At 41.9% G+C, this 144,179-nt stretch overlaps 1 protein-coding gene across 1 annotated transcript; it reads left to right on the forward strand.

Moving 5' to 3' along the window:
• The first annotated feature begins 5,946 nt into the window (after positions 1-5,946).
• LOC147678538 (vomeronasal type-2 receptor 26-like) lies at positions 5,947-57,262 on the forward strand. The gene is made up of 4 exons (XM_086945681.1): positions 5,947-6,084; positions 23,180-23,404; positions 55,949-56,072; positions 56,343-57,262. Exons 1-4 carry the CDS (start codon positions 5,947-5,949, stop codon positions 57,260-57,262), a joined length of 1,407 nt encoding a protein of 468 aa, XP_086801807.1.
• Positions 57,263-144,179: the final 86,917 nt, after the last annotated feature.

Here is a 144,179-nt window from a genome sequence, read left to right on the forward strand (position 1 = left end):
TTTTATGTTTGGCGTAAAAAGATTGGATGAAAGAAAGTTCGTCCGATGTTCGTCCGATGGTTTACGCGTAAAAACATGTCCATTAGCGCCCGTTCCGCATCAGCGACAGAAATGCACAGGTGACGTTTGTTAAATATATGCGGAGCAGAATTTGGATGCAATGGCCTGGAAGAAAATTAAAAAAGAGTATTAACCAGAGATAGCTCATCTAAATATTAAAATCTACGTCGATGTACGCTTGCTTCGGGAAATAAATATATATCCATTTGCAGAGGCTGTTTGAAGCATTTTGATGGGGCGCTGGTGTTTAATCAGGGGAAACAGCTGATGGTTGAAATATTTCGTAACTAGCAAGAAAAAAAAACATGTAGAATGTGCTCACTGCCCCTAATCTAATGTCGCAGTTCACAAACCCGTCTCTTTCTTCATAGTGGCGTACCATATGAAAATTATCTTGCCCTGGGTGAATGAATGCACGTGTGGCTGTAGAGCACCTCGGAAAATCTGGGGCCTTATTTATGAAGGCCTTGCGCCGCCGGTGCGTCACTTTTAACATGGGAAAAAGTGACGCACCGGTGGCGCAAGGCCTTCATAAATAAGGCCCCTGGTGTCTTAAAGGTTTTTTTGGAGCATGTGCTTTCCATGACCTTGACTCTGTCCTGTCGGTTACAGTTCATGAATACGTGCTGTACTCCTTTAAGTGAATGGGGAATAACGCTGCCCCTGCAGTGCGGAGAGGCCGAGTGCGCAGGGGTCCCGTTCCCTCTATAGCTTATGGATAGATATCTGTGCCACATGGGGGTCAGAGGGCCCCACGTCACACTCTGCATGGAGGGCCCAGCGTTTCCCTTCACACCACTGTGTAGGTGTCGGACTACAATCGGAGTAAATGTCTAACTTTTTGGAGATTTTCCAGGTCACTTGTCCCTGACAGGGGCAGATTTCGTGGAACACACCTGCTGCCAACACTTTTAAGGATTTGTGATCACCTTTGTCTTTCTCTCTTGTAATTCCCACCACCACTTAAGTCCTGTACAAGTTTTGGCAGAAACTTGTCAAAGGCGTGGTTCGGAACCCACATGTTTATATGCACAGACAAATCTAAACGTTTGTGGCTGTTCTTCGCATTTCACACAATACTCCTCTGTCACCCCTATTTTCCCGTTCTAAACCTAAACCTGGAACGTTGGATAACCCCCATAATGGCCATTATGGTTATTTATGGGTTTTTTTTTAATACATTTTGATAAAGCCCTCATCTGAAGCGCTGGGGTGGGGGCGTGTGAGAGGTAAACAAGACGGACGGTGCCAGCGTCAGTAGAGTGAAGTAGTCCACACGCGCTCACCTAAAAGACATTCGACGAGAAAGATGGCGCCGCACTCAAAGGAAAGGCAAAGGCAAGTGGAAAAGACGAGCCTCTAATTGGGGTTTTAAAGCAAGAAAAGTCGATTTAACTATCACTCCGCGTTGAACGCGCGTGCACGGCTTGAGCACATTACTGCATATACGCGTCACAAAATTAAAGAAATAAAATAAAAAGATGATCTAATCGTGTACCCCACCAACGTTCATTTTGTCAACAGCAGCATATTTAAGAGTGAATCGGTTCAACTGGAATCAAACCTGTGGGACATGCACAGTACTCAACAGCAGGCGCTCAACCATCTGTGCTGCCTCTCATGGGTAAATTAAAACAAGCACTGATAATCAAGAAAAGTCAATTCAGACACACTCTGCACCGAGGCTGAATGTAATTGACAAAATCACATCAGAGATTTTTGGGTACCGCATTATAACTCAGGCGTGCAAAAATGCACCCAGGTTTTAAATTCGAAGCGCAAATGTCACTAATGCTGCGGAAAAAACTGTCGTTACTACCAAGCTCTTTACCTCCACAGTTCGTAAAACCACTTCTGTATGATATGTTGCGTGGTTTATAGAGGCATTTCGTAATTATCTACGTATGTGTAAATCAAAATATTTCGAATTTAAAACTGCATATCTTAAGAAAGCTATAAATTACGCATGCAACTTCCAGACACAAACACGTCAAACGAAGCCTGTTTTCTATCCATAAATGTTATCACACTCCGATCCGTACCCAGTATAGCATAGATAGAGAATCAGTGAACTGTCTAGCTGCCTTTATCTTTTTTCACTATTTTTCTTAAATGTACTTTTTTCTACACCTACCCATTACTTTAATTAATATGTTCATGTTAATCATAATAATCCTGTCGTGTTTAACTTAGATTTTCTGTTAAGTGCGGGCGATGCCATTGAACACGACAGTGAATACCTACGTAATCGTGCGGGCGGCGGGCGCTGAACTTTCTTGACCCCTTCTTCAAGAAAACCCCCTGGTCAAAACTGTGGAGCAGATCTACAAGGAAATGCTGCACCGAAGCACGGGGATGCAACATATTTACAAGAATATGTCGCATCTCTGTGCTTCCCCCTGCGCTGGTGCACAAACTGCAGCCATGCGCTGAGGCAGGTACCCTTGTACCATGGTGCAAGGATGCAGGGCCGTTTCTAGGGGCCTCATTTATGAAAAGTGACGCATCGCTGCGTGAAAACAGCGATGCATCACTTTTCACTGCGCACTCCTTACGACATTCCTGATGCGTCATATTTAATGTATGACGCATCATGTCGCAAGGAGTTACGGATACGTCAGTATTTCTGACGTATCTGTAAGCGCAAAAGTGACGCATTGCTGGAAGCAACTCCAGCAATGCGTCCTTTCACATGATGAAAGCCCCATGTGAAAGGGCTTGCCTCAGTCTTACGCCTGCTGTGAGGCAGGCGCAAGATTTTGACGCAGCAGCGTCCTAAAAGTGACGCAGTGAAATCTTATAGATTTTACTGCGTCACTATTACGAGGCTTTTTGCGGGGGAACGCCCCCTCTGCATACATTATACCTGACGCAGGTATAATGTGGCGCAGGGGTTTAAAAAGTGACGCATCTACCTAGATGCGTCACTTTTTAAATATGGCGCAACGAGGTGCATTTTTTACACCGCTAGTGCGCCACAAAAAGTGACGCACCGGCGGCGCAAAACTGACGCAAGGCCTTCATAAATAAGGCCCTAGGTGTTTTGCCGCCCTAGGCGAGAATTGAAAAATACCGCCCCCTCCCTTTCACTCATCAGCTACACGTTCGTAATCCTTGCTAAGCACACTCGGTCTTCCATCCTGCCGAGGTAGGTAAATAGAGCAATCGTGAAACCTGTTATTTGCCTTCTTTGGAAACTGTATACGCATTGTGTAAAGAGCTATATGAAAATAACTGTATTATATTTGTTTGCGGGTGGCAAAAGGACGGGATGGGGATGGTTGGGTGGGTGGGGGTAGCAGCGTTCTTTGACATCACATGATATAGTCTTCGCTCGATCAAGTGACCAGAAAGAAGAGCGTCAGTCAGTGCGCTAGTGCATGGGAAGCTAATTAGCAGAGCCTGAACTTGGGTTTCATGAGGCGCTTTCTAAACGTCTATCTGTTTGAGCTATGAATTCACCGACTGTAAGATGCAATTGGTAAATAGAATGATGCAGTAAAATGTAATTTTAATATTCAACTAGGGAAGGAGAAATGTATTCAAGGCGAGCATGAATAATTAATCAATATTATTACTAATAATTCAGGCTGTATATGCATCAGTGAATATTATATTTATTTACACACTATGCCTACTATCAAGCATCTGACAGTGAATATCTTCTGCTCCTTTAAATGAAAGTGGAATTTCAATTTGTTGTGGCTCTTACAAAAATCTTGCCTTCCCATTTTCTTTTCGCCTGTTTAGTAGAATGCCAATAAAAGTATCACCCACCTTTGTCATTGGTTTTGTGTTAAAGTTACTACAATCAAAGGTACTTTCACATTGTTATTTTTATAACTCGCGCCATATTAAAATACTTCGATATTTTTGTTAGAAAATAATTTACAATTTTTTTTTAATTTCCCTTTTTTACACTATTTTTACAATAAAAGTAATAGTTTACTTAGTACTGGGGATGTGATAAACATATTTCGATAAAGTGTTATTACACTGTTTTTTAAATGAATTAACAAAATTAGTTTTTACACTTTTTGCATTCCTTTGTAATTAATATTATGATAAAAGTATCAAAACAAGTTTTTTAATAATTGTTATAGCAATTACCATGTTTTTACGTGTATCTATTGCTTCTCATCATTCTGTAGGTGCCTTAAAACACTATTGCTCCAACACATTATACGTGGAAATTACACAGTTGGTAATTTTGGGTGCAACCTAGAACAACGCTATAAAAGTTACTTTACTTTAATAATAGCAGGAACAATCTCCACCTAATGCATAAACTACAATACTTGGCCAAAGTGTGGATAAACACGTATTTGCTAAAACCATTTTGGAATTAGTAGCATGCTATTAACATCATTAACAGTGCCACAAAACCAGAAAACACCAGTAGCAAGCGCCTGTCTCCTCACTCCTGATTCACTGGTATAATCTTCTTGGCGCACTGAATTACTGATGCCGCGCAGCTCAAGGGTGGCACAGAGCTCTTTCATCCCGGTCAGTGCCGAGCCTGATGTATGGTACCTCTCCCGGCCACCGACCCACTTTTGCTGCCCGATTTCTGACACATTTGTTTCCGGCGCCTTTTAATAATGAATGCAAATAACTGAGCCAAAAGAGGGACCCCGGGCTGAGCGCCTGCGCGAGGAGCACGACCGGAAGAGAACCTCTGCCAAGCACTTTGCCCCCCTCGCCTGTCTGAGGGTCCCTGCGCTCTGATAGTGGCATAATTGGTGAGCCCCTTACTGCGCCTCACATATACACTCCCTTGGCAGTGCTGGGAATCCCTGCACCTTGAGAGAGGGGCTTAATGACAGTGACCCCTGCCCTCTTCTGCACCTCACGCAGGGCCGTTTCTAGTTTATTTTGCCGCCCCCCTCCTTTTGCCGCCCTAGGTGGCTGCCTAGTCCTGCCTAATGGTAGAAACGGCCCTGCAAGGATGCCTGCGTCGTTGGGAGATTGTTTTTGTGCAGAAAGGGGCACCTTCCTGCACAAAAACAATCACTACAAGCATTGTCCCCTTCCAATGCGTGCTGTAGAATGCAGCACACATTGAAAGAGGACAAAACAAGGAGAAATGAAAACATTTCTCCTCCATGCGCCTTGCTACGTCACCTCTAGGATGGCGTAGCATTCAGACACATCTCCAGATTTATGATTTCTCTTAAATCTGGAGATGTGTCCTGTTCCATGGGTGTTGCTTGGGAACACCCACAGCAACACTCATGGAATGCCCCTTCAACGCAAAGTGCTGCGTGTGAAGGGGCCGTATTTACAAGGAGAGGAAAAGTCAGGCAGGGTGGCTTTTCCTGTCCTTGTAAATATAGAGGAGCCCCTGCGCCACTAGTACGTCACGAAAAGTGGTGCAGGGGGCTTGTAAGACTATGTGTGGATAGTGCACACAAGACTGTCTGCACTATGCAGGCCTATGTCACCTTGGAGGCTGACGTCATATGGGAGCTTGCCATCAGACAGGATACAACTCCAGGCCTTCGGTGCCAGAGTGAACAGCCCTCTCTCAAGTTAGACTGTGACATCACTTGAAGGATAAGACGTCATCCTCTAGAAAGGACTGAATTATCTGCACGTAAGATGCGTAGGGATATAGATTCACAGAGAAAAATACAAAACTGCATAGGAAAACAAACAGTAAATCATAGATAACACATTGCTGTTCAAAAAGGCAAGGAAGGTACTAACTTTCTTTAGTATGTGCCCTCTAGGTTTGTCTTGCAGAATTACCTCTGGCTCCAGGCCTTGGTGTTTGCCATTGAAGAGGTCAATAGGAACCCTGACCTCCTGCCCAACGTGACCCTGGGCTTCCAGATCTACGACTCCTGTGCAGACCCGCTGAAGTCTCTTCTGGGCACCCTCTGGATGCTGACTGGGCAGGAAAGGCCCATGGCAAACTACAGGTGTCAGATCAGCAGCCCGCTAGCAGGAATTGTGGGCGACGCGGGCTCCTCATCCTCGATCCTCATGGCACGAGTGCTGAGTGTGTTCAGACAGCCCCAGGTAAGAGCCAGTAAGTCAGTGGCATACTGTGGCGTGTGTTCAGGCACATTCAGGGTGGTCTGTGGAACCTGCAACAGTGCTACGTGCTGCATAGCTTATTCAAAAGTTTTTCCCTATCCAGGTATCGCCTACAGCGTTACTATTTGTAACACAGCAGCCTAATAGATTTGCCTTTTAGGTCTTTCTTGACAGCGCAGTGTTCTGCCAAATATTTTGTTAAACATTCTTTAACATATGCATAGCAGGGACTTTGGGTCTACCCAGAGGAGTATTATTGTCTTAGTGTATGCCTTAGGCTATTATTTGTATAATGTAACTTTCCCGGATATGCTTCCATTGGAATGTATGAGGGACTACTTTATGTATGTAGAGTACATTCAATCAGCCTGTTTGTCACATTCAGTTCTTTATTACCTATATGCGTTCCATACAGGAAGAAACATTTTTTTTACTAGTTTTATACCAGCAATGGGATAGTCAATAGGAATTGTATGTAGCGTTTGCGTATGCAGCACATATACCTCCATTTATAAAGGACTGTGCTTATACGTATTGCCAATGAAAGCCAGTCTCATTATCTTTGCCAATGCTTGTTATGTTTGAGGTTTGTATTTAGTTGCTAGAAGAGCACACCAAGCTGGAAGTGAAGTCTATCACTCCTCAAAGAACACACCAAGAAGGGAGTCAAACCTATCACTGCCCGAGACACATCATGTGGGGAGTCAAACATATAACTGCTAGAAAACAACACCAAATGGAATCAAACCTATCACTACTCAAAGAGCACACCAGGCAGGGAGTCAAACAAATCACTGCACCAGCTTAGATGTATTTGGTCACTGAAGCACTTGAAGCTCTCTGTTAAAAATACTTCTCAGTATTTAACACCTTTTCCCACCAGTTGAAAGTAGACCACTCAAAAATGTATATAGCAGACTGATTCTGATCAGATGTGCTTTGTACCCACTGTAACTCGAGGAATCCTTCAGCTCTTGACCTCATAGGGACTTATTACGATGCCAGGCAGACTTGCATCTGCCCAACAATGTCCCGGATATGGGTCCAACCGACCTACCTTCGGCTGTCCTGACTGCCTATTTACGGGCGCATGCTCACATTTCATTATGGGAGCATGTGCAATGGCCATAAACCGGCCACAGCACAAGCTCCCGTAGGGAAATGGGAGGTTGTGTTCAACCCTGCACCATGTGTCGGTTACGGTTGTTGATTCGACTGGAGGCATATAGTATAGAGTTGTCACGCCCGATTGGATACATGCCTGCTTCATATTGTACGCAGTGATTGTGTTGTGGAGCGATTCAGAGCTGAAATACAGCTGTCCCGGATGCTGTGGTGAGCTGGAAGTGGCCACCGATTCGACATGTAGGAGGTACGCATCGTACTTGGCCAGCCGGAAACTGCTTTGGAAATGGCTTCGGACGACTCCATTCAGCGTTAACGGATCTGGGTCATATGGAAAATGGTGCTGGAATTGGAGCATACGTGTCACTCGGGAATTTGTGGCATTTGCGCATCGTACTTCGTCGTTTGGATGGACCGGCTCCCAGAACGGGTCAGTCGGAAGATAGCGCTATGGACGGCTCTCTGAGGTCCTTCCGAGTGGGATCAGAATCGACCCCTTAGTAGGAAAAACATTGGACTTCAGAGGGGTCCGACTAACTATTTCTTCTACTGTATGTGCAACAGTAGGGAAAGTTTTGGACTTTGGAGGGGTAAGATTTACTATTCCCATTGCTAGGCAACGCAACAGTTGGGTAAGCATTAGACTTCCTAGGGGTAAAATGTACTATTCCCACTCCAGTCTGCACAACAGTAGGGAAAGGGTTGGACTTCAGAGGAATAAGATTTTACTATTCCCATTCCAATGTATGCAAAAGTAGGTACAGTTTTGGACTTTGGAGGGGTTAACTTTACAATCTCCACACCAGTCTAAGGGCCAGTAGGGACAGTATTGGACTGCAGAGGGGTTAGATTTACTATTCACACTCCAAACAATGCAGTACTAGGCAAAGTTTTACTATCCCCACTCAGTATGTGCAACAGCAGAGAAGCATTGCACTATGGAGGGGTAAAATTTAGTATTTCCATTCCAGTATGTGCAACACTAGGGAGAGCGTTGGACTTCAAAGGTGTACGTTCTACTATTCCCACTCCAGTCTGTGCAACAGTAAGTAAGCTACTTCACTTCAAACACATTACATATTTTACAAACCTATATGTTTACAAAAAATATAAAGCTCTTAACATAAAAAATATTATTTAACATATATAACAAAAGACAAAGAACCAATTTACAAAATTCATAACATAGGTAATCATTATTTTTCAATTAAAAATAATGGTTAATACATTACTTAATTAACTCACCTCAACATACCCCTACAAACCTTGCAACCTACACCTAAAATATAACTGAAATATATAGGTTTAGCACAATTTACATAATTGATAATCAATGAAATAATTAATAATCAATTTACAAATAATAATTCATTTACAATTAATTATAACTCAATTAACTTTCCATCCCTTAACCCCACAAACCTAGCAACCCACATCTAAAATATAACTGAAATAAATAGAAATAGCACAATTCACCTAATCATTAATCAATTCACTATCCAAATATACATCAATATTTATTATTAATTATTTTGTAATTAAATTCTCACCCTATAACACTACAAACCTTGTCAACTGCAAGTAAAATATAACTGCATTTAACCCGTATGACATAATGTCCATAATTATTAATCAATTCAATAATTAATAAAACTTTAATAATTAAGTATTTTATTACATATTACTTAATTAACTTACCATCCTAAACCTCTACAAGCTCAACAGTATGCATCTAAATAGAACTGTAATATATGACTATTAAACAATTTACATATTTAATAATCAATGAAATAATTAATAATACATTAATCATTCGATTTTTATTAATTGTATCCCCAATTAACTTCCTATCCCATACCCCTATAATTGTAGCAGCTTGCACCTAAACCAAGCTTATCTGGGCAAAATCGGAGAGGTCCTCATAAAGATACAAACTCAATGATTTGATTTTGGTTATTGGTAAAGTGAGGACCCATTCTTTTCATGACCAGGATGAAGAAAGTCAGTGATGCTTCTGATTTTCAATCAGAAGAAGCTGTATTATTAGTAATTTGCTTCAAAACTTTGATATCCATTATTGGATGGCAGAAGGACAATTAATTCGGCTGATACTGAGCTGCAGTAGAGTGACCTAGCAACACCACCAATTGGGCATGATGTACATATGTATCAACATATCAATCAAAGGACGGGATAATTGATGTGAGGAGTCCTTCTTGAATATTAAAAGCAACAGCATCAGGGATGAATCTCATAGGGCATCACACTGGATGGGAAGGCTATTTGAATGGAACGGGCAAGGTAAGTGTTGAGGAGATATTCCTCATAAATGAAGCAAACCAGTGTGCTACTGAACCAGACGTGCCTATGGGCCTTATTAAGACTTTGGCAGTATGCCTGTTGGACCGCCACCTCAGTGGTCAACAGGAAGACCAAGAAGCCTGTATTGAACCCACCTGCCACATTACGAGTTGAATCCAGGATGGGCGGGAGGTGCGTCAGTGGTGTCATGTCGGCGGGTATGTTAGAGTCATAGGACAGCTTAAACAGCATGCTGTTGCCGTGAGAGTTCCTACAGCACGTTCGTGCACTGTGTGGCTTGCACTGCCTTATGAATGTCTTACAGTGCACCCACAAAGGTGCTACTCGAAGGGGGCACAATATGTGCACCTCCTACATGCACCCCGTGGGCATATTCACCCAGGGGCCCTGTTAGGGCCCTCTTACCTGCATTTTCACCACCCTTTTATTGGCAGTGTCCGCGCCATGAAATGGGTAGTGGAAATGCAAGTCATAATCTGTTCAGTGGTGTCATCATCCGCACCACCAACATTTTGTGCCCCTTTCCACAACCCCACCACTATGGAATCCTGCATCCCGGTGGAGGCTTCGGTCTAGTGGCAGACCCACTGCCACCATCAAAATACATCAGTTAGACTGCCGGGGTGGTGGCAGTTGTACTTCTACCATGAGTACTGTGGTCCCAGGAGCGCCATACCCATAATAAGCCACTATGTTTTTGAGGCTGATCTTCATTCTGGTGTGCTCTAAGATGTCAACACAATGCCTAGCTCCAACAAGATCAGTCCCTCCATGTACACATTGTTGGCAGCTCTGGCCATTAGGTCAAATCTCTTCCCTGTTTCTTTTTCTCAGGAACTAAAGCAGAAGTAAGGATAAATGTAGCATCACAGTCATGATCAGAATATTGACAAAGCCAATGACTGCTGCACAATGTTACAGGATATAATATTGTCAGGAGACCCCAGTTTGATAGGGTGGAGTAGGCTGACAAATTCATCTGAAGTTGAATCTAATTTGGACCATAAGTGGTCCTTTGCGAGTAACCTGATGTAAAGCTTGGGAGATGAATATACTAAAATTAATTCTCTGGATTTTGGTCCCGGAAAAAGGTGGGCAGGTTGTTATGGAGGAAGCTCTGAGATGTGCGGACTAGTTTGCTGGAACACCCATGTTTCAGATTAATTTGAACATTTTGGAAAACCCTTGCACTTAATTAAATGTGCATATTGTGTTTAGGCAGTTCAAATTTTAATTACACAGATGTAATCATGGCAAATTTCCAAATGTTACTTTAGCCAAAATGTGTGAAAGATCTACTAATTCCAAGAATACAATATTTTGCACAATTATTCTCCGCAGGAGAAGGATTTGACCAGATAATGTGTCACTGAGACTTCACGTTAGATATTGGGCCAACATGTTTAAGCACCCTTAAGCAATTTTGAATATTTTCACATAATTTCGCAAAAATGTGGGGAAATGTCAGAGGACAAAAATTATATAAAGTGCATACGGGCTAGTATCCGCTTTTGATCATCTTCTGGAAGGACAAAGTAGATGTGGGGGAAGTCTGTTTTTGTAAACCCTTGCTCCTAAGTTTGAGGAGGAATCATGTGCATTGCAAAGTTCATTCCACTAGGAATAAATGGACCAGTTTTAGGAGCAGTGGAATCATGTTCTTGTGTCTTTAACTAAATGCAAAAACAGCAACCAATTTTTATACACAATGTACAACACATATGGATGTTTGGTGTAGCAGCGTGTGTATTATATTGCAGTAATGCAGTAATAAGTGTGAGTTGTCATATCTTGAGATCTCAACATCTCCACCTGATGAGTGTCCTCGAGACTGGCAAATATATTATGAGCAGGGGAATTTTGCAATCAATTTAATTGACAAATTGTGGGTGAACAAGTATGTTTGACTCAAATGATGAGTCTTTTCTGGGTTTTTTAGGCAGTGTTAATCTTAGAGTGACATTTTCTGCATCATTCAATTCAGTGCCTGTTATAAATTTGGAATACAGAGATGTATTTAATTTGACAAGAAATAGTGTGATCACATCTTCCTGTAATCATAGGATTGCTCGAAGTCAGGTGGCACAGATTTTAATAAGTGTATATCTGAAAAACGGTTGGTTTGTTCCTTTTCCCCTAAAAAAGTGTTTCAGTTAAAAGAGTAATCTAGGTGATTTACTCCTGTCCTTCGTGGGAGTAAATCTCTGATTATTTGAGAGTAGAAACTGCTAAAGAGGTGTTTTTGAATACACATCCTTATGGGCTTTAGAAATGCGCAAAGCTTGCAAGCAAACACCATAGAAAGCCCACTCACCACTCTGAATTGGATGGTAATCAAATGCAATATTGCATCATGGTAAGGTAAGATCACATATGAGTAAAATAAGTTTACGAGTTGATGGCTCCTTTCCTCAATTTCCTGGGCATGGATATGTGAGGATTTAATGGCTTTAGAAACTAGTTGTTTCTTTAACCAAAACTAAAAAGCATTTGTATGCAAGTAGACAATATTATTAAGAATTGCTTACACACCCTGACCCCTTTGCTCACAGTTTACTCTGTTAGGAAACAGTGTTGCATGCATTTAAGTGGATGATGCCTGAGAAGCTTTCTTTTATTTATTTACAGATTAGCTATTTTTCAACAAACCCTCTTCTGAGCGACCGCAACCAGTTCCCTTCCTTCTTCCGGACCATCCCCAGTGATGACATTCAGTTTCGTGGGCTGGCTCAGTTGGCCGTGCACTTTAATTGGACTTGGGTGGGACTCCTGGCTGAAGACAATGACTATGGCCAACACGGCATCCAGGTACTACAGGAAGAGCTCCACAGGGCAGGGTCGTGTGTGGCCTTCTTGGAGTACATCATCCTCAGCCGACCAGACAGGAATGCAAACCATATTGTACAGGTGATACAAAACTCAACCACCAATGTCATTGTCATGTTTGGTCTCGATTCACGGATTATGCCATTGCTGGATGAGCTTGTGAAGCAGAATGTAACTGAAAAGGTCTTCATTGCCAGTGAAGCATGGTCAACATCATCGCTTTTGTCTGTGGAGAAGTATCTGGACATACTCTCTGGCACAATTGGTTTTACAATTTATAGTAGCGAGATGGCGGGCTTTGTAGAACATTTAGACAGTGTATATCCTACAAACTTCTCCAATGACATTTACCTGTGGGAGTTCTGGGAAACAGCTTTTCGCTGTGAGTGGCAAGATCATGAAGTTTTGTTGGGCTCGTGGAACAGCCAAACTAAACGTTGCACAGGGGCTGAGAGGGTGTACGGCGTCCCTGGTATCTACAATGACATTATCAGTCCAAGAGTCACCTATGCTGTCTATAGGGCAGTTTATGCCATTGTGTTGGCTTTGAAGGATATGCATTCATGCAAGACAGGAAGAGGTTCCTTTCACCAGCGTACCTGTGCCAATATCTTGGATTTTCAACCTTGGCAAGTAAGATTTCATTTGGGGACTATCCATAGGTAGAAGAGAGAAATGCACTGTCAGGGGCATCAGGTACTTTCTTAAGCTATGCGCAGCTTGCTTTTTTGCAGTCTTTTTTAATTTTTTACTTTAATTGAGCAGAGAATCAAAAAAGGATTGACATAAAATTGATCATCAGGGAGGAATGATACTCATATTTCCACATATAACGCACATATGTCTTATATCATATATACATAACACCTATATCATATGTACAGTAAAAAGGTAGAACCCACCAGACCAGAATATACACATCGTAAGAAGAAAGATAAAACAGAGAGTCCTCAATACCCTAAATTCATAAACATCAAACCAGCAATTAAATACCCCTTTCACATCTAAAAACTATCTAAAATGACTAGCACCGGATAATCTCAGGAATACAAGTACATCAGTTAGTTAATCGGTGTCTTTTTCCATTTGGCAAATCTTGACATTATTGCTACAATACAAGACCTGAACTTGAGTTAAACAGTGCAGTGCGTTAAAGTGCTTAATTTTCTAAAGTGCTTACGTGCTAAAGTGCTAGAGATCTTGTAATGCAGCAAAGTTGTCAAAGAACTTCCAAACTACTGCAAACTTTTTTTTGCACCGACCTGATTAGCATATGCTTCCTTAAATCTCCTTATTCTTGCCATTTTATTTACCCATTTAAGGTAAGATGGAGCCTCCTCCGACCTCCAATTTCGGAGGATTAACGAGCGTGCCACTGTAGAGCAAATAGATATGTACATCTATTCAGTTCTTGTCAATTCTGACCTAGCTTTGTAGAGTCCAAAGAGAGCCAACTCTGACTCGGGGTTGATCTATTTTCTAATTGACGGGCTCATTGTTAAAAAAAATATCTTCCCAAAAGGTCTTAAGCTTCGGGCATATAAAAAACGTATGGAGCCAATCTCCCTCAGCTTGGGAGAGACATCAAAAGCATTTATTGTCTACCTCCTGATGACTTTTAACTTTTCCAGAATGTAATAAGCCAGCCATCGCGACAGGAAAGCCATTCTTTTAAAATTAGCCGCTCTTAGGGCCTTGCTTCCTAATTGGGCCATTCCTGATGTGAGAAGACACAATTCATCTCCCGGGTTATTTTTCCCTGAAACTCATCAACCAAAGGAAATGCCTTGTGCTTCATAAGTAAGAAGTACCAATTTCCGACTCCCTTCAAATTTACTTTGAATAGTGCATTGGCTAGGGGAGTTGGAGCCCCACTTACCGGGAATATATATTTTTAAATAAAATTGGTAATCTGTATATATTCTAGAAACCCTGGCTTCCTTCGGCTACCTACCCTGCCTATTACATCTTCCCAGGGGATCATTCTATTACCTATCAGATACTCAAAGCCAATATCTTTCCATAGGTTGACATGGCTTGAATGAATATACAGCCCAAACTCCCTACATTCATCCAGTTTTAGAGAGGCAAATCCGGAGATATTAGCATGTTTAAACAGCAATTGAAGTCGATTTGAATAGTCACAGACGGTCTTATAGTTCGACTTTTACGGTAGTTTAGATGTTTTTAAAAATGTGGGGATTTGTGTACCGAACTCAGCAATCATTCTGTTAAAAAAGAATATGTCCACCTGATCATTCGGTTCCACCAAGTATGCCGTAAGATCTAATTATGCAGCTTCGTAAAATGTGCGGATGTTTGGTAGGGCTAAGCCCCCCTGATTAATCTCTAGCTGTAGTATAGGCAATTTGACCCTAGCCGCCTTTTTGCTCCAGACAAATTCCCTAAACATAGTATTGATTTCTTTAAAATATTTAGCATTCATTTTTAAGGGCACATTAACAAACAAAAATATTAATAAAGGAAGAATTGACATTTTTAAAACAGCACCACGCCCAATCAGTGTCAAAGGCAAAAGGGACCATTTGTCTAATAAAGTTTTAATTTTAATTCGCCCAGCTGTATAGTTCAGATTGAATAATTGTTCTATATGGCATGAGACATTGATGCCCAAGTATCTGATTGGCTCATCTTTCCGGGTCTGAGGTCTTAAAAACTTAGGTGAACCATCTCCATTCGAGTTAAATAACAACACCTCTGTTTTCTTCTGGTTTATCTTATAGCCTCCTATTTGTTCAAATTTGCTAAACTCTGAAAGGGCTTCTTCCACGTTCTGTTTTTCTGTGGAAAGCTACATTATTATATCGTCTGCAAATAATTTTACTTTGGATAGTCCTTCACACGGAGCTCTAATGAGGGGGTTTCCACGAGTTCTTACAGCAAGGGGTTCAATGAAAAAGGTAAATTAAAGAGGGGACATCGGCACCCTTGTCTAGTACCACAATTTATTTCCACAGTCCCTATTACTTCTCCATTGACTCTCACCCGAGCTTGAGCACCTTGGTAGATATTTTTAAACATGTTTAACACTTGATCCGGAAAACTAAATTTACCTAATCTAAAAAAAGTGCCTCCCAATTAACAAGGTCAAATGCTTTTTCAACATCGACTATTATAATGAGAGTAGGTATTTTGTTATTTGTTACATAATCAAGTGCTTGAATTAAAAATCGAGTATTTGTAGACATATATCTCCCTGAAACAAACCTGGTTTGATCACAGTGGATAAGCTCCTGGGCAATAGGCATGAAGCATTGCGCCCAGATTTTCAATAGTATTTTAAAATCTGCATTAAGGAGACTAATAGGCCTGTATGAATTAATATCTCTACCATCTTTACCTTTTTTCACAAAACTAACCAACATAGATTCCTTAAAATGTGAGGGAACACACCCTCCTTGGGTGATATAGTTGAAAAGGTTCACCAAAAACAGTGTCAGCTCTTTGGAGAAAGTTTAAAAAACTCGATAGGAAAACCGTCAGCGCCACAGGCTTTCGCTCCTGTAATGGATGTAATTACCCCTAAAATCTCCTCTTCTGAGGTGTCCAACAGAAGTTGTTTCACCCGGGACCCTGAAAGAGAGGTAAGCTAAACTCCATCATAATAGTTGCTGATTCGACTTGCTCCAACCTTATATGTAGTTGTATATAGCTGGGAGTAGTGATCTAAAAAAACATGAGCTATCTCCTCTTTGCCTGTCACAGGCAGTCTGGTTTTAGGATCTAAAATTTCCGTAATAGTGGATGCCTCCTGTTTGGTTTTCACAGACCCAGCAAGCAGCCTGCCAACCATCTGACTTTCCTCATATACCCGCTGTAAGTAAGTTCTCGAGCAAGCAATCTCTTCCAAAGTAAAAAACTCTTTTAACTCAAATTTGGCCCTACTTATCTTTGCTTTAGCATCCCCCAAGCCTGCAGACTGTGCATATCTGATTTGTATTGCTTCTGCTACGGCCTGCTGGAGTTTAACAATTTTCTCTTTTCTAGTTTTAACTCGGGAGGCGGAAAGTGCAATCATTCTCCCGCGAAGGGCAGCCTTAAGCGCCCACCAAACTGAGAAGATTTCTGCCATATTCAGATGGACCCTAAAAAATTCAACAATCCATTCTTTGGTATCTACAACGCATTGATGATCCTGCAGCAGAAGCCGATCCATCTGCCACCTGGATCTTGGCCTCATATTTAGGCCCATTTCTATACTCAGTTTAACAAGAGAAAGGTCAGAAAAGCTATGTCTGAGGTTGTACAACCAAGGCATTGTGAAACTAAAAATAATCGATTTGAGAGGCCATATGAAATTGACTAGAGTAGCATGTGAATTCCAATTATGAGGGGTTGGCAGTTCGCCAGGGATCGATAAAATATGCTCCTGTTTCAAGGCCTCAATCATCTTTTTAGTTTTAGGTTTAAGCTCTTTTTTACTTTTGTTTGAGTTATTTTTTTTTTTAGGTCCTGGATAAAATTAAAATCCCCATAATTAATTTCCCAGCTATCCCCCTTAATAATTCGCTAATTTTATACAGGGAAATCGTGTCATCTACAATAGGGCCATAATAATTAATGAAATGCAAGCTCATACCTTTAATTTAGCCTCAACCCATATCCACCTCCCCTGAGGATCTCTCTTCACTTGGCCAAATTCCCAAGGGAGATCCCTAACAAAATAAATCGCTAATCCTCGTTTTCCCAAACCTGCAGAGGCGTAGAAGGCATGAGAATACATTTGTGAAACAAATATTGTAGGGAAGTTGGTTTTTAAATGTGTCTCCTGCAATAATAATACTTGGAGTGCATACGAGGCTAGTCATCTAATAAGGGCTCCATATTTTTGTTTGTTCAAAATGCCATTCGAATTAAGCGAAAGAATCTTACATTTACTCACCATAAAACAACCTATGTCTATAAGCCACGCCAACTACACCAGAACTTTGTTTGTCCCTACCTCTTATTACAATCGAAACCCTGCTACCGCTTATTTTATGACTGCTTACTCCCCCTAGACCCTTCCCACCCCAAACAAGAAAACCCCCCCCCCTTGAAATGTGTAGAACCCCCTGCAGTCCACGCTATCCACATTTCCCCATTCCCATCTATCTTTCTGGGTGTCATAAAGTTACACCCTGGGTGACCACGCTGCCCGGACCCCCAGCAAACACAAAAATAGAAAAAAACCAACAGGCGAAAAAAAGAAAAAAAAAGACAATCTACATGCATGATGACAAGAAACTCATTATTCCTATTGACAGATACCTATCGATAAGTGCAATCCCTGACCCTCCCGGTATAATTTCGGAGGGGGAGACTCCCTTACTATACCCAGTACCACAGGTAGTTCTCTATACAGTACTGTGATCATGAGCTGAGGATCAATACCGGTAAACCCCCTCCTCCGTTTTTTTCTTTTTTTTCTCCTTACTTCTCTTCTCTCCTTTTCATCACATTGACAAAAGGTTTAGCTGATGCTTACAATACACATTTACCTATCTGTAGTACATTTCCTGGCCACCCGTGGATTTCTTGAGAGGGTGCCCTAAATGTTGCCGTTACTCCCAATAGCTCTATTAAATGCCAGTATTCAAATGCTGGACCCTGCTGAAATCTCCTTGAACAAAGCCTGGGCCTCGTCAAGATCTGAGAATATAAAGAACTTTCCTTTGACCAAAACCCTCAGTTTAGACTGCTGGGCAAGTAATGCCTCCGCACCCTGTACTCTAAACAGATGTAAGATTTTAACAAATTATTTTCTCCTGCGTGTGGCCGCAGCATTCATGTCAGAGAATATGCAGCACTTAGTCGTCTCATTCACAAAGAACTGCCTCTGCTGAATAGCCTTGTTCAAAATCTTTTCCTTTATACGAAAATCTACAAAGTTCAGCAAGATAGTTCTTGGTATCGTGGAGCTTGGGAAAGGTTGCGCGGGGACTCGATGGGCTCTAGTGATAGTGAGGTCACCCTCATATTCAGGCAGAACATGCTGTTTGACGAATGTGTTTACCCAATTGAGGGGCTGGGAACCTTCTATCCCTTCCGGGACCCCAACAACTCGGAGGTTAGACCTCCGAGAGTGGTTTTCAAGCTCCTCCAGCTTGTTCTCAAGGTAGTTTTTCCTTTTAACCTCATCTTTTGCCTCCCCTATAGCCAGATTCATTTGATCCTCCGGGACCGAGATTCTGGCTTCCTCCTCCTGTAGTTTAATGGGGAATCCGGTCATCACTTCCGTGATCTTTCCCAACCTCTGATGCAACACCATGATTTCCATCTGCTGGGTTTTTTTCATTTCGCGGACCTCCTTCAGAATCAAGTTCAGCATATCCCTAATATCTAACAGAAAGACGCCACTAGTTTCCGTATTCTGTCCGGGATCGCTTGTTGGACCACGAGCTTCAGTAGTTACATTTCCAACTTCTGGGTCCACCTTGGCTAGTGCACCTTCTGGCAGTACTTGCCCTTGGGATCTCAATTGGGGTTGAGGCTGAGACTGCAACAGAGGCTGTAACAGAGGCTGAGATGACATCGAGCTCACCGAGGTATCTGTCACAATCTTTCTGCCTTCATTTCCCAAGTCTTGGGCCTGAATAGAGTTAGAGGACAGTTCTTCTAGAGAGTCTGCTAGGACCAGTCCTGGCCTCGATGATGAAGTATTCAAAGCTTTGGAGGCTGCGTTTGGATTTGGTGAAGGTAACTGTGGCAATTGTGAGAAAGTTTTTTTAACAAACAACAGAAAGTCTTTAACTCCTTTTCCAGCTTCCCTTGAGCCATCCAGTACTGGGCTACATTTAGGAGCTGGTTTAATCACTGGACTGTCTTGTGGAGACATTACTGATGAAACAGCGGCTTTAGCCAGCTCCGGTGTGGCACCCACTTGATCAATCATTAATTCAGGCAACCCTTCCTGTTTAGGGGAAGCTGCGATGAACTGAGACTCATCCCTTGAACTCTCCGGGGTGCTATTAAGCTCGGTGGGAAGTTGGAATTATTTTCCTTATCTGCTCCTTTATTAGCTCGAAGTTCGGCCTTTTTAGCCCGAGCCTGGCGTGATTTAACTTTAAGGCGGGCAGCAGCCTCTGCCTAATTTAGTTTAGCGGCAGTAGCGACATCCTTCTGGGGTTTACCCATTGTTACAACTGGATTCTTTTTTTCTCCCCTTTCCCTGTGCTGTTATTTGCTATGCAGTCACCTGAAAAATTGTAGTGGGGAGTTTTCTTTATCTGTAAAAATCTGCGCTTTGATAAAAATTAAATTCTCTTCAACAGGATAACAGCGTTTTCTTTCCCGGCCGTTGAAGCACCCAAAGGCACTGCTAATTATCACACCAGTTTTCAATGCAGAGTGAAATTCTGTACTTCAGAAGATTTTTCTTCCACCTTTCAATACCGAATGCTCCCCCTCAGAGACTTGCAGGCAGCGCAGTGCAGTAAAATCAGCACAGAGGTGAGGGCAATTATTCCACAAATCCTTCTATATACTATGTAATATACTGTTGCAGTGTCCCAGTAGTTACTTTGATACAGGCCCCCAACCAAATCACAAAGTCACAGTCCAGTACCTTTTTCTCGAGGCCCAGCTCCCTCCCTCACGGTGCCTCTCCTCTACATTTCCATGGTTCAGTCTCTGCAGCTTTGTCAATCAAAGCGGATGCCTCCGCTGTTGCATGGAGACCCCACTATGCTGGCGCCGTTTTAAATCCAGGAGATGCCAGTCTCTCTCGCATTTTGGTGTATTTTCAATGAAAACTCGTCTATGCAGCTTAAGGGTGCTTTATGAGGGCTGTTTACCGCATTAATGTCTTCTCCCTCCCCTTGTCGAAATCTGCCACTTGGCACCCTCCACAAACAGAATCGAGACGCGAGGCAGATCGCGGCTCAGCAACACTTTTCAAATACGTCAAAGAAGCGGCCGCATATGCACCTGCCCGTCTCGCAGCATTTACTGCCTCTTAGTCGATCGCCCGCCACCGCACTGTTCCGAGTTGAGCCAAGCTTCCTCAGATTTCCTCAGCATGGCTCGGAGGACGCCAGCCTGCTGCTTGCCAGTACACAAAGAGAGATCGCCATTACTGGGGGCGGGGCAGCGAACACCTGTGGCTACGCGGCGTGGAACTTCGCATCCATCCCCTGCTATTTTGCAGTCTTGCTAGAGAGAACACTAGTTGCCTATCACAGAGACCGTTGTATTTAATATTGAAAGAAATCAACAATTGCTCATGATTCAATGGCTTTTCTGCCCATATCAGTTCTCAACTTTTTATTGGTGTCTTTTCTCCCTATTCTCAATTTTCCCTCACCTACAGCAAGCTCTTTCACCTTTGCTTTTTGCCTATAGTGTATAGCTTTCCACTACTGATCTATTTTTGCTTTTTTTCCTAATGTCATAATTGAGCACTCCATGTCCTCTTTCTCTCTTCCAGTACTCTCCCTGTTGTCCTTCCCATCGTTATTTGTCCAAAAAAAGTTTTCTTTGTCGGGATCTTAGCCCCTCCTTCCTCATGCTGGTGCTCTCAAGCATCTTCTGGTTATCTCAGCTCCACCCCTTCATCATCATGCCCTGTCCCACTCTGCTTGTCTTATCCAGCAGCACAATGTTTCTTATTTATTCATTTATTTGAGTTTTGCCAGAAAGTGGCAAGACAGGGATACAAATGTGGGTGTTCTACAATCTCAGACAGACATACAAAAGTGTCTCTCTCTTTCTCCTCCAGCGGCTGCAGCAAATAACGAGAGCAGAGGGGTTGTAGGATTGCTTGTTTCACTAAATTTTCAGTTTGTGAGAAGGATCTTTTAGCCCACCCAATAACCAGTTTTACATGTTTGATCCTGCTCTTACTGAACTTTAGCTTTGTGTTTTGTTGTGGTTTGCAACATGTAATGCAATTACAAACCCAGCCTCCTATTTGTTTGCTGCAAGCACCAAGACACTGCTGCACCCAACAAGCAATTATTCTAAACACTCAAAAATGTACTTATTGCTCAACCTGAATCTGCATATATATAGTAGGTATTGTTAGGTCTACGTTTTTAGAGAAACTGTCTTTTGTGGTTTGCTAATAACTTTGGCTGTGTTCATGAAACTTTTGAAAAATGCTCGTTTGCTCTTTGGTGCCTATAGTTTCTTCATGGGAAGGTTCTGGGTGATTGGTTATACATGGGATGGGAAAAAGGGGGCGAGGGCAAAACGCAAATTCCCGAAGCATTTTCCAAAGACTTTTTTGAAAAGGTATACAGCCAAAACGGCTGGACAGATATACTCCAAATTGGGCAGAAAGCTAGATATTGTTCCTAAAGCATGCTTTTCGTAATTTGGTGTGAATCTGTTCAGTAATTTAGGAGAAATTAAGGTACACAATTATTTGTACATCCGGATAGTTGGGTTTGAGGGACTCTAGCTAGAGTCCCGTGGGCACAGCTAAAAAAAACCAACAGCATTCCAATTAGCCTGGGTTTTATTTTCCCTTGGGCCTTTGCACTGATTGGCTGGTGCAACATGAAAGAAAATGTGGCAGCAGCCTTTATAAGACTTGGAGACTTAGCATCATGAGAAAAAATTGTAGAAAGAGTTGCCTTGGATTTCTTATTAGGAAGCTTATGCTGCTTATTGTCACATGACATCTATGACTGTTGCATGGTTAACCACAGTCCACCAAGAGCTATGCATTACTTTTCCTGTAGAGCTAGAATGGCTTTGTTCATAGAGGTTCTTTTTGGTCCTTCTGCATTCTGCTACACTTTGATCATACCATCCCTAATCTTGAGTGGTATCACTTTATGCTCACATCCTATGGATGTTACTGTCCCAACGACCAACTGAAATGAGCATGTACTCCACCTTCAAAGCTAAAGATTTAAAAGCTTATTAGTAAAGGTGCACAGTAGTTTCAATTTTAGTAATTATAGATAAATATTTATTGAATATTCCCATTTTTGGTCTATATTAGATGCTTTGGGGCTGATAAGGAAAGTAGGAGTAAGTAAAAAAGTAGTACAATAGTAGTACTTTACCTGATCAGAAATGCCATTGTGAACAGGTCCATTCTTTTCAACATTCCACCAGCACTACATGGCTATTTGTTCTATAAAGTCAGTAAGAGAAATGCTACCATATTCTCTCTCACAAACATCCCAATGAGGTCTACTGCGGTCCTTCATTTTGCTATGACAAAAAACAAAAAAGTGGGTCAATTTATTCATGGTATTTGGAAGTCCCATAAACTTTCCCAGATTAGAAATAGTAGTTATTTTGTATGAAGCTCATAGATAGACTAATCAGCAGTGAAGTAAGGTTCATTCTGGCCAACTCAAAGTCCTAGATGGAGACTACCAAAAATATACAACATTGGGGGGTGCCTATTAAGTATATCTCAAAAACGATAGAATGTGAGCCTAATTCTTTAAAAATACACTACAAACAATGTTTGCTTATCAGGCACCATCAACCATTACTACTGCTACCAAATACATGTTGAAGTTAACACAAGCCCACAGTGGCACAGGCTGACCAAGGAGAAAGACAAGTTGGCCAAAGAGAATTGGAGGGAACGTTTCCAGTGCAGCTGACATTCAATTATTTTGGTTGAAACCCCAAATGAAGCAATCTGAAATGACATATGCCAACAAAGATGATAGCTGGCAATGTTCATGTTGAATTACAGCAGTGTGGCCTCTCAATGGTGTAGGACAACTGCTTTCATAAAGGTCTAAAATGTATGCAGAGCAAAACACAATGCTAGTTTTAACTGTTAGGTAGATTTATCAGAAGATTTACTAACACCCTTTGTCTTCTTCAATAGCTCCTCCACTATCTAAAGGATGTAGGCTTCAACATTGCAGGTGGCACAAAGGCATTTTTTGATAGTTTTGGCAATCCCCTGCCTCAATATGATGTTGTACAGTGGCAGCTGGGGACAGACAGAACAATCCAGCACAGGACCGTGGGTCACTATGATTCGAGTGCTTACTCAGGAGAAAGCCTTAAGATAAAGTCCAGTGCAATCAAATGGGCAAGAACCCAAGAGGTATGTGAGGCTGAGTTATATTTCCAAAGCCTATATCTTGTCCATAATATGTATATATCTATTCATATATTTGTTTGAGGTCTTTAAGAGAACATCTACGTATCTTGGTAAATCTATGCTTAACATGAATATAGGTCACTGCATAGTTTTCATATCATTTATTTGGTTAGATGTTTATGGGTTCCTGTTTTATTTATCTATCATAATATGTAAATATGATTACAAATATTTTATCTGAATTTGCTTCACTATTGAAATATTGAGACAAATATAAAGTTAAAAGAAAATATTACTTATAAAAATGCACAAATAAATTTGCTTCAAATACAGCAACACTTTAAAGTCTGAGTTTATGCAGTACAACTTTAAATCTTTTATATAATATCTTCCTTATACATGCATACCCTTTCGATGTAGGTATGTATCTATATATTGTTGCTTTACTCCTTTGCTTTAAACCTTTGACTTGCTCCAATGCACCGCCCAGTCTCACCCTATACCTCTCTCAATATATCCTCTATCTTCACTGTCGGACTCATCCAAAATCTCATTTAACTACTATGATCTCTAACATAACACTTTCTAAGTTCTTCTGTCATGTAGCCCTCCTTTAACTCATCCAAAGCCTCATTTTACTACTATGATATCCCTAGTCCCTCTCTAGAGACTCTTTCCTCATCTATCTCTCCTTTTACTCATCCCAAACCTCATCGTACTAATACTGTTAGAAACTGGGCTTCTATGGAGATGCCACCCCACATTGTGCCCCCATTAGAACTAATAGATGCTGTTTTTTGACTCTGATAGTGCACTGGGACCTGCTAACCAGGCCCCAGTGCGTGCTTGTGCTCTTTCCCCTAAAAGGTGCTTTGCCCCCTTATAAGTCCCTAGTTGATCGTACCAGGGGTTACTCAGGGCAATGGTGATAAAGGATTCACCAGGGATGCAGCTCTGTATTGTGCCCCCCTGTGTGACCCAAGTAAAAGTGGGGCTGCAGATCTGCCATTGCAGCCCTGTTTGAGCAGCCTGTCAGCTCGAGAGTGACTCTTCACACACCATGCGCTGCAGAGCCACACCACTGCCTTAATGTAAGTAAGTCACTCTTAAGGTTGTCCTCCTAAGCCCAAGAGTTTGCGTGTATTACACTAAAGGTGTGGATATATATGTTTATACACAGATATATATCCCTGCAGTAACCCTGTAAAGCAAGGTTTTCCTGTACGTGAGCGATATTCCATAGGCTATCAAAAACTGGCTACTGAGGAATCATGAGATAGCCTGCTCCATTATGGAACAACTGAATTGTGTTGTGTTTGGTATCAAACACTGTGCTTTTTCACCCCCAACACGATACTCATGTCGATGATGAGCTGGCATGCACAGGGATGCTACCCTGCGTGGGTGCCCTCCTAGGATACAAAGCTCCAATGGCTTGGTGGGCTTCCATGAGCTGGTTGCTACCAAGACAAGAGTTTGCCCTCCTGGTGGAATGTTGTAGCTCTTCCCCAGCATGAAGACAATGGCCTGGGCATGAAGGACGTCACACCACCTACCTCCCAGGAAGGGTAGTATTTACAGCTTTCAAGGCGGTGAGACTCAAGGGCTTCACAGCCTGTGATATATAAGAGTACTTGTCCCCCTCAGGACAAAGCCCTCCCCAGGTAAAACATATATGAGACAGGAAAGAGATGAATTGAAAAGAGATATTTATTGGACTGTGGAAATTCAAAACTGAACTAAGGCAAGCCATCTGGATCATTGAAAATAGTAAGTCATCAGTATCCTAATGGTAGTATTTTTATGAAAGCTACATTGAGAAATCAAAACAGTGATAATTGGAGTTAACAAGAAATCAAAAGGGATGAATGTTGGAATGTAGTTTATTAGAGCATCATCCACACTGGTGGGGTTCAAAAAAGGGCTCAAAACCTACTTATTCAATCTCGGCATCTAATCTCCCCCCTTGACTGATGTCTCTGGTCAATCTCACATATCGCGCCAGGATACTTTGCAGTAGCAGAGCGCGCTACAAAACATTTTATGACATAACATAACATAACATAGTAGATGTAGGTAGGTACCTACCGCTAGCAATAAGGCCACAATCACAATATAAGGTCCAGTGAAGGTCTTTATAAATTATTTCCTTGCTAAACCCTTGGTTGCTGGATGTGAGCATGCAGGCTTAACTCGGGAGAAAGCTGTGTAAAGAATTTAAATACATCAATCATTAAATAAATAAGACACAACACACAATAAAATTTGAACAACATTTTATATAAATAGGAAATATATTTATGATTATAATTACACCAAAATGACACAAATCCTGTGTAGGTAACAAGAGATATTATTTTTTAAAGATGACATACTAGTGCCTAAACATGAAAAGCACCAACTTGAGACACCTAGTCACGCTTGAATGGGACAAAGTCAAAGTTTGAGGCTGACCATGTTGGAGTACGGGTCAAACACAATGAACGAAATGGCCCGGTCAAGTTTTTACATTCTGACTTAGTCATTTTTCCTGAAGCTTTCCTCTCGACGTCGAGCAAGGCACCCTGTCAGCCTGGGTTTAGAATCAATGGCAGCGGCTTGGTACAGCACGATACCTCAGTGAAATCCTGGAAGTCTTGAATTCCGGAGCTTTCAGCTGGACAACCCTGAAATCCAGGCTGGGCTGCAGTTCCAAGTGGCGGCTTGACTCTTGACAACAGGTTGAGTTTTTTAACAAAAATTCTCCAAATGATCTCAAACTTCTGGATCTTCTTCCAGAAGGTCATTTTGGGGTTTGTCCACAACACCAATACAAGATTCCAGAATCTCTGAGTTGCTTCATGGGACATTGAGACTACAGTTCCCAAAATGCATCTAGCCAAATCCATAAATGTTTAGTTGAATGTGGTCAGTTGGATTCTTTTTGGTGGAGATGATGCAGGTAGAATTCATTTAACCTGTTGCCTTCAGGGATTCTACTCCTTCAACTTTTACAGCAAGACAAAGTCCTTTTGGGTCTAAAGAATAAGGTGTGCAGTTGGTGCAGTTTTTGTGGTTGCAGTCCTCTCTTGTGCAGTCCAAGGGTCCAGCAGGGTAATCAACCTTCTTTGTGTAGTTTCAAGGTAAGAAACTGAGTTGCTGGGCAGGTCTCCCATATCTATCTGTGTCCTTGGGTGACATGCAAGTGGACATCCCTGACCAATGGGCTACAAGTTGCCACCCAGAGGTATAGTAGCTTCCTCCGAAGTGAGGCATATTCTTGTCCCAAAATGCACTGTACTTAAAAATCCAAAATGGAGAAGCTTTCTCCTGGAGGTTAAGATCTGGCTAAGCCAACCCACTGGTGTGACTAACTTTCCCTAACACTCCCCTTCTAGCCCCTCTTTTAATTCAATTACTGGCATTACTGTCTACCTGGGATGCAGGAAGTGGGGGTGATCTTGGGTCCTGTCTCAACTGTCATTCCCTCTTTGAAAATCAGTTTAGCTACTCACCTCCTTCCTGCCTTTTCCTCTGCAGCTGCAGATCTTCTCCCACCGGATGTCCTTTGTCTCTAGGAGGGCCACTTCACACTCTATCAGAGCAGTTTTGCTCACCCTGTCAAAGAAATACACGGCCCAGCCTTTCAGTGTTTGTCATGTGTCTTAACTCACTGCACTTAAACTATCCACCTCAGTGCCTTCCGATCTCAAACTTCGGAGTTGACTAAAGGAGTACCTCAGGGATCTGTCCCAGCCCCACTCTGTTTAACATTTTTCTGGCTTAGCGGACTTGCTCAGGGCACTGGGTTTCTTTCCAATCTCACACGCTGATGACACCCAGCTTCTAATGGCTTTTGATAAAAACTCTCCCAATATCCAGTCGATCTTTGCAGAAGGCATGACAGCCATATCGGCTTGGATGAGGAACAATTTCATGCAGCTTAATGCAGGTAAACGGAGATTATGATATTTGGAGAAGCTCCTCTACTCTGGTCCCCAGATTGGTGGCCAATCTACCTGGGTGCTGCCCCGGTCCCCAAAGCAGTGGTAAAAAACATAGGTGTACACCTTGACCAGAAACCTACGATGAAGGAGGAAGTTGCTACCACCATAGGCTCCTGCTTTCATATGCTTAGCCTCTTCAATTGGGTCTTCCCTTTTTCCCCATGACAGTTTGTAAAATACTCCTTCAAGCATTAGTAATAAACTGCCTACACTACCGTAATGACCTCCTGATCTCAGCCAACGAATCCTCCCTCAATAGACTTCAGGTGGTCCAAAACACTGCAGCACGTCTAGTTTCCAACTCACCTGCCTGGACCGCCTTCCTGCTGCTTCTTCATGGACTACATTAGTTGCCAATCCGCAAGCAGATCCTATTTAAGGTGTGCTGCACTGTGCACAAGGTGGGAAAGCTTTCTACTGTCTAGCCCCCTCCTATTGGAATCAACTCCACAGCCACCTCAGGTAATGCCCTGATTATCTACTCTTCCGAAAGCTCCTTAAAACTCAGCTTATCTGGAAACCTCTTCTTTTGCTTACTGTAGCCCTCCCATAGTGTGGAGATCCCCCTCTGGGGGTGATTTGGGGGCTCATAAGACAAAATCTAAAATTAATACAATAAATCAGGAGTGGCTGCTGGAAGGCTTGATTTTGGCGCATCAGAAAACAAGTTGTATAACTTCTTTACAGTTATAGTTATAGTAAATCCAACCTTGGCAAGTTGTTGGGTTTATTCTATCTTCTTACTTCTTAGAATTATATTTGCAGCTCACTCCTGTCAATAGCTATACTTTAGTCAAATATTCCCATATACGCCTATTGAACCAAGGTGCCCCAAAGGGGGGAAATAAAATTGACAGTTTTTCTTCACCAAGGCATATAAACCATATTTTATAATGCCCCTGCTCATTTTAGCATAGCACCCTACCCATGGGACACCGAGCGCAGGTTTGACCTACATGTAAAAAATAAGGTAGTTTAAGGCTTTGGACATACCTTTTAATTCCAAAGTCGAATGTGCATATCATTTTAATTTGAAAGCAGCCTGCAAATCAGGAATGACTTCTAAAATGACAGCTGGCAACAGGGCAGTGCACACTTAAGTGCATTAAATCTGCTGGACCTCTAAACCTACATGCACTACAATATTCAAGGAGCTTACAGGTAGGTTGTCCTGCCAATTGTAATTGCATCTAATTACATTGTACCTTGTACACAGAGCACTGGTCCTGCGTCTGGTTAGCAAAGCCCAGGGCACAATCAGAGTCAGAAAACCAGCATTTACTTGTCGAAATGGGGCAAAAGGTAGGGGAACACTTCAAAAAGCCCTGATTTCACACAATGAAACAGTTCCTTGTTATTCTATAATTGTTCTAAATACATCAAGAAAGGTTCGTCTTTAATGTGCAAGCTTTAGGCCAATATATAAACAGAGATGCCAAGATACTAACACCAATAAAGTGTAAAAAAAGACAACGAAATGTCGAACATATCACAAACCGTATACAGTTTGTTAGCAATAAATGCACAAATTATGCTGTGCTAATGCAGCATATGATCTTTACCTTTATGCTCTTGCAGCAATGATGCAAGTAATCTAATAAGTACAACATTTCCTTTTATTCTTTATTGTTGAGATTTTCATGCACTGTTTCTTTATCCACATATTTGAATATTTAGGCTTGTGCACTAATGCTATTTATATGTTTTTGAGAGAATGATTTCTCATCACCAATTCTGTTTTATATAGAAGCTTCTCATGCCTATATATTTCCTACAATTAACTCCCAGCTTCATCTTGGGAAGGAATGGCCAGACACTAAAACAATGTTCTATTCTAACAGTATAAAATCTCCATGTTTGTCAGCTTCATTCAGATGGAGATCATTATGTGCTTTTATGATTCTGTAAAATATAATCAAATTGAGTTTATTAAATTGAATTGATCATTATATTGGCGCTGCCAGTGAGTACACATGAGCTAATGCCCATAGACAATGTACTGCAAAGTTTGAAAAGGTTTCAAGAGCAGAGAGCTGTACAGACAGAATAGGGGAAAAGGTAATGGATGTGTTATGAAGCATTGCTCCCTGTAGTAGAATATAATATACATTTATGTGTGACTACCCTTATACAATATTTGGAATGCTAATTTATCTGGAGAAACACAGAAAGGATTGTGGAAGGAGACTAAACTATGCAGACACATTGTATGTTGAAATATCGACTAGAGAAACACTTTGCTAGCAGAATACCATGGCCCAAACTATTGAGAAACTATTGTAAAGGTAAGAGTATATATGTAAGTATAGTTTTACTATTCTTGAACCTATAACTTTACAATAGTCCTGAATGGCCACACTATTATAGTAATGTGATTTTCTGGTGTCCATACTAAGGTGGAATACCCCTCAACCATTTGACATACATATGAGAAAAGAAACCAGCAGCAAATTGACACACTATTTATATTAATTGTGCTGGACACGTGGAAAAAGTAAATTGCTGGTGATGCAACTACTCAGGTGATATGACAGTGCATGCATTTGTTGACACCAAAAGGCTGTCGGAAAGTGACTTTGAGTGCCCCTGGCAGGTCACCGTTCATCCTGCTGCCTCAGGTAATGGGCAGAGGGGGTATGTAAGGAACCACCTGTATAACTCTGCAGTGTCTGGCAGGCACCATGGGGTGCCTGCAACAGAGTACAGGGTTTTCCACACAACCCCTGATTTCCCTATAGATGCCTGTGTTGTCGGGCAGAACACAGGCTCCCACAGGATTCAATAATATTCCGACCGAACATGCATCGTGATCAGTCAGGTGTCGGGTGGAAAGTTTCCGCACGACATACTAATCGCCCCTAACTAAGGGGCCGATTATGATTGCGGATAATCCGCATCCTCCGGGCCGGCGGAAGCCACCGCCGGCCCGGAGGATGTGGATTAATCGCTGCGGACTGGAAAAAGACCCCCCGCCAGATTAGGATGGCTGGGGGATCTATTTTTCGTCCGCTGCTTTTCTGCCGCAGTCGCCTTCCGACCGTGGCGGAAAAGCTCTAACATGGCTGGCGGTGTCTATCAGACACCGCCAGCCATGTTAGGATAGATGCGGTCATATGCCTTTCCACGGCGGCATTTCCGCTGTGGAAAGGCATAGGGTGTTGTCTTCGGGGGCCCGTTGCGGGCCCCCAGGGGTGAAGGGGTAGTGGGGGGTCCACATGGGGGGTACCTATGGTACCCCCCTGCCTTTGCGTGCACGAAGCAGCAGGCACCACGCGGTGCCTGCAGCTTCGTGCATGCAAAGGTAAACATGTTTTTTTTAACATTGCGGCGTGTGCTGCTTCAAGCAGCACCCGCCTCAATGTTAAAAATACAGGATGTGACCGCCAGGGTGGCGGTCACATCCTAATTAGCACGGAGGGACCGCCGCTGCCCCAGCGGATGGTCCCTCCTCCTCTGGGGTGGCGGACAGACCCAGGTCCATCCGCCATCCTAATCGGCCCCCATGTTAGTAGATATTCTGTGACAAGAAATTGTTTGCAATTGGCCTGTCATAAAATAATTTAGGTCACTTTATATACCTTCTAAGTGTTTCTTTTCATAATACATTAGTCTAAGTATATTAGACATATTCTTTGTACTAACGTTGACACAGATTATCAAAATATAGAAGCTTACCATATCTATTTAAAACAATGTAGTCTGGACTGAGTTCCCTGCTTCTTGGATATTTCAATATGTATATTCTAACCTTAATTAATTCTTTTAAGAAAATGAAATGGTTTTGAGTGCACCTATTTCTTCTCTGTAGCTGAACATAGAAATGAAGGTAATTATTCAGTTAGACAAAGTAAGGTTACCATGAATTTAAAATGTTTTGGCACTCCATCATCACATTAAATTCCTGACCAGCCATCTGTTTTTGAGACCCATTTAAGATTTTTCTAATAACAATCTTCATGTATAAGATTCCAGGCTGATTTTGATCATCCATTTTTCTTAGGTAGATTTAAATGTGCTGTATTGTCCTATAATTAGGTAACACATATTCTAAGGGTCTGGTGTGCAGGCTAAGAAAGAACATTTTATACAGCAATACAGCTGGTCACTTTCTGCCCACAAACTTACACTATTCTTTGTGAAATGACCCAACAAATATTTCTGAGAAATCATGCAGTTGGGTGTTGTCCCAGGAAAAAATACATTAATTTGACACCAACATTCAAAGCCAAAATCATATGGATTATGTTTTAGGTGGTGCTGAATGGAATCAAGAGATTTCCACTTTCCTTTGCCACATAATTATATAGGTATAACAGAAAAAAGGAAAGTCCAACTTGAAGGCATTGATTATGAGTTTGGTGGTAAGTACCACCAAATTTGCAGGTAGGGTAAATACTGATTCCACTGGGTACGATGAATAGCATGTGTTAAATAACATTCATTGTTAGTTTTCACCATGTACAGTGAATCGTTATTTAGAGTAGGTGTTAAATTCTAAATGTATGTTATTGAGAGCATGTGGTAAATACCTTGCCCGATATATCAACCATGCATAAAATGTTAGGAAGTGCTGATTGCCAAGTTCCTGGAGTGAGGAAATGTATTGCTAGACAACAGAAACAGGCAAATCAACACACACAATAACTTAGGAAACCCCAAAAGTATACCAACTATTACTTCCAGCAAGCGTTCATTTACAACAAATCACCCTGAAACAAGACAAACCGAATTAATAGCCGTCCTCTGATGTCACTCATCATCATCAGCAGAAACCTGTCAGTCTCTTCCATCATCAAACCAGGCAGGAAAAGAAAGTTTACGTTTATGGATCCCGAGCTGGGGGTCCTAGACAAGGAGGTGGTAAGACACCATGACCGTCTAATGTGGCATCTGGCTCTGAAGATGCCACCAAAAACAAACAAAAACATGCCTGTGGAAGGAGATAATAGACAAAATATTTTCTGGATTAGCATATGCACAAAAGCATGACAAATGGTGGTAGATATCTACCTCACCTTCACCTCAAGCTGTGGGAAGAAAGAAATATGACCATCTCCAACATGTCTTGAGTGCAAGACATGAAAGAAGGTCTTGTGGTCAGAGGAATTCAAGGTATGAGACATGGGAATCCATGATATGAGACATGTTGTTGTTAAAAAATATATATTTGCTTGAGAATCATGATTGTGAACAATGACTTATGTAATGTGTTGCATATATTCACATTGATTCATGTACATGATATCACAGGGGCTACCAACTCTCAAATGGTGCTACTGACATTTATTGAGATTGAACTACAACAATCATAATGCATTGTAATCTTTATGATGAAGAGTTGCTATATTTGCCCAGCAGCTTAAGGGTGATCTGTCACCAAAGCATGAGTAACGGTGCTTCTTGTCAGGATCATTGCAAAAAGAACAATTGATGGACAGAATGCAGAGCAATGTCATACATTCACCCCAGTACAGAGATCTGGGCCTAAGTCCATAATTCTTTTTGCTCGCCATGCCATTCCAGTTTGGACTCAGCCATATGGAAATCAGTCTTGACCCTGCACCCAATGGGAACAGTCCAGCCCGAACTGCCAGGCCAGGTCCTACCTGGACTGGAAACAAGCATCCTAGGACCAGTTTCGGGCTTTCAGCCCTACTCAGCCAGGATAGCTTGACTCCAGTGGCATGGAGAGCACAGGACCCATGTCTGGGCATACCCATCCCACTCGGGGTGACAAATGCAAAAAGAACAATTGATGGACTGAATGCAGAACAATGTCATACATTCACCCCAGTAGAGAGATCCAGGCCTAAATCCATCATTTTTTTGCTCACCATGCCATTCCAGTTTGGACCCAGCGATATGGAGATCAGTCTTGACCCTGCACCCAATGGAAACAGTCCATCCCGAACTGCCAGGCCAGGTCCTCCCTGGACTGGAAACAAGCATCCTAGGACTGGTTTCAGGCTTTCAGCCCTCATCAGCCAGGATAGCTTGACTCCAGTGGCATGGAGACCCACTTCTGGACATACCCGACCCACTCGGGGTGACAAATGCAAAAGGAACAATTGATGGACAGAATGTAGAACAATATCTTACATTCACCCCAGCACAAAGATATGGGCTCCTAAATCCATAATTTTTCCCAGGACTCTTGTTTCGGGTCAAGGGAGGACCTGGCTGGGCAGTTCGGGCTGGACTGTTCCCATGAGGCACAGGGCCAAGACTGATTTGCATATAGCTGGGTCCAAACTAGGGTGACGTAGTAAGCAGAAGAATGATGGATTTAACCCAGATCTTTTGACTGGGGTGAATGTATGATTTATTCAGCATTCTGTCCATCATTTGCTTGCATATCACTTTTCGCCCTAAGTGGGATCGGTATGCCCAGACGTGGGCCCCTTGCTCACTTTGCCACTGGATTCAAGCTAGCCTGTCTGATGAAGAATAATAATACAGAGAAACCGGTCCCAGGATGCTTGTTTTTGGTCCAGGGAGGACCTGGCTTGGCATTTCAGGCTGGACTGTTCCCATGAGGCACACAGTCAAAACTGATTTCCATATAGCTGGGTCCAAACTGGGGTGGTGTAGTGAGCAGATTATCAATGGTTTTAACCCAGATCGTTTGACTGGGGGTGAATGTATGATTTAATCAGCATTTTGTCCATCATTTGTTTGCGTATCACTATTGTCAGGATCATGGCATTGTGGTTTTGTCCAGATCACCTAACACAGTTCAGTAAACACAAATACACATCCCACAGAATTTTCACATGAATAGTGTTGCTTGCATTACAGTTTCAGCACATCTGTTCCTGTCTTTGTGAGGCCACCAGGTGTACGTGAGTGCAGTCAATGAGTGCAGTCAGTTTGCCATAGGATGTCAGGGAATCCAGATGTAGCATAGATGTTTGCTTTGTTGTCATTAGCTCTGTGGGTGTCCACGGGGAACTGCATATGCTGCTAACTCACTTTCTAGAAGGTATCCATCACTTAGCAGAGAATGTTGCTAAACTTTTACTGTCTGACTACTGTCTGCTATGTTCTGCCTATTGCAAACAATTCCAGACCTGCTAACCCTTTCAGTAAGGTGGGATGGCAGTGGATACCTAAGTTGGGCTCCATGGTATCCTTAGTGTTGAAAATATCGTTATGTTTGGTTTACTGTGTATACTCATACTCTGGATATCAAGCTGACTTGTTTATGGGCTCTAGCCACCCTCTTTCAATCCGGCCTCTTATCCTGTGTTGCTGCACCATTTGAGGTGATTGATTGTTGGCTTGGATTCCATCCTTGTGCTGCATTGTTTGTTGCAGCAGAACATAGATCTATCTGGTATAGCATGATTAGTAGCCTAGCAGTGCTCAAGCCATGGCGGTATGCTGCAGAATGGAAATGTGAGCTGCTGCAAATAACCTTTGAGAAATTCACCAGTCCATGGCTGTTTAAGTAGGTGTGGCCATGTATGCATGTGAGATGTAATTTTGTTCAGCTCAAACAGTTTATACACTTTTGTGCATGACTGAATTGGCCTTGTCTTTTTGTATTGATTTATAGTTTCCTTTCACACCATACAATTTCAGACATTTTTACCACCTGCTTTTGACAGGAAGTATTTGAAGGTGGTGCTTGTCACTGCTTTTAAATGAACTCTCACACTTGAAAGTTGTTGTTATTTACCACATGCATTAGATATTGACATGTGGTAAATATCACATGTGTTAAATAGACTGTGTGTTAGATGGACTACAGACATGCAGTATTTAGTATCTGTGCTAAATGACACATGCGTTTTTTGACTCAAGAACAGTTGATTGGTTAATCATCGATTGCAGTTTACCCCTGCATGGGGTAATTACCACTATGCCTTACTGGGGAATAAGGAGAGACCAATATGCATGGCAAATCTATGAAACATATTTTGAATCTCATATTTGTGGGTTAACTAAATGGGCAGTTGATAACCTGGGGCCATATGTATCATCATCCAGATTTGTGATTCTGAAATAGCGATTATTAAGAAATCGCTATTTCAGAATCGCAAATTGGGATGTATGTAGAAAATCAAATTTTTTTGGCGAATCCTTAGTATTCCTTAATTGCGATTCACAAATTGCGAATCGCAATTAAGGAATACTTTCCCTTTCATTCTATGGGCCAGGAGGCCCATAGAAATTAATGGGAAGTTATTCGCAATTTGCGATTCGCAATTTCAGAATTGCAAATTGAGAATAATTTCAAGGGTGCAGGGGTGTCCAAAGGACACCCTGTTGCACCCCTGAAATAAGCATGCGCTCAGTGTATGGCTAGTTATGGTACACTATAAATGGTGAAAGAAACTGCTTCTCTTTTTGTTGTATTATTTACATTGGACTCACTTCACATGTACACTCTTCAAGCCTTCTGTTTCATTCTGGCCTTCTGCCAGTACCTGACATTTCCCATAATTAAAGTTCCTCCTGTGCCAGTACTTAATATTTGACTTGACTCCAGCTGAAGATCTATGGAATCCACAGAGAGAAATACGATATGTTACTGCCAGGACTTTAACTTCTGTTCCTCCTGACAGTTATAGAATCGTAGAGCCAGAAGAAAACGTGATGAGGTACCTGGCTAGGAAGACAGGCTACTGGAATGAACTATGAATAGAAGAGCTTTCTTTGTGTGGGGATTAAATGCAATTTCTAGCTGACTACATGGATGATGTTTTGATGTTTCAAGGACAGAAATTGCTGAGATGTCATGCTAATTTGTTGTCTGATCCACTACTCCTTTTCCTGAGAAGAGCTTTAGGACTTTCCTAGTTCCTTAACTGATCTCTTCAACATATTCCAATTGTATGCAATTGGTCACCCTGGGCTTAGAACCATCTTCCTACGACATTAAGGTTTTTTTAAATAATAAAGACAGAATCGCTAGATGAATGCTTATCAAAAACCCCTATTCTGAGTTCTCTCATAAGGTGCTGCCAAGGTTAGTCTACTAGTATGTATACTCGGGGGTTTGCGTAAGTGTGAGAAATTGGGTTGTTGGCTGACTGGGGTGTGAGCAACAATCCCAGTCAGGGTAGGGCAGAAGCAAATCCCAAATTAACCTGTGCTTAACTCTATGGTAGCTTGGCACAGAGTAGTCAGGCTTAATTTAGAGTCAATGTGTAAAGTATTTGTGCAACACTTCAAACAGTAATACAATAAGAACACCATACAAAAATAATCCTAAACCAAGTTAGAGAAACAGACCTGAATTTAATACATAAAACAAGACCAAAACGACAAAAATACAATCAATAGAACAGGAGTTCTGAATCTTTAAAGAATAAACCGGCAAATAACACCTATGAGCATCAAGCACCAACCGTGGCTATTCAGTCATGCTGGACCGGGTTAGAGTCAAAGGTTCAGGCTGACCGTCATGCAGGACAGGTCAGATACAGTTCCACATTAGCCCCAATAATGTTTTGCCTTCTCACTTTTAGTGCCAAGAGTCTCATTCACATTGGAGAGGGCCACGGGGAGCAAGTAGATAGTCGTGGGAGGCTTTTGGGATGGTGCAAAGAGCAGGCTGGGTGTCGCTGATGGAAGGACTGATGCTTTGCATTGATGGTCCTCCGAAAGCAATCAATGCCACAGTGCGAAGAGATGGGTTGGCGGTGGCTCATGCACATTTTTGATGTGAGTGGATTGGCCTGAGTGCAAACTGGCCTTCTGTGGTTGCTAAGCTCTCCAAAAATTGATTCAAGAGCCTATGAGCCACACCAAGAGTTGAGGACCTGAGAGACACCTCTTGAGTGTCAGGAACTCACTGCAGCTGGCGCCAGGAGCTGTTTGAGGATGCTTTTATATTTCTGAGGCTCTGATCAGGATCCCAGCAGACTAGCCCTTAGAGTCACTCTGGGTTCAAGATGACGTTGCAGATCCAGTTATCGTTCCCCCGGTAAGAGTACAGCAAGTAGCAGGTCTGCACAGCAGGGTACCAGTTCCTTTGATGCAGTAGTCCATCAGAGTGGCATTCCTTGTAGCAGCACAGCAGTCCTTCCAGAAGAGTATCCACAGCTCTAGAAGTGTACTGATGAGCTGGTATCTGAGGTCCAGTGGTTATACACAATTGTGCCTTTGAAGTGGGGATGAGCTTCTAGAGGCATGACGTTGAAGTGCACAGGTGCCCTGCTTTCCTGGCCATGTCTCCAGACTAACTATAGAGGGTTTTCAGCCCTTTGTGTGAAGACAAGAAATCGCCTATTCAAGTATAAGTGGGGCTGGGCCCAGCTCATCCCACCAATCGTGCAAGTGATGGCCCATGAAGCAACACCAAAGCTCCCCATTGTGTGTTGCTGTCTAGTATGACTACACAAAGCCCAGTTGTCAGCTACACCCAGTCATGTGACCCAGAGACAGCCCGCAAAGACCAAATTGCTAAGCCAAGAAAAAGCTACTTCTAAAAGTGGTATTTTCAGAATTGCAATTTAAAACCTGACTTCACCAGGATTTGAAATTATGATTCCTGAGTCACCAAACATGAAGGGGTACCTGTCCCAATTTGGACATTACATGTAAAACATGTAATAAGGTAATTCCAATGATCTCCTATTTGAGACATAGGCCTTGAAAAAAACACATGTAAGAGTGTTTTACTCCAAGGGGATGTAGAAGTAAAAAGTAGATGTCTCTCTTTTTAAATACGGTATGAAAAACGTGTGGTCACGGTAGCAAGCAACAATTCACATATTATTGTCTAGTAGCAAAAACACAACACAAAATAAGGGTGGCTTGATAGTCCACTATTGTATTTGTATATTCATACAGTCTATCTTATGCAATTATTTTCAAAGCATTTGTGGATTTATACAGTCTGTCTCTTGCAATTATTTTCAAAGCATTGACAGTGAAGCCACAAAATTGCTCAATGCAATAAATATACAGTATTATACAGTGCTTTGGAAGGGAGGAAGGAAGGAATCGGGGTAAAGTGTTCACGTGTGGGTGGGGGCCAGGGAAAGGTGATAGTGACATATATACATCAACATAGTTTGTTGTATACGTTTCCGTGAATGATCACAATGTTCCCAATATCGTACATAACTAGATAATGCCCATAGATCATTTATATGGTGTTGCTAGAGTTTGTACAGTAGTGTAGTCAACGTTTCGATCCCTCTAGTCAGGATAGGTTGTGGTCCTTGGGGTGGGGTCTTCTTCAGGACAAAGGGAGCACCTATGAAAGATAAAATGATGGGTGAGAGTGGGTATTTCTAAAATGTGAGTGCTACTAAAGGGTGAGGTAAAAATACCTACTGGTATGGCGGGTGGGGAAAAATCTACCACCGCACTCTGTTCGGTAGTTGGGCTTGCAAAAGCTCCTAGGATGAGAGGAAAACAAGGTACATCGTATGAGACTTAATTCTGTATCCTAACATGAATTAAGGTGTTTCAAAACCAAAGTAAAGTTACTCACTTTGGTAGAGATTGTAGCAGTTCAGAGTAACTATTACACAGCATTCAATTAAGGGTAATTCAGTGGCAAAACTGCAGCAGCCATCAACTTACTGATCATGGGAATAATCACCACATGCCTGTACATGGAAAATAAGGATCGGTATAAAAGAGGTGTGACTACATCTGAAGAACAGAGCATGATTGTAGACCAAAGTGGGCCACCATGTCACCGGTAATGATAAATGAGGAAAAAGGCTAAGCCGTCTCGGTGCACATTTAATTAACTCCTTGGACGCTCATGACGAGCTCAGCTCGTCATGATGTACACCTCCATACACTCATGACGAGCTGAGCTCGTCATGAACAATGGAGTTCCACATAAATCAGCACAGGGGGGGAAAATGCACAGCAGCGATGTGGTTAAATGGTTCAGGCCGAGTGCAGTCAGGCACATGCAAAATACCAGATAGGGAAGGTAAAAACCTTGTATGGGTATTACCCTTAGGGTGAGGTGGCGTCAAGGAATAAAAATGCCCGTAGTGCAAATGAATTCAAAAATAAAAAGCCCATTGTTAAAGAGAGGGAGGCCCACGGGAAGGTTTAAGACATGAGGGCTCCGCGGGGTGTAGAATGGGCATAGGGAACCAATAAAGTCAGGATGGGTTCTAGAATACACCCCCTTTCGTTATTTTTTCCCGACTATTCCGATAAATCAGGCAGTGACCTTTGTCCCTGCCTGCAGGGCCGTTCGCTCCACACACCGCGCGGCTCCCCCGTGAGTGCCAGGACCCCTGACCCCTCCGCTGCTGCCTCGCTACAGCCGTGTGTCTGGATTGCTTTTTCTTTGCCAGTTTCTTGCCAGTTTCTTTGCCAGTTCTGTATTTTACCTTAGCCTGTGCCCTTGTATTTTGTTGTGAAGTGGGTGGCACAATCAGTGCTGCAGGCCCACTAGTAGCATTTAATTTACAGACCCTCAGTACTCGTAGTGCCACTTTACTTGGAGACTTATAAGGAAAATAAATATGTCAATTGAGTATGAGCCAATGTTACCATGTTTTAGAGGAGAGACCATAAGCACTTTAGCACTGGTTAGCAATGGTAAAGCTCACTGAGTTGTAAGGCCAATAAAAGCAAATTCAGCAAAAATATGGTGAGTGAAGGCAAAACATTTAGGGATGACCCCTTAGATAGGGCCAAATCCAACAAAAAGCATGCTGTAGGCCCTACAAACCAGTGCTGTGGTTACCAGACTCGAACAAAACCACCACAATTGCCAGTACTGATAAATATTCAAATGACTTTGTGAGGCCCAAAAGCTACTAGTCAAGAAGTGCCAAGTTTACTCAATAAACTTTATTTTTTCTCAAAAAGTTTTTTTCTTTTGAATTTTTTACATGCTTTTTGTAAAAAAAAAGCCACTGACATTGATATGCAAAATCGAGAAGAGCCAATATAGAACAATTAATCTATATACAACACAATGTCACAACCTCACACATCACATCAAACAATTTTTGCATGCTCGAACCACACTTCTTCAATCATACTAAACACACACACTCATCCTTACCAAAATCAAAAAATCATACAATCAAAAGGACCCTTGTAGTCCAAAAATGAAAGCTGTTCTAATGGATAGAGCGGGACAAGGGGCCAAAGAAACTCAAACAATGCAACCAAATGGGCTTGGTTATATACAATTAAATACGAAAAACTTTCAATACTTAAAACACTTATTTGATACTGCATAACCAGCCCTCACTGACTAAACTGATACATTTGTTTGAACAAAACAAAGAAAAACAGAGGTCTGTGCGTTTTGAACCCCTTCATTCGTGGGTTTCTCCTCTGGACCAACAAACACTATTTTGTAGATCCAAAAAGTGATCGGTAAAGTTTCAGTGGGATCGATTGGACTACGTAACGTGTGGACAAAGGCAATGTCTTTTATTAGCTTGTGACGGACTTGTGATATCTGACTTCCTCAGATATTGCTCAATCCAATGTGGCTGACTGAAAAAAGGGGGGAAGGAGGAACCATGCCGATGTTCAAATCTATCCTGGCACTAGACTCCTTGAGACGACGTACGATATACTTGTTGGTTAATAAAGTTACGTTTGAAATTTCTTGTTATTTAGCGGCCACACCGAGAGCGAGTTGCGGCATCTCCTTGTCGGCGTGAGTACGTGGCTGCAAACGTAAAAGCAGCGTTTCTTCGTGCGAGGTGATTCTCTATAGTTTTCATAATTTAGAGCATGTACTAACGCTCTCTCCACGATGGATGCAACTTGGCATTGAGCATTAGTACATAGAACTGATAAGATAAAATATTGGACCTCACCTCAGGCAACAGAATGTTTGTATTCGGCTAAAGTTTGTGAAGTATGAAAAATATACTAAATGTTAATAGAGGAGCATAATCTTCCCCTCAAAAATAGATTGCTTTGCATACCTCACTATTCATTCATTGTAATGACTTTAAAGGTTTGAAAGCAACTAAAACTGAATATAACAAAGCAAATACTATAGAAATGTATTCACAATATCAATAGAACCAGAGTTTTAGGATTGTGGGATTAGTTACTGAGGTGGGCAAATAAAACATCTACCATACTCTGAGATACTAAGGGTAACAAGAATGTAATCTAATGAGGAAAGCTATGAAATCAACAGCAAAAAAATAGTCCAACAGTGTCATCACGAAAGCTATTGAAAGGGTCAAAACAAAAGACAGGAACCAATTGTTGACCAAACAGAAATCCGTAAACAACACTAAGTCCAGTATTGGTCTCAAAATACTCGACCCAGAGCTATCAAATAAAGAAAATCATGTTAAAACATTGGTCTATTGTGCAAGCTGAAATCGATTTCAAGGGGATCTTTAAACATCAGCCACTCTTTGCTTATCAAAGAACTAAAAATCTCAGAGAAAGTCTAAACAAGCCAGCCAAATCCACCATCACTGTATATAAAGGGACTACTCTGTGCTTAAATTATGGACATTGCAATAACATAATTAAAGGACACACTATTATGCACCCCACAAAGGAACCTCTATAAAGCTCTACAACACAACCATGTGTGACTCAAAAAATGTTGTGTGCATGCTAAAATGCCCATGTGGCCTGGTAAACGTGGGCAAAACTGAGCGCAAGATGAAAATCCGACTCACTGAACATAAAACCAAATTTGTTAACCACTACCAAAAATCACCTGTTGGTGTACACTGTACTAAGAGTAAACACAATGTTAGCCAAATACAGTTTCAAAACTTAAAAACTGTGCCAATTAAAGAAGGAAGAGACAATAAAAAATGGCTCCCACAAGAAGAATCCTTTTGGATGAACAAATGGGACTCATGTATTCCTAAAATTTTAAATGAACGGTTGGGCTTGAGTTGTTTTTTGTAAAACAACATTTTGTTTATGGCTCTTTCTATTTTACTTGTCCTTTAGCTCTTTTGAATTTTCCAAAGAATTCTGTAGTATGTATTTGTAGGCCCAAAGTGTGTTTCAATTACTGATTCAGCTTTTCATGTTTAGTTTTTGCAAAACTGTTCAGTGGTATTGGTGTTACATTTACTTGAATGCGTCCACAAATTAATGGGATTTTGCACAAGCTGAGGTAACTTATTTTTGATTTCACATTTTACACATTGTGTACTTTCCTTCATATTATTATTTCAAGATGGCGGGAAAGTGAATGCTATTAGTATTTCAGTTTATACACCTTGTCCTTTTTTCCTTTCTGTTTCGCCTTCTTTCTATTTCTACACCCGTTTGCATGGATATTTGACTCGAGCTACTGTGCACGGGCACGCAGACTAAAACCTTGCTTGATTTTGACGAACGGTATGTACGCTATTTTCTTTTTCACACATCACGGTTTCTCTGCATTTTTTATTAGCATTTTTGTTTGAACGGTCTTTTCACTTGTATACAATGGTGTATATACACACCACAAATGTCTTGGGTCCTTTATAACCAAATGGAATGTATTTAACCCTTGTATGATGTTTGGTTTTCACATCAACAATTGAGCACTGGTGTTTATGTGCATAAAGTGAACTGAGTATGTTTCTTATTTGACTGTGCTGTTTCCTGTTTTTTACTAGTGGTATCTTTCAGATGGGAGTGTGTACTCCGCACCGCAAATTCCTTTTCATTCCAATCCACGTCAGCACTTTTTCGTTCAAAAGAGTGAAATCTCTTTCCAGTCACTTTAATATTTAGAGGATATTTTTATTTTATTATTTTGTACGTTACTGTTTCTCATGTGGTAACTTTGGGATTTCCATTACACTTATAATAGTTTTGGAGAATACGTTTCTTTGATAATTGATTATTTGTATTCTAGTTACATTTCAAAATACCATGCCCTGATGAAGGGCTTGTTCCGAAATGCATTGTGTTTATTTAATGGGACCTCTTCAACAAAGTGAATTGTTAATTTACGTGTAACCACGTAACAAAACAAATGTGATTTAAGAACAATTGATTTTGTAAATCAATACATTTACATTTGAAAATGATGACGATATGATGGAATATTAATGATTGGATTGAATTTATTTTGGAGTGCTAAGTGGGGACGTTGATCTTGTTTGAGACAACACAAACTGCATTCTTTCAATTACAACCTGGCCCACAATAGGGAGGACAATCCCATAAGAATTTCAGACTCACAATAAACCATGAGGGTGTGTCTTTTACAAGACAGCTGTCTGACTAACTGGGTGCTAGGCCATTCCACCCATTAGGACCAGTGAAGGACAAAATAGGAAAAGTTAATATACGGAGTAGTGTTTGACAGAGACCACTCATCTCACTTCCACACAAAGCAAACACCATTGGACATCTTAGATGCAGAAAACAAGATCCTCTGGTGAAGCACTCAATGGGCTTCAACACGTGTTTTGAACATTTGTGTTAATGAAGGTTATTCTTACGGCAGCCCACCACTAGTCTCTGGCAGGGTTTCACTGAACTTAAAGGTGCATATTCAATTTAAATTTAAATTTCAACTTTATTCGATCATTCTTAGGCACAATCATAAAATTTCAGGAACAACAATACATTTAAAAGAAGAAAGACAAGTCTGATAAATAAATATGGTGACCATTTCATCTGAATTCTTATAAGAATGAGTTTAAAAATTCTTACAGAATTTCAGTTTATAAGTACTAATTACTGCCATGTCAAATAAAAATTTAAATACAGAGTATATTTAGTTAAATAGATTTTCCTACAAAGTTTTATCTTCAAAAGGTCTTTCACTTTTTACTACAAGCCCATAGGGATGAGGCTAGGGAGAAGCACACTAAATGGCCTGGTAATGATTTGAAGAAGAATAGTGCAACCCTGCATTGGATAAAATTTTGGCTCTTTAAAATTCGTACAATATACCTTTTCCTTTCTTTAGGATAGTGACCACAATAAAACAGTATATTTAGATCTGTTTGGGCAGAGGACTTGTCACATGGGCAATTAATCAAGTCCAAATGGTTATAAGTTTTCGATGGAAATCCCAACATTAGACTGTCGCAAGGGCAAGATGGCCGCTGACAGTCCGTAGGGGGTAGCAGCCCTCAAGCCACTCTCCTATGCTGATACCTTGATGTAATGGTGTGCTGATCTTGTTCGTGATAGATCTTCGGTTTTTGGCTACGTTGGATACAGAGATGTTCGAAGGCCTTCACAGGCTAGTGATTACCCTTGTCTGGTTGCCTGCAGAGGTGCAGCTTAAGAGAAAGCAGAGCGGTGTTTGGGAATCAGCGGCAACTACAATTAAGGAGACGATCGCTCATTTCCTGGAGAGTTGGGAAGCCGTCAAGCGTGTCATGGCCCCGAAAGTGCTGAGGGCAGTGAAGGTGATTCAGGAGAGAGAGGAAGAAGAGCTTGGACTGTTAAGTGAGCCCGACATTCCTGCGGCGAATCTAAGGGCTAAAGCACGGCAGAGAGCTCAGGCTCGGAAGGAAGCAGCAAAGAAGCGTGAGGAAGAGCGCTTCATAGCAAGCGAGAAGAGGAGAGAAGAACGGCGCGAGGAATTACCTGCGGGGGGCGCCGTGGATCTTGGTGCTGAGTCCCTGAGAGAGGCGATCTTGTGGCAGCCTCTGATCTTCGAGTCCTTCCAGTCCTTCCAGCTGCGTCGAGAACAAGCGTCGCCAGCGCTAGCAGATTTCCCGAAGAAAACGATGGAGGCAGAGATTGCAACCACAGAGCCCGTGATGTGCGCTGAGACAGCTGAGGTGACAGGAGCAGCTGTGGGAATGGAGACTGCAGCGAATACAGCATGCCCTGCTCCAGCCGAAGTTACAGAGTGTATGACCGGAGCCTCTTTAGTAGGCGGGGGCGGGGTCAATGATGTGGAAGGTTAGATCTACGACGGGGACAGGGGAGGAGCCGAAGTTGTGGAAGAAGGCATCAATGACGGGATTGACGCAGTACAACGTGTTGATGTGCAACTTGATGTAGAAACTAGTGTGTTGGCAAGTACAGAATTACAAGAAGGAGTAGATTCTTTGGTCAATGAAAAGGAAAAGGATCTACATGTGAAAACGAGCGATCTCGTTATAACAGCGTCTAAATCTGTGATTGAGCAGCAAGGCGATCCACAAGGGGAAAGGTTGGCTGCAACTATAGGACATGCTGAGCATTTAAACACACAGGTGGATTTGACAGAGGGGGGGGAAACACCCTCTAGGCAAGCAGGAGTCCCATATGCAAGTGCAAGTGCATATGCAAGTGAGCATGAAGCAGAACACAATGGTCAGCAAAGGGAAATACTCATGCAGCAAAGTGCAGCCACTGGTGTTACCATAAACACAGTAAACGCGCTAAATACAGTAAATACAGCAAATGTAGCAGCTTACCCAAGCAGTGGCGCTATTCCTAAGGAAAATATTAAAATAAAGTCTTTTAAACCGGCTAGATCTGTTAGATCTAATGATGTCTTATCACCAGAGTCTAGGAGGTCAAATCAGGAAAGAAATATAAATATCATCAGACAATCATCTGCCACAGGGCCACTTAGCAATGAGGATGATGACAAGGAGGAAGAGGAAGAGGAAGATGATGAAACGGATCTAAGTTCCACCTCACCTGCAGAGTCAGAGAATTCTTTATTGAGCGGTTCCTAACAATCAGATACATATTCCTCAGGATTAGAGATGGAGCAGAACACTGCTTTAAAAAGAAACCCGAAAACCAAAACTTATAAACCTAGGGGAAGACCTCGCATGAGAAATAATAGAGTAGGGAGTACGCTACAAAGAAGAGTAGCTAAAAAGCTGGACTGGGATAAGACAGTTACATCGCAGAGTCTACAAGATGGAACCAGAGGCGGTAGTCTGCAGGAGGTGAATGAGCAGGAGCAGACTCAGGACCAACACCAAAGCTTTGCAGAGTCGCACACAGATCAATTTGATCTTCTACTCTCTACATTGAAACAAATACAAGGGGAAGCTCGGTTGGAGAGTCAAAGAGCCAAGCGCGCTAACAAGAAAATACAGAGATCTCTCCACAAAGTACATGAAATGTATACTGAAGTCACTGGTAGATTGACGGAGGTTGAACAGAGGACTGGCAAAATGGAAGATGAGATGGTAAAGCTGCAGGAATCTAGACAGGGGCAGGAGAAAACAGAGTCTGATATACTTTGGAAACTGGAAGACTTTGAAAACCGGCAGAGGAGAAACAACATAAGACTGCTCGGAGTGGAGGAAGGGAAAGAAGGAGGAGATATAAGAACCTTTGTTGTGGATTTGCTGAAAGGTGCCTTCCCAGAGATGGATAATTGGGATTGGGATAAGGAGGTGCAACGAGCGCATCGATTTCCCCTCACGCAGAAAAAGGGCAATGTGGGTTCAAGAGCAAGAGCTAGTCTTGTGTATGTGGGAAATTACTTACTAAGAGAGGAAGTAATTATGAAGGCTAAACCCATGAAGAAAAGAACATATAAAGATATAACTTTTTTTGCTCGCCCAGATTTTTGCCACACAACAGTGGAAAGAAGATGGCGTATGAGGCAACTTATAATACCATTTTAAAATGTAGGGTGTGAAGTGTATTTACTGTTTCCTTCTCGCCTTAAAGTAGGACTTAATGGTCAGTTCAGAGTATTTTTTTCTGAAATAGTTGCGCAGGAGTATTTGACTTTTCTTCGAGAAGAGAGAACACATAGGGAATGGAATACACAATCTGATCGGATTGAAGGCATAAGACAAGTAGCTTGCATAACAAAGAAATAAAAAAGATGGGATCGAGTTCTTTTTGAATAAAGGTTTTAAGAGATGGATCATGGGGGAGTGGCTGTGGGAAACTCCCCTGGGGGGGGCTCGGCTGTCACACATAGGTCAGGATTGACCTATTTGCCAGTAAGGGAGGGGGGGGAGGGGGAAGAGGGAGCTGGGGGGGAGCTAGGGGGGGCACAGGGCACGGCAGGACACAAAAGAGAGAGATGTATCTTAGAAAGGGCACCAGCAAAAATGGGAGAACGGTTAGGGAGGCGAAAATCCAAAGGAAGAAATATAAGAAATAATGATACTAGAGAGTTGATAAGATGTTGGACAATAATATGGTAAGGGTGCATACGAGACTGGAGGTGGGAAAAGTCATATGATAAGTTAAGCTGTGGGTGTTAGGTGTGTAACATGGAATGTATGTGGTTTAAATGACGGTCAAAAAAGAGCAAAAATTTCAGTAGCCTTAAAACAAATGAATGTGGATTTTGTATGTATCCAAAAAACACATGTTATGGTAACACAAACACATTTCCTTAGTCATTTAGGATTTCATTTATTAGTAGATTCAAGTCAAGGGGTTAAAAAAAGAGGGGTAGCTATTTTAGCTAGAAATAATAATACCTTGACTAGGAAGAAAGCACAGGATAAATTGGGAAGATGGGCCATGGTTGAGTGTTTTATAGATGGGGAGTGGACAACGCTTGTAACTGTTTATGGTTCAACGGAGGATGACCCCGAGATTTTTCAATTTTTAGATGTGGAGTTAGCTACCTGGGCACCAAAAATTATTTTGGCAGGTGATCTTAACATAAATGGAGCAGATGGATTAGGATTGGGCTCTTTTGGAAAATATAAAGGTCGGAAAAAGAGAGTTAATCAGGCATTACATAGTTTAGTCTTAAATAATGCTCTCTCAGATGTATGGGGGAAAAAGAGATTGGATAACAAAGGTTTTACATATTACTCAGCCCCACATCGAACGTGTGCAAGGTTGGAATATTTTTTTGTTTCAAGTGCTACCATATCGAATTCAAATATTGAAAGGCTGCCACGGATCCTTAGTGATCATAATCCCTTAGTACTTACAATAGCAAAAAAAACAAATGCTAGACAATATACCAATTGGACTTTCGAAAGAGGGCTGTTAAAAGAGGATAAATATATAGAACATATGAATAAATGGATTAGCGATTTTTTTTTTAATGGGGATACCGCGGAATTAGGGGTGGTCTGGGATACCTTTAAAGCAGGGGTACGGGGGGAAATGAAGAGCTATAATTCTTATAAACGGAAACAGATGCAGCTGAGGAACTTAGAGCTATCCGAAAAGGTACTCAAGGCAGAGGAGAATTTAGAAAAATGTGCTTTGACTGGGAGTCAAATGGATAAGGCCTTGATAGAACTAGTGAAAGCAAAAGGCAAGGCAGAGAGCGATATAGCTAGCAAAGCTGCGAAAATATACACTACTAAAAGGGAGAAGTGTTACGAACTGAGTGAGTCAGTAGGGAGAATCTTGGCTACCCGGACAAGGCAACAAGAAGCGGTGGGAACAGTGAGAGAAATTAGGGATACGTTAGGTAGGGGGCATACAGAGTCGAATGAAATAAGGGAAGTATTTAGGACTTTTTATGAGAAGTTATATGATGATGAACTAGCGGGGCGAGACATCCGAAGAGATAAAGAGGATATGAAGGAGTATCTTCAAGAGATCCCGGTAGATATATTGGAGGAAGATGACGCAGATGGTCTAGAGCGGGTCTTACAGACAGAAGAAATTAAGGAGGCAGTATGGAAACTTCCCTCAGGTAAAGCAGCGGGCCCTGACCAAATACCTATAGAGTTTTATAAAGTGTTTTGGGATATTTTGGAAGAAGAGCTAATAAAGTTCATGCAACTGGCACAGTTGGGTAAATCAGCACCCAAATCATGGGGGAGTGCCGAGGTGGTGGTAATACTAAAAAAAGGGAAAAATCCGGAGGAACCAGGATCTTACAGACCCATCACTTTAATGAATGCAGAAAGTGTTCTCCAAGGCATTGGCATCAAGACTTGCCAGAGTAATCCATAAAATAGTTAGTAGTGCTCAACATGGTTTTATACCGGGAAGAGGGACCACTCACCACATACGCAAAGTAATAACTTTATTTGATGTTACAACAGTCACAGGAGACCCGATGGCAGTAATGTTATTCGATGCAGAAAAAGCATTTGATCGGGTCTCCTGGGATTATCTTTGGTATGCTTTAGAAAGAACAGGTATTAAACAGGGATATCTTAAAGCAGTACAGACTTTATATTCAAATCCGGTAGCAACTTTACGTGTGAATGCTGGGAACACGGGGCAATTTCGAATAAAAAGGGGTACAAGACAGGGGTGCCCTTGTTCACCGCTTTTGTTTGCTATATATATGGACCCACTAATCCGTAGAATAGAGATGTCTGAGATGATCATACCTCTAACAACACTTATCAGGCATTGTAAAATCTTAGGCTATGCTGATGATATTGCTGTAATCACTCCTAATCCTACTGAATCTATAGAACATCTGGAAACTGAGGCGATGAAATTTGGAAAGATATCGGGTTACAAATTAAATACATCCAAAACACAGATAATTAAAAACTCTTATACTACCTGTACAGATAATCGAGTGACGCAGGCAGGTACATACTTAGGGGTAGTTATCTTGGCAGACTTGGATTTGTTAGTGGAGAAGAATATTACCCCCTTAATTAAGAAAGTAGAGAAAGACCTGGACAGGTGGGACAACTTGCACATGTCAATTGTGGGGCGGACGAATATAATAAAAATGCTGGTTCTCCCAAAATTTTTATATTTATTTAGAGCTATACCTTTGTTATTCGATGTCAAATTATTTAAAAAATTAGAGTGCATAATTAATAGATTCATTTGGGCAAAGGGGAAAACTAGAAGAGCCCTCAGATTCATGACACTTCCGAGAGAGAGGGGAGGCTGGGGAGTACCAGAATTAAAGCTTTATTATTGGGCAACAGCTCTTCAAAATATGACTGGCTTGCTGGGAGGGGCAGAGTCAGAAGGTTGGAGCAAATTTGGAACATTGGCAATTTATGGACTAACCTTGGGAATAGAAGCGCAGAATGTGTTTTTGAAGTTTACAGAGGCTAGTTATTACAAGAGGACAAAGTTTAAGACGCTCATAGCAGCATGTACAATTTGGAAAAGTTTTGTTAAAAGAATAGGCTTGGGGAAATATAATGTGTACACCAGGGCCCTTATTTATGAGGCCTTGCGTCAGTTTTGCGCCGCCGGTGCGTCACTTTTTGTGACGCACCAGCGGCGTAAAATATGCGCCTTGTTGCGCCATATTTAAAAAGTGACGCATCTAGGTAGATGCGTCACTTTTTAAACCCCTGCGCCACATTATACCTGCGTCAGGTATAATGTATGCAGAGGGGGCGTTCCCCCGCAAAAAGCCTCGTAATAGTGACGCAGTGAAATCTATGAGATTTCACTGCGTCACTTTTAGGATGCTGTTGCGTCAAAATCTTGCGCCTGCCTCACAGCAGGCGTAAGACTGACGCAAGCCCTTTCACATGGGGCTTTTCCCATGTGAAAGGACGCATTGCTGGAGTTGCGTCACTTTTGTGACACACTCCAGCAATGCGTCACTTTTGCGCTTACAGATACGTCAGAAATACTGACGTATCTGTAAGTCCTTGCGACATGATGCGTCATACATTAAATATGACGCATCATTGGTGTCGCAAGGAGTGCGCAGTGAAAAGTGACGCATCGCTGTTTTCACGCAGTGATGCGTCACTTTTCATAAATGAGGCCCCAGATTTTCACATAACCCAAATCTTCCACAGGAGATTTTCTCGGGTTCCACATTTATTGAGTGGGAAAATAAGGGAATTAGTAGTATAGGGGATGTAATGGGGAAACAGGGGGTTTTTCAATTTTCAGAATTACAGGCTAGATTTAAGCTAGACACCAGGCAATTTTTTAAATACCTACAAATTAGGAGTTTCCTTTTGAATAAAAAGGGAGGTGCTTTGGGTTTTAGGCGCGATCCTATTATGGAAGGGGTTCAATTAGGGGAAGATTGCACTATCAAGAGGTTTTATGCTGAATTGATAAAATCAAAACAGGATGATTATGAAAAATGGAATGAAAAATGGAAAGACAATCTTAACATCAGCGGGAAAAGCTTTGGTATCTCTTTAGAAAAGGGATATTCTCTGTTATGCTCGGCACCTTTGCAGGCGCAACATTATAAAACATTGTATCATTTATATTATACCCCTGCAAAAATAGCACAATGGGGAGGTACTGTGGGTATTAAGTGTTATAGGTGTGGTAGTCTGGAAGCTGATCTAAAACATGTATTTGCAATGTGCCCTCATCTATATTCACTTAAAAAAGATATTGAAGGCTTTATAAACAATATTTTAGGAACTGAAATTGTGTTAACTCCCGGAACTATATTATTAGGAGTAAATATGGAGGATGAACAATTATCAAGCGGGAGGGAATTTTTATTTGTAGCATTATCAGTTATGAGATTATGCATAGCCTCTGCATGGATCGACCCTATTCCGCCCACTTTTCATAATTGGTTGGCCAAATTAATAACAACATATAATGTGGAGAAAGAGAGCTATGCATGGAAAGGGAAAAGGGGAAGGGAGTTGGGTAAGCTAATATGGGGTCCCATTACACGATGGAAGGAGGGTGAAATAGAATAAAAGCTAGATGTGAGTAAAACTCGGGTGATTTAGGACAACATATAAGGTATCAATTGCTATTATGGTAATATTCTGAGAGACAATAAAATAATTAAAAAAAAAAAAAAAAAAAAAAATAAGGCAGGTAGATGATTAATTAGGATTTAACTGTATACAAGTGAATTTACGGAAATATTATAGAATGGAAACTTTGCTTGATTAGTTTTATGTTTTCAGAACCTCGACTGATATTTCTGATCATTTTTTTCAATTGGGTGTTGCTCCTTTTATTATTATTATTGTTGTTGCTTGATTTGCTTTTTTCTCTCAATGTGATGTATTTTTGTTAATAATATTGCCGTGCCCTGTATGTAATAGTAAAAACTTTCAATAAAAAGATTTTAAAAAAAAGGAAACCCCGACATTAGTGGGATCAGATTTAGGCGAAATCGGAGTAATATAATATTATGTTGCCGTATTGTAACCTCCTCTAGGTAGAGGAATGTACCGTCCCAAATAGGTAAATGTCGTTGGTAAACCAGGATAGACTGCTTCCTGGGGTTATTCTCCCTACAAGTATACTGGCCTTTTAGCATAAAGGTGATGACCAGTCTTTGCTTGGGCATTGACCTTCAAGACATCGGGTCTGTAAACAATACTTTCATTCCCAACTCTGTAAATTCTCACATGACGTAATTAATCCATTTGATTCTCTTATAATTTTCAAGGCTCAGGCAGTCTTTTATTATATACTGAGTTAAAGAAAGTTTTTCTTCACCAAATTGAAAACCACAGGAGCAGAGGAGCAAATCTAATTGAATCTGTAATATGGGGTAGGCTCAACTCAGTACGGAGTACAAAATTAGATGTTGATTGAGGAAGGAGACCAAGGATTTAAAATACGTATCTTCAATAATTTGGAGTTGTTTGTGGCAGGCCAGACCCCAGACACCTGCTCCATATGTAGCCGCATATTTTGTTTTAGCTTGATAAATATGCTTAACAGTGGCCAAAGGTTTCATGCCCATCCTGGAGGTAAATGCATTTAATGCTCCCAAACTCCTTTCCATTCCCATGGCCCTGGCAACAATTAATCTAGACCACATTTGATTCTTGTCGAAGAGTAACCCAAGATAGGGAAAATACTTCACCACCTCGATTTTCCTTGATTCTGTGTGGAGGTGTGATTATTTTCCCCGGAGACCCCCCCCCCCGACGATGAAAACAAAAGGTTTTGACTGGTTAGCCTTCATGTCAAGAGAGTCCATGAAGGTGGCATAGATGATAATTAGGCGACGCATCCCTATCCCTATTCTGACTATAAGGACTGCGTCGTCTGCATACACCAGAATTGGGAGCTGGATAAACTCAGACACGGGGAGATCAGGGGATACACCCAAGAAGGCATTCCCCACACCATTTGTATAGATGGAAAACAAGAACGGAGCGAGGACACATCCCTGTCTTAGCCCACTTAGGATCTTAAAAGGGCAGGTACTTTCCCCGTTTCCCCTGTATCTAACCGATGCTGATGCCTCTGTGTACAGTAGCTGGATGAAGTCAATTATTGGAGGGTCGATCCCCATCCCTTCCATGATATACCAGCGCTTTGGGTGGGAAGCGCAGTTGGATGCTGCTGAAAGGTCCATAAAGGCAAGATAGATTTTCCCAAACCTTAGCCCTTGTATATTTGTCAATGATCAATGAGAGATCGAGACACTAATCTACAGTTCCTCTGCCCTGTTGAAACCCATGCTGGGCTTGCATTAATATATTATTATCATCTGCCCAAGTCTCTAGTCTGGCTAAAAGCAGATGGCCCATGAGTTTCGATGTAGTGTCTAAATGGGAAATAGAGCCTATAGATTTTCGGGCTACTCTTGTCCCCCTTTTTATGGATAGGAACTATTAATCTTGTCTTCCATGAAGGAGGGGGCTACTATTGCTATGTTATTAAAAATATTGGTCAATAAAGAAAACCAAAGATCATAGTTGTCCCGGAAGAGATCTATTGGGCTCCCGTCCGGACCTGGGGCTCTTCATGTACTGCATAACGATAGGGACCTCCTAACCTCAGTGAGTGAGAATGACAAGATTACCTTCCTAATATTTAGAGGGACAGATGGAGAATGGGCAGGGGGATCAGGGGGCGAGAAGATATCAACAAAATGTTCTATCCACTTCTCCTCTCCAACGTTTGTATCCAACGAAGGGTCTCTATAGGTCTTAAAATATGGTGAGTTGATTATGCCCCAAAACTATCTGCTATCCCCCTGCCGTAGTAGCTTGAGCGAGACTTTCCCAAATTTCCTCCCTAATGTTCTCTCCCTTTTTCTTCTAGCCAATTTAAACAGGTTACGCAGTAAGGCGATCTGGAAATTGATTGTGTGGCCGAGTTTTAACAGAAATGGTAAGGGCTTTCTTGGCTTTGCTACAGGTAGAGTCGAACCATCCCTTTTAGGTAGGACTCTTTCCATTACTTTTACAGGTAAGGGCCGCCTTTATATGCATCAAGAGAGCAGTAAATAAGTGGACTAATGTTGAGGGTGCTATGGATAAATCCATACACCTTTCAATACTAGTTTGGGTGGCTTGTATTATTTCAGGGATACATTTAAATCTATGAATTTGAGCCCATTTCGAATTGATAACCATTTTTCCGGGCCAATATGGGGCGATGAACTAACAGCATATGTTGGCTCCTAGGACTGACTAGAGTTTCACACTCATGTACGGTTAGGAACGGTTCAAGCCATCAGAGCTCCAACAGGGCCGGCAGGCTTACTTCTAGGGATGAGGGAGTACTCTGGATACACCAAAAGCATCAACATCTCTGTGGGTCCAAATCAAAAAGATGGCCAGCAGGCTTCAAGGAAGCACCAGTTTATATTTCTAATGCCAGGCACCTGGGCTGCTGTTACAGCCAGTGTCCAGTTGTAAATGGTCAGACAATCGGACTATGTCAGTCTTTAACTCCTCAGGCTTGGTAAAAAGGACGCAAAAGATTTGGGGCAACTGGGATGAACACCAGGGCTGGACCTGGAACCCAAAGCAACCTTGGCAAATTTGGTCAGACCGACCCCTGTATGGTGCACAGCAAGTGCAGCAAGTATGCCTTATTACTACAACATGTGCTTGAGGGTGAACCCTTTGAAAATGTGGGGAAAATGTCTAGAATGATGCATTCTACAATACATTTTTCATTATATATTCAATTGTGTTAGCTTTTAAAGCATTGTGAAAGACGACATTAGAGTCCACCAGCATACAACAATTTTTGTATGGGCTCTTGAATGATTCTCTCACTATCACTCTCCGATAGTGCTACTCATCTCTCTAGAGCCCCTCTCTCACATGGACTTAATTTGTTTTAAAGTGTCTTTTGTACCATTGTAGGGTGTCAGATCACTTCACTTCACAGAAACATACAGAGGCAATGAGCTAATAAGTGTATAGAAAATGTTATGTAACACAAAGGTGACCACAAGGTGTAGGACTCACATGTCATTCATACTAGTTGGCAGCAGTGCATGGTCTCGAGAAGCACAGACTTGGGTTTCAGAACAAAACTCTACCCAAATAAACTCTTTTTTAGCTTCATTTGAATAATGAAAGACTGGAAAAGAAAATAACTTTCTAAAATGTACCATGCAGTTTGAGGGTCTGCCAACTGGGCAGAACCCTTCCTTGGCTGTACAGACCTCTATAATCCCTGGCACCATCTGCTATGGACTTATAAGGAGGCAAAGTCCCTTGCCATTTGGGTGCACAAATTCACATCACTTTTTGAGGGCAGAGAACATGGGCTTTTGAGCCTGGTTAGCATGACCCAGTAGAGTATCAGAGTCAAACATCTGCATCTAGCAGTGCTAATGGGGGTAAAAAGTGGGCATTTGCAAAGAAGCCCAGTTTCTAACAGTCCCTGATTTCATTTCTGTTTTCTGGCTTCCATCTTCAGATCTGTCCCTCTAGTGTTACTACAGTTGAGTTAACCAAGAATCTGCCACATAAATGGCTTAATCTTGGAATATTGCTTCACCACTAACATTTATTACCTCACTTCACAGACCAAATTGCATTGGGGCTGGCTTTCAAGCCATTTACTGTATGAGATTGATTCTGAAATGTGGAGCAACTTTATAAAATGACTAACTAAAATGTAGTTTCTTTTGAAGGTCCCTGTATCTGTGTGCAGTCTCAGTTGTAATCATGGATTTAGACAAGCTGCTAAAGAAGGGGAGCCGGTCTGCTGCTTTCTCTGTGTTCCATGTCCTCAGGGAGAAATATCGAACCAAACTGGTAAATGGATTATCTGGTGAAGTTTTGTGTCAGAATGTTATATACAGATATGTCATCTGGCATGAACATTGTACACAAAAATAAAGTACCTTTGGGTCTAAGTTTTCTAATATTAACTCCACTTAGGCCATACTTCTATACACAATATCAGATTATATCAGACAATATTGTGACAATGATTTTCTCTTATCGCATGCTGTAAAGAAGGCAGACCATCATGTCACCTATATTATGGATTACTTTACCATGTTTTCTTATTTTTTGTTTTAGATTCTGTTGAATGTTTCAAGTGTCCATGGGATCAATGGCCCAATTCAAAACAAGACCGATGCATCCTGAAACCTATTGAGTTTCTTTCCTATGAAGATCCTTTAGGTGTCACATTAGTGATCATCAGCTTTTTTCTCTCAGCAATTTCAGCAGCCATCCTGGTACTTTTCATCCATTCAAGGGATACACCCATTGTCAAAGCCAACAATCGCTCAATCAGCTACCTCCTGCTCCTTTCTCTCACCCTCAGCTTCCTCTGCTCCTTGGCTTTCATTGGTTTTCCCATCCAAGTAAAATGCCTTCTTAGGCAGACAGCCTTTGGCATTATTTTTGCTGTTTGTGTCTCTTGCATCTTGGCAAAAACCATTATGGTGGTGATTGCCTTCAATGCCACCAAACCCAATAGTGAACTAAAGAGATGGATTGGGTCGAAATTGTCCTATGTGGTTGTGAGTGTATGTACGCTTACTCAGTGTTTTCTATGTGCTTGCTGGTTGTCCCTCTCTCCTCCCTTTTCAGAACAAAATATTGACACACAACCTGGTTTCATCATAGTTCAATGCAATGAGGGTTCTCCCTTTGCTTTCTGGTGCATGTTGGGATATCTTGGCCTTCTGGCATCCATCAGTTTCATCATGGCATTCCTAGCCAGAAAACTGCCTGACAGTTTCAATGAGGCTAAATTCATCACTTTCAGTATGCTTGCATTCATTAGCGTTTGGGTCTCTTTTTTTCCAGCCTACCTTAGCACAAAAGGCAAGTACATGGTGGCCATGGAAGTATTCGCAATATTGTCTTCCACTTTTTCCTTGGTTTCCTGTATTTTTTTCCGAAAGTGTTATATCATTCTGCTCAGACCACAGATGAACTCAAAGGAATATATGATGGGAAAGAACATGGCAAGAAGTGCACAATTATAACAGCTTAAACACCTAAATCACATCCTTACACCAAAATATTCTGTAGGTAAATTGAATATGTAAATATTCTGGTCATACCAGTAATACTGGAAATACTTGTTGTGAACGCTTTGCTGCAAACTGTGGGGTTATGTACTTTAATGTTCTCAGTTTCTAAGGTAAATTGTATAACTTTTTGTGATTTTAATAAAAAAATACAATTAGGCTCTTTTTTTGTGTTGGACAGTTGGGCAGGGTGGCCGATGGTTATTGATTCCTGACTCCGGCTTGTGTTAAAGTAGAGGCAACATTTTGTTAGGGTTGTACTCTAGTGCTTCTGATGGGTCTTCAACAAGATGAGCATAGGAGGTCAAGTATTGGCCTGGATAGGCTCCTTCCTGGCTGACCGCACCCAGGCCGTCCATTTGTCCGAACTCTCTGCCGCGCCCCGCAGGGTGCAATGCGGTGTCCCCCAGGGCTCCTCTCTCTCCCCCCTCTTATTCAACCTTTACATTTTCCCTCTTATTTTTGCATTGCAACAAATGGAGGTCACAGTTTACAACTATGCTGATGACCTCCCCCTTATTAAGTGTCACTGCCTTCCAGTTCGTCATGCTGTTTATCCGGGATTGGATGAATGCGAACCACCTCAAACTCAACCCGGATAAAACAGAGCTGATTCTGACGGGCGGCAGTGGCAACCGTTGGTCTCCTTCATTTTGGCCCCCCTCTCTTGGTGCACCCCCCATTCCCTCTCACTCAGCTAAGACCCTCGGTATCACACTTAATCATCATTTGACACTTCACTCCCACATTAGTTCTGTTGTTTCTTCCTGTTTCTTTACCCTGCGTATCATTAGGAAAGTATCCCGGTTTTTCTCTCCCGCTGCACTCAAACTGATTGTAATGGCCATGGTTTTATCTAAGATCGACTATGGGAACATTATCTACAACGGTGCTCCTGCTTATGCACTTCAACGCCTTCAGCTGGTGCAGAACCAGGCAGCCCGCCTGGTACATAGCCTATCGAAATTTCACCACTTGTCACCCCTCCTCATTGGTCTTCATTGGCTCCCCATCAAGCAAGGGGCCCTGTTCAAACTTGGCTGCCTTATTTTTCAAGCCCGGACGGGCACGGCTCCTGCCTTTATCAACTCCGCCATTACCAACTACTGCCCTTCTAGAGATCTTCGCTCATCCACCAAATCCCTACTAGTCATTCCCCGCTTCAGGAAACAAAGATCAGAAGGCCAGAAATTCACGGTCCTTGCGCCCACTTTCTGAAACACCCTCCCACCCCATATCAGACTCTCTCCCTCATCCATGGAGTTCCGCAAGGCCCTCAAGACTCTCCTGTTCCAGCAGGCTTTCAGTCTATAGTCCTCTGTATTCTCTCTTGCCCAGGAATCCCTCTAGCGCCATGAAACTGCATTGTGAACGTGCGCTCTATACATTTTTAAAAATTCAAATTCAAATCCTCCTAAAAAAAAGATGCCCATGCCAATGGCAAGTCCGTCTGTGCCCGTCCACGTCCTGTCCATGGCCAGCGCCAGTCACTATGTCAGTTTTAATACACAGGACAGCTTGCAAGTTGTTTATACTACAGCAGAGCTTCGGGAACTTAGGGATTTTATTTTGTTTGTAAGTAAGTCCTATTGAATTGTATGGGTCCAGTTACATGTGCTAGTAGCAACTTCTTGCTGCAATCCTGGAATGCCTGCATAAAGAGCTAAAATGATATTTTAGAAAGTCATGTCACATTTAAAGCAGCCTTCATAAGTATTCGCTCCCTTCATGAACATGCAATGGATATTTTTAACCTTTTAGATGAGACCAGGCTTTTCAAATTCTCTTTATTACTGAAAAATGGATAAGGGTGGATTCATGCCCTGACTTACAACTAGTTCTTCCTGAGAAATATGTGTGCAAGTATGTGGATAGAGTCAGAAAGCGAGGTGGGGACTGTCTATTGCATTCAGAAACAATCTTAAGTGTTCCAGATTTTAGTTGGAAGATTTAAAAGGTGCAGGTGCATATCCTCCTCTGCATAATCTCCATTGTTTGGAGTTTTACTTTATTGTTGACTGGCTTTGCAGAATAATTTATTAACTCCCTAGACCTGGCTCTACTGCTTAAAATAATACATTGTTGGAATTTTAGGGATTTAGGAGACCTTAATCGGCATGTTGATGATAAAGATACCTTTTTGGCCAAGACTTTCATGGAGGTTTTGGCTGCTATCTATCTTACACTGATACCTACTAGATCGGCTGAACGGGTGGAACACTCTATTGATTTGGTTTGGTCAAACACCCCTATCCTTATGGCTGACTCTGTGAAGGTAGTCTGGTCTGTCCATTGTCTAATGCATTTCTCTTGGCCTCTTCAATGCAGAAGGCAGGGAGAAATCTGTTGCTGCAGTCTTTTGAGACCAATCCTGGAACAAGGTTGGGATATCCGAATTTAAGGAGGTCTTAAAGTCTTCAAGTCCCTTATTATCAGAAGATGTCAATAAGGATATTATAGCAGTGAGTCAGTGGCTCTCTACTGCGACCGATATTGTAGCCCTAGAAAAAAACCCTTATGAAACAGAGTCACACTCCATTTGCCCAATGGTTTTTCCATGAGCTCTCTTTGGAAAGGCAACATTATACAAGTTTAGAAAGACCCTGGAGAAGACATTATAAGGATGATGATAGGATGAATCACAAACAAGCTTTAAGCAAATATAATAAGGATATGAAACGTGCTTGGAGCAACTTCTACTATAAGAAGATAAGTGAGACAAGCAATAGTCCTGGGGATATTTTTTTAATTATATCACACTGTGGACCCTAACGTATTTTCTCACCTCCTGAAGCTAACTTGAACTTATGCTCTAGTTTGAATGACTTTTTTAAGACAAAATTGTTAAAATCCAGATGAATAAATTGTCATCAAACTCTGGGTATACCATCGAACCATCCTCTAATTCTTTGATGCTTACTTTCAGAAAATAAGCTTTTGCAACTACCACCACTTGATGGGGAGGAGCTAAAAGATTGTTTTTTGAATTGTAAATCGGGATCCCTGGTAAGTCCATGTCCTTAAACATTTTGAGACAGGGTGTTATTACTAATTGCCCTGTTTATCTCAGTTTGTTTAGTTTCATCTTGCAGTTTGGAATTGATCCAAAAACCTCAAAGATGGCAAGTGTTATTCTTCGCTTTAAAATAACAACTACAGATATTTCAGTTCTGTCCATCTTTAGACCAATTTCTCTCCTACCAGCTGCCTCAAAAGTTCATGAAAAAAGTGTTACTACTCAACTTTCAGAGTTCTTGGACACTGCCAAATGTTTCTATCCCTCCCAATCCAGTTTTCCATCAAGTCATAGTATTGAAACTGTCCTGTTGGAAATAACAGATTTCATCAAGATGACCTTAAATCATGGTCATAATGCTTGCTTGATTTTACTAGATATTTTGTAAACTTTATACAATGTATCCCATGATATGCTACTCAAACGCTTGCAGTAATTGGGATGAGAAGGTCGGCATTGATTTGGTTTAGGCCTTTTTTGAATCTCAGAGAGCAGGTATTTTGGATTAAGCCCTATTTTTCAGATGTCAAGACTCTTATGTGTGGAGTGCTGCAGGGGTTGGAACTGAGTCCCACCCTATTCCACATCTATATATACCCTCTTGCTTTTTTGTTGAATCTCATGACATTAAAATCATCTCTAATGCACATGATACTCAGTCACTGAGGGTGATTCTGCCTCAGCTAAGGAGACTGTTCAGGGTTGGCTGGGATCCAAAAAGCTGCAATGCAATCTGAACAAGACATAAATTCAGATTTGTGGCTCCTATCCAATAACTGGCTAGACTGGATGTGTGTTAGTAAAGGAACGGTCTGGCTCCCCCTTCTCCTTTGGAGGTCGCTAGGAATGTAAGGGTGCTGTTTGATGCTCATCTTTCATTTAATTTGCCGTTAGCAGGGAAGAGAAAACCAGGGAGACAAGAAACCGGGAGACTATTGGTTTAAGAAAAACCTTTTCCATATATTTAGCCATAAGGTCAAAGAAATAAATAAACCATCATAAAAGCACTGTGTTACATTAAATGTCATGTAACCTGTGTTACACTGTGCACAAGTGCTCGTAAGAGGGTGAACGGCGCATGTGAAGGAGTATATACAGCGGGAAAATTGGCGCAAACAAAACAAATCACATATACAATATGTATTGTTAGTGATGCCCCTGCAATGGATACAGTCAGTACAAATTGGTATTTGTGGGCAGTTACGAGGAGGGCACCGTAACTCACGCTGTGAAAAGTCAAAGGTGTTTCAGCCTTTGAACAATGTTATGCCATCATTAGGACCAGGCTTTAATTTATTAAGGAACAGTGCTGTATGGTCTGAGAAATCAAGACAAGTGGTTGGCATTGAAGGAAGGCAGGGCACACTACGTCCTAGAATAGCAGTGGAAGCGAGGTGTGCACCTCGGGTTGCATAGCTAAACGTAGAAGCAGATGGCAACCAGATGCGTATAGGGACTGTAAGGGATCCAGTCACGGATGCAAGTGAGATGAGATCGGGGCGGGAGTTATTCAAAATTACATTCAGGATCTAGCGGGGGCATAGATCACGTGGGAGGAATGAACCCACAGGAACGAGAAGGATAAGCCACAACGGCATGAGTACGGTTGTGTGCTCATCTCCAAGGGTTGCAGGAACCCAATTAGGTAAAGAAAACATCCATTGCAATCCAACACTTTCACTAGTGTTGAACTGACTGGAGGGTGAATAGTACAATTTACCCCTCCGCAATCCAACACTTTCCCTACTGTTGCACTGACTGGAGTGGGAATAGTTAGTTGGACCTCTCCACTATCCAACACTTTCCGTAATATTGCAATGACTGGAGTGGGAATAGTATATTTTACCGAACCGATAGAAAAGCTGACATTTGAGGTGAGCAAATTCAGAGTGTCGCTGAATTGCATCTACTGCTGCGGTCCAATCGACACGTTACTGTTGAAGGCAGCAGTTGTAGGGACCAACTAACGCATTCCAATGGGCTTATAGAGCACATCAGTAATTCTGAAAGGCCTCATAATCCCTTAAGGATGGTCTTTCCGCCTTTGGGATTGTGATGTTCATTCCGACAGCCTTTCCATGTCAACCTTTCACTGAAAAAACCATAGGTTTCAGGCAGGTTATAGTTAGGAATTAGCATTTAAAAACCTTAGAAATTCACTTAAAAACCCATAGGTTTCAGGGGCGTTATAATTATTTGGACATTTCATTCGTACAATACCATTGAAATTCCCTGTTATAGTTAGTTCAGATAACCATAACATGTGCGCCCGCAATGCACTGCTGATGACGTCACACATCACATCACTATTGACATGTAAATGCTAATTCCTAAATATAACCTGCCTGAAACACTATGTTTTGTTCAGTGAATTTCAAAGTTTTTTTAAATCCTAATTTCTAACTATGCCTACAGAGGTAGGACATGTGAAGAAAGAAGAAAAAACGCACAGAAAGAAAAAAATGAAATGCAGAAAGAAGCAACAGAAGTCCTCAAAGATGAAGAAAAGTGCATGAAGAAGGAAAACGAGCAAATAGAACAAACAGAAGAGCAGAAAGAAGCCTTGTTGCAAAATCATCTTGTACCCTCAACTTTTTCAGACGGATGCTGGTGGTAACTGAGTCCTACTAACCAGTCCTAAAGCCAGTGCTATGTTTAAAGACACATACATACAGTGAAAACACCTACAAACACTAGGGAACACTATGCATTGGGGTCTCCCTGTGATTAGCATGACCTCCTCTGTAGGCCCCTAGTATATAATAGGGCAGGGGGAATAAAACTACCTCCTAAAACGCGCCACAAGGCGTGTTTGCACACATCACCTCAGGCCCTGTCCCTTCACCACTGTGCAAACACGCTCTCTAGCCGTTTTTAGTTGGGAGATTAAGTCCCCTTGAATCCTGAGGGTCCCTAGGGTCCAAATAGCCCACTAGGTACCTCCAGTACGCGCCAAAGAGCTGCGTTGCAGAGAGATGTAAAAAGGGGCACGGCCTAGACCACCTCTCTGCAATGCAGCACAGGGGCGCTTACTGGAAGCACCTGGTGGACTAGTTGACCCCCAGGGGCCTCAGCATTCAAGTGGAATTATTCCACCAACTTAAAACGCACCACAGGGCGTGTTTGCACACGTCACCTCAGGCCCCGTCCCCTCCCTTCATCACTGTGTAAACGCGCCCTGTGGCAGTTTTAAGTTGGGAGATTAACTCCCCTGGAATCCTGAGGGTCCCTAGGGCCCAACTAGCCCACTAGGTACCTCCAGTAAGTGCCACATAGCTGTTGTAGAGAGGTGTGAAAAGGGGCATGGCCTAGACCACCTCTCTGAAATGCAGCGTAGTGGTGCTTACTGGAAACACATGGTGGGCTAGTTGGCCCCCCAGAGCCCTCAGGATTGAAGGGGAATTATTTCCCAACTAAAAATGCCCCACAGGGCGTGTTTGCACACGTCACCTCAGGCCCCGTCCCCTCCCTTCACCACTGTGTATACACGTTCTGTGGCCATTTTAAGTTGGGGGATTAAGTTCATTTGAATCTTGAGGGTCCCTAGGGTCCAATAGCCCACTAGGTAATTCCAGTAAGTGCCACAGAGCTGCGTTTCAGAGAGGTGTAAAACGTGGAACAGCCTGGACAACCTCTCTGCAAAGCAGTGCAGTGGCGCTTACTGGAAGGACCTGGTGGGCGAGTTAGCCCCTAGAGTCCCTCTGGATTGAAGGGGAATTATTTGTTCAACTGAAAACGCGCAATAGGGCGTGTTTGCACATGTCACCTCAGGCCCCGTCCCCTCACTTCCCCACTGTGTAAACACGCCGTGTGGACGTTTTAAGTTGGGAGATTAAGTCCTCTTGAATCCTGTGGATACCTAGGGACAAATTAGCTCACTAGGTACGTCCAGTCAGCACCATTGCAGAGAGGTGTAAAAAGGGGCACTGCCTGTACCACCTCTCTGCAACGCAGCACAGTGGTGCTTACTGGAAGCACCTGGTGGGCTAGTTGGCCCCCAGGGTCCCTCAGGATTGAAGGGGAATTATTTCCCCAATTTAAAACACACTACAGGGCATGTTTGCACACGTCACCTCAGGCCCCGTCCCCTCCCTTCACCACTGAGAGATTAAGTCCCCTTGAATCCTAATGGTTCTTAGGGTCAAACTAGCTAACTAGGTTTCAGGAAGGTGTAAAAAGGGGTGTGGCCTCTGAACACCTCTCTGCAACGCAGCTCCGTGGCGCATACTGGAGATACCTGTTGGGCTAGTTGCCCCTCAGGGACCATCAGTATTGAAAGAGAATTCATTCCCCAACTTACAACTCGGCATGGGGTGCGTTTGCACAATGGTGAAGGAAGGGGGCTTGGCCTGAGGTGACATGTCTGCAAACACGCCCTGTGGCACATTTTAAGTTGGAGAAGTAAGTCCTCCTCAATCCTGAGGGTCACTGGGGGCCAGCTAGCCCACCAGGTACCTCCAGTATGCGCCAGGTGGTTGCGTTGCAGAGAGGTGTTCAGAGGTCACGTCCCTTTTTACAACACTCTGCAATGTGGGACCCCTGAGTAGGCCTAGGGGGTCAGGGTGCTTCTACCCTGCCCCCTTTGTGCGTTCTGCATGTTTTTTCTTCTGTTTTCTTGTAACTCGATGGCTGCCAACTCTTCCTGGTTTGGAGTATTGACAGCCAATTAGCATGCAGCTCGTGCTCGGCAGGGTGCGCAGATCCTGCGTGGCGATGGATATATATGTGATTTTACTTTTGATTTTCTAAGGAACTACTAAACGGATTTACACCATTTAACCAAAAGGCACAACTCTGAACCAAGGACTACCTTTTGCCAAATTTGGTGCAATTCCATTCAGCAGTTCGAGCTATACCTGCGGCTGAAGGTTCATATGGGAAATTGCATGGGGAAAGCATGTTTTGGGACCCCCTTTTTTTCTCAGCCCCCGCTTGAAGAATCACCCCAAGACTTTCAGGATAGGAGCGGACCGGAGCGCCCCATCAGTTTTTAAAATTTCGCGAAGATTCATCAACCTGCGCCAAAGAATGTTGCGAATATCCTATGGATAATAGGTTCTAACTATAACTACCCACTAGTGACCTAGTGACCGCCAGTAGGTAATATATATATATATATGTATATATATATATATATATATATATATATATATATATATATATATATATATATATATATATATATATATATATATATATATATATATACATACATACATACATACATATATATTACCTACTGGCGGTCGCCAGTAGGTATATATAGTTAGGATTTTTTCTCTATGGGATTTTTGAAAATTCTATGTCTAATAACTTTGGCGTTTGTGGACGGAATTGGCTGAAATTTTCAGGAAAATGGAACATTTTGTTTCTGAGCAGCCCCTGACAATTTGGGGGGGTTTCATCAAGGGGGGGCCGAGAAAAAAGGGGGGTCCCAAAACGCATTTTTCCCATGTTAATTTCCATAGGGCGGTTGGCCTCACTTTTAGCTCGAACGGCTGAATGGATTTGCACGAAACTTGGCAAAATTGTAGGGACTGTTAGCCCGATGTGCCTTTGCTAGGTCTCAATATATGTGCTCCAGTGGATTTTGAGTAATTTAGGTTCAAAAAAAGATATATATCTGGGCGGAGCCTAACCACACATCTGATCTGATTGGCTGTCAGCACTTCATCCAAGAAGTGTTGGCAGCCATCTTGGGACCAATATACATGATAGCACCTCATTAAAAAGCATTGTAGTTAATAGAGGGTTTTAGGACTTTAGTTACATTATAAATCATTTGTTGATGGTACCATACTCGTTTTAGGAATTGTGGTGGGTTCTAAGGGGATTTTACCATGTGAAAAAACCTTCTGCTGTGATATCATGAATATTGTTTGAAAGAAAACTAATATCTCATGATTTTCCCACAGTGGTTTGGAAGGGGATCTATAAGCTAAACTGAAAGCATATTTTCTGTAAATTCACATTATCTTTCTCAGTCATGTGAAAATGAAGTCTGACATTCTCAGTAAAACATGTACATCCAACAAGGACAGAGACTGTCAGTTGATTCCTTTGTGTTCTACTGCAGCCTCCTAGAGTGTTCTAAAGAACAACTAGAGCGCTAACAGTCCTACTTATTACAAAGGTATGGCACACCTGAAGCCATCTTGATTGGAATAAAGTGGTAACTCTTAAAACATTTAATTTAAAAAGAAACAACATGAGGGGGTATATTTTGCCATAGAAAGTATGATTAGTGCTGCAGAAGGAAAAATTAGGGCACATTTTGAGTGACTTCTCAAATCCTTTTCTATTTCATTAAAACATTCTGACATGCAGTCTCCCAAAATGGCCACCAGAGACAAAAGAGCCCAAATGTAGCCCAAATATCACCCAGATGTAGCCCAAGTATAGCCCAATGACAGAATGTCCCAGAGTGTTCTAAAGAACAACTAGAGCGCTAACAGTCCTACTTATTACAAAGGTATGGCACACCTGAAGCCATCTTGATTGGAATAAAGTGGTAACTCTTAAAACATTTAATTTAAAAAGAAACAACATGAGGGGGTATATTTTGCCATAGAAAGTATGATTAGTGCTGCAGAATGAAAAATTAGGGCACATTTTGAGTGACTTCTCAAATCCTTTTCTATTTCATTAAAACATTCTGACATGCAGTCTCCCAAAATGGCCACCAGAGACAAAAGAGCCCAAATGTAGCCCAAATATCACCCAGATGTAGCCCAAGTATAGCCCAATGACAGAATGTCCCAGAGTGTTCTAAAGAACAACTAGAGCGCTAACAGTCCTACTTATTACAAAGGTATAGCACACCTGGAGCCATCGTGATGGGAATAAAGTGGTAACTCTTAAGACATTTAATTTAAAAAGGAACAAAATGAGGGGGTATATTATGCAATAGAAGGTATTATTAGTGCTGCAGAAAGAAAAATTAAGGCACATTTTGAGTGACTTTTCAAATCCTCTTCTATTTCATTAAAAAATTCTGACATGCAGTCTCCCAAAATGGCCACCAGAGACAAAAGAGCCCAAATGTAGCCCAAATATCACCCAGATGTAGCCCAAGTATAGCCCAATGACAGAATGTCCCAGAGTGTTCTAAAGAACAACTAGAGCTCTAACAGTCCTACTTATTACAAAGGTATGGCACACCTGAAGCCATCTTGATTGGAATAAAGTGGTAACTCTTAAAACATTTAATTTAAAAAGGAACAAAATGAGGGGGTATATTTTGCCATATGAATTATGATTAGTGCTGCAGAAAGAAAAATTAGGGCACATTTTGAGTGACTTCTCAAACCCTCTTCAATTTCATTAAAGAATTCTGACATAGTCTCCCAAGAGGGCCACCAGAGACAAAAGAGCCTAAATGTAGCCCAAATATCACCCAGATGTACCCCAAGTATAGCCCAATGACAGAATGTCCCAGAGTGTTCTAAAGAACAACTAGAGCGCTAATAGTCTTACTTATGACAAAAGTATGGCACACCAGAAGCCATCTTGATTGGAATGAAGTGGTAAGTCTGAAAACACTCAATTTAAAAAGGAACAACATGAGGGGGTTAATTTTGCCATAGAAAGTATGATTAGTGCTTCAGAAAGAAAAATTAGGGATAATTTTGAGTGACTTCTCAAATCCTCTTCTATTTCATTAAAAAAATTCTGACATGCAGACTGAAACATGCACTTTGAATACCAGCAGCAGACGTCCCTGGTGAGCAGTAGCTTTACTACAGTGATCTAATGTGCAACTAGAGTGCTAACATTCAGAATTTATGGCAAATGTGTGACACATCTGAATGCCTTCTTGATGGAACCAAAGTAAACAAGCATTGAAAATGCAATAGATCTCGCCCTCGTTTAAGTTAAAGCCATTCTGTTTGTAATGAGGTGGCTTTTTAGCTTTGCTTTTATTAGTGTTTTTTCAACTTTCATGTAAATACCGCACCGTTTTCACCAAATCGACTTTGCCCAAGCACACCCTTCCCTTCGGCCAACAAATCCCAAAAATTCGGCACACCTGCCGATCCACTCTCCCTACAGCTCACCCAAGCCCCGTCCCTCTAGCGCAACTGGAACACCCCAAATTCACCTTCTCCATGCGCACCAAAAACTCCCATTGAATAACATGGCAATTCGCTACTCCGCACAAAAATTGCTCTTTAAAGCACTTCCACTACTCCGATCCGCTTCAAACTTGGCCGGACACTAGTTCCAGCGATTCCCTAACATCTCACCAAAAATCAGCCCAATCCATCCACTGGAACGGGGACGAATTTCAACCCGAATACGCGCCCCCCGCAAACACAAAAAAAGCCATAAAACGGCCAAATCTCGACCAAAAACCGCCAAAATCCCTCAACACCAATACGCACGAAACTGAACCGGCCCCTCAGCCCTAGGCTCCGGGAACCCTACTTAATTGACCCAAAAGCCCTAAAAAAGCAACATAATACACACGAAAACGCCCTAACAACCCTAAAATGCATATAAGTATATGTATGCATGCATTTATGTTTGTATTTATATAGATATACAGATGATATATGTTTATATATGTATGTATATATATATATATTCACTGAAAAAACCATAGGCTATAGACCATATATAGTTAGGAATTAGCATTTACAAAACCTTGAAAATTCACTGAAAAAACCATAGGTTATAGACCATATATAGTTAGGAATTAGCATTTACAAAACCTTGAAAATTCACTGAAAAAACCATAGGTTATAGACCATATATAGTTAGGAATTCGCATTTACAAAACCTTATTTTACTCACACAAAACCATTGAAATTCCATATATAGTTAGTTGCACTAACTATATATCGCACACCCGCAATCCACTGCTGATGATGTCACATATTACATCATTCATGACATGGTCAGTGACATCACTGATGACATCACTGATGACATCTCAAATGACATCACTGATGACATCACTGATGACAACATCCAGTGACTGTATGTTTCTGTAAAGTTAAAATATGTCTTACATATTGAAGAATGAGTGGATGTATAAGTGTCTCGATGGAGGATTTAGTAGGTGCATGACTGACTGTATGAGTGAGTGATTAAATGTGTCTCACTGAGTGCATGGGTTAGTGACTAAACTGTCTTAATTTGTGCATCATTATGTCTGTTGTTCTGTAAACTGTTGCATGTGTTGATAAGTAGCTATATGAGTAACTATATGGGTTATTGATTGGTTGCCCAAGTATTTGTATGGGAGACTGAGTGTGTGTGTGGGTGGCTGGGAGGTGTATGACTCTGTGCATAGATGTGTGAGCAGTTGATTCACTAGATGTATGGTTTCAAAAGTGCATGTGGAAACAGCTGTATGGGCGGTTGACTGTGTGCATGAGTGTATTGGTGAGTGAATGGATATCTCAGTGCTACATGTCAAAGTAAGTACATATGTAAAACACAGTACATGTGAGAGTTGACATATATAAATAACTGTGCATAAGAGCCAGTGAATGTGTGAGTGGCTGTATGGATCATTGTGAACTTGTATCAGGGATTGTATAAGAGAGTAAATATGTGTTAGTATATGTTTGAATAAGTAAAGTTTGTATAACTGTATAGTTGAGGAAATGGAGGTGTGATTGATTCTTTGCATGACTGACTAGGTGTGTGAGTAACTCCACGGATGAGTGACAGTCTGTGAGTGTCTGTTTACACTGATTGTATCTAAGGTTATATTAGAGTCTGAAGAGGTTCATCGTATTATCACATGAATGATATCATCAGTGATGTGATCAGTAATGTCAAATGAGATGTCATCAGTGATGTCATCAGTGATGTCATTTGAGATGTCATCAGTGATGTCATTTGAGATGTCATCAGTGATGTCATCAGTGATGTCACTGACCATGTCATGAATGATGTAATATGTGACATCATCAGCAGTGGATTGCGGGTGCGCGATATATAGTTAGTGCAACTAACTATATATGGAATTTCAATGGTTTTGTGTGAGTAAAATAAGGTTTTGTAAATGCGAATTCCTAACTATATATGGTCTATAACCTATGGTTTTTTCAGTGAATATATATATATATATATATATATATATATATATATATATTACCTACTGGCGGTCGCCAGTAGGTATATATAGTTAGGATTTTTTCTCTATGGGATTTTTGAAAATTCTATGTCTAATAACTTTGGCGTTTGTGGACGCAATTGGCTGAAATTTTCAGGAAAATGGAACATTTTGTTTCTGAGCAGCCCCTGACAATTTGGGGGGGTTTCATCAAGGGGGGGCCGAGAAAAAAGGGGGGTCCCAAAACGCGTTTTTCCCATGTTAATTGCCATAGGGCGGTTGGCCTCACTTTTAGCTCGAACGGCTGAATGGATTTGCACGAAACTTGGCAAAATTGTAGGGACTGTTAGCCCGATGTGCCTTTGCTAGGTCTCAATATATGTGCTCCAGTGGATTTTGAGTAATTTAGGTTCAAATAAAGATATATATCTGGGCGGAGCCTAACCACACATCTGATCTGATTGGCTGTCAGCACTTCATCCAAGAAGTGTTGGCAGCCATCTTGGGACCAATATACATGATAGCACCTCATTAAAAAGCATTGTAGTTAATAGAGGGTTTTAGGACTTTAGTTACATTATAAATCATTTGTTGATGGTACCATACTCGTTTTAGGAATTGTGGTGGGTTCTAAGGTGATTTTACCATGTAAAAAAACCTTCTGCTGTGATATCATGAATATTGTTTGAAAGAAAACTAATATCTCATGATTTTCCCACAGTGGTTTGGAAGGGGATCTATAAGCTAAACTGAAAGCATATTTTCTGTAAATTCACATTATCTTTCTCAGTCATGTGAAAATGAAGTCTGACATTCTCAGTAAAACATGTACATCCAACAAGGACAGAGACTGTCAGTTGATTCCTTTGTGTTCTACTGCAGCCTCCTAGAGTGTTCTAAAGAACAACTAGAGTGCTAACAGTCCTACTTATTACAAAGGTATGGCACACCTGAAGCCATCTTGATTGGAATAAAGTGGTAACTCTTAAAACATTTAATTTAAAAAGAAACAACATGAGGGGGTATATTTTGCCATAGAAAGTATGATTAGTGCTGCAGAATGAAAAATTAGGGCACATTTTGAGTGACTTCTCAAATCCTTTTCTATTTCATTAAAACATTCTGACATGCAGTCTCCCAAAATGGCCACCAGAGACAAAAGAGCCCAAATGTAGCCCAAATATCACCCAGATGTAGCCCAAGTATAGCCCAATGACAGAATGTCCCAGAGTGTTCTAAAGAACAACTAGAGCGCTAACAGTCCTACTTATTACAAAGGTATGGCACACCTGAAGCCATCTTGATTGGAATAAAGTGGTAACTCTTAAAACATTTAATTGAAAAAGAAACAACATGAGGGGGTATATTTTGCCATAGAAAGTATGATTAGTGCTGCAGAATGAAAAATTAGGGCACATTTTGAGTGACTTCTCAAATCCTTTTCTATTTCATTAAAACATTCTGACATGCAGTCTCCCAAAATGGCCACCAGAGACAAAAGAGCCCAAATGTAGCCCAAATATCACCCAGATGTAGCCCAAGTATAGCCCAATGACAGAATGTCCCAGAGTGTTCTAAAGAACAACTAGAGCGCTAACAGTCCTACTTATTACAAAGGTATAGCACACCTGGAGCCATCGTGATGGGAATAAAGTGGTAACTCTTAAAACATTTAATTTAAAAAGGAACAAAATGAGGGGGTATATTATGCAATAGAAGGTATTATTAGTGCTGCAGAAAGAAAAATTAGGGCACATTTTGAGTGACTTTTCAAATCCTCTTCTATTTCATTAAAAAATTCTGACATGCAGTCTCCCAAAATGGCCACCAGAGACAAAAGAGCCCAAATGTAGCCCAAATATCACCCAGATGTAGCCCAAGTATAGCCCAATGACAGAATGTCCTAGAGTGTTCTAAAGAACAACTAGAGCGCTAACAGTCCTACTTATTACAAAGGTATGGCACACCTGAAGCCATCTTGATTGGAATAAAGTGGTAACTTTTAAAACATTTAATTTAAAAAGGAACAAAATGAGGAGGTATATTTTGCCATATGAACTATGATTAGTGCTGCAGAAAGAAAAATTAGGGCACATTTTGAGTGACTTCTCAAACCCTCTTCAATTTCATTAAAAAATTCTGACATACAGTCTCCCAAGATGGCCACCAGAGGCAAAAGAGCCTAAATGTAGCCCAAATATCACCCAGATGTACCCCAAGTATAGCCCAATGACAGAATGTCCCAGAGTGTTCTAAAGAACAACTAGAGCGCTAACAGTCTTACTTATGACAAAAGTATGGCACACCAGAAGCCATCTTGATTGGAATGAAGTGGTAAGTCTGAAAACACTCAATTTAAAAAGGAACAACATGAGGGGGTTAATTTTGCCATAGAAAGTATGATTAGTGCTTCAGAAAGAAAAATGAGGGATCATTTTGAGTGACTTCTCAAATCCTCTTCTATTTCATTAAAAAAATTCTGACATGCAGACTGAAACATGCACTTTGAATACCAGCAGCAGACGTCCCTGGTGAGCAGTAGCTTTACTACAGTGATCTAATGTGCAACTAGAGTGCTAACATTCAGAATTTATGGCAAATGTGTGACACATCTGAATGCCTTCTTGATGGAACCAAAGTAAACAAGCATTGAAAATGCAATAGATCTTGCCCTCGTTTAAGTTAAAGCCATTCTGTTTGTAATGAGGTGGCTTTTTAGCTTTGCTTTTATTATTGTTTTTTCAACTTTCATGTAAATAACATGCATCTGTATGCATATAAGTATATGTATGCATGCATTTATGTTTGTATTTATATAGATATACAGATGATATATGTTTATATATGTATGTATATATATATATTCACTGAAAAAAACATAGGTTATAGACCATATACAGTTAGGAATTAGCATTTACAAAACCGTGAAAATTCACTGAAAAAACCATAGGTTATAGACCATATATAGTTAGGAATTCGCATTTACAAAACCTTATTTTACTCACACAAAACCATTGAAATTCCATATATAGTTAGTTACACTAACTATATATCGCGCACCCGCAATCCACTGCTGATGATGTCACATATTACATCATTCATGACATGGTCAGTGACATCACTGATGACATCACTGATGACATCTCAAATGACATCACTGATGACATCACTGATGACAACATCCAGTGACTGTATGTTTCTGTAAAGTTAAAATATGTCTTACATATTGAAGAATGAGTGGATGTATAAGTGTCTGGATGAAGGATTTAGTAGGTGCATGACTGACTGTATGAGTGAGTGATTAAATGTGTCTCACTGAGTGCATGGGTTGGTGACTAAACTGTCTTAATTTGTGCATCATTATGTCTGTTGTTCTGTAAACTGTTGCATGTGTTGATAAGTAGCTATATGAGTAACTATATGGGTTATTGATTGGTTGCCCAAGTATTTGTATGGGAGACTGAGTGTGTGTGTGGGTGGCTGGGAGGTGTATGACTCTGTGCATAGATGTGTGAGCAGTTGATTCACTAGATGTATGGTTTCAAAAGTGCATGTGGAAGCAGCTGTATGGGCGGTTGACTGTGTGCATGAGTGTATTGGTGAGTGAATGGATATCTCAGTGCTACATGTCAAAGTAAGTACATATGTAAAACACAGTACATGTGAGAGTTGACATATATAAATAACTGTGCATAAGAGCCAGTGAATGTGTGAGTGGCTGTATGGATCATTGTGAACTTGTATCAGGGATTGTATAAGAGAGTAAATATGTGTTAGTATATGTTTGAATAAGTAAAGTTTGTATAACTGTATAGTTGAGGAAATGGAGGTGTGATTGATTCGTTGCATGACTGACTAGGTGTGTGAGTAACTCCATGGATGAGTGACAGTCAGTGAGTGTCTGTTTACACTGATTGTATCTAAGGTTATATTAGAGTCTGAAGAGGTTCATCGTATTATCACATGAATGATATCATCAGTAATGTGATCAGTAATGTCAAATGAGATGTCATCAATGATGTCATCAGTGATGTCATTTGAGATGTCATCAGTGATGTCATTTGAGATGTCATCAGTGATGTCATCAGTGATGTCACTGACCATGTCATGAATGATGTAATATGTGACATCATCAGCAGTGGATTGCGGGTGCGCGATATATAGTTAGTGCAACTAACTATATATGGAATTTCAATGGTTTTGTGTGAGTAAAATAAGGTTTTGTAAATGCGAATTCCTAACTATATATGGTCTATAACCTATGGTTTTTTCAGTGAATATATATATATATATATATATATATATATATATATATATATATATATATATATATATATATTACCTACTGGCGGTCGCCAGTAGGTATATATAGTTAGGATTTTTTCCCTATGGGATTTCTGAAAATTCTATGTCTAATAACTTTGGCGTTTCTGGACGGAATCGGTTGAAATTTTCAGGAAAATGGCACATTTTGTTTCTGAGCAGCTCCTGGAAATTTGGGGGGGTTCGTCAAGGGGGGGCTGAGAAAAAAGGGGGGTCCCAAAACGCGTTTTTAACATTGAGTTTTCCATAGGGCGGTTGGACTCACTTTTAGCCCGAACGGCTGAATGGATTTACACGAAACTTGGCAAAATTGTAGGGACTGTTAGCCCGATGTGCCTTTGCTAGGTCTCAATATATGTGCTTCAGTGGATTTTGAGAAATTAACGTTTAAATCAAGATATATATCTGTAACAGCGCTCCGGGCAGCGATCCGGTTCGCGTACTTTTCGCGTAACGGAACTTTGCGCACGGAAAGCTGATTGGCTCTTCGGTGTCTGTCAACATTCTAAACAGTCCGGTGCAGCCGCCATCTTGTCTCTCGGTAGGATCGAGAGATAAGAGGAGGCCAAAACAAAGGGGGAAATTTCCATAAGGGGGCATAGTAGATCCTCCCTGACCCCCTAGGTTTTATGTGGAGGTTTTAAAAGGGCCCAGCAGGGTTCCAAAAAATGTTTTCTTGTTTTTTTTTTCGCGTTGAGCGCCTAGTACGCGAACCGGAAAGCGTTCTAGGCAGCGTACTATAAGGATAATAGAATGATATACTTTTCAAAGACTAAATGTTAATTGTTTGTTGTTGTGTTTGTTGTTTTTGTTGTTTTTTTTTGTTTTCTTTATTTTTAATTATTTTTTTTATTTTGATTGTTTTTCATAATTTATTAAACTTTCTAACATTTCAGTGTCTGAAATGTCATTATTTTCTTGAAATATTGTTTGCAAGCTGTGAGCTTGTAAAATGTCCTCATTTGCAAGGAGGGCATCTACTGCTTGGACACATTGCAGCAGTTCATTATCCAAGCTTTGATCCATAAATTCCATGTCAATTTGTTCAATCAATTCCTGGCTGCTTTCTTGCAGGTCCATTTCAAAAGAAACTTGGTTTTCGCCTTCCATTTTGCCTGAAATTTGGATTAAAAAAATATATATTAGTAGAGATAGGGCACTGTTGGGATTAATTTTAGATAGTCATTTTTTATCAGTGAATTTATCTTTTGGCAGTGTATAGTATCAGAGTGGAAATAGGACTATAAAAAAGTGTATGTGATTTAACCAAGACAAGCCTAACTCCATTCATAACTATAACAGAGAAGTCTATCTAAATACATTACTAGTACAGAGGGATAGTGTATATGTAGCAGAAAAAGTCTACTATATTAAGTTATAGTGCACAATATATTTCATTTTTAAAAATTATAACTTACCTTCACAAAGAAGTTGAAGTTTTTGGAAGCTATTGAAATGTGATGTACAACAAGAAGTAGTAGTCAAAATGGCTGTGTTTTCTTCTCTTCCTTTATATATTCAAGTATATAACCAATCAAATGTCAGGTAATAAAAGTAGAAAATGAAAGTAACATTTTCATTGGTTGTCAATTCCAACACTTCAGATGTGTTTTGTGAAGTAATTTACCTCACGGTACTTGGAGAGGTCTACAGGCTAAATGGCTAAATTAAATTTCAATCAAATTTGTGAGAATGAAAGGGATTGTTATGTAGTATGAGCTAATTTATATTTGGTGAGAGTGTCTCTAGTCGTTTTTCTGTAAATTACTTTCCCACCTTTTTTTGGACCGCTTCCCGGAAAGCGGTCCGGTCCGCGAACTAGGAGCGTAACGGGAGTCCACCATTTTGTGTTCCGGTCGAATCAAGGTATAAAATGGAGGGTAAATAATGTTCTGAATGGGTAGAAGGGGGCATGGTACAAGTAGTTTGCCCCCCTACGTTTTCTGAGGGTGGCTAAGGAGGACTATATGTGCGAAGAAAAAACTTTTTTTTTGAAATTTTGCGCGGTTAGCTTCCAGTTCGCGTACCGGATAGCGCTCTTTGAGCGTAGTTTGTTGAAAATTACAGAAAAAAGTTAGAAAAAAATAATAATTGTGAGTGATCAGATGAAGGGTAGCTCTGAGAAGAGCTTTTGGTTTTATGGTACATTTAGGTACTTATAAGTAGGTACCAATGCACAGTCTTAAATTCAGAATGAAAATTCTGTTGCCCTCATCTGAGAAGTGAACTCCATCTCCTCTGTAGATATCTTGCATGTAGTAACGCAAGTTATTGTTGTACAGAGAGCCCATTCCATGGTCTCTCATGAAAGCTGAAACAGATTTTTCGACTAAACAGAGTATTGCGACTTTGTGCTTGTTTGTAAATAGAGAATGATCCAAAGAGAACCAATTCTAAAACAGTAAATGCTTGGATAACAATCAATCAAATGGAGAGACAAGCAGGTACGACGGATTACAACAGGGGTAAAGGTCTGCGTTAACTACCGTTCACTATCTGCAAAGAGAGAGTACTACTAAGAGAAAAGAGGGGAGGGGAGGGGGGGGCAGCGTTCAAAGCACATCAGCGTGCATAAACACGAAAACGTTTTTACCTATCACGTACTTGACATTTGACAGCTTTTGATATTTGCTATTAAAAAACCATTGAAATTCACAGAAAAAACCATAGGTTATAGTCGATATATAGTTAGGAATTTGCATTTACAAAACCTTGAAAATTCAATGAAAAAACCATTGGTTTTAGGCCATATATAGTTAGGGATTTGCATTTACAAAACCTTATTTTACTCGCATAAAACCATTGAAATTCCATATATAGTTAGATGCGCTAACTATATATCGCGCATCCGCAATCCACTGCTGATGATGTCACATATTACATCATTCATGACATGGTCAGTGACATCACTGATGACATCACTGATGACATCTCAAATGACATCACTGATGACATCTCAAATGACATCACTGATGACATCTCATTTGACATTACTGATCACATCACTGATGATATCATTCATGTGATAATACGATGAACCTCTTCAGACTCTAATATAACCTTAGATACAATCAGTGTAAACAGACAGTCACAGACTGTCACTCATCCATGGAGTTACTCACACACCTAGTCAGTTATGCAAAAAATCAATCACACCTCCATTTTCTCAGCTATACAGTTATACACACCTTACTAATTCAAACATATACTAACACATATTTACTCTCTTATACAATCCCTGATACTTATTCACAATGATCCATACAGCCACTCACACATTCACTGGCTCTTATGTACAGTTATTTATATATGTCAACTCTCACATGTACTGTGTTTTACATATGTACTTACTTTGACATGTAGCACTGAGATATCCATTCACTCACTAATACTCTCATGCACAGTCAACCGCCCATACAGCTGTTTCCACATGCACTTTTGAACCCATACATATAGTGAATCAACTACTCACACATCTATGTACAGAGTCACACACCTCCCAGCCACCCATACACACACAGTCAGTTTCCCATACAAATACTTGGACAACCAATGAATAACCCATACAGTTACTCATATAGCTACTGATCAACATATGCAGCAGTTTGTAGAACAACAGATATAATGATGCACAAATTAAAACCCAGTCACTAACCCATGCACTTAGTGAGACACATTTAATCACTCACTCATACAGTCAGTCATGCACCTACTAAATCCTTCATCCAGACACTTATACATCCACTCATTCTTCAATATGTAAGACATATTTTAACTTTACAGAAACATACAGTCACTGGATGTTGTCATCAGTGATGTCATCAGTGATGTCATTTGAGATGTCATCAGTGATGTCATCAGTGATGTCACTGACCATGTCATGAATGATGTAATATGTGACATCATCAGCAGTGGATTGCGGGTGCGCGATATATAGTTAGCGCATCTAACTATATATGGAATTTCAATGGTTTTATGCGAGTAAAATAAGGTTTTGTAAATGCAAATCCCTAACTATATATGGCCTAAAACCAATGGTTTTTTCATTGAATATATATATATATTACCTACTGGCTGTCGCCAGTAGGTATATGTAGTTAGGATTTTTTCCCTATGGGGTTTTTGAAAATTCTATGTCTAATAACTTTGGCGTTTGTGGACGGAATCGGCTGAAATTTTCAGGAAAATGGCACATTTTGTTTCTGATCAGCCCCTGAAAATTTGGGGGGGTTTCGTCAAGGGGGGGCCGAGAAAAAAGGGGGGTCCCAAAACGCGTTTTTAACATTGAGTTTTCCATAGGGCGGTTGGCCTCACTTTTAGCTCGAACGGCTGAATGGATTTGCACGAAACTTGGCAAAATTGTAGGGACTGTTAGCCCGATGTGCCATTACTAGGTCTCAATATATGTGCTCCAGTGGATTTTGAGAAATTAACGTTCAAAACAAGATATATATCTGTAACAGCGCTCCGGGCTGCGCTCCGGTCCGCTTACTTTTCGCGAAACGGAACTTTGCGATGCGAAGCTGATTGGCTCTCCGGTGTCTGTCAACATTCTAAACAGTCCGGAGCGGCCGCCATCTTATCTCTCGGTAGGATTGAGAGAGAAGAAGAGGTGAAAAACGAAGGGGGAATTTAATGAAAGGGGGCAAGGTAGACCCTTCTTGACCCCCTAGGAATGATGTTGGGGTTATTAAAGGGTCCCGTGGGGAAAATAAAAAAAAATTGATTTTTCACGGTAGAAGCGCTTCTCGGGCCGCGAACTGGGCCGCAAACTGGTAGCGAAACGGGAATTCGCCATTTTGTGTTTCGTTTTAATTAAATTACTAGGTATAAGGGGGTGCGGGAGACGTATCCTGATCCCTTATGTTTTCTGAGGGTGGCTGAGGAGGCTCATATATGTTGATATATGTCTTCCAGCGGCTGTGCGTGCGCCATCTTATCTCTCGGTAGGATCGAGAGAGAAGAAGAGGTGAAAAACGAAGGGGGAATTTAATGAAAGGGGGCAAGGTAGACCCCCCTTGCCCCCCTAGGAATGATGTTGGGGTTATTAAAGGGTCCCGTGGGTAAAATAAAAAAAAATTGATTTTTCACGGTAGAAGTGCTTCTCGGGCCGCGAACTGGGCCGCAAACTGGTAGCGAAACGGGAATTCGCCATTTTGTGTTTCGTTTTAATTAAATTACTAGGTATAAGGGGGTGCGGGAGACGTATCCTGATCCCTTATGTTTTCTGAGGGTGGCTGAGGAGGCTCATATATGTTGATACATGTCTTCCAGCGGCTGTGCGTGAGCGTTTTTTTTTTTTTTTGCTGCGTGACGTCTGTTAACGTTCGATTCGATGGAAATCAGGAAGTGTTGACCGCCAATTTGTCACTGCGATAAAATATTTTGTTATAAATGAATCCTTATTGATAAACATTGTCTGCGCCATCTTGCCTTTTTTCCAATGGCACAATTTTGTCGTGCACGGCAGCCATTTTAGATGCCTTGACCAGACCCACTCTCTGCACGCCGTCGATTCTCAGCACGGCTCCCCACCCTCGCAAGCATCTCCCCCACGCACTGGTCACCCCCGCTCTCTCTCTCATGCATGGGCTATAAACTTCCCCCCATCTGCGCTGCTCTTCCCTGAGAATCACACCCTGTGCCCGCTCGACACCTCCCTTTCACCCTATTCACTACCGCACCCTCTGACACTCCTCTTCCTCTGTGTCCGATTGTCCAGGCCGGTCCCAGGCTATCACCTAGCCCTGCGGATGTAGTTTATGGCCCCAGCTGTAGAGAATCCAGACATGCCAACCCTCCCGATTCAGGCGTGAGACTACCGATTTCAGTGCTAGTCTCCCGCCTCCCGATTCCTGCAAGCAAAAACCCGATTCCTCTGGGGTTTCAGCTGACAGGGCTTGGTATTGTGTTACGTGCTAATTCTTCCAGGAAACGTCAGAGGGCCGATGCAGGGGCTGTAGAAGGGGTGATAAACCATTTAAGCCTCATTAACAAGCGCATGGTCTTTTAAAGATCTGTGAAGTACTCGGGGCGGCGGTGTGTGTGTGCCCTCTTTCAGGAGCGGGCGGGGGGGGCACTGCCAGCAACTTGCCAGGCCAGGCAGTGTTCAACACTTGCATCACCCTTTCTCTGCCTGCTATTGCGCTCCATGCTTCGGAAAGGTAAGAAAAAGAACGTGCATTTGAGTTTGAAATGTCCGATCCTGTAGCAGCACACTTCCAAAGCCCACACATGACAATAACCCGATTCAAGGCCCCATTCACCCGATTTTTTAAAAATATATAGTACTCCAACAAAGTAGGATTATAAAACTTTATTAACTTATAAATATATCGAACGCAACAAAAACTGTAAATACATTTAAACATTTTTTGGCAAAAAGAAGCAACAATGGTCAGTAGCTGTCTTTTGTGCGAATAGTCCCAAGGCAGCACAACGTGCTGAGTTCTGGACGGCACCCAGGTGATGTTACCTGGGTGCCGCACTGGTTTTTGGTTTCCTACAATGCAGCTCAGAAAAACAGCGTGGGGCGTCCCGGGTGGTGCGGGGGGAGGCCTCGTCAGTAGCGGTCTGTTGTGCGAATAGTCCCAAGGCAGCAGAACGCGCTGAGATGTGGATGGCACCCAGGTGATGTCCAGTAACTTGCCGCACTGGTTTTGGTATCCTACAATGCTGCTCCGAAAAACGGCGTGGGGCGCCCCGGGGGGGGCGTGGGGGAGGCGGCGTGAACGGGCCTCCCCAGGTGGAGGCTCGTCTGCTGTACTGGGGCGCCCCTTTACCGTTTCAGTTGCCATTCCGCCCGCTTTTGCTACACTGTGCCTCATCCTCCATTCAGCTGTTTATCGCCCGCTCTTGCGGCTACAGCGTCTCGCTCACCATGTAGTTGAGTTGCGCCCACTCTTGCGGTTCAGCGATAGGCGGCTGCCATTGGATTCTTAAAATGGCGGACGGCTCTTCGGATTTGGGCCTGGTCCACTAAAATGGTCCTGGGACACCTTGGAACTCGGACGCTTGCCTGCTAGGGCTTGGGCTCCATTCTCGAAAGCGTCCCCTCAGCCGTGAAGATTCTACAAAAGTCTTGGGGGCCCTCGACTCCTGCAGGCTTCCGGTGGGGAGCGGCTGCCATGATTGCTCGCGGAATGACCACGACGGAGCCACGAGATGGTGGTGCTCTCATGCTGACGCCAGCTTCAGTCTGAAACATCCAGAAACAAGGTGGGGCTTTCATCATTTGGGAAAAAAAAATGTTCTAAACCAATGAAAAGTGTTATTTTTAGGTCATATGACCAAGCCTTCCATCATGAGGAAACCAAAAGTAAAATGAACCAATGAAAAGTTTTATAAACAAGTCACATGACCTGTTATGCGGCATAGGGCTACAAAAAGCGTAGAAAATCCGTTGGCACGTGAGGCGGCGTCAGTAGCGGACCGATGTGCGAATAGGCCGAAGGCAGCACAACGCGCCGAGATCCGGATGGCACCGAGTTGTTGTCCAGCAAGTTGCTGCACTGGTGTGGCTATCCTACAATGCTGCGCCGAAAGTCGGCGTGGGGCGCCCCGTTGGCCTGTAAGGTCGCGTCAGTCAGTGGGGGCTGTGCGTCTCACCCAAGATGGAGGCTCCTCGGCTGCAGTGCGGCGCCCCTTATCTTTTCACTCGCCGTCCAACTGAGTTGCGTCCGCACTTGCGGCTACAGTAGGCCGAAGGCAGCACAGCGCGCCAAGATCCGGATGGCACCGAGGTGGTGTCCAGCAAGTTGCCGCACTGGTGTGGCCATCCTACAATGCTGCGCCGAAAGACGGCGTGTCCAGCTGAGTTCCGGTCACTCTTGCGGTACAGTGACTCGAACGTGCCGAGATCCGGATGGCACCGAGGTGGTGTCCAACAAATTGCCGCACTGGTGTGGCCATCCTACAATGCTGCCCCGAAAGACGGCGTGTCCAGCTGAGTTCCGGTCACTCTTGCGGTACAGTGACTCGAACGCGCCGAGATCCGGATGGCACCGAGGTGGTGTCCAGCAAGTTGCCGCACTGGTGTGGCCATCCTACAATGCTGCGCCGAAAGTCGGCGTGGGGTGCCCCGTTGGCTTATGAGGTGATGTCAGTAGTGGACCGATGTGTGAATAGGTCGCCAAGATCCGGATGGCAAGTCCTGGATGTTGAGTGCCATAGTTGAGAGTTCTGAGCAGTGCTTGTAAGACTGTCTGAAGCTTATTTGCACCTGCTGCAGCTTCACTATTGCCCTGGTGTGGCCAAAGATCGCCCATGACATAGGCGGCCGGCTCCCGAGGTCCGGCGGAACTTTTTTCCTTTTCCTTTCTGCATCTTGTCCCACAATCCGTTTGACCTGAAGACACGACCAGGTCCCTGAATGTGTGCAGGGGGACGTTATTGATTGAATCAAAATGGCGGCTTCACACAAAGCTGACTCAAGCGTTGCTGTTGATGCTATACAGACAAAAATTGGTTTTCAGTTTGTACATTCTTCAGGATTTTTTTTTCCATCCAAGGCTGATTGAGAGTTTGTAGAAAAATGGCTTCAGATTTTCAACATACTACTCTTCAACATTCTTCCTAAATGTAACAATGTGAGACTCACTAGGAGAACGGCTGTTTATCTTTCCTTTCAAAATGCTGCCAACAATATTTTCTGAATGGAAGACACCATCTTGTAGCATAAAGGGCCGAAAGGGGTTCTGGTCTGGCCGATGGTTGGTGGAGACATTTTGACTATATCTTGGACCTGCCCGGCCTCGCACAAAATGGCGCCGGTATAAATGGGACTCGTAACTCCTTGTTGTGTACTGGTTGAACAACCTTGATATCACAAGATATGAATGCAGTTTTGATGCTCATGGCGGGCGGGGACGAGAATTGATTGAATATTTCGACATCCCTATTGATATTAAGTTCTGATGTGTTATTGATTACTGTACTATTGAAAGTTCGAATTAACGTCACCCATGTAACTTGCCCGCAAATGTATATCTAGATGATTTTTTTGTAAGTGGCTTTGTCGTATTTTAATTACAAAATGTACGTCCACCGATTCCGCAACTGTTAGACACCTTAGTTCTTGCAACCTAATGGCCCGCTCGTTACGTTCCTCTACAGTGTAAATGTCTCCTCATCATATACGATTTGAGTTTGCTCCGTGGCCGGCCCACGTGGTTATAGGCCCGTATTTGTATACTGACATTTTCACAATAAAGGTTTTTAAAACAAAACATGGTAGTAGTATTTACATTGGTAAAGTTTTTACTTTTAGTCACTGTTTTCGAATCAGTAAAAAGCAAGTGAAATAAAGCAGTCCAATTACATGACGGATAAAAGGTATAATACGTAGGAACGCAGTAAAGATAAATGGTCAAGGGCAGTTGTGTTTTCCACTGCTGCAACATAAAGTGATCGATAAGAATCTGATAATCAGGCGTATCGGCGAGTAAGACAGCAGGCCGAGCCTCTTTTACTCAACGGCTCCGTCATGGGACGAAGAAACGCCCTTTTTCTTGAAAAAGGAATATATTTTACTTGCAAGACAGTTGTAAATTTTCCGGGAAAGTACATTAGCCTGGAACATTATAACATATATGTTTAAAAAAAAAAAATGTTCGAAATCAATAAAAAGCGTATTTTTTAGGTCATATGACCAAGCTTTTCATTATTAAAATAACAAAAGTAAAATGAACCAATAAAAAGTTTTATTAACAAGTCACATGACCTGTTATGCTTACGTTACGCGCTGCGCACCGCGCCCCGGATCACTTCCGGGTGCGCTAACGCGGCGTGTCATATAACGCATTACGCGACAACGTAGGTCAAGAATATAGTCAAAATGTCTCCACCAACCAGCGTTCGGAACACAACCCCTTTCAGCAGTCCAAAAAGTTCTGTTAAATGACAACAGAGGGGACAGGCAACAAGAACCATCAGTCAAAGAGGGGAGGGCAAGTTCTTCTCTACCGGGTCATGTTGGGGCGCTACCGGAACTGAATGAATTGGTAGTCTACAGTGTTTCTGGATGTTTCAGACTGAAGCTGGCGTCAGCATGAGAGCACCACCATCTCGTAGCTCCGTCGTGGCCATTCCACGAGCAAACATGGCAGCCGCTCCCCACCAGAAGCCTGCGGGAGTCGGGGGCCCCCAAGACTTTTGTAGAATCTTCACGGCTGAGGGGACGCTTTCGAGAATGGGACCCAAGCCCTATCAGGGAAGCGTCCGAGTTCCAAGGTGTCCCAGGGCCATTTTAGTGGACCACGCCCAAATCTGAAGAGCCGGCCGCCATTTTGAGAGTCCTGTGGCAGTCGCCTATCGTTGCATCGCAAGAGCGGGAGCAACTCAACTACATGGTGAGCGAGACGCTGTAGTCGCAAGAGCGGGCGGTAAACAGCTGAATGGCGGAAGAGGCACAGTGTAGCAAAAGCGGGCGGAATGGCAACTAAAACGGTAAAGGGGCGCCCCACTACAGCGTGTCTTCAGGTCAAACGGATTGTGGGACAAGGTCCAGAATAGAAGAGTCATCAAAAGGCAAAAAGTTCCGCCGGACCCCGGGAGCCGGCCGCCTATGTCGGGGGCGATCTCAGGCTACACCAGTGCTATAAGACTTGGGGAGGGGGTCGGAGCCAAGCGTCTTCTCCGAGTCCGTGTCATCACACCGCCCCTCGGGGGCCTCCGTCAAGCGGTTTAGGGAGGTACCATATCACATTGTTTTAAAATGCAGTCAGGTCCACAAACGACCCTCACTTACTTTGAGAATAGTGAAGCTGCAGTAGGTGGAAATAAGCTTCAGACAGTGTTACAAGCGCTGCTCAGAACTCTGGACTATCGCACCCAACATCCAGAACTTATGCCATTTGAGAATGGCAGTGACATCGAAGCAACTCAGGGACCAAAACCATTAACGTACTTTCACGTATGAAAATCTTACTTGGGGAGGGGGCAGGAGCGAAGCGCCCCCTCCCAGTCCGCGCCACCACACCGTATGTTGAAAATCTGAAGCCATCGTTCTACAAACTCAACCAACCTTGGATGGAAAAATCTAGAAAAATGTACAAACTGAAAACCAGTTTTGGTCTGCATAGCATCAGTAGCAACGCTTGCTATCAGAGTGCATGAGTTTCATGCTCGATCGATTGAGCTAGCCGGATCGGGCAACAAAAAGTATAAAATAGTTATGTAAATAGTTATTTAATAAAATGTTTTACCCTGTTACTTTGCTGGTGTGTTGTATATATTTTTAATATTTGCATAGGGTTTGTCGTTATTTTGGGCGGGGTGGGTGACGGAGCCGAGCTGTCTTGCAGCCCTCATGGTGTGGAGCTCAGTTCATCTCACTATTTTCGTATTTCTCATGAAGGGTTGTTCCTAATGTTTCTATTTTAGCGAGGTCAAAAAGAGATCCCATTAGTGGCCTACTGATTTTGCTCGATTACTTTTATTTTTTTACACGATTTTTCACTATCTGCAAAGACTAAACAGAGTATTGCGACTTTGTGCTTGTTTGAAAATAGAGAATGAACCAAAGAGAATCAATTGTAAAACAGTACATGCTTGGATAACAATCAATCAAATGGAGAGACAAGCAGGCACGACGGATTACAACGGGGGTAAAGGCCTGCGTTAACTACCCTTCACTATCTGCAAAGAGAGAGTACTACTAAGAGAAAAGAGGGGAGGGGGGGGGGCAGCGTTCAAAGCACATCAGCGTGCATAAACACGAAAAAGTTTTTACCTATCACGTACTTGACATTTGACAGCTTTTGATATTTGCTATTAAAAAACCATTGAAATTCACAGAAAAAACCATAGGTTTTAGGCCATATATAGTTAGGAATTTGCATTTACAAAACCTTGAAAATTCACTGAAAAAACCATAGGTTATAGACCATATATAGTTAGGAATTAGCATTTACAAAACCTTGAAAATTCACTGAAAAAACCATAGGTTATAGACCATATATAGTTAGGGATTAGCCTCTACAAAACCTTATTTTACTCGCACAAAACCATTGAAATTCGCATATATAGTTAGTTGCACTAACTATATATCGCGCACCCGCAATCCACTGCTGATGATGTCACATATTACATCATTCATGACATGGTCAGTGACATCACTGATGACATCACTGATGACATCTCAAATGACATCACTGATGACATCTCAAATGACATCACTGATGACATCACTGATGACATCTCATTTGACATTACTGATCACATCACTGATGATATCATTCATGTGATAATACGATGAACCTCTTCAGACTCTAATATAACCTTAGATACAATCAGTGTAAACAGACACTCACAGACTGTCACTCATCCATGGAGTTACTCACACACCTAGTCAGTCATGCAAAGAATCAATCACACCTCCATTTCCTCAACTATACAGTTATACAAACTTTACTTATTCAAACATATACTAACACATATTTACTCTCTTATACAATCCCTGATACAAGTTCACAATGATCCATACAGCCACTCACACATTCACTGGGTCTTATGCACAGTTATTTATATATGTCAACTCTTACATGTACTGTGTTTTACATATGTACTTACTTTGACATGTAGCACTGAGATATCCATTCACTCACCAATACACTCATGCACACAGTCAACCGCCCATACAGCTGTTTCCACATGCACTTTTGAAACCATACATCTAGTGAATCAACTGCTCACACATCTATGCACAGAGTCATACACCTCCCAGCCACCCACACACACACTCAGTCTCCCATACAAATACTTGGGCAACCAATCAATAACCCATAAACTTACTCATATAGCTACTTATCAACACATGCAACAGTTTACAGCACAACAGACATAATGATGCACAAATTAAGACAGTTTAGTCACTAACCCATGCACTCAGTGAGACACATTTAATCACTCACTCATACAGTCAGTCATGCACCTACTAAATCCTTCATCCAGACACTTATACATCCACTCATTCTTCAATATGTAAGACATATTTTAACTTTACAGAAACATACAGTCACTGGATGTTGTCATCAGTGATGTCATCAGTGATGTCATTTGAGATGTCATCAGTGATGTCATCAGTGATGTCACTGACCATGTCATGAATGATGTAATATGTGACATCATCAGCAGTGGATTGCGGGTGCGCGATATATAGTTAGTGCAACTAACTATATATGCGAATTTCAATGGTTTTGTGCGAGTAAAATAAGGTTTTGTAAAGGCTAATCCCTAACTATATATGGTCTATAACCTATGGTTTTTTCAGTGAATTTTCAAGGTTTTGTAAATGCTAATTCCTAACTATATATGGTCTATAACCTATGGTTTTTTCAGTGAATTTTCAAGGTTTTGTAAATGCAAATTCCTAACTATATATGGCCTAAAACCTATGGTTTTTTCTGTGAATATATATATAGCTGAGAAAAAGGGGGTACCAAAATGCTTTATCTCCATAGTAATTTCCAACTTTAAACACAATTACAGCCCAAATGGCTGAACGAAATTACACCAAATGTGGCAGAAAGGTAGCTCTTGGTTCAGTTTAATGGTGTAAATCCATTCAGTAGTTGCTGAGAAATGTAAAGAAATTTCCTGTTGTATATATAGGAAGGCGACCCCTTCCTATTGTGATGAGATCTGATTGGCTGCTATCACTTCCTGATTTGAAGCAAGACACAAGAAATAATTGTTGAAAAAGAAATGGGGGCAGGGTAGAAAAACCCTTCCCCCCTTGGCCTGTAGGTGGGTTTCCACAGGGACCCTCCCCAGTGCAAAAAAAGCATTAAAACAATTTGTGTGAAGTCACAATGAATCCATGACTCCTGCCAAATGTAACAAATAAATGAAGCACAGGATTTTGCGTTCTGTTTCATGTAGGCCCCGGGTGGGCCACATCCAGGGGGCGTGTGAAAATAATGATGCGGGTGGACCGCCACCTCACTAGGACTAAGTTGCATATTGTGTGGGAGGACTCCAGGTCACCCATGCGGCCCCGGGAACCACCACCTCCACAAGCACACTTTTGTACTTTAAGAAAATGTGGCTAGGACCCTAAGGCCTCCCCTGCTGCCCAGGGGATTGCCACCGCCCCGGAGCACATAGATTCCCCAAAAACAAAAAGCAGTGGATGCCCTATGGACTCTCCCAAAGTCCTGGGGACCGCCAATTCCCGGTGCACAAATACAATAATTAAAGATGTCAGATGCAGAACCCTATCCCGGATACTACCATCTCCCCGTGGCTTAATTCACAAAGGAGGGGGGCTGTGTGCCCCCCTCAAGAAGCCCTACGTGGCCCTGGGGCCTGCCATTACCTAGCCACAGCTCCAGCAATATCCTGGGTGCCCAGCTCCATGACATTGCAGTTTAATATGCCTTGGCAGAAGCGGTGCTCACGCCAAGCCATAGCAAACACGTGCTCTGCTTTCAGCCAGCGAGAGCACAAAATTCTCTCACTTGCTGAAAGCAGAGCAAGTGTCTGTTTTCCCACCCACAGTGAAGCAAGCAGGGAAACAGACAATCTGCTTTTGGATCCATGGAGCACCTCTGGCGAGGAGCCGGCATGGGATCGCGGAAGCCTTGAGGGTCCACCGGTGGTCCCAAACTTTGAAAATGTTGGAGCCCTGGGTAGGACCATGGCACCCACACTGCAGGCCTCGCCCCAGGGGATGGGGTCCACGGACTGAAAATAGCCAGGGAGGGGGAGCGCTCTAACCCCCTCCCTTTCAATAAATATTTAAAAAATAATAAAAGGCCAGACCCCGCTGGTGTGGTCCAGGGAAGGGGCGCCGCGCGGCCCCCTTCCTTTTAAATTCTTTTTTAAAACTAACATAAAAAAGAAATGCCAGGCCCCGGGGAATTTAAAAATATGGAGGCCCTGGAGAATGGAGTCCATGGAGCCCAAAAGAACCTTGTGGCCTTCCTTACTAAAAATAGGATTTCTTTTTTTAATGTGGCAATTCGTTGTCATTTCATTTTAGATGTTTGTTGAATGTTGAAAAAATATTTTTTAAGAGCAAGCAGTGGTTCTACGGTCTTAAAAGTTTCATTCTTTTCTTTTTAAATACATCCGAGTGTCCTTTTAAGCAAAACAGTCTGCATTAACAAAATAAAGATAGCTGTATCAAATATCAACCACAGATATATGGGTCCATTGACCTCATCAGGCCACCATCTCTGTGAGGCTGTGATTTACAATTGGTTGCACACTGCAGCCAACTCGTTAATATTCATGAGGTGGGTCAATTCGTAAGCTATTTGCAATCGCTATTTAAAAGATGTAAGGAATTGAAATTTCCTAATTGAATTGCAATTTGGAAATTACAATTTAAAATGTTTGTACATCTGACCCTCAGTCACTTAAACTGGTTCATTTTATCTCCTTGTACAGGTTAGTTCACTGGGTTGTTCAACACTTATCGCCTCTTTTATTCACCATTTACTTTGGACTATTGGCCAATCTAGTTCATGATTTGGATTTAAAATAACTAGGACCCAGGGGGCATATTAGCAAGAAGCTCATTAAAATTATAACCTTTTTAGTGGCAGGAAACTGCCGCTAAAATGGCAATAATGGACTTGCTAATATGCGTTATAGAATTCCAATAGAAGCCCAGGTTAGATGTGCAGGGCATCTAACCTGGGCTTCTATTGGAATTCTATAACGCATATTAGCAAGCCCATTATCGCTGTTTTAGCGGTAGTTTCCTGCCCCTAAAACTGCAATAATTTGAATGAGCTTCTTGCTAATATGGCCCCAGATTTTTTAACATTTTCTTCTGTTGTAAAGAGACATATGATATTTACTATCCAGTGCAAAAGGTCTTTGTTTTATTAGCACTTTATATGATTTTGCTTCTCATCATCACCTTGTGTACGAGAGTGATTTGGAGATGGATCAAATCAAACACCTATACCTTTTGATGGAAAACCCAATATACTAAGATACACAGATTGGGCGTTGTGTCAAAAAGAAATCAATACTTTTAGCAGGCTTAGGAAAAGGTATACCCCTAGAAAAAATATGATTTATGAGGAGTAACCTCCCTTTATTAGTGTATATTTTATTTGTTTTATGTTGTTCATGGAGGGTAAACCACCAGCTCCACATACACATGCACACATTCACTGAATAAACAGAGGTAGCATTGTAGTTAGGTGAAAATTTCAGTGATAACATAATGCATTCAGTTTTCTCATAAATAATTTCATTGCAATTGTTGCAGTGATATTATCAGTGATGTCAAATAAGATGTCATGAGTGGTGTCATATGTGGGGTACTTGGCAGAATCATAAATTTTTAGTTACCTTAGAAACCAGTCCTAAGATGATTGTTTCCAGTCCAGGGAGGACCTGGCTTGGCAGTTCGGGTTGGGCTGTCCCCATGAGGCACAGGGTCAAGACTGATTTGCATATGGCTGAGTTCAAACTGGAATGGTATGGTGAACAGAAAAACAATGGATTTAGGCCCAGATCTATGTACTGGGGTGAATGTTTGACATTGTTCTGCATTCTGTCCATCAACTGTTGTTTTTGCATTTGTCATCCTGAGTGGGACGGGTATGCCCAGACGTTGGTCCTGTACTCTCCATGCCACTGGAATCAAGCTATCCTGGCTGAAGAGGAGTGAAACCCTGAAAACTGGTCTTAGGATGCTTGTTTCCAGTCCAGGGAGGACCTGGCTTAACAGTTCGGGCTGGACTGTTCCCATGAGGCACAGGGTCAAGACTGATTCGCATATGGCTGGGTTCTAAATGGAATGGCATGGTGAGCAAAAAAACGATGGATTTCGGCCCAGATCTCTGTACTGGGGTGAATGCATGACATTGTTCTGCATTCTGTCCATCAACTGTTGTTTTTTGCTGTAGTGGGGCGGACCCTTGCATTCATACAGTGTTAATTAGCATGAGCTTATTAGAAGTTTAAACGCCATTTTTCCATTTGCTTTCTTTTGCACATAGCACACAGGTTAGCTATTGTTTTGAGTTAGACTGAGTGTTTTGCTTTACATGAGAATAACTTGTTTTTCTACATTGCTAGACTTGCTTCATAAGCTTAGTCTTAACATTGAGTGCCGGGGCCTTCAAGGTTATATCAACACTGTTGCTGTTGTTCGAACTTATCCGCGCACCTTCTAGCCATAACACATATGCAGCTGTGGCCAACTCAGAAACTGCCGCCTATAATAATACACTGTGTAGTCATGATTGAACACACTTGGAGAACATTCGTATGATGAGAGCTTGTGCAGAACCTGATGTGATTCACTCCTGCTAATCTTTGAGATATGGGGTCGCCTATGCAAGCCTAAGAGACCTTATTTAGTTATAAAATAACCTACTAGCAAGGAAAGGTTAAATATAGGTATATATTTAACCTGTTTCTATTTAGCATTATAACATGCTTTCTCCCTTTGTATTTTATGGAATAGTAACTATGCTGACAATCCTATTTCTTATCATATGTCTGCTTGTATTAGCTAAGATGCTGCACCCGAGATCACGGCGTTAAAATAAGCATTTTAAACTTGCTTGAGTCTCTCTTTACTCCCTGTTCTGGACTGGTATGAGAGTATAACGATAGAGTGCTCATGTTTCCCACCTTACCTGAGGTATCCTAAGTCACATGTTCTGGGTTGTCTTATCATTGGTAACTTTGCTATAGGACGAAGAGCTAATGAGACACTGATGCTAGTCTGTTAGGGGATTTTGGGTACTAAGGTGAGTTTTTGGCACACCCTAATTCACTGAGGTCCTGAGTCTCTGTGCCCAGGTCTGTGTCTGAGCAGAATCCCTGCAACATGGCACCCTAACAGTGGTGGTCTCATTTCATTACGCTTGAGCAGTGCTTACATCAGTACTTCACCCCTTCACTATTGTTTCCAGTTAACAGTGGTGACGGATAAACCTACCTATAGTTACATAGGTCTTTTCAAGCTTGAATCTTACAAAACGGTTTCCTTTTGAATTACTATCCAGTTGTGCTACATTGTTTTGCATTATACCTATCCTGTCTGTGTCATTATGGGTGATGTTGACATACCACAGCATAGTCGAATTGCGGTCCGCAATCATTTGCAGACTTATAACGTCGCCTTGGAGGGCATGGCGATTATTTTGGTAGTGAGTGCTGAGATAGCTTACCCGTTTGAGATTTTCTATTCATGGGTGACATTTCCCGCTGTGGATGCAGCTACTCAGGTGTTTCACACTTATTCTCACACAACTGTGCCTGTGGAATATGTTCCTTATAGGACACAGGAAATTCCAATTTCTGCATAGCAGCATCTTGTTTGGTTTAATGGCGCCCTTCCCCACAGTTTAACGGGGATTAGATTAGGTCCTTTGTCCATTCCAGGCGCTTCTTGGTCAGTTTTGGTTGGATTTACCCCTCATCCTCATGCGGGGGCAGTCCCCGTTGCTGAGTCGAGGCTCCTATATACCTCCGCAATTGGAGTTATTAGGGCCCTGGTTCAAAATGTTACCCACAATTTCCAGGGCGGGGCACCTGGTGTTGCAGCGCTACCAGCTGGACCGAGTGGAATGAAGCTTAGTCCCGTCATGGTTAATGCGGTTATGGGCAAGCGTCCACAGGATACGGATGATATGCCTTTCTGGCTTGCCAAGAAATTTGACCATATGGAAGCAGTTTTTCCTAATTCAAGTCCTGTAGAAAAATATAGGATTCTTACAATTAGTATGCCCGAGGACTTGGTACCGGAAGCCGGTGACTGGAAGTCATGGGGTAGAATCTTTGCGGCTGTGTACACGAGGTGCTTCGGCACACCGTCAATGGCTGTCCTTCTGACGGTCTTTAAACGTGTTCAAGATGAACACGAACCTGAGGCTACGGTTGAATTGGGAATGAGACTCGTAGGCTCATTTGGCGTAGTTTTTGATCTCGTCCTTTCTAATATCAAGGCAGATGCGGTAAACATCCAAGTGTCTAATGCCTTGCGCAAAGTCCCCGATGCCGATAAACCCCGTGAGTTACCGAGAATTATTATGACGGATTATAAGACCATAGGCCGTACTAGTTTAGGTGTCAAGTCCTTTTCTACCAAAGATAAAAAACAAACTCAGGGATCGAACTCTGAGAAAGACGATCAACCCAAAGCTCCAAAGCAAAATTGGAACAAAAACAAAAAACAGAGAAAACAACAAAAGAAACAGGAGTCCCGTCCCATTTCGCCACTGCCTGCGTCTACTGAGTACTCTTATGGCTTGCGCGAACGCGCTACGATTAAGTCACCTGATCGTTTTCAGGTTCCTGATCAACGTTCTCCTCGTTCTTTACAGGACACATCAGACCCATTGTCTGGTGGTGGAGGTGGCGGCAGAGGCAGGGGTGGCCAGCAGAGTTGCGACCAGTCCTGCCCGAAAGACGGAAAAGGCAAGCAGGACGATTCTTCGCAGAAAAGACCCCAGTTTCAGAAAAAGAAATTTGCCGCTTTAACAGCGAGATATGCCACAGATAGTGAGAACGTAGCTTCGGAATCAGACGTGGGCACTGATGCTGTTGGACAGTGCGGCAGAGGTTATGATTGTTCGAGAGGCCCTGCGTCCACTACTGAAGGTGACAGCGACTGACAAATTTGTTGTTGTTGAGACATCGGATACTAGAGTAGCTCCCCCTGATAGGCTATTTGAAATCGACCTTTTAATTGAAGGTGACATACAACGCACCATAAAAGGGGTATTTTGGGAAAATCTTACAACTACGTATGACATTTTGTTAGCGGAGGCTGACTGGCCCCCACCTTTTGTTGTCACAGCTCTGAGAGGGGAGGATGTAATTATTATTATTATTATTATATGAAATTTGTAACGCGCTCAGCTTACCCGGGGGCATCCCGGCGCGACAGACCAAAGAAGGAGGAACTCGATTACTCACTACTGTGGAAACAAGTAGGTTTTAAGAAGTTTCCTAAATAATAGGATCTTGTGCTCTGAGCGAATCTTAAGGGGCAGAGAGTTCCACAGAGATGCCACCTGTACCGAGAAACGCCTGCCCCCAGTCCGAGCTCTCCTAACTCTCGCAGATTGCAAAAGATGTTGCTGGTCCGAGCGCAAAAGGCGTGGAGGTTTATAAGGACGGGCCATATTAAAAAGGATGGGGGGGCCTTTGCCATGTAGAATTTTATGGGCCGTACACAACGCCTTGAATTTCACCCGCTCCTTAACAGGGAGCCAGTGAAGTGCCTTCAGGGCCGGGGCAGCAGACTGCCTTCTAGGGATCTCCATCAGAACTCTGGCAGCTGCATTTTGCACCTGTTGGAGGGTTTTAAAGGTCGCTTCAGGGGCACCAAGAAACAGGGCATTACCAAAGTCAAGCCTTGAAAGGATTAAACCACGCATCAAAAGCTTCTTAGCTGGATCCGGAAGCAGTGGAAGTACCTTTCGGGCTGACTTCAGTAAACCGAAGCAAATCCCCGCGGTCTTTCTGGCGTGGGTCCTAAAGGACAGATCTTCCTCCAACCATACTCCCAAGGACTTGATCTCCTTCTTGGGAGATGGTGGGTCGCCAAGAGACCGGGGCCAACAGCTGGCAATGATGGAGGGACTGGAGTTGCCCAAGAGCATCAACTCAGTTTTTCCTCCATTGAGCTTAAGAGCCGAGTTGGACATCCATTGGTAGACATTAGCCAGGCAGTCATGCAACAAGTTGGGTTGTTCCGCCAGCTGAGTGAGGCCCACCACCAGCTGAGTATCATCAGCATAGCTGATGATCTTCAACCCCGAAGGGGCTACCACTCTTTCAAGTGGAGTCATATATGCGTTGAACAAAGTAGGGCTCAACGATGAGCCCTGTGGGACTCCACATTGAAGAGGGAATAGGGAAGACTGCTCTGCCCCTTCCCAGACTTGGTAGAAACGGTTGGAGAGGAAAGATCCCAACCATTTCAAGGCCGTCCCTGAGACACCTACCTCTGACAGGCGTTGGAGGAGCACCTGGTGACTCACGGTGTCAAAGGCAGCACTCAAGTCTAGGAGGATCACTGCCACTGATCCTCCAGTATCAAGAGTGCTCCTTGCTTCCTCCACTACCGCCAGCAGGGCTGTGTCCGTTCCCTGGCCGGGACGGAAACCAGTCTGGGAGTCTCCCAACAGGTGGTTGGACTCAAGATAGTAAGAGAGCTGACGGTTAACCAGCTTCTCGGCGATTTTAGAAAACCCCGGAAGAAGCGAGATAGGCCTGAAGTTGGTCAGATTGGCGGGATCCAAGCCTGGTTTTTTCAGTAAGGCTTTTACTACTGCCCTTTTCCATCTCTGAGGGACTATGCCACGAGAGAGAGAGAGGTTGATAAGGTCAGTGAGCGGAGCTGACAGAGTATTAGCCACAAGTTTAAGATGTTTCATAGGCACTGGATCACTCGGAGATCCACTCTTCATCTCCACCAAGACCTTTGTAACCTCCTCCTCCGAGAAGGGGCCAAAAGAGACAAGTTCGGTCGAACAGCTTATTGGGCCAGTAGCCGGCTCAGAGATTTGAGGCCTAGCGGGCAGAGAGGATAAGATTGTATTTATTTTAGAATGGAAGAAACTAGCCAGTTCTTCACATTTGTCTTTAGGATTAACGTGCACGACTGGTGGGACCGGGGCTTTCAAGAGTTCTTTGAAAATTTTAAACGATTCTCTTGGAGAATTACTTGCCCTCTCAATCCTATCACTAAAGAAATTCTTTTTGACATCCTTCAGTGCACTTTTGTATTTTCTCATCTCTCTTTTATAATTGGCCCGGCTTTCTTCCGTCTGCTCTCTCCTCCAGGCACGTTCAAGCCTTTTGCAAGAAGTTCTACAACTCCTAAGTTCCGGAGTATACCAGGGGGCAGAAGCAATTCTTCTCTCCCTGATAAGCCTCCTTTTTTTAGGAATCAGTAGATCGAGGGAATTAGTGAGCCAATTAGCCAGGTGTTGATCAGCAATATTGGGGTCATCTACAGGGTCAGGGCGAGTTATCGCTAGCTCTTCAACCCAACTGTCAACCGGCAGCTTCGACCAGAGACGTTCCACAGTGTATTGTCTAGGCACGGGATCTCCCCGGTTCTTCAACAACCAACTGAAAGGAATAAGGTGGTGATCCGTCCAGGGAAGGGCCAACATCTGGAGGGCTTGCAGGTTGGCAGTATTAGCAAAAACAGCATCAAGCTGATGACCTCTGTTATGAGTAGCTCCCAAATGAGCGAGGTGAAGATCGAGAGCATCAAATGAGCTCAATAAATCTCTTGCCACCACATCATTGGGGTCATCAAAATGAAGATTAAAATCCCCAAGAAGTACAAAGTTGCATGAGGCAGCGGCTAATGGAATGATGGCCTCAATGATAGAGTCCACAAAGTTCCCCAGCGCAGCAGGAGGGCGATACAAAAGGAGGCCGGAGATGGAAACGGAAGAAGATATGCCAAGGGAGAAATGACAGCTTTCAGTGTTGGTAATACCGCAGTCTACTGCTTTGCACACGAAAGTATCTCTATACACGATGGCCACTCCACCCCCTCTCCCATCCGGCCTATCAAGATGGAAAATGAGGTACCCCGGTGGGAGAGCATTGACAATATCAGGACCTGAACACGCGAGAGGTAATCCTCTCTAGTTTCGCACACACCGTGTCAAAGGAGCATGCGCTGAATTTTGCAGAAGCGCGGGCTAAGGCACTTGCGCCTGCTTTGTACCGTACTCACTGTGGGGAGAAATTAGGAACACAGGATATTCAGGTCAAAATTACATAAGCTAGGGTTTTGTCTCCAATATTTAAGATGACTAGCTAGGGGGAACATAGGGACACCGAGATATAAGAAACAGGTTACATGCTGCCTTGCAAATTTTTCCTTATGAGGAATCAAGTCCAACTCAAAAACGTAGCAATAGCAATGACTATGACTTCAGTAGTTCCGGTTTTAAAATGCGCTAAGCAGTATGGCTTGATCTTGTTCCAATGTTTTTACAAACTGGCTTGAGACATTTCTGTCGTGGGCCCTTGTATGCAGGGCACACAAACAATACATGCAATAAAGTCTCGTCCACTGTTACACAAGTATCCATTTTGTATCCCGGGTGTCCCCCCACTTTTTAGCGAAGAATTTTATGGGTAGTGTTCCTACTCTAAATTGATGATAGAGTTTTCTATCACCAGGACGTGTGATAGTGTCCCAATTGGCCTCCAGCTTATACTCATATTTAAAATCTAAAAACAGGCATGTAAGGGAACCACTAGAAACAGAGGACAAAGACTTTAAGTTAACCCTGTCCCTTTATAAGGTTTTGAGATCTTTTTTTTTGATGGGAAAGAATTCTCTTCTGGATCCTCCCACAAGTGGATGAGGCCCATGTCTAATAACAATGCCTTGATCTTTCCTAGCCATGGGATTTTGTTTGCCTTGTCAGCATCTTTAATAAACTTATCAGCTTATGCATGTAGAGCTAACTCTGGGGTAGTCCAAAGTCTTCGCCAGTAGGCAAGTGGTCTAAAACCCGCATCCTCCTCAAAGTGGATACATCCTAGGTCTAATAGTAGGGGCCTGAGAGGGGAAGATTGAGGAAGGCCGGTCAAAGCCCTCAAAAACTTGTTCTGGGCTAAGACTAATGGTGCTAAGTTTTCGAACGCCCATAGTACCGCCCCACGTATTATTGAAGCTCTAACCTTCCCTTGGTATATGGATAGGGCCGGGCCAACTGATTTTAGTGTGAGACAAACCTGAATTCTTTAACAGGGCCCCTGCTATTTGGTTATGCCTTAAGACTAGTATATCTAATTGTGGCTTCCAGTTCAGACATTTGCCCAACGTAAAGCCCAGATATGCAAAGGAGTCAGTTTGTTCCAGGGGCACATTATTCATTTCCACTCTAGCTTTCACTACTTTACGTTTATGCAAGACCATGTACTTCGTCTTGTCGACGTTAACTACTAAATCATGATCATTGCAGAACAAGGTGAATCGACAAAGGGCACGTTGCAGACCAGATTGTGTCTTGGACAAAATTAAAGTGTCATCTGCAAACATTAACAGCTGAACCCTAGATCCCGCAAGAGTAGGTGCATTCATAGGAAAATAAGTATAGTATGACATAACATTAATTATGAACAATGAGAAAAGGGTAGGGGCCAAGACACACCCCTGCCTTACTCCCTTGACCAGGAAAGCGGTCTGTTAACTCACCCTGCTAACTCCAACGTACTTGGGCATATGTTTTTAATTCTTTTGCACCACTGGAATCATTGGATACCTGTGACTAACTCACTGATAAAAGAGCCCGTAGAGATAGCATCCTCACACGATGAGAATATAGGGCCTCCCTCTTTAGGGCCTGGTGAGGGTAAAGTCTGTAAATGTATCTCATAAAAGATTGCTGGGCTAACAAACAAGATAAATGACCCTGGATGGATTACTTTTATGAAAGGATTTAACATCATCTGCTTCAGGAGACATGGACTATTTTATTTAGGAGCTTATAAAGTGCGCGGCTACCTTCAACGGGTGTGTCTCGGCGACTACTACTAACAGTTTCTTTCTCAAGGGCTTCAAGACCTTTTTTGTAGCAGCTACTCCCTCACAGGCGGGAAGACCGAAGGGCAGTCTGTTAACTTATGCCTCCTTGGACATACCATGTTGCTTGAAGGAACTACCAACTGATAATGTTTGCTTGCAGGCTATATCATTCTCCCAGGGGTCGGTAAACTTGTTATTGTTACATTTTTATAACGTTAATTCTGTGCATCCAACTAGGATGGGCACTTTTCTAAGGAATATGGCCACTAAGGCTTCCCTGAAAGGTTACCTCATGATTGCATGAGATTTCAATATTCATCTTTGTGGGTACCAAGACGCAGGCACTATAACCAGCATAGGATGTCCTCGGATGGTGGGCCTGCATGTTGAACACACCAGACAGGGAGATAGTCTCAATGCCCTAGCCGATTTTATTTAATCATGTCAAGGACCAGGATGTCCCATGATAGGGACCACTTACACCCAACATTCACCGGAAGGGGGGCTCAAAGCTCCTAGATTTTATGTTTGTTTCCTGCCCCTTCTTTCAATTTCCTTTAGATTTTTCTGTAGAAGACAGCATTTACAGTGACCACAACCCACTGTGTATCTTGACCATTCGGCCTAAGCATGGGAAATCCCGTAAGGCAGTTCACAGGGGAACATTAAGGGCAACAGATCAGGACAGAAGGCTAAGGTGGGCTCAGATATCCCTGTACTCCTTCTATGAGTCCCTTATGGCTAAATGCAAGAGGGAAATCGACATCTGTGGAACTGGACGTGAGGATGTAGGGGTTACACTGGAGGCATTCTCTGCCATTTCACATACAATTGGACACTTGCTTGAGGTACCATCAATGTCCTCAAAGCTGCAAGTTGGTTTGATCATGGCTGTTTCTGTGCAGCCAGGAACCTGAGTGTGGCTCAACGCTTAGAGTGGCAGACCTTGATGCAGAACGCTGGCCAGGGACAGGGTTCGATTCCCGCCTCGGCGGGTTTCGGGCTTAAATTCCTCTGACCGGATATTCTCGCCTCAGTGCCGATTCTAAGCATGGGTCCCACGCTGCAACTCTGGGCAATAGCTTGCTTAGTCTCCACAAAGGCCCCCTGATACACAAGGGATGCCTGGTTTCACCATGGGATGCCCAGGAGTGGACACCCCACAAGGAAAAGCCAGGAGGGGTTCCCTTGTGGTAGGAGTACAAGCGCCGGGATGCCTCCGGGTCACTGTTCGCGCTATACAAATACGCAACATTTACATTTACATTTACATTAGGCACCATCCCAAGGGACCCTGCTGTGGTAAAAGAGTGCTGAGGGATATATAAACCCGAATTAGCAAGGAGTAAGGCCGAGCTAAAGAGCTAAAGGAGGAGACTTGGAGCAAGCTCAGTGAGGCCTGTAGCTTGAAAAATAGTACTCAATTCTGAAGTATTGTCAACTGTCCTTTTTTGTCCGGTGAAAACTCTGGTGCCTTAGGCACAAATATCACAGGAGAGGAATGGGTTGACCAATTCCAGGAAATGTTCAGCAACTCAGCATACGTACATCAAGCTGGAGGTGGAGGGAAGTGGCCCCTTATCATCACAGCTGAGGATGTCAGCAAGGGTATAGGGTTGTCTATGAACAAAGCACCAGGACCCAATAGCATCCCTCCGGATCTTTATCTATCCAATCCACAGCTATAGTTGCAAATCCTTACCATCGCTATAAACGCTGCAATTAGCGAGTAACCTGCCAAACACCTGGTCCCTATCCACCATAGTGCTGGTCTTCAAAAAAGGCAATAGGGACAGTACCCTTTGTTACAGGCCCATATCCCCATTGGACTCATCTGTTAAAGTGTTGGGACATGCACTGTTGGACAGGCTGTCCATATGGGCGGATGATAACAACCTCTTAACTGAAATACAATACGGTTTCTGACCAGGAAGGTCCACAATCGACCAATGTCTGAACCTACATATGATTATCAGCAAATATACTATTTCTTGACCAGACAGTATATATCTCGCATTTATGGAATTGCCCTCTACTTTTGATCGTGTCAATAGAAGTGAGCAATGGGAAAGCTTATTGGGCATGGGCGTGGACAATGAGATTGTCCTTTTCCTCCGTGAGCTCCAGAGGGACACCAAAGCGGTGATACGGTTCATGAAAGATGGTTAGGTTAATCATAAATTTCCAATCCAGAGAGGGGTGCGACAGGGCTGTATCCTGACCCCTTTCTTATTTAACTTATATATTAACGATCTGGAGAAGGAACTGATCGATGCTCAGGTAGACTCCCCCTAGGTGGGATGGCATGGATTTCCAGTACTAATCTATGCCGACGACGCAAGGACAGCGGGGGGTCTGCAAACCCTACTTACTCCTTTGTGAAATTTATGGAGGGCCAGGACCTGTTTGTCAACAACTCTAAATCATATGTGATGAAAGTGGGGACGGGTACAAGAAAGGCCTTCCAATTCAAGGTAGGGTCTACATCGGTCCCTTAGACCAATGCCTTCTCTTACTTGAGGGTTATGCTGGATGGTAAACTAAATTGGGGACTCCTAAGAAGTAAAAAGACATTGTCTAGCTGAGGTAATATACAGTAGCAAAATTTGGGGCTATACCTTAGCTGATGAGTTACAAACAATTGAAAACAGCTCCCTGAGATGACTCCTCGGGAACCCCTACCTTCTATGTCCATGAAAAATGTGTATGCCCATACCTTTCAGACCTATTGTCATTTCGCCCATTATCTTACTGGCTCGAAGTGTGGGGAAACAAGGAGATTGCCTTACATTAAGACATTATAAGGGATTGTATGGCCCTTGATTATGCCCACCATATCCCCTTGGTTAAAATATATCGGGGAAGGGTTCAGGACTCTTGGAAGGGCGGACCTCTTTAATGATGCGGATACTATTAAAAGGAAGAGTTTAGTCTGGGCTAAGGAGTATTTTTGTAGACTCCGGAGAGTAAAAAGGGAGGAGTGCAAGTTAATGAAACTCAGTGTAAGGAAATACATTATTTTGAAAACCGTACAATCAACGGAACCGTGGGCTTTCTAACACGTATGACCGTTTTTTATTGACAAGGTTCTGTTTCGACTTATTTTATCTCCTCCCTGCTCACCCCGAGGGAGCAGCAAAGGTCAGACTTTCCATTCATGGGGCTGTGACAATAAGTACCCGCAGGACTTGATCCATTTTTTAATGTTTTGCAGTTATTATGAGGTACCAATGAAGACCTACATAATCCCATTTTTAAAAATAGCTAATTTTAATCAAGTGCGTCCCGCTTTTACTTTTTTAGCTTTGCTCTCAGGGTCTACGCTATGGTATGTTCTTAGTTTTTCAAAGGCCGCAGTTAGGCTTAGATCTAGCTGTGATGAGTACTATATCACTGTTAGGGCTGTGCAAATATTAATTCCTATGAGGTAATTTTATCAAGCTATAAAGTCACAAATTTGTAAAGCTGCTCAGTTTATTCACTTCCTACAACATTGCAAGAAGATGAAATAAAATGTCTGCCACATTTAGCCATGCTGTATCCATGCTGTACAGACACACACTGTACAACATGGATACAAAACATTGGTAAAGGCAATAGCATTTGTATTGGCGAAACCTATTGGCTTTGCCAATGCTTGTGTTTATTTACCCACAAATGCACTTTGTTAAAAAACAAAATCTAACTTTATTAAGTTCATTAAGTTGGTGCACTTATAAGAAAATTCTAACAAAGTGGACAGTACCAAAGTTTCACAAATTTGCCAATCTTGAACTGCAATAAAGTATTACAGACCTCAAACAACTGCAGGCCTTTTGTCGTAACCACGCTTGTGGATTTGGGAAGATTGTTCTGGACCTCGTCAGACTTGAAAAGCAGGAGCGTAGCTAACATTAGTGTGTGCGGTGCAGTGGCACCAGAAACCAACTGTAAGGGGCCCATTGCACTAAATTATGGCTGCCTTACTACTCATCTGTGGCATAAGGAAGCTCATTTTGAGTTATTTGTGGTAGGGCCTATGGCATCTCTGACATACTCACTTGTGTACTTTTTCGATTGAGTACAGGGACACAGTAGTCTTAGGGGTACCCTGATCATGTCTCATTAATTGTAGAGGTTTCTGCACCTGTGCTAACACTCTCTGTTGCTGCCTGCTCAGTCGAGCAGGATGCAGACAGTTATGGAGGAGGCAGTGAATCTGCTGTTCCTTGATGTTTGAGGGTCCATCTTGACATTTAAGATGGGACTCGGTGGGCCACCCTGAATGTGAGTGCTGTCCCTGACTGCATCAATCATCAAGCAGGGCCCAAGGGACCCCCTTAATGGGTCTTGTGCAGGGTGCACCTGTGCACATCGGGAGTGCAGTATTAGCACAGGTTTTCTCTGCATGTTTGCATTACTATGAATTTTATGTACTACCACCTACGTGTACAAAAATATTAAGTGTGTGCATAGGGTACGTCTATGTATTAATTGTGAGATTTTGCCAGCTTGCTGACATTACCATTGAGTGGTTACATGGTTTTCCGCTCACCCAGTTGCACCACAAACTACTGTCCATTAGTGCTTCCATACAGGCTGTGCCCATTGCTAGATTGACCTCTAAAAAACATTCTCTCCTTTTCTACGTTCTATAATGTGGACCTGGTCTACTGCTTGTTTAATAAAAAGAAGCACCATGCAGAAACCCTCTTCATGAAAGGAGCAGCACTTTAGGAGAGGGGCCAGTGGCGTAACATTAGCTCCCACAGTCCGTGCGGTGCGGGTGGGGGGCCCTGAGCTCCAGGTGGTCCCCTCCGGCACTTTGCACAGGGGGCAGACCTCTGACCTGAGTGTTCCTTACTGGATTCACAGGGATGGGCCCATGTACTTTACAGGGGGGGGCGTCACGATTCTTTATGCCACCGAGAGAGGCACATAGATCTGCTGAATATATCCATGGGGAGTTAAACTATGGCCCTCTCTGGGCTCCTAGCTGGGGAAAAGAGTCACAATAATCATAATGGAACCTCCGTGCACAACTCTTTCCATCCTGTAATTCAAAATTATATAATCATGTTCATTTAAGTTCCCTTGTGGGCCTGGGTAATAAGATAAAAGGGTTACAACCGCTTTACTGCTCATCAGAGCTCTTTTATAATCAAGACAGCATCAGAGTGACTGCAGCTGGCTGGAAGATGAGAAAGACACAAAGTAGTCCATCCACAGACGCGGAGGTGTACCAGTACCTGTTGAAAGGGCACACGGAGGCTCCTTCAGTTCAGCCGAGGACCAGCCAATCCTAACCCAAAGCTACAAACTATGACGAGGTTCTGCCTAGTGATTGGAAGGCTCTTTCTCCATGCGGTCATGGCTATCTGGTTAAGAAACAACGTCAAACCTCCTCTGCGCCGTCACGTGGCCTGGTTCCTGCTGCTGCCCTGTTTGATGCCCGAGTGTGTTGGACTGTGGTCCACATCTCAGTGCAGTCTTCTGAGCCCAGATGTGACCGGGCTGGTTAGGGCTGGAGATGTTCTAATTGGAGGACTCTTCCCGCTCCACGTGGACCGAGCTACGTCACAAACTTCTTTCGAGGCAAAGCCCCCACCAATATCCTGTCGAACGTAAGACATGACTGATGATTGATATTTCTATTTTTGTCCTTTCATTAATATTTGACGGTATATTTTGCTGTGACAGAGTAGGATGTATAAACTAATAACGTTTGCACAGGAACCAAGTGAGCAACATTTTCAATCACAGTTGAACTGCTTAAAAATTGTGCAGTAACTTTTGACCTGGAAGGAAAAAGAGCAGGTAGTCTAGGGCAGACTATCTGGGTTTGAAAAGCATATTTCAGTACAAACCAAAAGGTACAATAGATTTTTTTTTTATTTCAGTAGATTTGTATTGAAAATTATATTTTCATGGTGTGTGACATATACATGGTGAGAAATTTGAGTAAAATAAAGTATTCACTACAAACTACGAAGCTCGTGATCAAAATATGCATTCAGTTCTAAGACATTTGGACTATTGTATTTCATTTTATGTATGTATATTGTGTATAGTTCCATATTCCTATTCATCTCTGTGACTTCTGAGGTCCACAGAAAGCCAAAGGACATCCCGAGCCAATCAAAATTGACCTGAAGTAGTGGCAGCGTCACATCTAGGTGTCTAGACAAAGTAAACAAACACAATCATTTATCGGTCTTCTTTCACCTTTGAGTGCACAATAAATCTACTACAATGTTAACTAGAGCAAGATTTTATTGCTTGTTCCACTGAAATTTGGATTTGAATAGTATGAAGAATGTAGAAACAAAGACATCACATCACTTAAGTCTCTTTGAAAATGTAACTTCCAAGGATTCTGTACTCAAATGATCTCTATAGTAAAATCGGGTTTAAATGGTAGATTTGTATGCATGGTGTGGGCAAAGGGCAGGGAGTTTTTTAAAAATGTATTTTGCCATACAGTCCTACAGAGACACAGCCTTCTCAAATAGATGAAAATTCACATCATCAAGTGTGATTTCTGTTACATTAAAGGTAAGCAATAGAGCCTAGGGTCCAGATCTACTAAAACGTAATGCAGTGCAGCAGATGAAGTTACAGAGCTACGCTACATTAACACCTCCCATGCTCGTGACGGAACCGTTCCGTCACGAGCCTCGGGTGGGCTGTGCTGGTGACGGAACGGTTCCGTCACGGCCCCTGCGTGCCGCTCCTGCGCGGAGCGAATTTCGCGCCTGCGCTAACGTTCGGGCGGGGCCGTGACGGAACCGTTCCGTCACAAGCACAGCTCACCCGCATGCCGTGACGGAGCGGATCTGTCACGAGCACGGGACCGCCGCGCGGCCCCCCCACCCCCTTAGCACTGCGGCGGAATAGCCGCCGCAGTGAAGGGGTTAAAGGGAGAGAGCAGAGCAGCATGATCTATACTACGATGTGGTGCTGTTTTCTTTGCTCCCTGCGCTGGTTCACTTTTGGCCGCCAACTCACACACTCTTGCGCCTTCGCGCAAGGCGAGTGCATTCTGTAAGGAATAGTTTTTGTACTGAGGTGACCCTTGCTGTATAAAAACTATCCCTTAACACTTGTCCTGCTTTGTATGTGTGCTGTACGATGAAGCACCTATGCAAAGTAGGAAATGTCCAAAGAACTGGGTCAAGCGTGCACCATCCTATGTTGCAGTAATAGAAAAAAAAGGGATCTAATAGTCACAAAAATACATCATACTGTTTAGTCTGAATTTTAGGGTGTACCCTAAAATTCAAACTTAACAGTATGATGTATTTTTGTGACTATTAGCTCCCTTTTTTTCTATTACTGCAACTTAGGATGGTGCACGCTTGACCCAGTTCTTTGGATATGTATATGTTGAGTCTGCTTCCTCAACATTTAGTCAGCCCTGGTAGTGAGTGACGTGGGTTTTTGTTGCATTCCGCTAGTATCATTACACTAGTTCTACATTGTTGTCCTATAATTAGTTCTTATTTACTTATTTTTTGTGATAGTGCAGACATTCTTCGTAGGGGAACACCACTAACTTTCTTCTCTCCTTTTTTTTCAAAGTAGGAAATGTACACGTGACCAATCATGTCAACGATATGCCTACTGTAACCCCATCGGCATATAACGAAACCGCTATTGCCTTCACTATATCTGTACTGTATATATAAAATTCTTCTAATAAAATCTTTTGAAATCAAAAAAACCTGGGGAAATGAAAACATTTCTCTTTGTTGCGCATACCTCAGGGAGCTGTAGTATTCTCATGCAAATCCCTGTTTACGATTGATTGTAGAATGGAATTTGCTTCAAAATTCATGGGAAGTTGCATGGGAACGCCCTTTAAACCACTTGTGGAACACCTGCTTGGCACAGTGTGAGGCAAAGAACAGCATAACACAACTTTGCATAACTTTTTGGAATTTATCCAATGCAAATCCTGATTGGCATTGAATACTAAATTCCAAAATAACACTTCGCAATGGTGCAAAGTGTTAGTAAATCTGGGACTATAAGAGTGTGGGAGCTAGTAGCCTATGGGGAACTGGTCTCTGCAGCTAGTACGCCCCGAGGTAACTACATCTGGGAGTGTGAATCACTATTTCTACAGAGAACCCGCTATTCTGCCACTACTAAAGATGTCAGAAATTAACGTTTAATGTACAGACCCAGTTGCTCACCCTGGAGGTGTGGCTAAGCTTCTGGGGTTGTACACCTCAATGCATAACTAATTTCCTGCCTGCTCTCGTGCACATTTGCCCAGGACAGGGCTGTTTCACGAATGGGAGTCAGCCCTGATGCACATTAGAGCTGGTGCAGCCTTTGAAGCTCACCACCTTGATGTGCCACTTTTCTAGCCGGCTTGGGAGGAGGGAGGTGTGACCTGCTTCCTGGCCAAATCTTTGTTCCTGCCCCCTGGGAGTGATCACACTGCTTAGCAGGATGTCAGAATCCTGTCTTGGTGGCCGTAAATGCGGGAAGCCAGAGCACAGAGAAGGTGGGGAAACCAGGTGGGAAACCTCTAAGGTAGCCACCTAGGTGCATGTCACTTCACCTAGGGCATGAGTATCATGTCAGAGGTGAGAGGGCCCATTGTTTGATATCAAACATGATTTATTTTGGTTATACCATGATGGAGCTGCCAACATAAAGAATGTCAGTGTGGCAGTCTATGTTATCCTATGGACTGCTAACACTTATAGTAGTTTCCAATGAAGAACACCACTATAGGGACATGTAGGCTTGCACTTATATGTCCTGACCTTTAATGTACTACACCCTGCCTCTTGGGTTCAGGAGGCCTTCATTAGTGGTGTATGACATATATTACAAATTGTGTATTGACTATGCCACACATGATGAGGGGACAATCATATTTGTGCAGTTTGCACTGCTCCTATAGTCTTCACTGGCAAGTCCGTTGTCAGTAGTGTACTCGAATCACTCAAGATGGCACACCACCGTGCTGCAGCCCTGGGGGCCCCCTTAGCATGCTGGGTACCCCTGGTACCTTATAGTAGGTACTTATAGGGGATAAAATCTTTGCCAATTTGGGATTCACAAGTCGAACATAACAGTTTGGAGAGAGCTCACAGGCACTGGGGTGTTGGCAGAAGAGTCCTAACCATTGGCATTTGTAACACAAAAGTGTGTATGTGGGGGTGGCCATGCAAAAAGGGCTGTTTCTACTTCTAGGGTGAGACAAACATCACCTTGTTATTACAGTGAAAGATATTCCTCTCTAGACCTCATTCCAGGATAACATTGCACTTTGTAGGAAAGAAATTACTATTTGGCTTGGATAAGTGTCCACCTCAAAGGATAAGGCCACCACCTGCTTGATGTCAAATAAATTAATTCGCGCGGCGCGTTCTATTGAGCGGGGCGGGCCATGACGGAACCGCTCCGTCACGAGCACAGCTCAACCGCGGCTGGTGACGGAGCGGTTCTGTCACCAGCATGCGGCCGCCCCGCCCTGTTAGCGCTGCAGCGGAATAGCCGCCGCAGCGGAAGGGTTAATAACTTGTAATGTAAAATAATGTAAAACAAAGCAATCATGCTTAAATAAAAAGTAATTTGTAAAGTATTTAAGCTTTGTAGAAAATGTCACAAAAACCACAATAAAACTCCAGCAACAATTTTAAAATAAAGAGAACTATTTTATGAGTAAAATGTGACCAAAATTGAATGAATATATGAATTTAAAAACATTTAAAGTGAAAAAGCACAAAGAAAAATATATTGTCCAAGTAAGTCAATGGTCACAGTAGGACAGGAACAAGGTGTAATTTCAGGCCAACAGCAAAGGAGCCTGAATTGGATACATCAAGTGGGTCAGTGAAAGCCTGGAAGTCAAAAAACTCAAAATAGTTTCTGAGTCCCACTTAAGATAAGGACTTTATTGAAGAAAAATTTAGACATTTCTTCTATGTCCCAATGCAGAAAGGTACTTTGTCAATTTTTTAGAAGAAAAATCCTTTCTCTGCAGGATACAGCTGAAACTGTGGTCATCACCAGTAATCGGAAGGTCTGATGCCTTGTTCTGCTGGCACTCTAAAGCTTTTGTGGTTTCTTGCTGAGAATTTCCCTGGGACATAGTCATTTTTCAGCTATGCAGAGATCTCCGTTTGGGAAGAAGCTGAAATCTCATCTGATGTTATGTAACTACCAGTCATATAGTTTACCCAGTGGGTATTGCTGAAGCTCTGGAGGAAAAGTTCTCAAAAGTTTTGAAACTTTCTTTTGGTTCCCAACAAACACAGAAATAAACTTCTATAGCAACTGGCACCTTTGGAGAACTCTAGTCAAACAGCAAAATCAAGTCACAGTTCAGTTACCACTTGTCCATTAGGATTCTTCACAGAAATATCCTTTTCTGTTTGTTTATGTCCCTATAACCTCCCAGGGAATCAGCTTTATCATCCTTGGAGATATTGTTGTTCTTGGATTTCAAGTGGAACGGGATCCAACCTCCTCGGCTCCTCATACAGGTCACAGATGCCAAGGACCACAGATTCAGTCCACCTGGTATTCTTTCAAAAATCCTGAAGCGTTCTAAGAAAGGCTGAGTGAGGGTCCAGCTTTGTAGCCCTAACCTACCACTTATTTCGTAGTTCATGTGGATAAGATTTCAGTGCGGCACTTCTAGGACCCCATTGCCTGAAAACCTTACGGCTGCCTAATGGCAGGCGTAAGACTGACGCAGGCCCTTTCATATGGGTCTTGCCCAATGGGAAAGGACACATTGTTGGAGTTGCATCAGGTTTCCAACACAACTCAAGCAATGTCTCCGTTTTGTGCGAAGAGATACATCACTAATACTGACGTATCTGTCATTCCTTGTGACATGATGCGTCATACAGTAAATATGACGCTTCAATGGTGTCGCAAGGAGGGCGCACTGAGAAGTGTTGCATCACTGCTTTGTCGCAGCAATGCAACACTTCTCAGAAATTAGGCCCTAAATTTGGACTCTGGGAGCTGGGTGGTGTGTAAGGAGAGTACTATGGACAGTACAAGTGTTCTCTCACTCTAAAATCTAGTAAGAAGCAGGCTGTTGACACACAATAAAAAATGAGACAGAAGTCTAGTAAGACAAAGCAGGATCCTGCAGTAACCAGACAGGGGATACACAATAAATGTGATTTTGGCCTGTTTCATTGCTTTCAAAAGTGCAAAAGGTTTACATTTGCCTCAGATAGACCTGTCACAAAGGATGGGACAATGCTGTGCCAACAGGAGCAGCACCCACCTTGAATATTCTGCTAAGCGCAGATGAATGACTGCTATCTATTCAGGTTGATCTGTAAACCAAAGTGGTCCATTGTGTGGCTACTGGAAGGGAGTTCACACCTCATTGCAGGCATGGCAGTTGGTTCAGAATAAAGCTACATAACTCATAGCTGGAGTGGCTCAGGCAACTAAATATACATTTTCTGAAAGTTATATTTTCTAACTCGTTAGAAAACATTCCTACTTTACTAATGAACTGCAATTTTAAAACAGTAAGGACACAGTCTTGAAGTTTTTCTGGAGTTATTTGTTATTGGATATTGCAGAAATATTGATGCAACCAGTATTTGCTACAGAAATAGGTAAACCTGATATAGTGAAAATAGCTTTTGTGGTTTTCACTCTAGGTTAATGCTAACGTTGACTTAGGCATGTACCATTTCTAGGCAAAATGTGCCCTATCATATGGACAATGAAGTAATATTAGGGGTGGTTTGTTTAGCATTTAGAAGCATATTTTTAGGTTAGTCAAAGTGTTTATTTCTACAGGTCTTTCTGCAAACATGAAAATGTGCAGGGTGAGGGGAGTTCTGTCTCACGTTTTCACAGTCACAAACAGATGGCACAATATAGTTGTGAGAAACTGGGTTGTTGGTTGACTTGGGAGTAAACCCTGGACTAGCAAAAGCCACAGTCCCTTGCCGGGTGAGCAACATATAGTCACTAAATTAACGTGCGCTTAACCCTGGGTAGCTTGGCACAAAAAAGCAGCCAGCTTAACCCCTTCACTGCTAGGCCTTTTCTCCCCTCTGCTAATCCTTTTTTTGGCTATTTGGGGTAGTTTGCGCTTAGGTCTCATATTGTTTTGTCCACATAATATATCCATGCCAAATTTGCGCCCTTTCCTTCCAACATCCTGAGAATTCTAACGGTACCCTGGGTTGTGGATTCCTCTGGAGGGGATTGAGAATTTAGCCAAAATACAGCTACATTTTGGTTTTTGGGGAAAAAAGCATCATTTTTGTCCCTACAAATGGTATCAATGAAGTATTTACAGTACTACAATCACTAGCTTCCCAGCTTTCAGGAACAGACAGACTTTTTTCAGTAACCTAAAACTTTCCAAACAGTTTTGGCATTTTAACCTCCTTCCAGTTAGTGGTTGAAATGGGTATGAAACCAATAATGTATCCCAAAAAGCTATGCATTTCCGAAAAGTAGATAAAATTCTGAATTCTGCAAGAGATCGTTTGTGTTAATCTTCAAAGGTTTTCCTATAGAAAGTAACAGCTGAAATGAACAAATATTGAAATTGAGTTGAAACAAACCCCCATTTGTGCGTACATTTTTACCTTTAACTTCTTCTAAGTATGGCATATTTTTAAAGCAATATAACATTAGCACCGGGACACTCCTTCTGGAGTAGCCGTTGCGCTATAGAAGAATCCGATAACATAACAACATAACATAACATTATGTCTGCTGCACCCTTCTGGTTGAGGGGATATATAGGATTTGAAGGTTCACTAAGAACCAGAAGTACCCAGAGCCAATAACTGAGCCGCAACTTCCAATGTTTTTTCAAGGGTGAAAAATAGGTATCAAGACAGCCTATCTATTTCTGAAATTATAACAACATATGGAGTGTAGAAGCAATGGTTATTTCCACATCTCCGAATTGTGAGTACCCATATTAGTAAATAAATTAGAGGGCATTTTTCAAAAATGACTTCTTTTTCGCAAACTGTCTTACATTTGGAAGGCAGAATTGCATGGAAAGTCAATCGGTAATAACACTTGTTCTGCAATTCTGTCTTTTCCTAAGTCTCCCGATCAAAATGGTACCTCACTTGTGTGGGTAGGCCTGGTGCCTGCAACAGGAAATGGCACAAAACACAACATGGATACATCACACTTTTCCAGTGAAATCTGACCCGTTTTACCCAATGTGCCTAGCTGTGAATTTTGGACCTTATCTCAGCCAGCACATAGGGAAACCTAGCAAACCTGTACATTTTTGAACACTAAACAGCCAGGGAAATCCTGGATGGGATGACTTGTGTGGCCCAGAATCCCTTGTAAATCTCAAACTGTTCCTTACATTTCTGTGATGGAAAATTCTGGAATCTGAGTGGAGCCACAAAATTCCACCCAAGCAGTGAATACCCGATTATCTTATTAAAAATGGTACCTCACTTGTGTAAGTTGTCTTAGTGCCCGTAACAAGAAAGGGTCCAAAACGCAACATGGACACATCTAATTTTTCCACTAAAATCTGACCCTTTTTTTGCAATGTGCCTAGCTGTGGATTTCGGAACCTTCCTCAACCGACACCTAGGGAAACCTAGCAAACCTGTACAATTTTAAACATTAGACACCCTTCGGAATCCAGGATGCAAACATCAATCTTTGTCAAAAAAAGCAAATGTTCCTCACATTTCTATGATGGAAAGTTCTGGAATCTTCGGGGAGCCACAAACTTCCACACACCCAGCATTCCCCCAAGTTTTCTGATGCAAATAGTACCTCACTGTGTGGGTACGCATGGTGCCCATGACAGGAAACCCCCCAAAACACAACATGGACACATTACGTTTTTTTCGGTGAAATCCAGCTCTTTTTTTGCAATGTGCCTAATTGTGGATTATGAACCCTAGCTCAGCTGGCACCTAGAGAAACATAGCAAACCTGTACATTTTTTTAGTACTAGACACCCAGGATAATCTAGGATGCAGTCACTTGTGTTGATCTCACCAGATTCTGCTACCCAGAATCCCTTGCAAACCTCAAACCTTGTTAAAAAAAATACATTTTACTCACATTTCTGTGATGGAATGTTCTGGAATCTGTAGGGAGTCACACACTTCCACCAACCTAGCATTTCCCCAAGTCTCCTGATAAAAACGGTATCTCACATGTGTGGGTAGGCCTAATGCCTCTGACAGGAAACGCCCAAAAACACAACATGGACACATCAAATATTTAGTGAAATCAGACCTTTCTTAGTAATGTGCCTGGCTGTGTATTTTGGACTTTAGCTCAGCTGGCACCTAGGGAAACCTAGCAAACCTGTACATTTTTTCAAACTAACTTAGGTAAAGTTTAGTCTAGTAAGTTGTTTGCTTCACTTCAGTCTATTTTCCTTCTTCTGGTTCAGGCTGTATTCTAGTTTCTAGTGATATTAGTTCAGTATTGATCTTTCGGTATCTTAACATGGCTAATTTAAAAACTTTTGGCTTCAGTGATGCAGACTTTATGTCCATGGTAGGATCTTCCACCACTTTCGGTAATCAAACTTCAAGTGATATTGAAACTAGTGAAGAATTAGTCAAACTTTTGGCTCTAAGAAAGAAAACCAAACGTATAGAGCTACATGGTGAATATATGCTCCAACATTTGAGATCAGGAATAATACCACAGGGCTTACAAATTAAAAACATCCCGGTCTCTTTGCGCACATAAAGGAATTTTTAGAAAAATGGTCACAAATAGCGAACCGCTGTTCGCGAGATCTCATGATGCTCATAGTTGAAACAGAAAAAGATCTTATTTTACAATTCAAATCCTCACCAGCAATAACTGATGCCAAAAAAGCCCTTGATAACATAGATTTGGAACTAAGCTAATATAGTGATTACTTAACAAAACGCAAAACAGAGAAATTACAGAAAGATATTAGATCTTTTAGTAAGGAACGAATATATCCCTATCTTGCTGATGGTTTTTATACCCAACAGATGATACAAACTATGACATCACAATATTTCAGCCATCTACGAGACCATATTATAAAAAACTACCACTTTCTCTAATACGTCAGATTCTGACAGTGATGGAAGTTCATTTTCTTCTGTTCATAGAGAGTCTAGATATACCCCAAGATATAATCAAGGAGGGCGTCCTTTTTTAGGGAGGCGCAACCCATACAGTGCAATTGGAGGCCATGTTATACAAATCAACATCAGCCCCAATATCAACAGCCAATGCAATATCAACCTCATGTTCAGTACTCACATCAATACCAAGTACCTCAAGTAGTCAATCACAATCAGTTCTTAGAGACCAGGAATGCACGCTACTGGAGGCAATAGGTACGATCCCTATCTTTAACCTCAGTAAAACTAGTTTTAACCAATCGAGTTTATCTCTACTGTCAAAAGGACTTTCCTTTGTCCCCCATTCTGGGCTAAATAAGTTTAAACTTTTTTCAGATCTTATGGCATTTTTCCGTAAGGTCCGTCTTAAGTTCTTTTTTTTAGACTATACATCTACTAACCAGGAGGTCAAAAAATCTGGTTTAAAGCCTAAATCTAGTTTCACGCCTACTCTAGAAGAATTGGCACCAGAGGTCAAGATATTTGAAAAGGTAGTTTACAACAAACTTTTTTCAGCCACTAAATATGTTCCTAGAACTCCATACAATTTTACCAGTAAGGAGTACCAAGCCCTAACCAATCTTAAAGACTCCACAGCTATCACTATTAAAAGTTGTGATAAAGGTGGAGGTATAGCCATCATGGACACTGAGAATTACATCACTAAAATCGAGGACATGTTGAATGACACTCAGTTTTACACTGCAATTACCAAAAACACTACTTATAACATCAAGCCCAAAATATTTCGTCTGACTACACAAGCATTAAATAATGATATCATCTGTCAGAAGGAATACGATTACCTTAATGTACAAAACCTAAAACTGGCCTGCCTTTATGGTATTCCCAAAAGTACACAAAAATGCGATAGATCTCCCTTTGAGGCCAATAGCACGATTGGCTCAGTGACTGGACCTATTTCAAAATATCTGGGTGCAATTTTACGTCCTTATATAGAGAATATACCAGGCTATCTAAAATACACTTGCCAAGTGATTAATCTATTGGAAGGAATGATGTACAATCAACATAGACAATGGCTAGTGACTTTAGATGTCGAAAGCCCTTATTCTAATATCCCGGTTGTAGGTACCCTTGTGGCAGTCAAATGGTTCATAAAGACATATCAAGTTGATTGTAATACAAAATTCATTATTGACTGTCTCACCATTGTTCTTAAGGAAAATATTTTTGAATTTTGTGGCAACTTGTTTAGACAAACAAAAGGTGTTAGCATGGGCGCTTCTTGCGCACCCACCATAGTAAACATTTATGTAGCACACTTTGAACATCAATTTGTGTTCAATGAAGTAGCCCCCTTCTTTGAGAAACATAGCAAACCTGTGCATTTTTTTAAAACTAGACACCCAGGATAATCTAGGATGCAGTCACTTGTGTTGATCTCACCAGATTATGCTACCCAGAATCCCTTGCAAACCTCAAACCTTGTTAAAAAAATACATTTTACTCACATTTCTGTGATGGAATGTTCTGGAATCTGTAGGGAGTCACACACTTCCACCAACCTAGCATTTCCCCAAGTCTCCTGATAAAACCGGTATCTCACATGTGTGGGTAGGCCTAATGCCTCTGACAGGAAACACCCAAAAACACAACATGGACACATCAAATATTTAGTGAAATCAGACCTTTCTTAGTAATGTGCCTGGCTGTGTATTTTGGACTTTAGCTCAGCTGGCACCTAGGGAAACCTAGCAAACCTGTACATTTTTTCAAACTAACTTAGGTAAAGTTTAGTCTAGTAAGTTGTTTGCTTCACTTCAGTCTATTTTCCTTCTTCTGGTTCAGGCTGTATTCTAGTTTCTAGTGATATTAGTTCAGTATTGATCTTTCGGTATCTTAACATGGCTAATTTAAAAACTTTTGGCTTCAGTGATGCAGACTTTATGTCCATGGTAGGATCTTCCACCACTTTCGGTAATCAAACTTCAAGTGATATTGAAACTAGTGAAGAATTAGTCAAACTTTTGGCTCTAAGAAAGAAAACCAAACGTATAGAGCTACATGGTGAATATATGCTCCAATATTTGAGATCAGGAATAATACCACAGGGCTTACAAATTAAAAACATCCCGGTCTCTTTGCGCACATAAAGGAATTTTTAGAAAAATGGTCACAAATAGCGAACCGCTGTTCGGGAGATCTCATGATGCTCATAGTTGAAACAGAAAAAGATCTTATTTTACAATTCAAATCCTCACCAGCAATAACTGATGCCAAAAAAGCCCTTGATAACATAGATTTGGAACTAAGCTAATATAGTGATTACTTAACAAAACGCAAAACTGAGAAATTACAGAAAGATTTTAGATCTTTTAGTAAGGAACGAATATATCCCTATCTTGCTGATGGTTTTTATACCCAATCAGATGATACAAACTATGACATCACAACATTTCAGCCATCTACGAGACCATATTATAAAAAAACTACCACTTTCTCTAATACGTCAGATTCTGACAGTGATGGAAGTTCATTTCTTCTGATCATAGAGAGTCTAGATATACCCCAAGATATATTCAAGGAGGGTGTCCTTTTTTAGGGAGGCGCAACCCATACAGGGGAAATTGGAGGCCATGTTGTACAAATCAACATCAGCCCCAATATCAACAGCCAATGCAATATCAACCTCATGTTCAGTACTCACATCAATACCAAGTACCTCAAGTAGTCAATCACAATCAGTTCTTAGAGACCAGGAATGCCCGCTACTGGAGGCAATATTATACGATCCCTATCTTTAACCTCAGTAAAACTAGTTTTAACCAATCGAGTTTATCTCTACTGTCAAAAGGACTTTCCTTTGTCCCCCATTCTGGGGTAAATAAGTTTAAACTTTTTTCAGATCTTATGGCATTTTTCCGTAAGGTCCGTCTTAAGTTCTTTTTCTCAGACTATACATCTACTAACCTGAGGTCAACAAATCTAGCCACTAAATATGTTCCTAGAACTCCATACAATGTTGCCAGTAAGGAGTACCAAGCCCTAACCAATCTTAAAGACTCCACAGCTATCACTATTAAAAGTTGTGATAAAGGTGGAGGTATAGCCATCATGGACACTGAGAATTACATCACTAAAATCGAGGACACTCGGTTTTACACTGCAATTACCAAAAACACTACTTCTAACATCAAGTCCAAAATATTTCTGACTACACAAGCATTAAATAATGATATCATCTGTCAGAAGGAATACGATTACCTTAATTTACAAAACCCAAAACTGGCCTGCCTTTATGGTATTCCCAAAAGTACACAAAAATGCGATAGATCTCCCTTTGAGGCCAATAGCACGATTGGCTCAGTGACTGGACCTATTTCAAAATATCTGGGTGCAATTTTACGTCCGTATATAGAGAATATACCAGGCTATTTAAAATACACTTGTCAAGTGATTAATCTATTGGAAGGAATGATGTACAATCAACATAGACAATGGCTAGTGACTTTAGATGTCGAAAGCCCTTATTCTAACATCCCAGTTGTAGGTCCCCTTGTGGCAGTCAAATGGTTCATAGAGACATATCAAGTTGATTGTAATACAAAATTCATTATTGACTGTCTCACCATTGTTCTTAAGGAAAATATTTTTAAATTTCGTGGCAACTTGTTTAGACAAACAAAAGGTGTTAGCATGGGCGCTTCTTGCCTTAGCAAACATTTATGTAGCACACTTTGAACATCAATTTGTGTTCAACGAAGTAGCCCCCTTCTTTGAGACAACGTTGAAATGGTCACGTTATATAGATGCATTATTTTCGTTTGGTATGATAATGAAGATACTTTGTCAGAATATATTCAATGGCTAAACCTGTGTGACCATAACCTCCAGTTTACATCACATAGTAGCAATATCCAAATTGAGTTTTTGGATATCATGATTAAACATGAAAATGGTCAGCTAATATGTGGATCTATATACTAAACCAACGGCACGGAATACCATTCTACATCACTCGAGTTTCCACCCTTTGAAACAAAAAAATGGGATCCCTTTTGACCAATTTTTGCGACTGCGTCGTAACTGTACCAAATTAGCGGACTATGATCTACGTGCAAATGAGATGAGAATAAAATGTATAAATCGAGGATATCCTCACGAGTTGTACGCGATGCATACAAACGTGCACGGTTTTATGATCGCCAGCATCTATTATCGGGTGACTCCAACACAAAAGATACTAATCTTGTATTTGGCACAAGACATTCTGTCTTGAATGATCAATTGCGACAAATTATGTGCTCTAATTGGCATTTGCTAAATACTAACAAACCACATAATGAAACCATTAAGAAACCTATGTTCGCTTACCGAAAAAATAAGAACATCAAAGATCTAATAGTAAAATCCTGTATGCCTACTTCCAAACAACCCATACAGCGAAGCATAGTTGATATGCAACCAATTAATGGAAACTTTAAATGTGGACATGCAAGATATGCCCTCTATCTTTTGAAACTAGATCTATATGTTATAATGGCATAACTGTGGAAAGTAAGGGTACAACGAACTGTAAATTAAAAAACATCATTTATATCCTGTTCTGTCCATGCCAAAAAGCATATGTAGGAGAAACCTATCGGACTATGAACGTCCGAATCACAGAACATAGATCCGCAATACGTACCAAGAAAACAACAGCTCCAATGGTATGCCATTTCCTTGAACACCAACATTCAGCTGATGATTTACGTTGGTTTGTACTTGAGAAGATTATACCTACAGCAGGAATCTACTGTGATAAAATAAGAAAAAAACGTGAGGTATACTATATCTTCATGTTTAATACTCTATCTAAAGGACTGAACTCAGCAATACCGTGGGAACAAGCCATTATTTAAGGTTTATGCTCTGGATTACTGCTATTTCTCTTTTTTCTCTTCGATGTAAATTTGATTACTTTCTCAGTAATACATTTATATGCTATATACATGTATTTCCTCTCTAACCTTTAGTACTGCAGTGGCCTAATTGTGAGTAGAAATGAGAGTTCATTAATTTCTCTGACTGTTTTGGTGGAAACCACGTGAAAATAATTTTTTGTGCTTTTTATCTTTTTGTAGTCCTTTTTAAACAAACCTGTTTATTATTTAAAATAATTTTTATTCACTTTTTTATTATTTTCTGTCGATTATCATGTCTATAGGGTCTCTTTTCCAAAAAATGCATAGGCTATTATCATGTCCTTATCTGTTTACAAGTTTGTTCATCATTTGGTAGTCATCATCAGTCCCGTTTCTATTTCTGTTCTGTACTTATAATCCTACCCCTTTTTTTATCTATATCCCAACACGATCATTACTTTATTAGTCTTTCATCTGTGTTTATTATTTTACTTTCTGGTAGTCCTTCATTTATTTTGGTAACTATTACATCATAAGTCCTTATTCCATTGTGAATAACATATCATCAGTTTTTTGTCCGTGTTCATCATTGCATTCTCGGTTAGTCCATTGTTTATTTTCCTGCGATTATTTTATTATTAGTCCGTTGTTTATATCTATCACTTCGTGTTAGTCCTTCGTCCACTTTTGTTGCGCCGCTAGCACTTTACTGCACATATAAATGGCAGTGCATATCGTGCTCGTGTCCTCACCGGTCTTACTGATACCTGTCTGATCCAGACGTCGACCATGACGGTTTGAATTCGAACTTCGAGGGCCTTACCCCGCCTTCTCTTCGCGTTGTACAGGTGAGGTCCCCCGACCGCGCATATAACATTATGGCGTCCAATTGGCGTCTAACCAATGCCGCATTATTGCATCACTGAGGTGTTTATTTCTAACATGTAAAATGGTTTAAATTGTTTCTGCTTGCTTTCTGATAATGTTAAGAGACATTAACGGTCTTCTTTATATTTACTATGAGATTAGACCTTTTTTATCGTGTGACTACACATATAACATTAGGAGATAGCTATAGCGTCTATAAATACCATTAGAGCTTAGAAACCCCCTTTCTTTATGCAATTACCAACACATCATCAAAGTTACCATTTAATAGTGGTTGCATGCATTACGTGGATAAGTAATTACATGCCCAGATTAGCGCTATTATAAGTGCATACATATAGAGTATATGCACAAAAAACAATACACTCGTAATCATTCATATTCGATCCTTCTTAGATATCCTGACACGGATGAAGTGACACTCGAACCAGCCCTCGATTGGTGCCCACTTTTTGTTATTCAGGTATCTTTGCCCTCTATGCGAGTCCTTATTCTTTACTACAATATGTTATCTTTAGTTACAATCAGTGTCCTTTTTTTGTTATAAATCTTAGGTTTTCATTATTAAATCCCCTCAATTTTCGTCGTGCATGTGGTGCCTCTCATCTCCAAGTGATACATATCAGGAATATTGTTAGAAGACCTTCCGTATCCGCGAGGTACATATTTCCCTGTTTTTTGTATATTTGAGCATATTGTTTAATAAACAATCTGACAACTACATAGTCTTATATAATTTTCATTATAAATTATCTTTATTGTGTAAATAGGAACTAGGTCTTCATTAATATATATCATCGACATCTTTGTGTTTCCAAACACACTGTTTTCTTTTGGGTAAGTGCGGTTTATTAAATCTACAGTACTTTTTAGTCTTAATTGGCTTATGAGTCACATTTATAGTCACTCGGGTCTCTTTCGCTCTCTTCTAATTTTCTTTTTACTTGGTATATACTACATCGCATGACCGTTTGGCTTTCTGGTATCTTTTCTGTTTTTCTTATTTTTTTCATATGTGCACTTAACTCATGAATCTAATTCAGTTAATAATATTGAAGGTTGGTTTAAGTTTTTTTTTTTTGTATGAAACTTGTAGGTTTATGGGGCTAGTAGATATAGCCCGCTATTGCATTTAGATCATTTCGCCCGTTTTCTATTATATATTTTTGGTTCTATTTTTCTATATAGATACATTCGTTGCCGACGGTTGGCTGTTTTCACAGTTATTGTCTATTTGTGTGTCCTTTTTGTAAGTATTACTTCTCCTTCATTGTATTACTTTCATTATCTGTTCGATAAAATGGAGTCTGTTCTTGAGCACCATATAAAATTCAAGTGTTTCCATCCATCTATGTCAAGTTTTTGTGAACCTTCTTTCAATCATTTAGGTCAATAGGTATTTATAGGTCTTATGTAACGTCCTGCTTTAGTAATGATGATTTTCTATAAAATTCTTGAAGTGAAGCAAATGAGATTTTCCCTTTCCTTCATGACGTGTCAATTGAATGAATTATATATAGTATGTATATGCATAAATTAGTGTAGATATCTTCTTATTAAATAAGTGGCTCTGTAAATATCACATGTATAGGTTTGTAAATATGTACCTGTATTTTTAATAGTTCTTTGAGTGATATCAGATAAATGTACTGTTTATATCAATCTTTGTAATTTTCAATATGCCCACTGTATATTCTTGACTAATCATCTATTTTTAATTGTAGTATAATAAGACGGTCACCTGATGAAGGCTTACAAGCCGGAACGCGCGTAGTGCCCTTATCTACCGCTTTGCCTCCATCGTCGTTCATGTGTCTATTTCACGGTTTTGTCTCTACTGTTTTCTATGTCTCATGTAATGTATCGGTCTTTTTATGTGGTTTTCTATGAAGATTCATGGTGTTGTTTTGTAAATAATGAATTAGATCTTGGAAACACAATAATATGATCTATAAAAAATAAAAATACAATAAATATCTTGGATCTAATTTGATGATTAGTCTTTTACATGTGGGTTATTAAATGGTTCTTTAGCTAATTGACATTAGTATGCTATAACTTGTCTATAGACCTTTACCTAAGTTAGTTCATTTCCCTATGTATAGCAAGTTCATTATTATATAGGGGTCCCCTACCTCTAAAACAAATTTTTTTCAAACTAGACATCCTGAGTAGTCCAGAAAGGGGTGACTTGTATTGCCATTTTAGGCAGCCTCCACTCCTACATATTCAAACAAAATAATCTGTGGTGCCTGGTTGGCTTTCTGCCCCATCGGGGGGCATATCGGAGGCCCCCATATGACCCCCAAGGAGGGCAGAAGGACTGTTTGGAATTTAATTTAGGTAGGAGGATGGTCTTGCCCATTTTGGACAGCCCCCACCCCCAACATTTGCATTAAAAAAAATTCCTGGTGTCTAATGTGCTTTCTGTCCCCGAGAAGCTCATCGACTGTTTGCAATTTCATTTGGGTGGGGGCATGATCTTGCCCATTGTGGGCACCCCCACCTCTCTTTAATAATAACTTTAAAAAATCCCTAGGTCTAGTGGGATTTCTGCCACCCCTGGGAGGCAGATCGGGGGGTATAGCTCCAATCTGTCCCCCAGGGGAGCAGAAATACAGTCCAGTTGGTTTGGGGGTGGGGGCATTGGCATGCCCATTGTGAGCAGCCCTACCCCTAATTTTACATAAAGAAAATCCCTGATGCCTAGTGTGTTTGCAACCACCAAAAACTTTGGGGGGGAGGAAAGGCCCTTGCTCAAGGGGCTCCTTCGGGTCTAGTTGTGGATCCCTGCTTGGGGGTCACGCTCCTGTGATGATCCCCCCTGCTTGGGGAGTACCGTCCTGTGACGATCCCCATTCAGGGATTCACTAGTAATGGGTACCATCCCCTTTCCAATGATACCTCAATAGTCTACCTACATTCTCAGGTGCTGAGATAGCCCCACGAGCACGCAGGCAGTGAAAGTGAACAAGCTGATCGGCTCATTTCACATTTGTTTTCAGTGAAATTGGCGGTTCAGTGAAAACCCAGGATGTTTAGTAAAAAAGGAAATCCCTCTGGTGTCCGCACCAGAGGAATTTCCAGTGCCATGTGCAAAGACGTGCGTGAGCCGTCCATTGCACTCGAGCACCGTTGCGTCGGACAGCTCCAGTGCATCCGACGCATGGAAGGGATTAACTTAGAGACAATGTGAAAAGTATTCATGCAGTACAGAAACAGTAATAAAGTGAAAATACAAAACAAGAAAAGTCCAAATCCAATTTAGAAGAAAAAAAGAGTTATTCATTTTTCACGTTTTTAGTAAAAACTAGTGCCTAAAACACCAACCGTGACTTGGTCAAAGTTGAAAGTTAAGGCGGACCGCGATGGAGCCTGGTTTGGATATAAGAAGTGGACTGGACCTGGTCAGAGCCTACCTTCAGACTTTGGAAAAATTCTTAGAGGAAAATTTCTGAGAAGGTACAGTTCAGCTGGGCAAGGCTGCAGGAGGTGTATGATGAGGGAGAGTCGTCATTCCTGGCTTTGGGTCGAAGCCACAGTGAAGATTTCTAGGTTTGGAGTTAGTCTCCAAAATGGAAATCAAAGAACTCCTGAATGTCAAAGCAGAGTTTTGTACATGAAGACAGTTCCATGAGGTTGGATACTCCTTTGGTGAAGTGTCATTGAAATGGATTTGTTGCTGCAGCGAAGTACATTGTGGGAGAAGCCGCAGAGTCACGCCACCCTGGGATGCACCTAGTGCAGAATGTCTGACATAATATCGACAGACATAATATCGAAATACAAAAATATCGGCACAAAAATATCGACATCAAAAATATCGGAGTCATATCTTCATAAAGGTAAGTACAAAAATATCGAACAAATTATATCGTAGTACAAAAATATCGAAATTAAAAATATCGTTTTTTTAAATGTATTAATAATAATGTAAAAATAATTTTAAAATACATATAATTGTACAAATATTAAATAAAAATATTAAAACAAAATTAAAACTAATACATATACATTTAAAATACATAAAACACTTAATAATTTAATGTAATTTTCTTTTTTTTAATTTCATTTAATTGATTTAATGTAAATTTTTTTTATTTTTACCCTGTACGCCTGTACCCCAAAAACCCAAAACTGACCGTGAACCCTAAAAATATCCCTGTACCCCAAAAACCCAAAACTGACCCTGAACCCTAAAAATATCCCTGTACCCCAAAAACCCAAAACTGACCCTGAACCCTAAAAATACCCCTTTACCCAAAAACTGAAAACTGACCCTGAACTCTAAAAATACCCCTTTACCCAAAAACTGAAAACTGACCCTGAACCCTAAAAATACCCCTTTACCCAAGAACTGAAAACTGACCCCGAACCCTAAAAATACCCCTTTACCCAAAAACTGAAAACTGACCCTGAACCCTAAAAATACCCCTTTACCCAAAAACTGAAAACTGACCCTGAACCCTAAAAATACCCCTTTACCCAAGAACTGAAAACTGACCCTGAACCCTAAAAATACCCCTTTACCCAAAAACTGAAAACTGACCCTGAACCCTAAAAATACTCCTTTACCCAAAATTAATTAATATTATTTAATTACCAATTAATTATTAAATAACAATAACAATAAAGTAAATATATTAGCACATTAGCTGTAATTAATTTAATTTAATAATTAATATTATTTTTCCCAATTAATTAATTAAGAATAACAAAAAATTATATATAAAAAAATTACTCTAAATAATTAAATTAACTAATTAATATTAATTAATTACCAACTAATTAATAATTAAAAATATGTACAAAATTATATTAATTAATTAACTAATTAATATAAATTAATTACCAATTATTATTAAATAAAATATGTACAAACATGTAATTAATTATTATTAAATTACTTCCCACCCTATTCCCCTATAAACCCATAACCCGCTACAGAACATATTTATCAATTAATCAATTAATTAAAAATAATTAAAAATTAATTCTCAATTAATTAATTAATAATTCCTATTAATTAATAATTAATTTAACATAATTAAATTACTTCCCACCCTATTCCCCTATAAACCCACAACCCGCTACAGTAGTAAAAGACAATATTTAATTAAATTACATTAAAAATAAATAATAAAACATAATAAATACAATATAATATACACTAAATTTATTTAAAAATTGATATTAGTAACATCGAAGTTATTTATTTCGATATTATTGACATCGATATTTAAAACTTTGATATTACTGATATCATACTAATATCGATATTAAGACTGTCGATATTACTTACCTTCGATATTTTGTCCCATCGATATTTAAACTTCGATATAATTGTATATCGAAATTTAAAACTCGATATTTTGTCTGTGTACCCCTAATGCAGATAGGCAAGCAGGTTGGTATTGATCTCCTGGTTCTCAGAGCACATTTTGGTCAAATTCTGTGCTCAGTTTTGGAAACTGGCCATTTGTTCACCTTTAGCACCACAATCAAAGGTCTAGCACTGTTACGACATCTTTTGGGGGGTAAGGAATCGCTCAGGCTGGGTCCAGTTGTGCGTTGAAGAGGGTGAAAGCCTTTTATGTCCCTGTGGCTCCGAACAGGAGGCCAGAGACTATCCCTTGGATACACATCTGGTAGTCCTGGGTGCAGGTGAAGATGTGAGGCTCAAGAGCAGGGTTGGTCTCTGATGTTTCAAGGCATGCTCCAGGTGGCAAAACAGTCCATCCAGGTAAAGACGCAGCAGTCTGGCAAAATGCACATCAGGTCATAGCAGCAGGCAGTCCTCTGAGAATACTTCCACTGGTCCTGTATTGAGCTGAAGAGTGAGTCTGAAGGTCATATTTTTATACCATGGTGCCCTTCTTCTAGAAGGTGGGAAGAGCTTCTGGAAAGGTTCTTTGAAGAGCATTGAATTTCTTAACTTCCCTGCTCTGTCATCAAGCTGGCTGCAGTGACAATACAGGGTCATGACAAGCTCCGAATTTGGAATTACAGCGTATTAAATGTAATAAAGAATACCTTATGTTATCCTATTGGAGGGGTAGGCCTCACAGTAGTGAAAAACGAATTTAGGTGTGTTTTACTACTGGGACATGTAAAACTTGAAAGTATATGTCCAACCTTCTAGTTGCACAGCACTCTGCCATATGGAGGAATAAAAGGAGAGTTTAAGGCTTGGCAAGGGGTTTAGGTGCCAAGTCTACATGGCAGTGTGACACTGCAGTCATGCTGCAATGGAATGCCTTAGACATGTTTAAGGTACTAGTGAAGTAGGTAGCACAAACTTGCTGCAGGCCCATTGGCAAGATTTGATTTACAGGCCATGGGTATATGGTATACAACTCTACAAGGGATATATACGTACATGAAATATGCTAATTAGGTATATGCTAATGCCAATCAAACTTTGATTAGGGGAGTGAGCACAAGCACTTCAGCATTGGTCATCACGTCAAACAATAGTCCTTCAGTCCACATGTGACATAAATATTCAAATATGCAGTAGGTGTAGTTGTTACACCTTATGCAATGCTCTTATAGTAAAATTAAATACACCAAATGGAGTTTTAAGACAATTAGGACCAGATGTAGGTAATCCAGATGTACAGATTCTAAAATACCGAATTTTACCGATTCTGTATTTTAGAATCGGTAAATGGGATGTAGGTATCCATTTAGTATTTTTTACGGAATCGGTAAGATTCGGTAACTACAGGCCCAAGGAATGAAGGGGAATTACCGAATCGGTAAATACCGATTCGGTAAAATGGGGAACACATTCAAGAGTGGCAGGGTGTCACATTGACACACTGTTGCACCCCTGAATAGTGCATGGGTGCACATGTGGCACACATACATGTCCTAAGGGCATGTATGTCTGCCACATAGCACTGTCAAAAAAGCACAAAATTGCTTTTTTAACGGTTTTCGTTATTTACCACCAATTTGTAGTTGGTGGTAAATAACAAATCCTTACAAGTGAAAAGCACTCACTTGAGTGCTTCCTACTTAAAGGATTCGGTAATTTACTGAATCGGTATTTAAGAATTCGGTAATTTACCGATTCCTTAAATAACCGATTCGGTAAATTACCGAATCCTTAAATTAGGCCCCTACATCTCAAATGCCTAATACCGGTTGGTAACGGCCGAAATTCGGTAGTTTCGGCAGTTACCGACCGGTATTAGGCTTCCTACATCTGGTCCTTCTTACTTTGTTTTAGGGGTCAGAACACATACACTGGGCACTGGATTGCTGTGTCCCAGTGTTAGAGTACCAACTTGTGAGTCCCAAAATAATTGAAAACCTGGAGGTGGCCAACCAAAAAGCGGTCACTTTGCAAAATACTTGAGAATTGTAATCAATTGGTCACTGCAAATATTTGAATAAGAAAAAAAAAACTGTCAACATTTAGAGCTATGCCTCTCATAGCCATATCAAAAATAGAACATTGTTTGTGAAATTGGGTAATTTTTTACAAGAAAACGTGTTAAGTTGTGTGAATGCAGATTACGTAAATGTCGGCTGGATTTATATTTTAAAATACAAAATACTTTATATTTTTAGAAAATCAATTATTTTTACCAATTTTATTTTGTATTGATTTATATGTTTTATTGCAAATTTTTTTCAATCTATGCTAAGTTTTATGTGAATTGTTTTTTTTCATTTTCAATGGAGAAGAATATTGAAGAAATTGGACAAAATTATAACTTGTTGCACTGCTCTTTTTTGGATTATAATGTATCAACCCAATATGTGCAATACTCACTGTCAAAAGTGGTGGCAAGCATTCACAGGCTTCTCAGGCAGGTGTTGTGGGGGTGCTTGAGCTCATCACAAAAAGCATAATACATGATTGGTCTATTTTGTGCTTACCTGCCTTTTTTCATTTTTAACAAGTTATTTTAACATGGTGTCTATTTATTTCTGTAAAATATTACATGAGCATATTCGTTATGAACAAATATGATGTTAAATAATCCCACCGATACTATCAGAAAGTCCACACACATAAAATCTTTAGCACATATCTCCTTTTGCGTTGTTGGGTTCCACACTAACCTTTTCAGATTGTGAGCTGTTGGGCCAGTTATAAGGGACCTTGACTCTGGCAGATGATCAACTAACAATAATGTCATTGTTTGTGGATTATGATCACGTTCTACTCTGGGGGCCATTTGATACTCAGAAAGAGAAGATACAATATCCTTTGAAATAATGGTGTCATCAATGATAGAGTGTTGTCATGAGTTTTTAAATGTTGGAAAACTCTCAATAATATTTCGGTTAACTTCCTGTAATACCATAAAAGATCATATTTTTTTAGATGAGAACAACACATCTGTATCAAGGCTCTACTTGGTTTGTCAGCTCAGTTTTTAGAAAGCAAATGCATATTGAAGTCTCCTGAGATAATTAACATAGTGAAAGGACATTGCTAATTCAGGAATTTACCTATTTCCCAAGGCACAGTAAATTGAGAGATCTTGACTGTACTCTTTGTGCTTAAATATACATTTAAGAATATTGTGGTTATTTTAAATCTATTTTGATACATGGAAGCCATGTTAATTGAAAATCAATTTCATTGTGCTTAATATCCAGGTCCAACGACACATAAGTAGATATCAATAGCCCACCTCTTGCACAACCATGGGCAAACAAGATGAAAATTTTGCATAATCCTGATATCCGATTATCGGTTCTTTACACATAATCCAGGTTTCTAGAAACATTAGCACTTCAAGATTCTGTATAAAAGTTACTGTATCTTTGTCTTCGAATAAACTCATCGGGCCATGAATGTTCCATGAGCAAATATCAATGGATTTGTTTGTATTTATTTATTTATTTATTTATATTCTTATAGCGCGCATGAATCAGCCCCGAAGGGGTATCTCCGCGCGTAGCTTCTGTATGAGTCGGACAAACTTTATTGTGGGAAGACAGAGAGAGAAAAGTAAAATAAAGATTAATCTTGGGTGAACAGGTATGTTTTTAGTTTTTTCCTAAAGGAAAAAAGGTTAGAGACTTGTCTCAGCTGAGGTGGAAGGGAATTCCACAGCAAGGGGCCTTTAAGAGAGGGTGCTCGACCACCCTGTCTCGCTCTGGTAATTTTGGGTACATGCAGCAACATAGTGTTGCTGGATCGCAGAGCACGTCCGGGAGAGTAGGGAAGAAAGATGTCTTTTAGGTATTTGGGACCGGACCCATAGATGCACTTATGCATAATGCAGCAGAGTTTGAAATGGACCCGTTGTTGTACCGGAAGCCAGTGAAGGTGGGAAAGCAGAGGGCGGGACGGTGTACGGGGGGGGGGGGCATTCAAGATGAGTCTTGCCGCGGTGTTCTGCACCACCTGCAGTCTGCGTAGTTGTTCATGGTTGGCAGAGATGAGTAGACCATTACAATAGTCTACCCGCCCAAGGACTAGTGCCTGTACCAGCGTTTTCCTGTGGGTGTTTGGCAGGAAAGGAAAGATACGCCGTAAAAGACCAATTGTTCGAAAACACGTTCCCGTGACTTGGCTGACATGATCTTTTAGAATCAGAGTTTGGTCTAGGCGTACCCCCAGGTTTTTGATGGTCTGTTTGGGCGCTGGGACAGGTCCTAGCTCAAGTGGCCACCAATCTGGAGACCAAAGCAGGGTGGCCCCTCCAAACAACATGACTTCTGTTTTAGTCACATTGCATTGGAGGAAGTTCTGGGCCATCCAACCTGCCACAGCTCTCATGCCATTTTGAAAGGATTGCATGACTGCAGGTGTAATAGTTTGGAAGGGAAACAACAGCTGGGTGTCGTCAGCGTAAGAGATTGGGGAGAACCCATAAGATCTTATAATCTCCGCCAGAGGGGCCACATATACGTTGAATAACGTGGGGCTCAGGCATGAGCCCTGTGGCACACCCTTGGTAAGCTTCCTGCAGACAGATTTATGGGAGCCTAGTTTGACACCTTGTTGTCTGTCTTCAAGAAAGCTTTCAAGCCACGCAAGGGCGGTCCCTTTTACTCCCACTCCCTTCAGGCGGTCGAGAAGGATTTTATGCGACACCGTGTCGAAGGCAGCGGACAAATCCAATAGCACCAGAATCACTGAGCTCCCCCTGTCAAGTGACATTCTGATGTTATCTGTCACAGACAGGAGGGCTGATTCGGTGCTATGGTTAGGCCTAAAACCAGATTGTGAGTGGTCTAGGCCACCCGCTGCCTCGATGTAATTGGACAGGTGTGCGTTGACATATTTCTCGGCCAGCTTGCTGAAATAAGGCAGGAGGGAGATGGGCCGGAGGTTGGAAAGCTCCGTCCATGGGAGAGCCGCGTTCTTGCGGATGGGGTTCACCACCGCTCTTTTCCATTCAGTTGGTACTTTTCCCTCTTTCAGAGACTGGTTAATTACATCTTGAATGTGGGGGGCTAGCAGGGTGCTGAGGGAGGTTAGGGTTTTAACAGGGATGAGGTCATCCGGCGACCCGGATTTTACTTGGGTCATTAGTGTAGACAGCTCTTCAGTGTTGATAGGAGGGAATGTGGTCAGCGTAAAGTTGGTGTTTTCGTTGGGGGAGGGAGCAGTCAGAGTGTCACTGTTTGTTTGGGATACTAGAATTTTATCATAGATAGATTCTATTTTATTTTCGAAGTATAAGGAGACTTCTTCACATTGACTTTGTGAGAAGTCATCCGGACTTACGCAGGCCGTAGGTTTTACAAATGTTTCGAGAATTCTGTACAGTTCTTTAGGAGAATTGCCGGCTTCTACGAGCTGTTGGGCAATGTTATTTTTACGGGCAGCTTTAATATGTTTATAATAGTTAGTTTGAGCTGCACGATGTGCCTTTTTGTTATCCTCGGAGTGAGATTTTCTCCATCTCTTCTCTATCCTCCTGCATTCTTGCTTCTCTTTTCTGAGAGCCTCGGTGTACCATTTTTCCTGTTTGGCCTGTATTGGTCGAGCTGTTTAAGCATCATTCATGCACTCCAGCTTTCTCTTTAGTAGCCTGAGTTACATCTTGTAACTTTGATCCCAGAAGGATTAAATAATGGACCTATTGCTCCAATGTGACCTCCACGTGTTTTACTTATCATGGGGTTTGACGGAACAGTTCTCTTTGACACATGCTTCTGAATTAATAAAGTCGATAATTGGCTATCGAAGACATTTCCTTATTTTCGTAAATTATGGTACATTTTCTAGAATTTTTTTTAGCAATCTCTTCTCAATGACAAGTAGTACAAGACACATTTTGAGTGGGGTTATTTGGATCTTGTTTAAATTGAACCGAGTCCAGATCATCCGATGTAAGATCATTAAGCTCTAGGATTGATTTTAATTGTTTAAGAATATTACTGCGATTTAAGACATTGTAAGCACCCCATGAAACATACCATGGAATGAATATTAATTTAGTAGAGAAAGCAAAACTGTTATCACCCATTGACATTGCATTTTAAATGTGACCACAATTCATAGATAATAGCAGTGAGCCTTGAATCTTCCTATCTCCTGATCCAATATCTTCTGTAGCAGTCGGATCAATGATTTTCTCAGATCATGAAATTGATGTAAACTTCATATTTGGAATATTTTCCGGTAAAACTGTGTTGGGATTTTGCCTTCCCCTTTCTGTATCTTGCACTGAAAACTGCAGGTCTCTGCTTCCTGGTGGGAGCCGTTGTACATGACCTTGTCCAGGCACTGGGGAGTTTGATGCAACTAATGGGTGCGACATTATAGGCTCATTAACAACATCATCAGAAGAAAGTGACATCACTGGTCTGCTTAGACTTGAGATCAACCCATCTTTCACTTTGCACTGGTGTAATTCAGACAATTTAAAAAAATTAATAGATTTCTTTTGATTTGTGGAATGAATTTGTATTCATTGTTTTATTAATTTTCTTTATTTTGTTGTGGGCTTTTCTTAATGTGTTCCTTGCTCTTTTTATTAGCCGTTCTTGTTTTGGCTTAAAAGATAAATCCATATTATTTGTACCTTGGTCATCTTCAACTTCTTGTGCTGGTGATGACTCTATAGGATCATTACATTCAGTGAATCAGGACGTTCTTGTAGATTACTTAATATGCTTTCTTCCCTTACCATTTGGTTTTCCCTTTATCCATTCTTCCTTATAAACAGTGTTGAATTATTTTGCTGGTCTTTATGCCTGAGGGAACCTTTTTTATTATTTGTCGACTTTTTTCCAACCCCGTTTTTGTCCAATGTTTTTATAAGTTGGCAAGATGTTGGCACTATTAGGGCTTTGGTATCAAGGCACTGGCAGTGATCGTACTCTGTTGTGCCTACTCACCCCTTTATATTCCTTACCAACATTGACTTGACCTCCGCCACCAAAGAACCGACTATGTTTGGTAACTCTGAGATTTTATCTAACATGTGGGCACAAGTACACATGACCAATTGATTGTCTCTATCAGACTGTGTCTTTAGTACCAAATTTGAGAAATTAAGTAACTTTGAGTTGATACCAGCAGCATAGAGGGCTAGTGTGTTTAATAACTCCACCTGGATGCTCAGTTTAGCTGAGTGAAATTTAAGAGCATTAGTTATAGTGTCTTTGGTATTAGGCAGACTATTCCATAATCCGGTTGCGGGCTCTTTTGGACCCTCTGGTAGACATGCTCCCGCCAAGAGGTTTTCCTCATATTTAGCTAATAATGACAGGTCTGCTGAATTGAGGGGATTGTTCATAGAGTCTGCTTGCTCTACCTTACTTTTTTCATTTATAATGAGCACATTCTCAGTATCAATTATCTCAGAAACAAAATCGCTTTTAGGTCGTATATATTAATTCCCGTTTCCGTTGGTGGACTAAATGGATTCATTTCAGTTTTATTCTAACAATCCTTAGTGCTTGAAAAAGCTTCAAGTATCATATTTTGACATGCCCCGACTTTATTTAAATTGGACAAGGCGAGAATGAGCGGTGGAGTAGGACATGACAAATATACCTCATCACTTGTATTTTGATCAATATCGGACAATAAATTAATCACGTATTTTTCTGATTTCAACTGATATCCTGTTGCATTCTGTGAATTTTGTCAGTGACTTTTTCTCCAGCCCTGTAGACGAAGGGACGATTTTTGTTCCATTCACGTGCCCACTAGATGTACTTCTTTGCTGAAGCATTCCAGTTGGAGTACTAGGGGCATGAACCTGTGGTTTTACCACAAGTGGGCAGGTGCCCATCTCCCGAATTAAGACCACATTGTCGACATTAGATACATTACAAGGGCTCATAACAGCTATTGAAGTGTTATTTACCACTTCTTCGTTCCCTCAGAGAGAAGCATCTTTAATTTTGGTGCACGACTTATGTCTTGCAATGTTTCAACTTTGGCCATAGTTATTTTGCACTCCAGGATCTGTATTGTCTTCCCTGGTGCCTTTACTGGTTCTTTCAAGAGTTTTTAAATATCCAGTGATGGTTGGCTAGCAAGCCACATTATGAATTTTCGAATATTGACCCGCAGAGGCATTTTCGGTAGATGTCAACGATGATGTTGTTAATTTAGTTGTTTCTCCTATTGAGGTGCTTAGAGAACTAAGCAGAGATCCAGTCCCATTCTTGCCCAATTTCTTCCTCCGTTTCTTTAATTGTGGTTCAGGAAATGTCCCATGCAAACAGCCAGATATCATAGCTATATTTGCTTGAAGGGATAGAGGGACAGATGGTCTGTGAGTCGTTCTAATCAGGCTAATAAAGCTGAGAGCGAGGGGGCATAAGGGATCCTCCTTTACTTTACACAGCCCCCTCACCTTCAGTATGCTGCTTTCCATCAGCTACCCCCTAACCTCAAGCTGCACCCGGTCTCCGCCACACCGGGCCGCCTCCGCGAATAGGGGTACTGAAGTTGGTTAATTATTTAGTTGGTTAAATGAATTAGCAGCAACAGCAACATTCTCGTCCTCATCCACAGGCTTCAGAGGGCACTAGGGCGCTGTAGATACCAATATGCCTTTAGGGGAATGAAAGATTTGTGGGCTGCTCCCCTTCCTAGAAACATTTGAGGCCACCGCTTAGTGTCTCCGTGGCACCTCTGACCATTGGCTCTATCCACTCAGCTGACCACCAAGCGAGTGGGGGCCACAAGGCAGCAGCCAACCGCACCCAACCTAGTCGGGCTGTCTCCGCAGCCTGTCTGCAGCCCACACTCCAAAGCTGTCCACTACTGGCTACTGCACTCACTAAGGTAAGATATGCGGATGGAGGGCTATGGAGGGTAATAGCGGAAGCAGTAGTGGGTGGCCGCCACCACCACCACCGACGCGTTGTACAAGCTTCAAATTCCTGGTGGATGGCAGATGGTAGATGTGAGAGCCGGAGGAATGGATAGTGGGGGGTATGGAAAAAAACAAGCTCACAGCTCGATGCTCGCTGCTTGCCACGCCCTCCGCCCTTCGCGTTTGCTGCGTTACATTCAGTCACCCCTGAATTCTAACGCCTTTTGACTTGTTTCCTCAAGGTCTGTATCTCTTTTATATCCTTGTGTTTTCTATATGGTTTGCACCACCAAGGGTTCCAAAGCTAAGACAAGCAGTAACAGTAAGAGTGGGTACCCCTGTTGTGTTCCCCATGAGATCACAAAATCCGTTGATGGGTGGCCATTATTGCACCCGACCACAGCCATGGGGTTGGTATAGAGCCATTGAATAGTGGATTTCCACTTCAGTGAATTCTTGATTCAAAGCACCCTAACTATGAGGGTGATAGTATCAGCCAGGTGAGGCGTGAGAGGAAGTCTTCTGCTATGGTGCTTGATGTGGGGCACTCAGAGGTGTTTAACGCATCATACAAGTCCTGAAAAGTGGTGAGGATGTCAGTTGAGTGTGTGATTATTGTGCTGTGCTTGTTACAGATCACTGGGATGGTATACTGTTATTTGAGTTGTAGAGCTAGAAACTTGCCTGTCTTTTCTCCTTTCTAATAGCTCCTATGTTTCAATCGAAATAATGCTTTCTTAGCATGGGGCATGTAAAACTTGTTTAGCTCACCCTTTGTCTGTAATAAGGTGTGTAGGTCAGAAAGTGCTTGTGTGGAATTATATGTGTTTGTGAATGTCATTGCCGGCTCTTCCAGCACTTTCTGCTGTCATTGTGCTCCCTTTGTACGTATGGCTGAGTCTCTCAAGATTTCCCATCTGACCCGCTTACATTGTAGAAACTGATGACCTGATGAAGTTCTCGGCAGGTGAGTTACTCCATCACAACTGTGACGGATAACCCATCCGCCAAAATATATATCCCATAGGAAATAATGGGATTAATATTTTAGAGGACGGAGTAACACATCTGCTGAGATTGAAATTAGGCCCTGAGTGTATATTGGCATCAAGGAAAAGGGTGAGCATAGAGATTAGTAATTCTTTATCCATTTGTAATCGGTAGTAGGACAGCCCTATGGCCAACTTGATCTGGGTTGTAGAACAGTCTGTCACCTCATTAGGTCAAATTACTGTATAAATTATGCTGTGAAGGTGGTGAGTGTAGCAAAATTCTGGAGATACTCTGTAAGGGGTTCAAATAATCTGTGACCTGAACATAGATGGAGTCCACTACCATGATTTTGGTGTTGCATGGTCACCTTGATGAGTATGTAATGTCCTAGAAAATCCTGCCATATCTTTATCAGTAGGCCTCGTCACAATAGTATTCCCTTCTGATCCAATTGCGATGGAGCTTGAATCCTTCTATGTCAGATAAATGTTTCTCATATAAGAGTGCTTTTGTCAGGTCAAGACTTCCTCCTAAAATGAGATAGGTAATTGACATTAAGCGATACAACACTGAGAGTATTTTGGATTGTGGTCCCTTGCATTCAAGGTCTAGTGCATTGTGTCTAGGAGGGAAGGTATTAAGGCAAAGGCTCATCTGGAGTGGGTAACCTATGGTGTGGATGTGCTGTGGACCAGCTGACTCAACATCTCTGTGGCATTTGTGCACTGTATTATAATCAGGTGAAGACCTAACCTAATGGGAAGTGGCTGAGCCGTGGTGGCCTCTGTCGCATCTCCAGATATGTTTGGGTTATATGATTGCAGAAAGGTGTGGAGGTGTCGCAATCCAGCTACATACAATGACATCATGCAGGATGCCCTCTGGATGTACCCCAGAAACAAGATTGAGACATTCTACAGGGGGCCACGTCTGCTGTGGGAGGAGCTCCCAGCCATATCTGGTATTTTTAAAGTACCAAGCTCTGGGTTTAAAAGAAAGCTGTAAATGTGGAAAGAAGTCATCATCAGGTTGGACCTTACGAGGGAGGATAGGAGACCTAGAACCTACAAAGCAGCAGGCTAGTTGTGTAGTACCATACAGTAATAGCTCATCAAGCTACAGCAAAACATTCAAGAGCATGTAAAAAAGTGATACCCTCACGGGTGACTTGCCGTGCTATATAAATGATTGATTGATTGATTGATTGATTGATTGATTGATTGAATGAGAAAAGGATATTATTTCCTCAACTGCAGTCTCCAGGTTGGCCCCCTCACTGTAGTGGTTTCAGTGATAATTTAGATTTATCACATATGGGTTGTTGTTTACTCAGATGTTTTAGTTTTGGTCAAGCTGACCATTGCTTGATGTATTCCGCCAGTCTGTCTCTTTCAGTTGGTCGGAAGGTGTCAACATCCCCTTCCATCTTGGGTTGTGTCTGAGATGACGTGCCTGCTGTGTCAAAATATCTGCTGTGTCCATGCTTGAATCTTCCAAGGAGTCCAGAAAGTCCCCCAACTTGCTGAGTCATCATTTTCCATGGTCAAGAAGATCCTGTTTTTGAAACTTTTGAAGTACAGCTAAATAGGTTTCTGCATTGTTTAGTATTGTGCAAGAAGTCTTGTAATATCGCTATGCGCAATCCTTGCTATTGGTAGGAACCATGTTTCTTCACTTCTAGGATAACTTGCCTTGCTTGTTGCTGGTGATTAAAGCCCATGATAATTTGACAAGGCCCTTCCAAAGAAGTTTGTCTTATGCAACTTAGTCAGTGTCCCCTTTGGAACTCCCTGGAGGGGGGTGAATTTCAGGGATGTAAGTTAAAGCAAAATGGAAGGCAGGTATGCACTTATATCGGTACTATTTGATTTTTTCTTACATTCCGGAAACCCTGAGATTGTCTCAGCGGCTAATGTCTACCAGTTGGTAACTTTGCATTGAAGAAACCAATTGTCCTGCTCCCAGTCTATAGATTATGCTATTTTCTGTTCCACTATTGGGGCCTATCCTCTGTTTGTTGTAGATGTACGTTAAAAGAGGCAATGTCTGAGCAGATGGTTAGGGTATCAGCTGCAGAATATTTAGTGTTTTCTTCTAATATGGCCATCAAGAGTCTTAGGCTTGTAAGCCCCTTCACCATGGCCTTCAGGGTAGAATTAGCTTTTGGCATGGGCTTATCGATTGGCAACTTAGGTTGCTTCCCTACCATTACTTTGGCTAACAGCAGTTGTCTTGCTGTCTTGGACATGGTCCAAATGTGCATCGTGAAGGCCAGGGTCACTGTCACAGGACGAGCTATGGGGAGTGCCTGAGCATCTGCAATGCTCACCTGAAGATGAATTATGGGGCCAGGAAGTCTGAGTCCCATCATGATTAGATGAGGTGTCTTGTCAGTCCACAAGCTATCCAGATGGGTATCTGTAATGTACTCTGAGTAAGTGTACTCTATGCAATGCAGAGTCACAACAGATCAGTGGGAATGCACATGCTCTATGATTTTGGTTGGACTCCCATGTTTTGGTTGAACTCCCTGTGCAGTGGGAAGGTCAAGGTACCTAGGCCATAACAATACTGAAAGGTCATGGCTGTGTCCCCCATCCGTAAGAATGTGCTACAGTTTTCAGTGGAGATCAACAGCAAGGCAGCCATCTTCCCTGGCATGCGCTCTGCCCCTGAGTGCTTTTTTTTTCAAGAAGAAAAGTTCTTTAATGTGCACTAGAGCAAAATACTACACATATTATTGGCAAGATGCAATTTAGTGTCCCTAATGCTGAGGAAGGCTTTGCACTTACCCACTATCAGCCGTGGTCTACCTCTTTTAATGCAGGCGGTTCCCTCATAGGGTCAAAGTTATAATGTGGTTAGGTTAACTTGCATAATCACCCCAATAATTTACATCAATCCATCGGAGTACACATTTTCTCACTGAGTGGGGCTTGTTCCTTTTGTGGTAGCAGATTGACACACTTGAAAAGCAACTAGCATTTTTCCACTCGCTCGATCTCCTGTTCTGGAAGTCATGAGCTAGCAGTTCTGACAGGGCCTCTTCTGCAATTGTGTCTTTGACAAGGCAGTTTTGTCACCCCCGAAACAATGTTCAAGCTTCTGCAACTTGATCACCAACCTTATCCCCTTCCACGCCATAGACTACAATGACTGCATATTCCTCAACTGCCTCAATTTTTACTTTAAGAACCATGACATCAACACCACTAACTTCCTCAATTACCAAACTAGTCTGCAACCCCACACACTCTGCAAGCCACAAGCTAGACTCCATGTTTACTCCCTTCAACCACATCAAGTGGAGTCCCATAATCTTAACTTACTTGGACCGACCGCTCCATCATCCTCCTGAATGTCACTAGCCCACAGACCTCACCTCCCACTTTGTCCAGCATCCCCCCTTGCAGCTAAAGTGAAATCTCAGAGTCAAATTGGATCAACACCCTCAACACCACCCATCTCGATCCATCTAGCAACATGGACCAAAATGTTACAAATTCAACACAGGATCACAAACTGCTTCGACAGCATCACCCCCATTGGCAACAACACATAAAAGGTCCACCAAGCAGGCAAGCTGGTACACCAAAGACCTCAGAACTGCTAAACGCCATTGTAAAAAAACTTGAAAGTAGATGGTGCACGAGCAAGGACACCACTGACAGGACTTCCTTCAAGACAGCCCTGAACCTCTACCACCAACAGCTGCAAGTGTCCAAGATATAAGCCCTATCACACACATTGAATCAAACTCCCACAACACCAAGGAACTCTTCAACATCATCAAGGAATTCTAAAACACCTCAACTGCCACAAACAGCATCCCCCCTTACAGGAACTCTGCAACAACCTCTCTAACTTCCCCACAACAGAATTGCTAAAAACTTCAGGAACTTCAAACCCTAGCACAAGCCTACAAACCTCCCAGGACACCACCTTCATCATGAACTAGGTCCATGCAGCAGTCCCCACCAACTAGTGCCCAGACTACATCTTCAACCTAAGTGAAGGCAGGATCAGCCACAAACGTACCACCCTGTTCACAACACCTATATGCCAAAGCACCCTTTCCTGAGGATTGGAAGCACGCAGAAGTCGAAGCCGTACTAAAGAGACCATCAGATGCCCCAGCGAACTCAACAGCTACCAACCCATCTCCCTGGTCCCATTCCCAGCCATAGTCTTAGAGAAAGCCATCAACCTACAACTCACCACACATCTGGAACAGAACCATCTACTTGACTCTTCCCAATCCGGATTCCTCAGCAAACACAACACATAAACAGCCCTAATTGTAGCCACTGATGACATCCAAATCCTATCGATGGAGGAGAGATAGAGATACTGATCCTCTTACCTCTCTGTGGTGTTCGAGACAGTGTCTCACCACACTCTTGTCGCTTGCAAATCTGCACAACATTAGCATCCAAAGAGCTGCTCTTAGATGGATTGCCTCCTTCCTCATGAGAAGAACGCAAAAAGACCACCTACCACCTTTCACCTCTTAACCCAACGAAATCTGTGGATTACCTCAAGGATCAATGCTCAGTCCCACTCTCTACAACAGGTAAATGGAACTCAGGCCGACATCATCAGAGTCCACAAACTTAACATTATATCCTGCGCCGACAACACACAACTCATCCTCTCCCTCTCAGAAGACTTCACCAACACCAGAACCAACTTCCACAACTACATGACCAATGTTGCCCGCCTGATGAGGGACAACAGCCTGAATCTTAACAGAGACAAGACAGAGGTTCTGATCTTCAGCAACAATAGCTCCCCCTGGAATGCCTCCTCCTGGCCCATGGAACCTGGACCAACACCAACCACACTAGAAATCTGGGCATCATGCTGAAAAACAAACTAATCATGATGTCTCAGGTCAACTCTGTCTCCTCTTCCTGTTCCTTCATCCTACTCATGCTGCACTAGATCTTCACATGGTTACCCCAAAGCTTAAGATGCACCATCACTCAAGCCTTCATCCCTAGCCGACTAGATTACAGCAATGCTCTCTACACAGGAATTGCAGCCCACCAGATACCTCTGTTCTGCTTCCCTCTTGCTCGCCCACACACCCCAAATCCGAGGCAGCTAGAGTTCTGGTTGATCCTTCTTCTAACTAGCAGCAGTGGAGACATGGAATAAACTCCCCCTACATCTCTGGACCTCCCCATCTTTACTGGAGTTCCAAAAGTCACTAAATACCTGGCTTGTAGACTGAACCACAGGTTTCTGCCAGCACCAGGATACTGTCATGGGTGATAAGCTGAGCTCTACAAATTGACTGATTGATTGATTGACTGATTGACTACTCACATTCTCCAATGGCAGCTGTGACTCTTGAGGATAGAGATGACAGTCCCTGTGAGCATCTGGATCACGCACAGTGCAGGTGGACCGGTGCACTAGAATTGTTGGGAACCCGCTTGGGCCAATCAGTCCTGGCCAGAAGCCACACAAAGGCCATTCCCGGGATGCTGACTAACATGCCTCAGTGGCGTCACTCTCTAGCAATGCAACATGTGCAGGCTGCGTCTTCTTGGCACTGTGCCTCAGGACACACTACAGTTCTTCTCCAACTCAATGGTTTATGTCATGCAGCAAGTGTTTCACCGGCACAGCAGCTAAGGTCATGCCACAAATTCTCCTTGAGCCCCACAGCCCAGCTAACTCTGCTTAGGATCAGATCCCTGCCTTCAGAGATGATGAGATACATTACACTCTTACTGCCAGAAACACTAGGTATTGAGGATGCTGCCTGTTGACACCAGGTTACTCAGCAGCATCTTCTTCTGGAATACTCCGGCACAGTGAGGTCATACTGCACCTCTCTATTCCTGTAAAGTCACATCTACTGCAGGTCTGCCAGGCTCAGTTAATCTCTCAGCTGACATGTTTGTTTCTAGGTGCTTAAGTTGGATAAATAGCTTTTCCCTCAAGGGGCAGACTCAGGTGGTCTTCTCTCATTACAGGGGAACTAGATATCAGGTAAACCTCAGCTTTAGTTGCACAGCAGTCCTCAGAGTATTCTGCAGAGCAGTCCCTCCATTAGTCGTAGGGAACATGGATCTGGAAAAACAGGTGGGTCAGTGAGCCCCAGTTTTGTAGTGCAAAACCATACAGAAGATGGGGATCCACTGTCAGAATCGGATTGGGGTACTTCTTATTTCAAGTGTACATTCCAGGCTACTCTCCAGATTCAGCCTTTTATCAGAGTAATACTTCTCACTGCAGGATTGTCTCCAGCCTGGAGCACAAAAAACAGAGGCACAAACAGGTGCGAGTTTCTTCCCCAGGGATTCATCAGCCAGGCCAGACTGAAAGAGGGATCAAGGAGAGATAAAAGACTGTGCCTCACCTAGAGACTCCCATTCACCTTGCATACCAAAGCCTACAGTGCCAGCTTTCACTCCCACCATCTACCAAAGCCTACAGTACCATTTTTCACTCCCACCATCTACCAAATGGCAGTGATTCAGGTAGATTATTCAGCAACTACTTGCTAGCAAAACACCTAATGTAATTTCTTCTCCTCTCACTTCAGTGACCAGGTGTCCTCCCTCCAGCTTCAGGAAGTTATCTATACACTTCCGCTTTTTGGGGAAACAACCTCATCGTCATTTTGTGTTATAGCCAGGCCAGGGGCATCCATAACGGATTCCACATGCCTCCATTATTCTGTTACACTCACACATGTTTGCACCATGCAGGCCACAGACATGCCCAAATGTACTTGGGATATTAGCTCTATTATATGAGTAAGTGTACACAGGCAGAATCTGTTGGAGGACAGGCCGAGCCCTGTGTGCACGCAACTGATTAACATCAGCCTAAGGCCATAATCAAAAATCAGGTTTTACCACATACACGCTGTCGGGCACTCAGAGCAACCAATAGGTTAGTATAGCAACTCTAAATTTCCGTCCCTTGGCTTCACTGGAGTTCTATCTGATATATCTAAACCTAGGACTTTGGCTTATATAGCTCCCATGCTCTACAGAATTTTCCAACACAAACCAAATACCCACTAGCTGAAGGAATTTAGATATATTTGAACGTGCCTTCGCTTAGTGCCCTAAGAAAGCTTTTCGCAATGCATTCTCGTTATTATAATTTGATCAGAGTTCCATCACAAAGTTATGGCTAATGTATTTTAACAAAAGTTTGATTTATCTAATTTTTTATCACACCTAGTATGGAACTTTGTCCAAATGCATATATAATCAATTTGTGGCTCGCTCATTTTAGACATTAATTTTGTAATGTAGGTTTTTATCTCTTTTACTACTGCATAAATGAGCCTTTGTTATTATGCCCCTTGAGGGCTCCTATTATGATTTGTTTAAAGGATTTTAAGTGCAATGTGTTATTCAGTTTGTAGAAAAATATTTTCCACCATGCCACACAAAAGTGCTTTTAAGGTATTTTTTTAATAGTGTGTTTTTTGTTTTTTTAATTTAACTGCATTTAAGGTGTTAATTCATATTACAGATCTGCTGTAATTTATATTGAAACATTAATTGGAGTCTGTCATTGTAGCTACTCTTAACTGATTAGTGAAGATTGTGTTTTTTAACATGATTTGAGGTTGGTGGTGCACTGGAGAGATTGTGCAATGATTATTATTAATTGTGTTAAATCAAGATTTACCTAATCAGGGCATGGAGACATAATAGTACACCATGCAGGGGATATACCTCTCCAAACAGTTATGTTTAATGTTCCCTTCCCAGGCCAGGAATAATAACACATCTTGAAGATACTTCTCCATAGGACTGGCATACATTAACCCTCAAATGATATGTCAGGAGGACTATTCCATATTCAAATGCAGTGAAAGATTGTGCCTAGGATACAGTGGCATGGGAATAACCCCCAGAATACTGTTCAGTTATGACTTAGGATTAACAAGGCATACACTAATAAGAGGATAACACTGCCACAACAGCACTTTTGTATCAGGAGGTATAATAGATCCAGGGGGAGGCAAGATGGCCGCTGTAGCACTGTAGAGGACAGTCGCTAGTTCCTCTCTCTCCCACCCCAGGATGGTAGCGGACCGATAGGACTCTCACAGAAGGAGAGACGGAGATACGGGGATGTGGATGATGCTGGTCGAATCCTTGGTTACAGCAGGTCGTCATTGGGCAACCGCTGCGACTAAATCAGCTTTCTTTTGCTTTTTGAGAAGAGCGAGAGAACACACTATGTCCCAGAGGAGTAGAGTGGACAAACCAGTAGGGCAGAGTAAGGCCCCAGCGGTAAAAGAAGGCGCGATTCCAAAAGTCCCAGCCGCCGCAGTAAAGAAGCAAATGGAGCAGGCTACCCGATCTGTCAAAGGCACTACCCTCAGAAAGACAGACAAACAGGAGAAAAAGACCGAAACAAAACCAGAAACCCGCCTCACGGCGAGCAAAGCCGCGAGGGAGGCAGTTCTCGATTCTGAACTGAAAAGCCAGAAAATCCAAGGAACATCGATAAAAGAACAACTACGGCAGTCTACCTTACCGGAGACATTCTCAGCGGTGAAAACACTCCCGCCGATTCAGGCGCAGCCACAGATACAGTCACTCGATCTGCAGCAGCCCAGTATTTTGAGCGGAGCACCGTTACCGATGCAGGCTGAGACGGGAGCGGCGAGTGTAGCAGTCGGGCAGAACACAAAGGACGGAGAAACGGTAACCCTCGAGGACGCAAGCGTCGAGGGCTTGGTTGCTGGGCAACCACTGCAGACTGAAGGTAACCACACGCAGCGCGTGATACAAGCGGAGCTGAATGCAGAGCTGATTGCAGAGAAAGGAAAGGGGAGCAAGGAGGACGCTCGCTTAGAAGGTGAGCATAC

Source organism: Lissotriton vulgaris, chromosome 12 (genome assembly GCF_964263255.1).
Source record: "Lissotriton vulgaris chromosome 12, aLisVul1.2, whole genome shotgun sequence".
NCBI lineage: Eukaryota > Metazoa > Chordata > Amphibia > Caudata > Salamandridae > Lissotriton > Lissotriton vulgaris.

Bases quoted from the DNA above. Each gene is read 5' to 3' on its own strand.
- LOC147678538 (XM_086945681.1), top strand. From the start codon at position 5,947: ATGCTGACTGGGCAGGAAAGGCCCATGGCAAACTACAGGTGTCAGATC. The intron at 6,085-23,179 runs GTAAGAGCCAGT...CTTCTTCAATAG, and splicing joins GTGTGTTCAGACAGCCCCAG to CTCCTCCACTATCTAAAGGA. The intron at 23,405-55,948 runs GTATGTGAGGCT...TTTCTTTTGAAG, and splicing joins AATGGGCAAGAACCCAAGAG to GTCCCTGTATCTGTGTGCAG.